The sequence below is a fragment of the Triturus cristatus genome, chromosome 4_2 (assembly GCF_964204655.1).
Source record: "Triturus cristatus chromosome 4_2, aTriCri1.1, whole genome shotgun sequence".
In the NCBI taxonomy this organism is placed as follows: domain Eukaryota; kingdom Metazoa; phylum Chordata; class Amphibia; order Caudata; family Salamandridae; genus Triturus; species Triturus cristatus.
This window is the reverse complement of record NC_140586.1, coordinates 173,579,941-173,724,119: the sequence shown is the minus strand read 5'-3', so window position 1 is coordinate 173,724,119 and position 144,179 is coordinate 173,579,941. Positions and strand designations below refer to the sequence as shown.

General features: G+C 47.7%; 1 protein-coding gene across 2 annotated transcripts; it reads left to right on the top strand.

Annotated features, from left to right (window-relative positions):
- The first annotated feature begins 33,863 nt into the window (after positions 1-33,863).
- On the top strand, positions 33,864-90,779 carry CD63 (CD63 molecule). Of its 2 annotated transcripts, XM_085600999.1 has the most exons (8): positions 33,864-33,929; positions 34,950-35,035; positions 71,818-72,006; positions 73,776-73,850; positions 74,529-74,624; positions 75,918-76,058; positions 87,090-87,173; positions 90,154-90,779. In XM_085600999.1, exons 2-8 carry the CDS (start codon positions 34,970-34,972, stop codon positions 90,217-90,219), a joined length of 717 nt encoding a protein of 238 aa, XP_085457125.1. In that variant the 5' UTR covers positions 33,864-33,929; positions 34,950-34,969; the 3' UTR covers positions 90,220-90,779. The 2 variants fall into 2 exon arrangements, 1 of the variants encoding a protein (XP_085457125.1); XR_014960560.1 differs by lacking the exons at positions 87,090-87,173; positions 90,154-90,779 and adding an exon at positions 76,360-79,798 and having other exon boundaries at positions 75,918-76,221.
- Positions 90,780-144,179: the final 53,400 nt, after the last annotated feature.

Below are 144,179 nucleotides of genomic sequence, written 5' to 3'. Positions count from 1 at the left end.
GGGCTGGTAGTCTGAATTTGAAGGCTATTTTATTGAGGTGTATAAAATGGACCACTCTGACATCACTGCCAAAGAGAGCTCTTGAGTCGACCCCATCAGAGAATTGTGAAGCGAAGTGGAGAAAGCCCCTGTCGCACAGGCCCTGTTTATGTTCACTCCCTGCTCGTGTGGATGGAAACACAGCTATCCCAGGCGAGTCCTGGTTGTCTGAAACAACAGAGCCGAATTGTCAGTGAAAAATAAACTTGTACATTTGAAAAAAAAAATGTACAGGTGGACTCGGAATGGCCCAAAGTGAGTAGTTTCCATTTTCATTGTATAGTCTGTTCATTTTTATAGTGCTTAGAACATTTCTAGAAATTGGCTTGCTCGTTTGTAAGTAGTTAGTTTTTTAAGCTAACCTTTCTAGAAGATAGATAGGCTAAGGTGGAAGTGAACAGAGACTAATGGGAGCGGAGCCCCATTACTTTAATTTTTATCTTAAATATTGCCACTACTTTTTACAGCCCCTCACACAGCTCCTTTGTGGATTTGCCCCCAGTGGATTTGCCCCCAGCAAAGTGCACACTGCGCAGGCTCCTCTCTAATCAGACGGAGAGAGAAACAGCCTTTCTGTCCTGCACTTCGTGTTCAGATCTAACAATAGATTAATTTAAAACTATTTAAAACTTGAAGTTTTAGGGCTTTTTGAAAGCCTGTATGTTTTCAGCAAACCCTGCCTGGTTTTGTTGAATTTCTGAAACGTGGTGGAAAACAGAAGAAGACTTTTAGGAGAGGAAAGTAAAAATCAGGGAAGAAAGAGTCAAAAAATGGGGGGGGGGGACAAAGAAGGAAAAAGCAGTAAAAAAAAACAAGGCAAAAGCAGGAAAAAACTGTCAGAACAATGGGGGAGACTAAGGAAAAAGCAGTAAAAAAACATGGCAAATGCAGGAGAAAGCAGTCAGAAAAATGGGGGAGTAGAAAGGAAGGAAAAAGCAGTAAAAATAAGGCAAAAGCATGAGAAAATACTCAGAAGAATGAAAGGAGGAAGCAGTAAAAAAAACGGGACAAAAGCAGGAGAATTTAGAAAGCAGTCGGAAAAACAGGGGGAGACGTTAACATTTTGGCCCTCCCTGAAAAAATTTCTGCGGACGCCCATGTTCCAAGGGTGTCTACATCTTCCTCATAGAATTAGTTTCTTCTCGGGTAGGGTGGAGTGTGGTTTGGGTGTTTACAGATGATACATGGTTATCTCAGCATACATCATGCTTGTAAAGGGAGCCACTTGAGTTGGATTAGTACAATGGAAATGTGATCCCATTTTGAGGGTTTGCGATCAGGCTTGCCACAGCACAGATGGTTGGTTTTAGGGATGGAGTTTGGATAGAAGACATTCCTGGTAATTCAGCGTTCCCATAGTCCTCCTCTAGGGTGAATAATGCTTGTACTGCTTGGTCTAGATCATCTGTAGATATGATATTTTTGATAGGTTTCAGGAATTGTAGCTAGTAGTGGACCCTTCTACCACTACTTTTATGTGTGATTCTTGGTTTATTTCCATGTCTACAAAAAAGTTGATGGATAAGGCTTTGTGTATGGTTTTCGAACAGAGACCTGCACGCTGTACGTTATACAGCAATTTTGTTGTAATGATAATGTTGGGGAAACAGCCTACCTCACACCAGGTAAAATTGGAAAATATTTCGGAGTGGAGGATGCGGCGTGCCCTAGATGCGGCGCAATAGGAGCAGAGCTAGGTCATATGCTATGGGACTGCCCTCACCTGCGCGAATACTGGAGGGAAGTGGGCGGGACACTGACTGAGGTAACGGACAGGGAATTGCAATATAGCAAGGCGGTCTGTGTCCTGCACTGGTTTCCTCACACGCCCAAGAACAAGACTACAAGTACATTTATAGATATGGGCATCCTCTTGGCAAAGAGAGAAGTGACGAGACTCTGGAAGTCGAAGGTGGGCCCCACACATGGGAGGTGGATTAAGGAACTGCAGAAATGGGCGGCGAGTGAAAGTACACTTAGATACCAACTGGCGAGTCGTAGATCTGATGATAGGGCACTAGAGGCGGCCACAGAGTGGGAGGTGTTGGTGCAGGCCCTGCGCAACAGCGCGGTTGAGGAGGAAGAGGAGCCCTCTGATCCTGATGATGATCCCCGGAACGTCCCAACCACACATACACAGTAGATAGTCATTTACTTCTGATACGTACCCAAGACTACATATTAAGGCCGAGACCAGTCGTAGGCGAGGACACTGGAGGGTGGAGAGGGAGGGGGATACGGGGATAGGGAATGGGGAGGGGGAGTGACTGGGTGGGGGGGAAGGGGGGAGAAAACTTCAAAGCAGAACGCAGACATCCTATAATGATATAAACAAATGTACAGGTTGACATATGGTTAAGTATAATGACCTACATGTTATCGCTGCCCGGCCTCTGGGATGTGGGCTCACAAGCTGTGTACGGAAGCCTCATGGCCAAGAAAGGGAACGGCACTGGCATTTGCGGTGCAGGGTCATTATGTATGTAAGCTGCTTATCCTATTGTTCTGCAATAAAAACGGTTTTTCAAAAAAAAAAAAAAAATTATAATGTTGGGGAAACAGTCGATAGGTAGGAACTCCTTTTACATTAGTTAAGCTTCACATCCGTCATCCGTTTTTTTGTGTGCAGATTTATATTGCGCGAACTTGACCAGAAGGTATTGTAGCGCTTTACATGAGCACCGGTTACGTGACACAAGGACACATTCAGGCACGGGGAGACTAGGTGATTTGCCAGAATCACATGATGTGAAAGCGACCCCGAGGCTCGAACCTTGGTTTTCAGCACCAAAGTTGGCAATCTAGCCGGCGTACCACATCCTCTCCCCAATGTACATCCTCCTCTTTTGAATGTATAGCCGTTGATGTAGTGAATGAATAGATCATTTTGAATTTTTGCATATATATATATATATATATATATATATATATATATATATATATATATATATATATATATATATATATATATATATATATATATTCATATATTAATCCACATTTTAATGTTAGGAAAAGCCAACAGGTTCTAGACAGTGGCGGCTCCTCGAGGGAGTGCTGCTGGGCAGTGAGGCGGGGCAATGTAATTCATTTGTATTTATTTATTTCTTTACTCAACTTCGTTCGGCCCAATTCTGGAGTTTACTACCCCTACCCTGCCCCTTCCCTGCCCCGCCTCATCGCCCCGCAGCACTCCCTCGAGGAGCCACCACTGGTTCTAGATAAAGGTTGAGGACAGCGGAGCTACTGAGGATCCATGTTAGCATCGAATGGAGTTTGAATGGGGTTTGAGAAGGTGTTTTCTTGACAACTGGACAGTGTTTATCTGTCATGCGTCTCAACCATTTTAACACTGTCCTGCTGTAGCAGGTAGAAAAAGAGCTAAACAATAAGGGCCTAATTCACAAAGGTAAACTTCTACTTTTGTGTAAGTTTATTTATTCCGGCCTTGTCAAAAAGAAAAAAGTAGTTCACAAAAAGTAAGCAGTTGAAGAACACAAATCAGCCAGTGAAGTGGATGGTAAAGAGGCTATCCTCTAGGGGAGGAACAAACATAAGATGGACAAGGAAAGCCATCAAATAAGAAGCAAGCAAAAGAGAGTTTCAGAAAAGCCCACCAATGGTAAGCAGTGAGCGGGGCTACAAACCACTGTAAATGCTTAGTTAGCCCACAATAGGTCCATCTGATTGTGACAGATGTATTGTGGAATGCTAACCATTAGTTGGCTTTATTGTTGTGCTCATGTCCTCACTTCTTATTTGACAGCTTGCCTTCTTCTTCTTGCATTTGTCCCACCCCTGAAGGGTAACCGTTTTACGATCCTTTGATTGGATAAATTGTACCCTTCCACTGCTCACATTTAGGAAACTACTTTTTTCTTTTTCATTTAGCATTCACTGAGACCGCATGTGGTGCTAGCCCTCTCTCTCTGATCCTGCTGCCCGCCTACTTTCCCACCAACTCCCACCCTATGCTGCTCCCCAAACCTACAGCTTGTCTGTAACAGCACAGTAACCGGGATTGTTTTGCTGGGGTATTGCTGAATAGCAGGCTTTTATGTTTTTTTTGTATCTACTGCTTTCCACATATAGCATGGAAGCACAAGATTTGGCACACAAAGACTGTTTTGGTGCTGTGTAAAGGACAATTTGCTGCACTCTCTGGCATCTGAGATAGAAGGTGTACTTAGCATGCCACTTTTCTTGGAGGCCCATAAATTAGCTCCCTGGATTACTACAGAAGACCAAATGACTGAATCCTGTGCACAGTAAATTATGCCTTGGCAAGCATTTCCTTTTCCATTCTGATGCATCCTTATTGTTTCTTAATTCGGTTCAGCATTTCTTGAATGCAGTAAGCTATGGCATTTACAAAAATTGACAACATTAAATTTAATGTACAGTTTTGAGATACAATAAGATATGTATTTGCGTTACCTCCAGTTTTTTTTTAATTATTTTTTCTTTTACTTTTTTTAAATAAATTCTCTTTATTAGTTTATACGAAACATACAACAATGCTGCCAGCAGCATATAATATGCTGCCCACTATGCAGGTGAACGGTAATGGGTGTCATTAAATATACATCCTTGAATCATTAGACAAGTGGTACAGTAATGTGAATCTGGGAGCCCCTTCAAAGATATCATGGAAGTCCGTATGGTATGTACTACATGTCTATGGCGCCGATTACGATGCGGTAAGGTTTGTCGAAGCCATCCTTACCGCATCGTAATGACTGATACAGATTCCATTCTGACCGAGCCATTTCTATGAGCTCGGTTGGAAGGGAATCCAAATCAGTCTTCTGGATGGCTTACGACGGGCTCAGAGACCCCGTCTACTATCCGGAAGGCCCACAGTAAATCCCCGGCCGGCTCTTTCCGGATGAGGGATTATGATGGCAATTTCCCACTGCCTTTTTGTGCCGGCCTTTACGGCACAAAAAGGCAATGGGAAGCTGCTTTGGGGGCCGCCAGCAGGACCCCCATGGGTGCCAGGCTGACAAATGGCAGCCTGGGAGGCAGGAAGCTGCCCCCCTGTTGATCCCTGCACCACGGGGTGCAGGAATGAACTGCACCTCTGCATTTAACAATGCGAGCATGCTTTTCGTTCGGAATGCATGCACCTTTTGTTAAATGTAGGATTCCTACTGAACAAGGTTTGGTCTCATCCTAATTGCAGGTCTGGAACCGACGACAAGAGATCATTCGGTTTCAGTTCCTGAACGATGTCGGAGGGACTCTGGTCCCTCCGACTTCATAATCAGGGCCTATGTCTCTGGTAAGGCAAGGTATTCTCTCCTTGTGTCCCATACCTTTCGGAATGTGTGCGGGCACCCTCTGCCTTCCTATATAGAACGCTCAATCACCATACACCAGTACAGGTCTGCACCCCAGTGTTCTATCGGGGGTATGTCCGACGATCCCCAAAGTTGTGCTATTTTGCATCAAGCCACCGCTAACTCCATACTGCAAAACAGGCATTGCTATATAGACACTTCTGTGTATCCTCATATACCTAATACACAGAGCTTCCCTTTCAGGGCCATTGTCAATCCCATGATCCTCTTTAGGGATCGTATCACCCGTGTCCATAATGGTTGTATAGCAGGGCAATCCCATAATGTGTGCATGAAAGTCCCTTTGTGTCCGCATCCGAGAAGACAGTCGTCACTCTCAGCCCTCCCAATTCTAGCTAATAACACCCTGGTGTAGAAGGTCCTGTGAAGAACATTCAACTGCACAAATTGGAACCCCATATTATTTTCCACCTCCCGTGGTTCCCCATGTGCCTCAGTCCATTCGTCATCAGAGAGTTCTCTGAGATCTTGTTCCCATAGCCCCCTCAGCATCTCAAGGGCATTTGATATGTTATTCATGATCTTTCCATGAATGAAAGATATCCCCTTGCACCTTAGTTGCTCATACAGTATCCTATCCTCTAGTGGATTCTCTTCTGGCATCTGGGTGCCATCCGCAATGTCTTTAGTTAGCACATGTCGGAGGCACAGGTAGCGGGAGACCTCACTCTTGGGCATCTGATACTCTTTCCTAAGGGCACGAAATTCTTTCATAGCTACGGCTAACCAAACATCATGAAGCACGCTGATTCCTATCAGGTTCCAGCGCTGAAAACCAGACAGTCCCCATGTCTCAGGCAGCCTCCCAGAGTGCCATAGCGGGGCACTTCGCGTAAAGATCCCAAGCCATCCCATCTGACAGAGAGTTTTATCCCATGCTTGGAGTACCACACTGATGTATGGCGACCAGCGCAATCTATTCTTTCTCCCATAGAGGGCCACTAGGTAGTCCCTGGGTCCCATTAGTACCATGTCTCCTCTCATAGATGGCTCATGTAGGTCTGCAAACACCCAGTCATTTACCACAACCAGCTGCATAGTCTGATAACATCTTCGGAGGGTCGGGAGGGTTATCCCTATTTCGTATAACCCCCGGTGAACCTAGTCAACATAATCTGTGGGGCACCCGAGTTCCAGAGGATCCTTCTCAATTCGCTGTTCACATGCTGGAAAATACTGTCCAGAATGACATAAGGCGCGTTTTGTAACATGTACAAAAATTTGGCTAAAATATAATTTTATATAACTCTGCTCTACCAGCAATGAGAGCGGTAGTGTTTGCGAGTGTGTGACAGCTCTCTTGAATTTTTCCAATATACTTATAGATTATTACTGTAAGAAAGCTCTCGCAAGAGCGTGTAATATGAATCCCCAAGTAGCGGAATCCATGTCGAGAGATTCACAGGTTACCCCTGATCGGCAGGGCAGGCATCCAGGTCGTGAGTGGGTAGAGAATGGACTTGGACCAATTAAGGCTACAGCCACTGTAGTTCCCAAATATGTGCATAACCTGCATTATCCTATCAACGGATAAGTCCAGATACGTGAAGTACAGTAGAACATCATCTGCATATAATGACATTTTGTCCACCCAGTCATCCTCCCACCACAACCCGCTAATCAGGGGGTCACCTCTAACCCAGCACGCTAGGGGCTCCACTGCCAGGACAAATAACATAGGGGATTTTGAGCAGCCCTATCGAGTGCCCCTCTGGAGACCTGAAACAACACTTTTGCAGTAAGTTTACACTTGCCGTTTATGAATACCAAAAGGAGAAAACTTACTATAAGTGTAAACTTAGCTAAAGTGTAACTTACCTTTGTGAATCAGCCAGTGTTTCTGCCCAAAACAGTCCCCCACCCTGGCGGCCCACTGGGGAAATGCCCGGTGCCTGCTATGGCCAGTCCGGCCCTGGACCCGCCTCACAGTCAAGAAATTGCCAGGCTCCCGATACAGATTGAGACCCACCACGCTAGTAAACCCCAGTCATATAGGAGTCACCACTTCCCACCCACACTTTAAAAAAATCTTAGATGTCCAACAGTTAAAAGGGGGAGCTCCAACCCAAAGGAGCCTGGAAACAAACTACTAACGACAACCCCACAAGTCTGTCAATTTTAAATATGCATATACTTAAATATGTTTTTTACGACAATCTCTGTTGTGCTGCTGCTTCATGTACTGCCAATCAAACTCATTCCTCAAGGACTGCTTTACGTTCACACCTAAACTGTATAACTCTCTATCAATAAATAAATAAACGGTTCCTGGTACCAGGGCAACCACTTGCCAGAGTCCTACTGTTGATTGCCACCTCCATTATTTGTTGCCTGACTGCATTTTTTTCTTTCCCATAAAGTAATTCCTGCACTGTCCTTTCTCATTCCTGTTTTGTGTTCCTACTTCCCCCATCATGATTAGAGAGGTGAGGTGTTGAAGTGCCTTATTAGCCTTCCTATTTTTCTCACCATGCTTCTTGAGGAGCATTTCCCCTGCTATTTCCTGCAGGCCTTGAGACATTGCTCACATTCTTTGGTGGTTTGACCACTGCTGATACTGATCATTCCCACATTTATTTGGCAGAGCTGCACTTTGCTGGAGCTTTGCAGCTCTTTCGGGTTGTTTCCCACCCCCGCTCGTTATTTGATAGAAGTTTTGGTTTTAAATCTATTTGTTGTCCACCTTTGCAGTAACACTGAGTAAACCATCGGAAGGGAGAGGATGTGGCGCAGCAGCCAGAGCTGCAGACTCGAGCTGGAAATCCGGGTTAGAGTCTCGGCGTTGGCGCAACATCCTGTGATTCTGGCCAAATCACTGAATCTGCCCATGGGCAGCACCTGGATACCCTCATAGGCGATAAACAGCGCTATATAAATCTACAAACCAACTTGATTACACTGGGAGCTTGGACACATTAGACTCTAGTAACTTTCTGTTCAGGAAGGGTCCACTGACCTTTGATTATTTACATATTAGGCAGGTTTTTCTAACACAGCCCTTGGAAGACAACCTGCTGATGTCTAAGGGGGTTTTTGTGTCAGGCCCAAGTGTTTCATGCAGAAAGGCCCACACAACCCAGCCACAGACATCATGCTATACAGACAAAACTGTGCACAGGGCGGTCAGCAGAAAGAAGCAGGAATGCCAGTAACCACATACTGAAGTGAAGCTGCAAAAACAGCAAAGAATTAATACAAAGAACTCACACTAAACATGCATTGGCAAAACCAATAGGACTCGCCTTTATGATGCGAGTGCCAAGCTGTTGGCTTTGCTAATGTTTCAATGCATGGTAGTCTTACAAAATTCAAAATAAAAGTAAACACATATCTTATGATATCTCAAAACTGTACATTGAATTCAATGTTTCCAATTTTTATAAATAGTATGGTTTACATTCCAAAACCCTTTCACTTGGGAAACTCTGAACAGAAAATAAAAACAATAAAGAAGTGTCCGAATGTAACCAGAAATGCTTGTCAAGGATTGATTTACTTTGCACAGGATTCAGCCATTGGGTCCTCGGCAGTATTCCATGGAGTCAAATCTCCGAATTCAGGGAGAAATCTCCGCACTGCATTTCTCGGTGCAGAGATTCCGCCCCGAGTACAGAGATTCCGCACTCGTAACTTTGCTACAAGTACCTTCGCGAATCGGGTCCTTAGTCTCTAAGCAGCCCTATCCCAGTGTTCATAATAAGATATATCATGTACTGAGGGTCCTGCTTCCCTGTCTCAGGGTCTGCATGCCCACGTGCATTCCTCTGTCCCTGCCTGTGTCTCCAAGTGCCAGTGTTTGTCTCTCCCTGCATGCATATATCAACATACCTGCCAACTCAAACAGTGCCACCGTGTGACACACAATATCGGTTACACAAGATATCGGCTCCCATCACAAGGTCTCTCGGTGAGGAGCCAAAATCACATGGTGGCAGGGAAAACAAGCTGAAAATCAGTGTAAATAGTGGTTTTCCACCTCGTTTTCCGATCCTTTGAACTGCTGACGTTCATTAAGGGGTGTAAAAGCACCCTAGGACATCGGCACCAGCCTCAGCAAGCTTTTTTGTTGGGGGGGACTTGGGGGCGGGTGGGTCAAAAGTGCCTCGTAGGTACTTCTTGGCACAAGGCCCTGCCCGCTTCAAGGCCCACCCCCTCCTCACACGGTGAAACTATTCTTAAAGTTCGCAGGTTTGTATCCGCATGTTTAGATGCGTTATCAACTGAGTGTCCACAAATTAATGTCCCAGCGTCGGTGTTTCTGTGGAAGTTGTGTGTTTTTATTTCCCATGTATGGCTTCTACGTATCGTGAGTGTGTGATGATATAGGGTGTGTGTAACTCTTGGATGTCGAATTTTTGTACTGTATGGTGGGCCTGCCTCTTCTACGTATTTTGTGTAACATTGTATGTCTTTACCTCCCAGAGATGACTATGTTTTTGTGTGACAGTTTCCACCTCTACCCTCTATATGTGTTGTGAGAGGCTGCAGGTTAGAATCCTTTGGCGAGTGTTCTGTGGAAGCTCTTTGCTTGCACCACCTAAGTTTGTCTCCTGCTTATGCGTTAGTGTTGTGAGAGGTTGTGAGTTTGTATCATCTTTGTGTACCGTGTGTGTTTTAAAGTGTTGAAAGCGGCAAGTCTGCACCTCCTGGGTATTAATTGTGTTTGGGTTGTGGAAGGTAGTGAGTCAGCTTCCCCTGGCGTGGCTCGAATGTATGTGTCAAAAGGTTGTTGAAATGTGTGTTTTAATTCCTGTGTTTGACTCTTGATTGAAGTCTTTGTATGTATTATCTGAGGTAGTGAGCCAGCTTTTCCAGGGTGCTGCACCAAATGCATGTGTTTAAAGGTTGCTGAGTGGTTTTGTGCTTTCAATTTCCGTGTTTGACTCATGTAGGGTTTGTGTGATGTAGTAACCCAACTTTGTCCTTTGTTTGGCTCCCATGGATGTGTTGAAAGGTCGTTGAAAAGCTGTGCGCTTGTAATTTCTTGGTTTGACTCTTAAAAGAGTTGTGTGTGTTGTGAAAGGTTACTAGTAGGCCAGCTTTCCCATGCGTGGCCAGATGTATGTGTTGAAGGTTGTTGAAGGGTTGTGTGCATCTAATTTCTGTGTATGACATTTGGAGGGTTTGTGAATGTAGTGGGAGGTAGTGAGACAACTTTTCCGGGAGTATCTCATATGCATGTGTTAAATGGTTTGTGTGCTTGCAATTCCTTTGTTTGACTCTTGAAGGGTGTGTGTGAGTTGTGGTAGGTAATGAGCCAGCTTTTCTGGCCATGGTTCATATGCATGTGGTGAATGCATGTGGGCTTGGAATTACTGTGTTTTAAGTCTTGAAGGATTTGTGTGAGTTGTGGTAGGTAATGAGCCAGCTTTTCTGGCCATGGCTCATATGTGTGTGCTTGTAATTCCTGTGTTTTAACTCTTGAAGGATTTGTGTGAGTTGTGGTAGGTAATGAGCCAGCTTTTCTGGCCATGGTTCATATGCATGTGGTGAATGTGTGTGTGCTTGGAATTACTGTGTTTTAACTCTTGAAGGATTTGTGTGAGTTGTGGTAGGTAATGAGCCAGCTTTTCTGGCCATGGCTCATATGTGTGTGCTTGTAATTCCTGTGTTTTAACTCTTGAAGGATTTGTGTGAGTTGTGGTAGGTAATGAGCCAGCTTTTCTGGCCATGGTTCATATGCATGTGGTGAATGTGTGTGTGCTTGGAATTACTGTGTTTTAACTCTTGAAGGATTTGTGTGAGTTGTGGTAGGTAATGAGCCAGCTTTTCTGGCCATGGCTCATATGTGTGTGCTTGTAATTCCTGTGTTTTAACTCTTGAAGGATTTGTGTGAGTTGTGGTAGGTAATGAGACAGCTTTTCTGGCCATGGCTCATATGTGTGTGCTTGTAATTCCTGTGTTTTAACTCTTGAAGGATTTGTGTGAGTTGTGGTAGGTAATGAGCCAGCTTTTCTGGCCATGGTTCATATGCATGTGGTGAAAGCATGTGTGATTGTAATTGCTGGGTTTGACCAGTCTTGCCAGGGGTTGCCTGTGTTGTGGGAACTGTGCGTTGCAATCTCCTAGGTTCAGCTCCTGTGGATGTTTTGATAATGTGTGTGCTTGTGATTCCTGATATACCTCATGCGTGTTATGAAAATCAGAATGTACAGTGGCTTTTGTTGCCAGTGTTGAATTGGCCAGTGTGGCACTTTCGAAATTCTCGATGGATTGGCTTGAAAGGGCCAGAGTCTGGGCCGCTTTTTTTGGGAGGGGTTCTGTGACAACCCACGGGCCCAAAGAGAGGGTTAAGGATTCACTCCCTGTATGCAATTAAGTTCTTAAAAGGGTGAGTTGCTGGGGCTTGCGCACAACCAGACAGGACCCAATCCTTTGCATGGCACACGCCTGTCACGTGGCTACACCCAAGGTCCGCCAAATTGGAGAGATTCTTTTTTGTGCAAGACAGGTTGTGCCAAGTGTATATATGCATGTGAGTTCCTGGAGTAAGAAGTCCCAAAATGCATCATGAGTGCAAAGCGTCTTTCAATTATAGATTTCAGTGATTGTCTGAAGCACGTTCGGTGAACTATTGACCTCAGAGACATACTAGCTCATAGTTCACCAAACGTGCTTCAGACACTCACTGAAATCTATAATTGTAGGAAAGTAGGACCTGCTTCTTATGGTTGCCCCCACTTTTTGCTAAATGTGATACTGTTTTTGACTAGTCTGACTGGGATCCTGCTAATTAGGACCCCAGTCTATCTGCTTTCTTCCTAAACTGTTATGCCATGTACTTAGGTACACTCCAGATTCAATAATGTGGTACCGTTGTCAGTCCCTAGTATATGGTATCCATGTACCCAGGGCATAGGTACCCCAGAGGCCTCCCATTGGCTGAAGCATGTATTATGCCACCCATGAGAGGCCAGGCAAAATGGAACTACAGGCATGCCATTGCAGCCTATGTAAATTGGTGCATGCACCACTTACGTTAGATATCGGTTTACTATATCTAAGGGTCACTGCACTTAAAACCCATCAGTCACCCCTATAGCAGGCCTTTACAATCCTGAAGGCAGGGGGCTTGGTTCTAAGTGAGAGGGTGCCACTGCATGATCTGGACACCTCTTCAGCCTATGGAGTTCATTCTCCCGGGTTGTCAGTGAAGCAGCCATATACTAATATAGAGGGGCATTACCCAACAGCGCGATGACCATCTCAAAAACGGCAGATGTCAAGGAGAGCCAACCATTATGGTCTCAGTGCTCCCGGTACCAGCCTTCTAGTCCCAGACAGCACAAAATGGTTGCTGCTGACCAGAGACACATTTCTTCCCTCCTGCTGCTGAGCCAAGCTCGAGCAGGGGAAGGCAGAACAATAAGCATCCTGTCACAGGGAGGTGTGACCACCTCCCAGAGAGGATTCGGTGTATTAGGGCTGGGTGGGTGCGCTTGCCAGCGACTGAAAGTCTGCATGAGGGGCACATTTGGTGTCCCTGTGCATAGTCCAGTTCAAACCAGCCCTGGGAGCCATTGCTCCCGCTCTGGCACAAAACTGGACAAAGGACATGGGAGTAACCTCCCCCCTGTCCAGACCGTCCCCTGGGAGGGTCCCCTGAATCTTGCCAACCCTCTTCCGGGGGTACATAAGGGCTTACCTGGCTGTAGGACCTTAGATTCTACGTGGACACGATTCGGAACCAGAAACTACTGAACGTCGACTGTCTGGACACACTGGACTGTGCTGAACTTTGTTTGGACCAGACTTTGACTCCCACTCAGTTTGCTGCATCGTCTGTGCCCGTGCACCATACAGGATCCATGCAGGACCTGTGGAGCATCAAGGACAATCAAAGATATCTCCCTTGGAGTGAAGGAGTCACTCCCCTGCCTCCCCAGGCACCACAACCCTGCTGTCTGGTCTGCTGATCCTGAGCTCCTATGGACTCTGAAGGAGTCAGCAACACAGGAGGTGAGTTTCTATGTTCCTTGAGGCCCAAGCTGTCCTCTCACCAGGTTTGAGGTCAGTTTACCACGTGGGGTCTGCAATAACCGAAACCCTGTGCACCACATACATTTGCAATTGCATATGCTTGTTGGCATTTCCCTAACAAGTGCATTGGTCTCTGAGTGGCCCCAATCTCTTGCACTATTTCCTACCAAGAACTTTGACCTCCTCACAGCAAGTGCTCCGTGTGCTGTTGTTTGGTGAAATCGCTCGAGGTCCTCTTGCGACTCCTGTGCCTCTGGCCAGTGGGTCCATTTGAGGGTCAACTCTGCTTTTCTTGCGATCCCCTGGTTGCACCAGGCCTGCCCTGATTCCACTACCTGTGGTGAGTCTCCTGGACCTTTCTAGTCCAAACCGTACACATCCTTGACCTTCTGCGTGGGTTGCCGTTGCCAAGGCTTGATGGTGCTCCCCCCAGACACCGACCCCTCAGCCCTCGACATTCTCCGTGGGACAGCTTGCATCTTGCTCCTGGCTGTCTTCGATGTCTCCTGGTCCCCGTAGCTGCAGAGTCAAAGACTCCATCAACACACCTGAAGCACCCGACATCGGTGAGAATTCGTCTACCGAGCCCCTGGTCACTCCCAAGTGACCCAGACTCTGTCCCCTCAGCTTTCAGGTGCTTCTCGACAAAAATCCACCTTAGGATTCCAACTGACACTTTTCCTCCTTCCAGCAGCGGCTCTTCTTCAAAGTCCTCCATTGGGTTTGACTGCGGGTTCCGACAGCAGTTTCCGACGCCACTTCAGACCTATGCACCCAGCTTTACTGGGATAGGTAAATTGGGTACCTTGGTATCCACGGGTCGGGTGGCTCTCCAACCTTCTGTCTTCCACAGGGTTTCTTCGAAGTCCACTGGGAAGGGCCCTTAAACTCTAAAACTTCAACTGCGACTTTCCCATAGAATTGTATGGAGCATGCGGTTGTGTTTCCACACTGCACCGGTCCTCCGTGGCGTCCCTATCTACTCACCTTGGGTGGTTCCTTGGAAGCCCAGCAATTCTACGTCCTCTCGACACTGTCTTGACTCAAGTCGTGGTTCTTACACTGTCTTTTCTGTGCTTTAGTATTGTGTGCTTTGTGATTATGTCCATGTAGGAGATACTGTGTCGTACTAGATAGTGTTATATTAATAAATACATATTTTTATAACTACTGTGTGGTTCTCCTTTCATTTAACTAATACTATAATATTGCCTTCCGGTAAAATAAGCTGCTTAACATTCCTTCAAAACTAAGCCTGAAGGCTGCTCTCCACAGCTACCTCTTGGATAGCTTTCTAAGGTTATTTTTGACTTTTTAAATCGCCATAAGGGTTGTTTAGACTGGTGCAATGGGCCCACTTTAATTAGTGAACAGCATATACCAGGCCAACTTCTCACAATAATTGGAACACATGTAGCGTTGAAAAAGCCCTTGGCTGGCTAGCCATACGGGCGAAACATGTGTCAGCTGCACTTTGTTTTACTTTTTCTTTGAAATTAAATAAATACCGAATTAAATAACTCACAACACATTTTGGGACTTCTTACCCCAGGAACTCACATGCATATATACATTTGGCACAACCTGTCTTGCCAAAAAAAAAAAAACCTCCTTGGGTGTAGCTATTGCCTACTGAGAAGATTTTGCTCTGCTTCTCTTACCTCAGCCGACAGAGTTCCTTAAGGATCCACATTTGCTTGCCCCTTTTAATGTCTACCTCACAATGGGAGCCAGGTTCACAAAACTACTTGTGGGGTTCATGGTCATGTGATCCACTTTTTAAAATAAATAGGGATGGATTACAAGGACTGGACAATGCTCTTATTTTCATTGCCAAATTTTTGCTCCTGCTCCCACTGCACACAAAGTGCCCACTCTGCTCCCTGCCACTTCTGCTTACCAGTGGTGGATGTTGAACTTTGAACCTGGGGGGGTGTAATGCTTGTCCGAAGCAGGTGAGTGACGTGAGCGAGCTGGAGTTCTTCTAGGAGGGTTCTGTGGATTCTTAGCCCAAGAAACTATTGGGAATAAATTGAATCAAAAAGTGCATTTTAAAGCACCGTCTTTGCTACCAAGCCAAGATTTTTAAAGGGCATTTATGAAATATTTAAATACTTTCATGGTGTGCCAAGGAAGCCGGGACCTTCCTCGAGAGGTGATCACATTTATTTTCAAAATTTTTCATTATATCACCCTATGTGTCAGGATGCCAGGTCCACAATTTTGTAATGGGTGCTCCCCATTTGCCATGAGTACTCATCATGCGAAAAAGTACATACATTATGCCAGCATTTTGCCATAGAAACTCTCTATATACAATGGTGGGCTTCAAAAGTCACAAATTACCTCCGGTATGGAAGACATAGCATGTTTCCATAGAAGCATCCATATTATGAAAGACCTCAAGTATGTCATTAATTATCCCCAGTACGTCAGCACCAACAATGAGCCGTGGGTGCCCCTAAATGCCAATAACTCCCCCAAACAATATGTTATTCGTGGCATTTCCAAAAACCTAGAATTACCTCTAGCAGGCTAAGGCCATCCGCATGCTAGCAATTATAAAAACATACACACACATTCTAACACACAGTCATACGCAAGCTCTCAAACGAATTGACATACTGCCACACACTCCACATTCACATTCATTTAGACATACGTACACACTCTGCCGCATACGGTACATTGTTTCCACTCCATTTATGCTGCATTAGAAATACTTGCACGTCTGCTGCGCAGTGGCTTAACAATAGCCCCCGCAGCCCCCGTGGTGCATGGGAGGGGCCCCCGAGCTCCAGGGGGCCTTCTCCGGAATTGTGCATGGTGGGCCTGAGAGCTCTTGACTGGGTCTGGAGAGTGGGGGCTCCACGCACTTTGCGGGGGAACCACCTCAAGTTCCGTTACGCCACTGCTGCTGCCCCTGCAATAACAATGTTTCTGGTTAATGAAGTTTGGTAAAAACATTTTCGCTTTACACTATTCAAATATCAAAACAAGTGGCATTACTAATGCTTATTTTCATGCATGCTGTGAATGAAATAGTGGACTTATATAAAACTGGCTAACATGGTTCATATTTGGGTTTAGACGCAGATTAAGCTGTGACTTTATTGCAAACTGACTGGGCTGTTTGTAAAAACATAAAAACATAGCTTCCAAAACATATCATCCAGGTGATCTTATGCTTTGTATAACTCCTTCGGGTAGTCGTAGGCCCAGATTTATTAACGTTTGAGGCAATGGAATGCACAAAAAGACAACGTGCTGCACTGCGTCAAATGGAGAGAGCAGGGGGGAGGAGCCTAGCACGCAACCAAGATGGCCGCGTAGGTGCGAGGCTCCCGAGGACCTCCGCAACCTCCTACGTTTATCCTGTCTTCATCCTGCCTCGGTTGAGGGGACTGTGTCGGTGAACCTGAGCCGAGGTGGTACCCGTTCCCCGTTCTCGAATCGGACTTCGGGTACCGGAGTGAGCACAGATTGAAGTTTGCGGCCTACTTCTCGCCGGACCCCGGATTTGCGCTGGGGGGTGACCCAGTGGCAAAGTGAACAACAACGGCGGGATGGGCCTGGCGAGTCGCGTACCCCGCACTTTCGCTTTCGCTTTCGCACCCCCTTGCCGTCTCTGCAAGTGAGATCGCGGAGCTCTTTGTGTTGGTGTGGCCTCGCTGGGAGACCCTGCCTGCCTGCCGGCTGTGACCCACCCCGCCGACCTGGGGTGGCCCCCCGGAGCTCGTGGCCTTGCTTGCCTGCCCTCTACGGCGTAGCTGGTGCGGGTGTGAGACCCGTGGCGATGGCCACGAAACAAGACGGAGATCGGTCGAAATACCAAGTCGACCCGGCGTGGCGCCGTACATCAGGCCAACATCATGGACCGCTATACCCTCCAGAAGGGTTCTCCCGGCGGACCGCACAAGTCCTCTGAGGGCCCCCCTGATGCCCCGGATTTGCCCACGGATCTGACTCTGCAAGACGTCATGGGCGCCATTGCTGAGATGAAGGCCTCGGTGGGCCAGCGGTTCGACACCTTGGCGCATAAGATCGACGCGGTCCTCGTGGATGTCGGCCTGGTGAGGGCTGATCTCTCCAAGACCAACGACCGGGTTGATTCTTTGGCCCGAACCGCGTCGGGCCTCACGACTGAGGTGGCGGCCCTCCAAACGGAGGTGCACCGACTTCGTCAGGCGAGTGCGCTTATGGATCGGCGCCTGGAGGATTCCGAGAGTCGGGCCCGGAGGAATAACATCCGCATCATCGGAGTACCCGAGGGACGGGAGGAGGCGGCGGCGGATCTTTTTGTAGAGGACCTGATCGCTACCCATCTCCAGCCTCGGGGACTGAGTAAATTCTTTGCCGTGGAGAGGGCCCACAGAGTTCCCGGGGGAAGGCCGAAGGTCGGAGCCCCTCCGCGGCCTCTCATTGCCCGGATTTTTAACTTTCGGGACAGCGACGCGATCTTGCAAGCCTCCAGCCTGCAAGGGCCGATTAAGCTGGAAAATATGGAGGTGAACTTTTATCCTGATTTTACCCAAGCGGTCCAGAAGCAGAGACTGAGTTTCCTGGGCGTCAAGCGCCGGCTCCGGGACATGAACTTAAAATATGCCATGCTCTTCCCGGCCAAGCTGCGGGTAGAGGTGGATGGTCGCACGCACTTTTTTGATCGTCCCGAAGCGGCCGGGGACTGGCGGGACACTTTGTCTGGGGGTAGTGATCGAGATGGTGGGGGGGGGGCGGCGGGAGGAGACGGCCCACTGGATCGGGACTGAGGGGTTGATATTGGGCCTCACTCTGGACGACTATGATGCCACTTTCGACCAAGCTTCTGTCTTTGTTCTTTCCCCTCCCTTGGAGGTTGTGTGGGGTCTAGAAGGGGTACTCTTTCCTCCTCTAGGGGGGTCTAGCTAGTTTCAGTAAATAGGGGCGACAGGCACACTGCAAGTTGGGGGGGCTGTCTGGCCTCATGCAGGGGTGCAGGGAGGGGGGAGTTTTGTTGGGGCGGGTGGGTTGGGGTGGGGTGTTGTTCGTTTACACCACAAGGCAAAAGTATCGTTGTGTTATTTCTAAAGTGCTCTCTGGGGGACGAGTGATGGCTTCTGTTTATGATGGGGGGTAGGGGACTGAGTCTGTTGTCCTGGAATGTTAATGGATTGGGGGACAGGATAAAACGAGGTGTGGTCCTGCAGTTCTTGAAGCAAATTTCGCCCGATATAGTTTTTCTGCAGGAGACACACCTCATTGGCAACTCCTTTTGTGCTATGAATCGACGGGGCTACCGCCTTGCGGCCCATTCGGGCTTTACGTCTGGTTCAAGGGGTGTGGGCATTATGGTTAAGAACTCGCTCCCGTTGGAGATTGATGAGGTGCTCCATGACAACAGGGGACGTTACACGGTTTTGGTGGGTAGAATGGAGGGCAGAGTGGTCGTTTTCGTGTCTGTTTATGTCCCGCCGGGGCTGCAGACGACCACCTTTGCGGATCTGGGGCGCCTCCTCCTTGGCCTTCCGGAGGGGATTCTAGTGGTGGGGGGGGATTTTAATGCTGTGGTTTCCGGAACTGTGGATCGTCACCCCCCCAGGGATCTCCCCCGTGCCCAGGCGTGGTTGTCTGGCCTCTTGGATACCTTGGGGCTGGTGGATTGTTGGCGTTTGAAACATCCCACGCAGCTACAGTACACCTTCCATTCAGGGGCTCATGGTAGTCTCTCACGGCTAGATTATGTCCTGGTTCCGGCGGCGCATGTGGGGAGGATAGGGGAGGTGCGCCATTTGGCACGGGGTATTTCGGACCACTCCCCGCTCTTGTTGCACTTTGATATTCTTCCGAGGGGAGAGGGTAGGGTGGTCCCGATTAATCCCTGGTACCTGCGTGACCCCACCATTCGCGCAGAGCTGGTTAAATCCCTTAAGCGCTACTTTGACGAGAATGTGGGGTCTGTGTCATCGGCGGTCTCACTGTGGGAGGCGTTCAAGACGGTACTCCGGGGAGAGGCCTTGTCCCTCATTTCCCATTCCCGGAGGCGCGAGCGGGAGGAGGTGACCCGTGTTGAAGCTGAGATAACCGAGTTGGAGGGTGATCTAGAATGTGGGGTGACGGATGACAATTTACATGTTCTCCGACTCAAGCAAGTGGCCTATAAGGCCCTTGTCACGGAGGCGGCCAGGGGCCTCAGTAGAGAGCAACAGGGGAGACTGTATGATGTGGGTGATAAGGCTGGTAAATTGATTGCGTGGCTGGACAAAAAGGAGAGAGCGAGTCGAGTTGTCCCGTTGATTGAGAAACAGAATGGTGTGTGTGTCACTGAACCAGAAGAAATTGTGTCCTGCTTTGCAGACTATTTCCGTGGGGTGTATTCCCCGGTGTCCTCCCGCTCTGAAGAGGATTCCCATGCCCTGCTCAGGGATATCGCGCTGCCTTCCCTTTCGGAGGAGGACAGAGTGTCGTTGGACGCCGCTCCAACTTCCGAAGAAATTGCCCTCGCCATACGTTCGGTCGCTTCCGGCAAGGCCATGGGTCCTAATGGTCTTCCCATCGAGTTGTATAAACTGCGACCGGATACGCTGGTGCCGCATCTCCGTGCTATGTTCCTCGCGGCCCACTCGGCGGGTTCCCTCCCGCTAGACCAGCGTCTAGCTACTATCGTGGTTATCCATAAGGAGGGGAGGCCACGGGACCGGGTCACATCCTATCGGCCTATTTCGCTATTGAATGCGGAGCCCAAAATTCTCGCCAAGGTGTTGGCCAATCGGCTGGTCGGCGTAGTGTGTGACTTGATTCACCAGGATCAGTCCGGCTTTATCCCTCATCGCAACACAGCGCTTAACCTGCGGCGTTTGCATGGGGTGCTCACACGTGTCCCGTTCATACGGGAGCCGGCCATTTTGGCGTCCTTGGACGCCACTATGGCGTTTGACACACTTGAATGGCCATATATTTGGGCGACGCTCGCGAAGTTTGGGTTTGGCCCAGGATTCATCGGTTGGGTAAAATTGTTGTACTCTGGCCCGCTGGCGCAGGTGGTGGTGAACGGTAGAGTGACGGCTCCGTTCGAGCTGGGCAGGGGCACGCGGCAGGGCTGCCCCTTATCGCCGCTCCTTTTCGCACTCGCCTTGGAGCCCCTGGCGGAGTGGCTGCGTTGGGAACCTTTTATTCGTGGTCTCCGCTGGACCCCCGAGTATGAGGACCGCGTATCTCTATACGCTGACGATATTCTCCTGTACCTGGCTTCCCCACGTAAATCACTGATAGTACTGGTTGATGTATTGCATTCATTTGGTCTTAACTCCGGCCTTGTCATCAACTGGGCTAAATCGTGCGTCTATGTTCTCTCTGGGGAGGATCCTATCCTTCCGCGGGGCTGTCCTATCCAGATCGCCCCGCGGGGATTTCGGTACCTGGGTGTCTTCATTACCCTGGACGCGGAGGCCCGATATAGTCAGAACTTGCTTCCCCCCCTCCAGCGACTGAAGGAGGATGTCGCGCGTTGGAGGCGCTTGCCGCTCTCGCCGCTCGGCCGGGCGGCATTGTTTAAGATGATGTCGCTGCCGCGTTTCCTGTATGCTCTGCAGAACACAATGGACGTCGTCCCGGCGCGCTACTTTCGCGAGGTGGAGAGTTTGCAGCGCCGACTGTTCTGGGAAGGTAGACCGCGTATCGCCCTGGCGAGGCTGACGCTCCCGTGGTATGACGGGGGGATCGCCCTCCCGGATATCAAACGGTATTATTGGGCCTCCCAGCTGGCTGCGGTTAATCACGGCCTGTACGGGCCCGCTCTAAACCCGGCCTTTGAAATGGATAAGATGTTACTGCCGGGTGGTGATTATAACCGAGCGCTTTACTCCAGCTCGCTTGACGCACATCTGATGGGCCCCACGCGTGTCATGGTACGAGTGTGGCACGCGGCTAATGTGGCGATGGGGTGGAAAGATCGTCTGACCCGGGCGTCGCCACTATACGCATCTGAGCAGTTGGGCTCCCTGTGGACCTCGAAGGGCTTTGAGAAGTGGGACATGATAGGCATCAGCAGGGTGGGTGATCTCTGGATGAGGGGGGGATTCAAAACGTTCGAGATGCTGCAGACAGAATTCCAGCTGCAGGACAGGGAGTACTTTCGGTATATGCAGATCCGTCATGCGCTATGCTCCGTATTCCCGGACGTTGCCTCCATCCCAGAGTATTCCCCTCTGGAGGATAGAGTGCTAGATGGACATGTACCGGACAGCACGATTTCATTAATCTATAAAAAACTTATCAATGACCGCTCGGGACTGCTGACTAACCTTCGTGAGGCATGGGTGGCCGATGGATTGGAGCTGGATGACGAGGACTGGGTATCTGCGGTGGCCTCCCCGAAAGAGGTGGCCATACCGGCCCGCCTTCACTTCGTCCAGCTCAAGATACTCCATAGGGTCTATGTTACGGGGCCAAGGCTACTGCGTATGGGCTATGCTGTGGACGGGTTGTGTAAGCGTGGGTGTGGTTCTCTGGGGACCTTTCTCCATATTTTGTGGGAATGCCCGGAGGTGGAGCGATTCTGGCGTGGTGTGCATGAGGTCCTGCGGGTGGTTACGCGTGTGTCGCTGCTGCCCGAAGCGAGGAGATGCCTTCTGAATGTGTGGGAGCCAACCGACTACTCGGTGCCGCAGACGCGGTGGGTGACTCTGGGATATATGGTGGCCAAACGCGACATTGCTCAACTGTGGGGTTCCCAGAGGTTGCCGACTGTCTCGGCATGGAAGGATAACATGGATTGGTGCATGTTTCGGGAAAAGGTGGTGTATGTTGCGAGAGGTAAGCCTGGGACATGGGTGAAAGTATGGGGCCCCTGGAACGCCTACCGCGGGGGAATCTGTACCCCGCCGTTATTGCCCGATCCGTCACCGGCCCCGTCCCCTTAGCCAGTTTATCTCCCCGGTTCCGGGCACTGAGTCCACCTAATCCCCGTCTTGACCTTTTCCCCCCCTTGATACTCCTATGGATTGGTAGGGTCCCCCCTCTAGGGGAGCGCATGCTGCTGTTTCCGATTGTGGGTTGCCTTGTGGATTTGTTTTTTGTAGTTATTTATATTAAAATGAAACCGTTATGTGGGGTCCGGATGGTGTGGCTACCACCGCTTTTAACTCCTGTGCATTTCCCTTTGCCGCGGCATGCGCGCTATTGTTTGTATCACATGCTCCTCTTACTTGCTAGCGGCCGGCCTGAAGGTTGTAGGCCCATCTTTGTATATTTTTGGAATTTTGTAATAAACGGTTTCAAAAAAAAATGGAGAGAGCAGGAATGTGCCAGACATTTACTAACATATGATGCACTCCTGCTCTGACTCTGCGCTGGCGCACTTGTTGCTGCCAAGCGCCAACACATGCACCCTTGCGCCATAGTGTAAGGGTGCCTGCTTTACAGGCAGGACAGTTTTTTGTGCAGGAAGGTGCCCCTTCCTGCACAAAAAAATGTCCTCAGAGCAGGGGCCATAGCGGAGGAGCGTCGTTCCACTGCTCTATGAGCAGAAGTTAAAAGAAAACTAAAATGATAATAACCAACGTTATTTTCATTTTAGTTTTGCGTTTTCTGGTGTGGGCGGGGCTAGACTGGCAGAACAGGGGCCAGGAGGAGGAGTGGTGCTCCACTCTAAAGTGCGCATACCTGTTGGGCCAGCCCTCTAGGGCCGACCATAACAGTCATGCACACTTTGCCTGTTCTGCACCCAGGCTTCCTTATTACCTGGGTGCAAAACATGCCCAGGCCACCATTCCTCATCTGAGCGCCGATCCACAGTGCTCAGACCAATCACAACACTGCACTGCAGCGTTGTGATTGGCTAGGGAAATCAGGAGCCTGGGTACTTCCTGCTTTGGATTAGTGAGAGGCGGCGAGAGCAGACTGAAAGGCTATTTTACAACCCTCTCCTCCCACCACAGCCCCCCTGCCGCACCACCTCCGGTAAATAGCAGCCGCCACTACCTCAGAGGCATTTGCCTCTTTCTATATGTTTTGCAGAAAGAGGAAATAATTAGGAGAAATGAACATATTTCTCTGGGTTGTGCCTCACTTGGGGATGCGTAACATTTTGACAAACTCCCCAGGTTTACTAGTCTTAGTAGATCTGGAAATGTACCAAACACCATGGGAGGATGAGTGAGAACACCCACGCTCCACCCATGGAACTCCCAATGCAGAGTAATGTAAGGCAGTGGCGTGTGCAGCTTTGCATTACTCCCGATTTACTAAGCCATGCAGAGCCATGCAAGGTGGCTCTGCGTGGCTTACTAGATCTGACTTAAGGGCTTGCGCTGCCTTGTGTCGCCTTGAGTGGTGCAAGGACAATGCAAGCCCTTTATAAATCTTGGCCCTGGTTTTTAGGGAGCAACCGTTTTCATGTTGGGATTTTCAACCTCTACTTCAAATGTTAAATAAAAAACTACACGTCCCAGAATTCAACATTGTGGTGCCTGAAAAGTCAGTGCTGGCTGAAGGTGTCACACAAGAAAACAGGCAAGTTTGCAACTGAGGTTTTAGTTTGTATGTGTTCTTCGAAGGAATTGTTGATATGTTGTTACACAGGTTTACAAAATTATGTCAATCATCACAATTAATTCACACAAATATGACCTCTCAGGCATGGGACATAGTTCATCCTACAATCTCCACCTCTCATGGGTCATTCCTTATAGGCCACAGCTGAACATGGCGGAAGGGCACAGGATAATATCCATGGTGGCACCTCTGTTCGAGAACGGACACTTGTGCGCTCAAGTGCCACACCTGTATCACTTATGTGATATGAGTGTGCAGCAGGTATGGCTCCATGAGATTCACAAGTATTGCCCTGTAAAGGTGGAGCCATTAGCTGAAATATTGCTCTGCCCAAGCCTCAGTGCTCCACAGAAGTTGGTGCCCGAGTACCTCCCCTACTACCAGAGCTACTCCTGCACCCTCAGTTGCTGCAGTTATGCTGATGGCATGGCAATTATTACAACTTGAGCACACTTCTGATCTTGAATCCCCATTTGTCCAATGCCTCTTAGCTGCTGACAACTGGATGATAAATGAATCACCTTCAGGTAAACACACAAAAACTGAAATATTAGTATTTGGTAAATGGACCACCTTCCACCGTCCAGCATCTGGCCTCAACAGCTGAACTCACCTCTTAACCTAACACCACCAAGTACAGAACCTAGTAGTGATCATGGATTCAAACCTCTCCCTGATCCCTCAAGTGAATCAAGTTACAAGGAGATCTTATGTTATGATTTGATGCCTACCTCAAATTTCCCCTTTTTGAGGCTTTCTTGAAAGGGTTTTAACAAAATCAACCTAGTACTCCTCATCTAGACTGCGCCAACTGTGTATCCAGTGCATTGCTCCACTTGATTCAAAAACTAAAGGGAAATCAGGAACACTGCTCATAGGCAGCTATGCAACTGCTGCAGGGGGGTGAGATTTGCACCATGCAGATCATTGGTGCAAACTCCGGTGCAAGCTGCACTCAAGAGGATGGGCCTTTGGTCCCGGGCTGAGGATTAACATCAACAGATCAACAAAACATAGGCAGCTATGCAACTGCTGCAGGGGGGTGAGATTTGCACCATGCAGATCATTGGTGCAAACTCAGGTGCAAGCTGCACTCAAGAGGATGGGCCTTTAGTCCCGGGCTGAGGATTAACATCAACAGATCAACAAAACATAGGCAGCTATGCAACTGCTGCAGGGGGGCGAGATTTGCACCATGCAGATCATTGGTGCAAACTCAGGTGCAAGCTGTACTCAAGAGGGTGGGCCTTTAGTCCCGGGCTGAGGATTAACATCAACAGAGCAACAAAACATAAATAATAGTGAAGCACATTAGGCCCCACAGGAATGACAGAGAATAGTAGGTTTGCAAAGCATGAAGGTTTATTATCAGATCAAGAAAGGTACAGACTCAAATCACACTGATTAGTTATGATTCAATGATCATCGTATAAATGCATTGGTCAGTATAATCCGACGTGATTCAAAATAGCAAATATAAAGACAAACTGTGTAAAGATGTCATAATCAAATATAGCAAATACAGTTTCCCATAAAGGGAAAAATTGCCAAAGATGCTAAGCCAAGGAGTCAGGTAAGTTGGGGAGATGTCAAGCAGAAAGTGTCAGCAAGTAAAGCCGCTAAAGGCAGAATCGAATGAAGATTCAGTCAGGTAAGTGAGAATGTATTTGATCAGGAGTTTAACTCCTTGAGCAGGAGCAGAGACCCTTAATCTCAAGAGAGTAGAAAGGGTTATTTGAATCTACCTAGCTCAGCAATGTACAATTAAATCACAGGGGGCAGATGTACTATGCCTTCCAATTTGCGAGTCGCAAATTGCGTCATTTTGCGACTCGCAAAGTGGAATTTACAACAGTGTCTCAGACACTGTGTGTGATTCCTAATGGGGTTGTAAATTGTCTGCCTCATCAATATTCATGAGGCAGGTGCAATTCGCAACCCCATTGGGAATGGCTAGCACTCCCAGGGATGGTGGCCTGCTGGGGTCAGCAGGCCACCATGTCTGTGACTGCTTTTCAAATAAGCAGTTTTTTTTTTTTTATGCAGCCCGTTTTCCTTAAAGGAAAACGGGAAGCATTTAAAAAAGAAAAATGAAATGTGTCTGTTTCCTTTTTTAAGAGTAGGCAGTGATCCTTGGGACCACTGCCTACTCTTAAAAAATATTTTCACTGCCAGTCACGAAGGGGTCCCCTGGGGACCCCTATCCGTTTGCGAGTGGCTTACCACCCATTTGAAATGGCTGGTAAACTGCGAACTGCAAAACAATCTTACATTGAAGAATGACTCGGTATTAGGACGGGGCACCCTTAGCACGCCCCTTCCTAATAGGGGTCACAAACTCTATTTTGAAAGTCGGTGGTAGGTTACCGACTCGCAAAATAGGGTTTGAACATAGGGCAGACCTATTTTGCAGTCACAAACAGGCCGATTTCCCATTTGCGACCGCAAAAAACGGTTGTACATCTGGCCCACAATTCTGGAAAAGATGCAACACTCCCCATGATTCTCCTGGAGAGGAGGCAAATATCAGGATTAAACGTTACTCCATTTGGCAGTTTCACCCGTCTTCCCAGCCCTCGCACAACCCAAGTTTTCTGCTGCACGATCTTCGGGAAATATCTCGTAGCCGGATGATACATCACATTGGCCTGTACTTAGCACATGTACAGAGATTCATTATTAAACGTTCTGTGAAACGCATACAGATAAACAAATATTTGTAACATTTTAATTAGCACAAACTACTGCAGCTTGACTTCTGAAACAAGAGAAGGGGAGAAAGAACATAGCAGCCTAAAGTAAATGTTCATGTTGGCGTGAATCATTTCAACTGAGGCCTACAAGAACTATGGTTAACTTAACAGTAAAATCTGATTTGAGATATATAGGTGTATGTATAATGCAGATTAGTGCATGTAATGCAAAGCATGAAATAGTGGCAGAGCTTTGCCACAACTTTATCCGAACTAACAGCACAACTGCCTTCAGTCTTTACACTGCCAGTCGGTGGCTAGACATATTACTTTCAAAAGCAATGTGTGATGCTAACTAAGCCATTCACCACTATGCATCCCCTTTCCTTCAGATAAAACATAATTCCTCCCACCAAACTAGATCTCCCACATCATGGTTGACTCCACTACCGACCATTGCATTCTTCAAAACAATCTTTCACTGGAGGAAACTTTCTCAGTTGGAACACCTACGCTATGGCACTTGCTGCCACTGGGAGCAAGAATAAATACTCACAACCACTTTGAATTGAAGAGAGTACTCAATCAATCAATCAATCAATCAGGGAATTGTGAAGCGTGCTACTCACCCATGAGGGTCTCAAGGCATTGAGAGGGGGGGGGGGGGGTGCAGCTCCGGGTCAGCCGAAGAGCCACTGAAAGTCTGGCTCTTCTCATGCTTGTAGGAAGTATTTGCATGCACCACTGAGCCTAGTCTCATATTTTATTACCAAAAACCAGTGGCGGACGGTAATTTTACTAGAGAGGGGGCCATGCGGGACACACATGCACACATACACATCACTCACACCCATGCACTCACACATGTACACACACCCATTCACTAACAAGTACACATGCATTCATACATGCACACACCAAACATTTTTAAAAACATAAAACGTACCTAAATTGCAGATCTCCGAGAGGAAAGCCTTGGAGGTCCCAAGAGGGTTGGGACTGCCGCCTTCACTTATTGACTGACGTTAGATCAGCCAATGAGAGAAGGCAGCAGCCCCCACACTAATCAGAGAGCGGGATGGGTTCAGTGAGACTGTTGAGCTCGCCTCACTCTGTGACCAGGTGTCACTGATTGACACTCAGCCCTGGGCACTTCAGGAGTGAAAACTGAAGCGCTGAGGTCCGAGGCATTCAGTGACACTCCCCCTCATTATGAGGGGGAGCACTTTGAGGCACTTTTGCCAGGCTGAGGAGGTCACGCCCAGAGGGCTGTGAAATGCTCAGCCTGGTAAAGTTCAGCTCAGGCCGCCAGGAACCTGTGCATCTAGCGCATGTCTAGCTCCTGACTGCCTGACAGGACAAGAATAGTGTCTGTCAGACTGACCCTTGTTCAGCCTGACAGACAGTCTTCTTGCCTGGAAAAGGGAGGGGGCATGTCCCCTCATCCCGTACACACAGGCCGCTGCTGCCAAAACCTCAATCTTATGTGCAGTGGCACTACCGCAACATCGCTACAGCACATTTCACATCACTCTACATCATGCAATTCACCCACAACACCCATTAACGCTATGTCACAACCAACATCCTGTTCAATCATGCAGACAAAAATGGTGCCCAGAAACTCGATGCACCAGTGGTATGAAAAGGTATATTATTTATATAATGTAATATGTTCTAAGGCGCTGTGGGTTCACACCAACTGGTTGAGTTTCTTGGGTTATGAGTTGTGCAATGAGTCTACACCTGATTTTGGTGGTGTTTGTGCATTGTGAGAAATAGTAAGTCTGCGCCTCCAGGTGTATGTGCTTTGAGGGGCTACTTATATGTGCCTCCTGGGGTGGCTTTTGTGACTCTGTGTGGGTGCTGTAAGTTAATGTATGCCTAACTTTCCTTGGTGTGACCTCCTCCCACAATATGCATTTACACATGTGAAAGGTGTATCTAATCATTATGTGTGTTAAATGTGTTGCTTGTGGTTGTGCAGGGGTTTCTCGTGGGTGTGACCCTAGGTTTGTTAGGAGATTGTGCGCCTGTTGTTGCAAGACATAGTTCACGTACGTGCGCTGTGAGAGGCTGGGTAATTTTGCATGTGTGTGTTGCGAGAGGCTGGATCATTGATTCAGCTTCTGTGAGTGTTGCTTGTCTGTAGTTCATGGGTGTGAGCCATATGTCTCTGTTGGTATTGTAAAACAAAGTTGCTGGGGTCTTCTAGTCCTTGGGGAGGCTCCTGTGTGAGTGGTGACTGCTGCACAGTATGGCCCTGTTTGTTTCTTTTGTGTTGTGAGAGGGTGTGTCTGGGTACCTGTGTAGGGATCCATACCTGTATGATGTGACTTGAGAGTGTAATTACATGGCACAAGGTTCATATGTATGTTGTGAGTAGGTAATGCTTGTCTGTTTGCAGGAAGTCGACCCTCTGTCTTGGAAGAGTTTTGTGGCTGCAGTTCCTGGATATGTATTACGTGTGTTGGGGAATGGTGTATGTCTGTCTGTCTGTAGTCTACAGGTGTCACCTTTGTGTAAATGTTGTAAACTTCTCCGTATCTTTAGTTGCTGATTGTCATCAGTGTATGTTTTTTCAAATTATGTGCGTTTGGTTTTCTTGGCCACGTTGTAGTGAGCCCGGTTGTGAGGTGGCATGTGTCTGTATAGTGTAATCCTCTTTATATGTGTCGATTTCCAAGACGGTGGTCTATTTTGTGTGTGATGGTGCCTGCCTACAAAGTGCTTCTCTCATGCACTTTGTAACTTTAGGGCGGTTGTATGTATTCTTTCATGGAGGTTGTGTGTTTGTAGGGCGTGTACCCTGCTAGATGTGAGTAGTGTATGTCTGCAGGGACTGCCCCTTGCACGGTGAGAGGCTGCATTTTTGCAGGAAGGGGGCATTGTGTGTTGTGAGAGGTTGTGTGCTTGCAAGGAGAAGCTATTCCATAGTTTCATATAATGTGTGCTTATAGGGAATAGTCTGGATGTGTTGTGAGACTGTGTGTTTACAGGGAGTGGTGCCCATTTGTTGTGAGTGGCTGATTTTTGTAGGGAGCAGCCCCCCTTGTGTTGTGGGAGGATGCTCCCCGTGCGTTGGGAGAGGTTGTGTGCTTGCAAGGAGTGGCCCACCCATGTGTTGTGAGTAGTTGTGTGCTTGCAAGGAGCGGCCAACCCGTGCGTTGGGAGAGGTTGTGTGCTTGCAAGGAGTGGCCCACCCATGTGTTGTGAGTAGTTGTGTGCTTGCAAGGAGCGGCCCACCCATGTGTTGTGAGAGGTTGTGTGCTTGCAGGGAGTGGCCCACCCATGTGTTGTGAGTAGTTGTGTGCTTGCAAGGAGCCGCCCGCCCATGTATTGTGAGTGGTTGTGTGCTTGCAAGGAGCCACCCATGTGTTGTGAGTAGTTGTGTGCTTGCAAGGAGCGGCCCACCCATGTGTTGTGAGAGGTTGTGTGCTTGCAAGGAGTGGCCCACCCATGTGTTGTGAGTAGTTGTGTGCTTGCACGGAGCCGCCCGCCCATGTATTGTGAGTGGCTGTGTGCTTGCAAGGAGCCACCCATGTGTTGTGAGTAGTTGTGTGCTTGCAAGGAGCGGCCCACCCATGTGTTGTGAGAGGTTGTGTGCTGGCAGGGAGTGGCCCACCCATGTGTTGTGAGTAGTTGTGTGCTTGCAAGGAGCCACCCATGTGTTGTGAGTAGTTGTGTGCTTGCAAGGAGCCGCCCACCCATGTATTGTGAATGGTTGTGTGCTTGCAAGGAGAGGCTAACCTATATTTTGCTATAATGTGTGTTTATAAGGAAATCTCTTGGTATGCTGTGAGACATAACGTCTCTGGGTGTTGTGAGAGGTTGTGTGGTTGCAAGGAGTGGCTTCTGTGTGCTGGAGTTGTGCGTTTGCAAGGAGTGGTTCCAGGTGTGAGTGGCTGTGTGCCTACAGGAAGAACATGGCCCCCGTGAGGTCCGAGAGTTTGTGCGTTTAAATGAGTTGTCCCTGTACGTTGTGATTCTGAAGAGAAGTTAGAAAAATAAAAATACCCCCACTTTGCACCATACCAAACATGGCCATCAGAGGAGGAGGCGAGCAAACCTTACAATCATCTGGTGCCTTGATTTCTTCTGAATCTCTAAAAATTCCTTCCGTCCCCCCATCCTTCTGCCAGTCTCTGGTCATTCCTTCCATCTTTCTCCCTCACGTTTTTCAATCTTTCTTTCCTTCCTTCCTTTGTTTTTACCTATACTTCTTTCTCTCCATTCTTGTACTTCCTTCCTTTTTTCGCCATCCACCTTTCCTTTTACCTTGCATGCATACACCCTTCCTTCTTCTATCTATCCGTGCATCCTTACCTCCTTCATCTATCTTCCTTCCTTCTTTCCATCATCCATCATCCCATTATTTCGGCTCTAGTCATCCACTCTTCTTTCCATCCATCCTTTTCCCAATACCTGCTTCTCTCGATGCATCCCTCCACCCATCCATTCTCCTCTCTAGACATTCAGCTCGGCATCCACCCATCAACCTCTCCATCCTCCTCTATAGCGCTCCTCCGCCCAATCCCTCTCTCTATTCGTCCCTCTATCCCCACCGTCTCTCCCTTCCTTCCATTGCAAGAGCTGGTGTTTATTAGCTTCTGATCAAAGTCAACGCGGCCTTAAACACCAATTTAAAAGTTATATAGTTATATGTTACACAGAACTACCTTCTGGCACCCCCTCCCCACCTCGGCACCGTCCCCCCTCCCCCCAGCTGCTAAAGTGGGTGGCTAAGGACGCCTCGGCTGTGAGTAGGTATGTATTTGCAAAGAGTATCCCAGCGTGCTGTGCGTGTTAGAGTGCACACAGGGAGTGGTGTGCCTTGCATGCTGTCAGCTGTATGTGCTTGCAGGGAGTGGAGTAAGTGTTAGTGGTGTATGCTTGCAGGGAGTAGCGTGAATGTTGGTGGTGTGTGCTTGCAGGGAGTGCGGTGATTGTTGGTGGTGTATGCTTGCAGGGGGGTTGTGAATGTGGTCAGTGGTGTGCGCTTGCTGGGAGTGGAGTGAATGTTGGTGGCGTGTACTTGCAGGGAGTAGCGTGAATGTTGGTGGCGTGCGCATGCAGGGAGTAGCGTGAATGTTAGTGGTGTGTGCTTGCAGGGAGTGGAGTGAATGTTGGTGGTGTGTGCTTGCAGGGAGTAGAGTGAATGTAGCAAAGGCCGCCCCCGAAGGGGGCTCGAAGGCCGGCGCCATAATGGCCGCCAGAGCCCAACAAGGAGGGGCGTGGTAAACAACAAAGAACAATCTACGAGCTGTCAGGGTGATTTACGACCCTATGAGTGGCAAATGAGCAAAAGACAAACCAGTGATTTATGGCCAGCCGATGATTTATGGCTGATGATTTATGATGCTCATGCAGAATGATTTATGACAGCGGAATGATGACATTGTGACAGAATGATTTATGACATACCGATGATTTATGACCCATGATTTATGGCTGATGATTTATGATGCTCATGCAGAAGGATTTATGACACTGAAATTATGATAGCTTGTGAAAGAATGATTTATGACATACCGATGATTTATGACCCATGATTTATGGCTGCTGATTTATGGTGATCAGACAGAGTGATTTATGGCAACAAAGTAAGGACCAATTGTGGCAGAATGATTTATGACATACAATGATTTATGACCTATGATTTATGATGTCCAGCTGTCAATGCGTGACATCCAATTTGTAATAATGTGTGACAATGATTTATGACCCCGGCCCCCAAGGGGGGTCCAGGGGAGTTGTACAAATGTGACTATGTAATAAGTAATAAAAACTGCGGCCAACAATGACCACCAAATACGACGACTGTTGGCTGTGTTTAGTAATGCAGATGCACAAGTATGGTACGGTTCCTGGAATGGGCGCAGTGCGGCCGTTATTAGTGGTGTGTGCTTGCAGGGAGTATCGTGAATGTTGGTGGCGTGCGCTTGCAGGGAGTAACGTGAATGTTGGTGGTGTGAGCTTGCAGGGAGTAGCGTGAATGTTGGTGGCTTGCGCTTGCAGGGAGTAGCGTGAATGTTGGTGGATTTGCGCTAGCAGGGAATTGAGTGAATTATGGTTGTGTATGCTTGCAGGGAGTAGCATGAATGTTGGTGGAGTGTGCTTGCCGGTAGTGCGGTGACTGCTGGTGGTGTATGCTTGCAGGGGGGGTGAATGTGGTCAGTAGTGTGCGCTTGCAGGGAGTGGAGTGAATGTTGGTGGTGTGTGCTCGCAGGGAGTAGAGTGAATGTTAGTGGTGTGTGCTTGCAGGGAGTGGAGTGAATGCTGGTGGTGTGTGCTTGCAGGGAGTAGCGTGAATGTTGGTGGCGTGCGCTTGCAGGGAGTAGCGTGAATGTTGGTGGATTTGCGCTAGCAGGGAGTGGAGTGAATGTTGGTGGTGTATGCTTGCAGGGAGTAGTGTGAATGTTGGTGGTGTGAGCTTGCAGGGAGTAGCGTGAATGTTGGTGGCTTGCGCTTGCAGAGAGTAGCGTGAATGTTGGTGGATTTGCGCCAGCAGGGAGTGGAGTGAATGTTGGTGGTGTATGCTTGCAGGGAGTAGAGTGAATGTTGGTGGCTTGCGCTTGCAGGGAGTAGCGTGAATGTTGGTGGTGTGAGCTTGCAGGGAGTAGCGTGAATGTTGGTGGCTTACGCTTGCAGGGAGTAGCGTGAATGTTGGTGGATTTGCGCCAGCAGGGAGTAGAGTGAATGTTGGTGGTGTGAGCTTGCAGGGAGTAGCGTGAATGTTGGTGGCTTGCGCTTGCAGGGAGTAGCGTGAATGTTGGTGGTGTGAGCTTGCAGGGAGTAGCGTGAATGTTGGTGGCTTACGCTTGCAGGGAGTAGCGTGAATGTTGGTGGATTTGCGCTAGCAGGGAGTGGAGTGAATGTTGGTGGTGTATGCTTGCAGGGAGTAGCGTGAATGTTGGTGGTGTGAGCTTGCAGGGAGTAGCGTGAATGTTGGTGGCTTGCGCTTGCAGGGAGTAGCGTGAATATTGGTGGATTTGCGCTAGCAGGGAGTGGAGTGAATGTTGGTGGCGTGCGCTTGTAGAGACCGGAGTGTATGTTGTCAGTGGTGTGTGTGCGCTTGCAGGGAGCGGCTTGCGGCTGATCCCACACCCCGCCTTGCTGTGTCTGTGGTTGGTTGCGTCAGGGTGGGAGGGTCACATGCTACCGCCGCCGCCGCCGCCTCTTAAGGGGAAGTTTACTGCAAAGGAGGAGGCGGCGAGCACAAGAGGGAGGGGGAGAGAGGAGCAGCGGAGTTTAGCGCACACTGAGGCAGAAGGAGAGCCGAGTTCGTAGTCGCAACCAGAGGAGAGGCCTGACTAAAAGAGAGGTACGAGGGGAGGTGCGGTGCCGAGGCCAACTTTTCTCTAGAGTCCTGGGTCGAGATTAAAGTGGGATGCACTAGCAGTGGTAGTGGTGGGGAGTGGTAGGGACAGCGGGTGCTGGTTAAAGTAGAGTCCTCTGTCACAGGAGAGGTTGGTCTGAGTGAGTGGGGGGGGTTTTGAATTTTAGGGCGAGCCCCCTCCACTCTCTCGGAAATCTAGTGGAAAGTGGTGTAAGGGGGATAAGTGGCGGAGTGTAACCATGCGAGCCTAAAGGGGAGACGTGGGGGGGCTGATGTGGGGGTGGGCAGGTTGACGCCTGGCCAGGAAGAGACTCGCCTGTAAAAACAGGCGAGTGTGACGCGCAGGAGGGAGGCAGCTTTGAAGGCGACGACTGTTAAGAGCAGCCGAGGAGAGAGGGGTGTGTGGAGCACAGAGTCGGAAAGTTTCGGGGGGGGGGGGGAACCTTTAAAAGGGGGAGCTAGAGAACGGGGCCTGGGGAGGGCAGGGTGTGATCCAGGGAGAGCACGGGCAGGACCGCGCTTGGTGTAATTGGGAAGGGAAGGCAGGTATGGAGCGCACGCTGCGTGGAGGCTAGGCGGGAGCTCAAGGACGGGCGAGCTGGGGAGGGGAGTGTGTGTGTGGGGAGGGGGTAGAGAAGGGCGGCGTATTTGGGAACCAGGAGGTGTGGGTGGGGGAGGGCAATACCTTCTGTAAGGGGGAGAGCTTCTTGTCTCTGGGCCCCCGCTCTCAAATGTGCCCGAGCCTGACGTGCTTTACAGGTTTTCGGGAGTGTCACACCCCCACCACCCTTTTACAGAAATGTATATTGTATACATTATTTTTTTTTTGGGGGGGGGCAAGCAAGGGGAGGCTCCGTGTGTCCCTCCTTCACGCCTGAAATATTTCCTTGCCTGTTCTTTATCAGCCCTCAAGGTGTGCTGTTGCTTGGCTGTGTGGTGGTGTCACGGGGCGGCTTTAAATCTACTTATTTTTTCCTCTTCTTTCTATGAATGTTTTTCTTACAGGGGCGAAAGAAGGACCGAAAATGGCCGTTTCCGGGGGCATGAAGTGCGTCAAATACTTAGTCTTCATCTTTAACTTCTTGTTTTGGGTGAGTTTAATTGTGTTTAGCAAAATTGGGTGTCCGAAAGGTGGTGTGTGAAACTGTAGGGTGTCGGTCTGTGCAGGTGCGAAGGGGTCGTCCGTCTGTGTGACCATGGCAAAGATCGGTTTGAACCTGGGATGTTCCATTCCCCCCCCCCCCCCCCCCCCCCCCCCCCGGAAGGTCCCAAATACCATTTTTGGGTGCCAAACTCGTGATTAATACGAAGATTCGTTTGTCGCGACCTTGTGCCTAGCAAATTGTGCATGCTATTTACATTGACGCTACTGGTATATAACGTAAAAGTGACCGAAATACTAGAGAATGTGAAGTGAAATTAACGTGACTATTCTGGTTAACGTCATGTGAAAGCAATTGCCGATTGGCCAGGAAATGTTGTAGGAAGTCTGGGGGTTTTTTTTTTTTTTCGTTTCGAGTAGGTCTGGGTTCATTGACGACCAAGCAGTGAAATCCATATCGGTTTCAAGATGTCCAAAATGAATCTGTATGATTTGCATATAATAAATTAGAGACCGGTTTGTTGGTCATACCGACTGCACCCTAATCCCAAACCCACTGCCAAGTCATCCTGGGATTTTCTGTGCCCAGGGAAAGTACCCTGGAAAGAGGCCCTCTTTTCCCGACTAAGGATTTTGGAGTGGTTTGGAATAGCGTAGCCTCGCCCCTGGAGTGAGTCAGCCTGACTCCAAAATGAAGTAGGGGATTCCTCCTTTTCCGGAAGTCGTCTCTGAAAGCTCACTTCCCGGCATACGGGACATTGCACAATTTTTGGGCTTGAGGAAAATGTTTCCATTTTCTTCCAACCTTTCTGGCCCTTCGAAACCACTGACAATGCGTGTATCCAGGAAAGTTTTGTGAGTTTCAAGTTTTCACATCCTGCCTTCCCAGGAACCTTGTGTAGTATTGTATTGGGGTTGCCAACCCCACTTCTCGACCCTCTTTCGCCCTGGGAGTTAAAGTTGTCTTGACTATTTCGATTAACTTCTCCTCCTTTCCACTGGTCATGACTAATATATTACTATTTTTTTTGTAAAATACTACTTTCTTAAGTACGCTGTCTTCTGATAAAGTTGCACATATCAAGGGTGCAGTTCCTCCCCCCTTCTCCCTTTCACAGTTTCATCAACCGGGGGGAAAAAACAAAGGATCTGTGAGGTGGGCTGGTACTGTCGTAGTAAATGTACCCAGAATATGTTGGAACACTTATTGGCAAAACCAATGGGGCTGGTTATAACCGACATTTTGTCATCTTTGTTTTGTCATGATTTTTATCAAACCTAATTTTTGAGGTACTGCCGGACACTGGTTAAAGGCAATTTTTTTTAGTATTTTTCTCTTTGGACCCCCAAGCCCGCTCTGCTATGTAGCAGTCCCTGAAGTGAAGGGACCTACTCTGTCAAAGTGTAGAATGCCATTCTACTCGGGAAAGGGAATTGTTTTCCCAACATTAGTGTTTAATGTACGTAAAAGTAACCTCTTCCCATTGACGGTGTCTGGTGTGTCCCATGCATGGATGGGAGTGCCAATGAGATTTAGTTTTTGAGGTGGATACCTGATGTGGAAAAAGTGACGGAGCCCTTAGCCAAATTGCCCCGAATAACCACAAAGGGCTCTGAACTAAGGGGTGGAAAGCCCCAGCAGTTAAGGGGTTAAAATGAAGCACCATTACTCGTATCACCGTAAGTGTTGCTCTCTAAAGGATACCCTTAGGCACTTATTGATTCTGCAGATGTGGTGTGGAGGTAAAGGCCCCGACTGACAGTCCAGGATTGCAGCTAACTGCTTCTGCATTCCATAGGCGTAGACCGGCCCTGCTTTCTATCCTTAAATGTGTTTAGAGTTGGATGTAGGGACAGCTGTAAGTACTTAACAAACTCAACGTCCTTTTTATAACTTTTTTTTTTTCTCCTGAAATTGCCCTCCTTGCGAGCGTAGCAAGATCTGGTATGAGTCGGAAGCCATCCTTGGTTTGATGGACCCAGTACACGGCGAAGGGGCCTTACCCATGGTCCGCTGCATAACCTAAATTGGCTACTTCTATGAAGCACCAGCTGTCATGGTGCATTGAGGTGTGATGCCACCGCACCAGAGCCTTAGGAAGAACTCTTTTTAGGAGTTTAAGTGCATTCCTCAACCCGATACTAGGGTGCGGTACTGACGCATTTTAAAGTATTCTACTTAAATCGCTAAAAGAATGACTTCCCCCAACAAATCTAAGCATTTTAGATATATGCAACTCATTTAAAAGGGAGAAAAATGAAGTCCTAGAACTGTTGAACTCGACAATCCAAGTAAATGCCACTCTGCACTCCATGTACACCCAGGTGCTCTGTAAGTGTGCAGGTTTTTTTATGCTCATTGTATACCTTGCTAGTTTTATGGTTTTGCCTGTAAGCCGCGCAGATGTGATGTGCCAGCCAGGGAAGCTGTGAAAGAACAGCAGTGATGCATGCCTGTTGTGCAAACAACCTGTCTGGCAACAGACTGTAAATCCCTCTGGGAGGAGGAAGTGTAGAACAGAATTTCCCAGTATCTGATCTGGTGAGCACCAGGGTTTCACTGAGCCGGTTTTCTCAACCTAAGCCAGCAGGGTTGATTCTTACAGGATTATTGGCGATGTGTATTGAAGTGCTTTCTAGTCCTATGTGGTGGTGACGCGTGCTCTCCCTGCATGCGAAGCAAGCTCCACCATGCGGTGTGGTTGCAAGTGCTATGGGTTGTTCTGAGCCTGTGGGGTGCTGTTTAGGTAGAGTGCAGCGCACATGTGCTGCTCTAGGAGATGACCTTTAGAAATTGGTCTGCTCTTCTCCACACACTCGTGCATGTGGCGCCTTGCGGGGGCCATCTGTTTGGAATTAGCGTGGCTGCGCACGCTTTCCCTTCCACTACCTGTCTCACCCTCTCTTCCTTGTCAACTTGTTTTGAGTATTTTGACCGGGCTCCCTTCTATACTAGACTATCTGGTAGACTGTCTTTGTGAGTGTCTGAACTTTTCTGGTAACTTTTGGTCAGCTCTTTTCCCGTTCGCAAATAGACGGTCGGCTGGTCTGACTCCTTCGGGTCATGTTTGATCTATTTTGACCGGATTGCCATCTTCACATCTACCCCATTCATGTCGACTGCCCGGGGGCGGGTCTGCTCTTTGAGCCATTGGTCGCCACTGCATGAGTCACCTGCACCTGTCTGATGTCTAGTTTGGTCGTCCTGATCTCGGCATCAACCCTCTTTACCTCGCGTTCCCTAAAACTTCTCAATTACGCAGGCGGGCCCATACCATTATCATGGGCAGGCAGCAGTGTTAAAAAAAACAAAACCATCCCGGCTCTTTTTCACGTTTGGGTGGCCAGGGGTCTGCTGTCCGCACCGTTGTCCGTCACAGTGGATGGGAAGTATGGGTATGTTTCATGGTGTCAGAGGAAGATACCCGCGGACGAGTCGAAAGTAGCCGTGAAGGTGGGAGGTCACGGCAGGACCAGCTCGAGCTATGCATCTTAAGTGGATGAGCCTGATTCCTGTAAGTGCAACCGCGAGTTAGAGTGCGGCGCCCTCCAGCACTCACCATCATGTTGGAAACCGTCGCCACGCGGCTGCAAGACAAATCTTCGGGGGGGGGGGGGGATGCTGACGTCCACACTTGAAGCCCACGTGTCCGGTGCTGCGATGATTGATCTTTACATGCTGGCCCTTCAGCGATCCCTTGCCAGGCCCCCAGAACATCTTCTACCACCCAGCTTTTGCAGCCTCGTGCCCAGACTTCATCCTTAGGTCTGGTTGTAACCTGCGCACATCTTTCTTTGCAAACAAAAGTTACACGTTTATGCTGTTCACATAGTGTTCTTAACCTCCAAGTACATGACAGGTCCTTGGGACGTTTATAGTCTTCGTGCTTGTATGTTCTGCAACGAAACTAGCATTGGCATAACCAATAGGTCTCGCTTTTGGGACCTTATAAGTATTTAGTTACGCAGCACAATAACCTTGGTGCAACAACATCAACCGTTGCATGGCTAAACACTTATAAGGTCCCAAAGGCGAGATATTGGCTATGCCAATGCTTATTGGTTTTGCGTGAGTGACTAGAGGCACATTTGTCTTGGGGTGCAGCGTTTAATAGTGTTCGTGCGTACAAATGTGAGGTGGAGACGCAGTTTAAATTGAGTTGGCTCGCTTGTACTTTTAAAGCATCAAGGCTATATATAGTATGCTGGGCCCACCCGAAAGTAAACCAACCACTGGGGGCTTTTAAGCTACTGGGGTTATAGGTTATCTAGGTTAGGGCAGGTGGGGTATACTGGGATGTGCGTACCAAGACGGACGGCTGCATCGCGTCAACCAGGCTAGAGGGGTGCTGTGATCTCACCTCCAAGGGATGGTGATCACAAAAGGTGGAATAATGCGCTTGTGAAACTCCAAAAGGCAGGAACGCTTGTAAAAGGGTGGCTGAAATAAGATTTGTCAGCGGGAAGGGAGGCTTGTGCTAGTAAGGCCTGTACTGTGCCCATTGCTGTGCCAGCACATCCAAGTGAGTAAAGTGTTGGAGTAATCCAGGTTGGCAGCCTGCGCACATACACCATTGGTAAAAGCCCAGACATTGCCTACTCCTGCAGAGTCTAAGAAGCCTCAGTTTTTGTGCAGGGCTTTGCACCCTAAGCCCTTCTGAAGCTCTCAAAGGTGGAAACACGTCAGTGTGGTAAATCATAGCATGGTTGTGGCCTGACTGGCACATGCTGGTGAGACGTGAAACATTTGGTGGGTTGCTGCCTGCCTGAACAATACTGAGAAGGCATTCCCTTTCTATTTTCACTTTGTCTAGTTGCATCAATAGGCAGTCTCCTGCCCTTATAGCATTTCCTTTCAGCTTCTACTTTCCCTAATGGGGAAATAACATTTGTTTAAAAAAAAAAAAAAAGGAACTTGCCTAGCTAGTACAGCAGCATGAGGTCTGGCGTGGCATCTTTTCACGTGATAAAATGCTTCTGGCTGATCTAACGGGATCACCCTGACCGCCGCTAATATAAACACAGTAGCTATGTTGTGTAAAAAAAGACCACTAAACTCCTTGTAAGCCCACAAGCTTCGTCCTGTGGTATCTCTGGACATTTGTGCCTATTCTCCTATTGCGACAAGTGTTGTCTCCATGGTTGTACCTTTTTATGACCTGTACTATTCCTGGTCATTGGAGGACATTGCACTGCGGACTAGGCTCTCGCCTCAGACTTGGTAAGTAATGATTGCCGAAACTAAATTGCTGAAATTTGTGTCTGCAGGGTGAAAAAGCCTCCGTATCCGCTGAAAACACAACAGGCGATCAGTTGAAAATTAAAAGCGACAATAGATATGCACGCAATGACCCGGTCTGTGCTGGCCACTTTACAAACTAAAAAATACCGTTTGGCTCCTGGATTCATAAGTCGCACCTCTGAGCAGAGCCTGTTGTATTATATTTTTAAGTTCAGTAGAATGCCTTCCTGTCGTGTTTAGTGTACAGAGATGAAGTTGGGTATTTTAAGGTGATACTAGGAAGGTGGAACGGATATAGTAGTTTGAATTTTATATGAAGGTTCAGTGTTTTGAAAACGCTGAGACACTGAGGTCAATGGACGCATTTTTTGTTTGGGGGGTGGAGAGATAGCAGAGCTGTGTAAATAAAACTAATACAAGTACTAATACTAGAACGCAAGCATTGAAAATGCAATAGGTCTCGCCTTTAGGTTAAAGCCATCTGTATTGCTGATGGTATTGTATAGCAAAGCAAATGGCTTTAACCTAATTTCCTGTGCGCCGTGCCACGGGCTGGCCCCCTCTGGTGAGGGTTTAAGCTGCCTGCCGGGGACAGCCCTTCGTAAAACTTAGAGCACGAGCGCGCTGATTGGCCGGGCTCAGAACGCTTCGTGAGGCTGAGAGGAGGGCGAGCGGCGTCAGTAAACGGATTGAATGGGAGGGGCACACGGGTGCAGATGTACAAAAATGGCTGCTCTCAGCCATTCACAAAGGTAAACATGCACGCATACAGACAAAAAATTAAAGTAACCCAAGATGGTGTCAGGCTGTGCACATGTGTTTTTTGTCCATATGCATGCATGTTTTGTGAATAGCAAGAGCAGCCATCTTTGTATATCTCCACATGCGTGCATTCAGCTTTGGCTGAGTCGATTGCAAAAGGTTCTCTCCATGGCGAGAGCAGGGCATGCGCTGCTTTCGCCAGGCGAGACCTAAAAGACCGCCTGTGTCAGTCATGCCGGCTCTGTATAAATTCTTTCCCCGGCTGACTGGCCACATGCCAGTGTGACTTACCCGGTGTTTGTTTCCAACACACTTGAAATTCATATTTCTTAAGGCTGTGAGAAGTAGCTGGGTCTGAAACGGATTGTCAGTGGTATTTTGTTATGGGGACTGACTGGTCTACAAAACGGCTCTGCTGTGAAGCCTGCATTAAATCTTAATGAGTGCAGGGAATCTCTTTTCCTTTATGTAAAAGAGAAATACTCCCGCCCCCACACACCACCGTCAACTTTGGATTTTGCCTACTTGTCTGTGCCTAAGTATTATTGGTAGTGTCTCGTTTTTTTTAAATTTATTTTTATCCAGCCCGAAATTTGTGGTCAAGAGACTGCTTTAAACTGTAGCACAACTTGCGTCTCCTTCACCCCTCCTCCAAAGCCCGCATTCTTGAGTGCTCCTCTCACCAGCCCTAAATGTAAATGTATGCGTCTTGTAAAGCGCACTGCTGCCCTGAGGCGTCGTGGCGCTGTAGACCGCTGGGGAACCCGTCCTGGCTATCCCTGTGAGAAGGTCCATCCTGGGTATCTCCAAGGTGAAACCAGGCATCCCCAGCGAATGTGGGGGGCCGTTGTGGAGATGAGGCAAGCTAATGCCCAGAGTTGCCGAGTGTGATCCCTGGTTAGAGTAGGCACCGAGGCGAGAATTATCAAGTCCGCTGGCCCTGGTCCACAACCCTGCCGCGTCGGGAATTGAACCCTGGTCCCTGGCCGTCCTCTGCTTCCGGGTCTGCCGCTCTAACCATTGAGCCACACTTCTCCACCCTAGGCCTGAGCATGTGATGTGTTCAGGCTAAACTGGAAATTAAGATACCAGGGGTAAACCCTTGACTGTTTCCACATGTGCTGTGCTACCAGCATTGGTCACATGAGACCCTCTGCGCCCCCTCCCTCTTTGACCACATAATGGGCTGAAGTGCCGGGTTTGCTGCTCACCCCCTGAAACGAAATCATGTGGCTTGTCCTTCAAGTCTTCTGTGGAGGCTAAACATTGGCTGGGTGGCAATTTAAACCAATGGAATGGGTTTAACCTTAAGCTCTATGGTCACCTGACACTGACGTTTGATCAGGTGGAGATTCCCGCCCCACCTCCCCTGAATGCGCCTTGACTCGAGGATGAAGGTGCTGCTTCTGCAGTCTTGTGGAAGCTGTCAATGTCTCCTTTTTCCTTGTGAAGACTGCTTCCCATATATCCTGTCAACCACCTGCAGGCTGAGCTTTCTGAATGGCTCAAGGGCGCTGGTCTTGCTGTCCTCTCCGAAGCCAGTGGCGAGGATGTGACCTGGGTTTGTGGGCTTCTTGGTGGAGTAATCAGCAGTCCTGGGGTAATGTGCAAAGGAAGCAGTGGCCTCTGTGGGATCCCTAAATTCAGTTTATGCAGCTGTGGTCCTACCAGTGTCGTGGTCTCCCAAGCTTTGATCGCATCAGACTGGTGCAAGGGGGATAACCTGTCAGCAGCCCACCCCACAGTTTCCTCAATAGCTTTTGCCTGACTTAAGTCATTTTTCAGAGGACTTTAAAATCCAGACGAGTGTTTTCGTTATGACCATTTCTCCGCATTCTCCCAGCAGCAACTATTTCGCTCTTTGCTTTAAAAATGGTTTCTGATGTGTACTAGCTCCATTATACATTCTTAACAAATAATGCTGCTGGTCGTGCATTGAAGACTGAGACCCATTGCACGTCTTGGAGCAAATTTCTTACAAATTTTGTGTCACTGGAGCCAGCTTGCTGTGCTCTCTTGTCTCCTATATTGGTGAGGGTGGCTAGTGAGTCCTGGTCTAGGAGGGGTTACTAGTGAGTCCTGGTCTAGAGGGCTGGCCAATGAGCAGCCTTGCCCATGAATAGTATTGCATGATATGATCAGTTACTGTTAGAACTTCATGGGCCACAAGATGACTGGATTGTTATCGAAAGAACCCTGTGTACTGCTTTGAATGATTGGAGACCTGTATCTCGGCCAGTTCAGTTGCTGTCGCCTTTACTATGCTGCTTCGGTGGTGCTTGCTTTGCCCGTCGCGTTCTCTATTTCCTGGGATGATATTTTGTTTAAACGGGAGGATCAGGATGTTGGTCCCTCCAAGAGTAACAGTGTGTCCTGGTGGAGACTGAATCTAATATTTCCTTCTAGTGCTCAAAGGGCAACGTAGATCCGTAAGTGGTAGTCCAGGAGTCTGGAACCCTGATTCGCCATGGCTTTCTGGGTGGATTTGGCTTTCGAACCCCCTGTGTCTGACTCCAGCCACAGGAGTAGGTGTTCGGTTAGTCGAATTCTTTAAACTTGTGGTTCTCCGACAGGCAGCGGTGGCTGTGAGCTGATGTTCATTGTATGTCCTTGATGCGTACCTGGATGATGAGCCTGGCCGAACATGAATGCTGACCTACTGGGAGGGGGTGTAAGTGGCTAATTTTAAACAATTTGGTTGTCTAGGACGACAACATACGGTACTACTAGGTCTTTGTCCCGTTTCATAATAGTAGCTGTGTCTTTTCTTCTCTCCCATCTGAGGGTAGTGTGGTTCGTAGCTACCTCAGCTTGACCGACCCTTGCGTGATCTTTCTTGACTTGCCTATCTTGTGCAGTCATCCCTCTGTAGCCCGATGTTTGATTTCCGGTTTTCACCACCAGAGGTGATGACTATTCAGACTGGGAGTAAAGTACCCAACGCTCAGAATGTGTTTTTTCCAAGTAATGCGCTGGAGATGTGAACCTCGGTCTGGAATGCAATTCCCCACACCTAGGACCGCAGTCTGTGGTCTTCCCTCGATCACTGTTAGTTTATTTCATACTTTTTGTCCTGTTCACTACCCTTTTAATTCAGTGATTGGAGCTTGATCTAGGTGTTGGATTTTTCTCATCTGAGACTAATTGATCGGACTACTTTTATTAGCAGGGGCCCTGAATTGTTGTAGTTCCCTTATTTATATAGCGCTGACATTGAGAACGTCGCATACCATCACACCCTCTGCTTCAGGCCACATGCTTCCATTTTCCAGAAGCAAAGGGAGCTCTGATTGGTTGTGCCAGCTGTCAATGATGTGGTTCTTTTGAGCCCGGCTTGTGCCAAGTCCTGCAGTTTGAAAAACCTAATCCAGTGTGGGCCAGAGATGGCTGGAATTCGTTGCCTGAAGTGCGTGGCTATGTGCAGCCGAGAAACCTAACTTGTGAAATGCGGTTTACCAGCACACTGTAACAGAGGTCTGTAGATTTGAGTCTCTGTACCTCCACCCTGTGGTTTCCTTGCCCGGGGGTTAGTTTGTAGTACGTGTTGGCTGTCGCGTCTTCTTTCCTAGAAACTGACTGTTGTAGCGACGGATCCTTCCACCACAGCCCTGTAAGTCGTCCTACTTGACTTCCTGTTGCAGAACTGAGTATTGCTCACTTTCCAGCCTAGCTCATGTTGGCTTTTGCTGTTACTAAACCTACTGTAGGGGTCGTCCCATCAACAAGAGCGTCTGATTACATTTGCCTGGTTCCCTTTGAACGTCCTAGTAATGTGTGGGTTTTTTGGGCAGGATGTATGTATTATAGCAAGAACTAGACCCGAAGGTATCGGAGCGCTTTACAGAGTAAGCACAACAACGATAACCTAACATTCGGTGCATGGAGATATAGAGGCAAACGATTTACAATGTAGGCAGCCTTCTCCTTGTTTGGCCTAAGTTGGCAGATGGGGATCCCTTGCTCACTGTGCCACTGGATTCAAGCTAGCCTGGCTGATGGGTGTTACCCAGAAACCAGTCCCAGGAAGCTTGTTTCCGGTCCAGGGAAGACATGGTTTGGGATGGATTGTTCCCATGAGGCACAGGGTCAAGACTGATTTGCATATGGCTGGGTATGAACTGGGGTGGCAAAGTGAGCTAAATGATGGACTCAACCCAGATCTGTGACTGGGGGTTGGTGTCTCGTTTCAGTGCTCCGTCCTTTGTGTTTGCAAAGTAGCAACAAGCGCCAGAGTTCATAAAGCATAAATAAAAAATGTATTTCAACAATTTCTAAAAGAATCCTATAGACGGAGGGATGTGAGGATGTAAAGTTCTGATGTAAGGGTAGAGAGAGTAGGTGCACCATATTTCACTGAGGTAGTGAACGAGCATGGCTACGTAGCACGGCTAGCACTCTACAGAGGAAGCACAACAGGAGAAACTTGAGTTACATAGCACATAAAAATGACTTCTGTAAGAAAGGAGTACACTAAATACAGTGGGCTATGTAAGCAAGAAGCAGTTAAACCAGAGTTCCCTAAAGCGAGTGAATGTACATGGCGACAAAGTCAAAGAATATGAATGATGGAGTGCATAAGTTCTGAGGTAGTTGAGAAACGGCGATCTAAGGATGGTGAGTTTCAAACCAGTCTTTCCCACGGTAGTTGCGTATAGATTTACGTGAGGGGTGCAGTGTAGTTTAAGTCTGGAAATCTGGTAAATTTCAGTGACGGGAGGCAGCAGATGATGGGGTGTAAGCAGAGCAGGGGCGTGGCCAAGTCCTAGATGAGAGAAATTTGTTGGAAAGTATTGCTGCTTTCTTGAGGAGGGATGCTTCCTGTATTTTGTTGATCTTTGGTTGTCCTGAAGGTCCAATTTTACCACTTGGAGATGGCTCCTAGGATCCCCTTGCTTTCACTGCAGTACCCATTTTCTGCAGCCATCTACAGGCCAATGCGGGGCCTGTGGTGGTTCTTCTAGATTAATGTTCTAGATCTCGTGTGGTAGGGGGTGTTTTTTTTTTCTCTAGAGCAGCGTTTGTTTGTTTGCCTGGGCTTCATGGTCTTCAGACGTTCTGCATGGAAAGGGTTTTCCAGTGCATGGTGCAGCACAGGAGCCCTGGTGACTTTCTGCCTTGTATGTTTGTCCGTCGCTCTGTCTTTAGCGGTCAGTCCACTGGAGGGGCTTCCTAATTGTTTTGAGGAGGTGTTTGGGGCTTAAACTTTTTTTTTTCCAAACACCATATCTGTGTGATTGTGATGTCAGTGGGTGTTCTCCAAACGCTGGCCCTCTCTCCTGATCAATTCTATGAATGGTTTGTGGTTCGCCACTCTGGGCTGATAGTAACTTCCTGACTGGGTGGAAGTGGCCATCGTAGTCATCAGATGGCGGGGCACCACATGGAGGGGGCACCCAGTGTGGATTTGTGAGTGATCTTACCACCTTGTGTCCAAAATGTGTGGACTCTTTGCCGCTGTGGTGCAACCTGGTGAGTCATGTCATTGAGCTGGCCTGTGAGTTTGGTGGTTTGGTATTTTACTATGGTGTGATTGATCCTTTTGTGTGCCCCCTCCTCCCCATACAGATGTCTCACTATGGAATCTGGCCTCTCCGCCTGCATTCTTCGCTTTGTATTTCGTGGCCTGCTATTCGGAAGAACTTGTAACAATCACTCTTTAACCAACTGCAGGTTTTCTTACATATTTTTGCTGGGGGGGGGGGGGGGGTAGCGCGTGCTGCTCTGTCACAGCTGACATCAGAGGGTGTCCCGTGACTCACTCGCCCTGTGGCGTCATGTGACGGAAATGTCATCCACTTGGAGTATCACACGGTTCACTGACGTGCAAGAGGACAGTTGTGTAACTTCCGGCTCTGCTCCAACACATGCAAACCGGGCACTTGAAACAAAAGCACCCACGTCGGCTCTTAAATGAAGCCGCATACCTCAGTGCGTCACAGGCCTCTCTGGCCTACAGCACTCCCTGCGGTTCAGCACTGTACGTCTCTCAGCTCTGGCAGTGCTCCGAGTCCCACCTGCAGCACCTCGTTACTCCTGGGGCGTAAGTCGGGCTCGAAGCAAGCTCCCCTTATCCACTAGTGGGTGCTGAGCTCTCAAAGGGCGCACAGCTTCAGAGGGCTGCTGCTGATCAAGCCACTGACGCGTTGTGTGTATCTGGGCAGTTTGAGACGCTGAGATTATTGCAGGTGCGCATGACCGGGCAGTTTTCGAGACGCTGGTTTAGCTAAGGGTGTTTTTTTGTGTATACGGTCGGCAGTTTTTCGGTGCCCTCGGTTGGTGACATCGTCATGAACATGTTGTCCCAGGACGTCTCCCTGTATTGCGGCAAAAAAAGCCACCAGTTCTTGTAACCGGAGGAGAAGAAGCTGTAATCTGTCTGATCAACAGATTTCCAAATCTGGTGGATTTCGAAACCTTCATAAGGCGCTTGCGAAAGGTGCCTGGAGTGGTACTGGAAACAAAAGTAGAGGTGTCTGAGCCTGCCCTTGGCAGGAAGTAGATTGCTCCTGCCAGCTGTCAGAAGAGGTGATTTTTGGAGGGGGGCGGGGGGTTAAGCAGTTGGAGGGAGTCGGCCATCAGTGAACACACCAGGCTTCCCTCCTATAGGAAAAGGTCTGAGGGACCAAGCCCCACGGCAGGTGCACCTCCCTCCCCCCCCCCCCCCCCCCCCCCCCCCTTGCTGAAGACATGGCGGAGGATAGGGATGGGGCCTGTGCACCGCCCGTGTACCTTTGAAATCAAAGGTGCCAGTGGAGGAGTGGGCACCCTCTGAATAAAATCCTTGGTGCTGCCTCTCTCATCGGACGAGCGGTGGCAAGGTATTGGCAATCTAGAAGATCTCCCCCCCCCCCCCCCACACACACACGGTGGTAGGGTCCTCCGAGGGTGGCTTGTCACTATCAGGAGCTGTTGGGTGGCGTTTCTGTCAGTTGTGTGCCAGTGGCCTGTCTCCTTAAGTGCGAAAGGCGAAACGTCTCCAGTCTCTGGCCAGAATACAGGGGATAAGCGCAGAACTTCCCCGAGCTGCTAATTAGTGGGAGAGGGGAGGGGGGCGCGCTTATGTAATTTTGAGCACTGTCCTCTTTCGTCACTGTATAGTTCCTTGAAGACGCTGGCCCCAGATGCCTCTATCTTCAGAGGTGGAAGATAGGATACGTGGATTTCGGGGCTGCTGCAGTGTGTAAACCGTTGAGGGACGTGTGGTGTCCGGGGGTTCCGTTGTTGGAAGATCCGCTCTAATTTTGGGAGGTGATCTGATGTAGCCCTGGCTGAAGTTTGTTTTTACGCCAGCGTGATTTTTATTTATTTTTTATTTCCCCAATCAACTTTCGTTACATGAAATTGTGCTATTACACACATGTATTCGTGCGCCGTTTGCGGTGAAAGATAAAATCTACAGCAAATGCACAGTAACAGCGCAAACGATCGCTCACGGAGCAGCTGTTACACTTTTTTTTTTTTTTTTTTTTTTTTTTTTAGCTCCATACTTATTTTGTGTGAACATCTCATGCTAAAATATAGCGGCAAATGGCAGTTTTGTATTTGCATAACTATGCAAAATTATTTGAGTTGCAGCAAATGACAATTTCGCGCACTCCCACGCTTGTGATGTCAAGGGCACTAGCAAATAGGCTGGGTTGATTGCGTTGCTGCAGTGCTTGGCTTTCAGTCACGACGGACATCCTTTGACAAACTTCCCACTGCACCTGTTGAGTCACATGGGCGCAACCATGTTAACTCGTCCGGTGTTTTATTAGCCCTAGGTCCAAGGAATTTTCAAAGCTGCTAGACAGCTATTTGGGCGAAGCCTTGCTTTGTTTTGTAAGGGCGCGAGCGTTTTCCCACTCAAGTTTATTTGCCAAATCTTTGGATTTTTTCTTTAGCTAGACTGTATTCTGTACAAAACGCAATCCTTCCTTTCCTATAAAATGGCCTCTGTTAATGTGCGTTTTCATTCCTTCTTGGTTGCGTTCCAGCTCTCTTGCTGAGAATGAACACCTTCTGTCCATGCCAGCTTGGCTCCTGTCGGAGGAGGTGATAAAAGATTACAGGCCTGTACTTAAGGTAATAAATGGGCTGGGAGGCTTTATCTAAGAAAGATTATACCTACCGGACATGGGTGGATCTGTGGATTGTGGGAAGGAGATATTTGCTTTGAACTTTTTTTTTTGTGGCTTTTCCTTTTCTTGACTAATACACGTTGCAACCCTGTGGTCTTGTGATTTGTGTGGGAGTTGAGCTATGATGCGACTTGCCCAAGTAATGTCACATGTGTTTTAGCGTGCGCTTGCGAGGCACCATCTATATACAATGCCAAATGTTTAGAAGTAAGTGATAATTACACGTAGTAAAGTAACACTTTGAATGCATGTCAAATATACACGTATGTAGTTATCTGACATTAAAAATCCCATCTATAATCTACAAACTGTGGCAACTTTTGGTAAATTCATCAGCAGGAGAGGTATGTGGCCAGCTTGTATTGTATTTCATAATAGCCCTTAAAGGGCGCATTTTCAGCCACCCTGACATAGGCCGTGATATGCTTTCACCGAAACCAGGCTCATCCCAGTCCCGACCACAGGCCACCGCCCAGCCTCCCCACCAAAGCAAAGATTCTTGGGCATATGACGAGCGCTACACCTGCTTTTCCTCTAATCTGCTTTGATCGTTTTCTTTCCTGTTGACTGTAAGAGGCATCAGACAAGCCTAAGTTCCATCACATGGGATGATGACTGTCCATGAATGGTCTCTTCTGATTGATTATATGCCATCTCATCCCTCACTTAGGTGCTACCAGCCCCCTCCACTACCCCATAGTTGATGACTCGACTCTGCCGAAGCAACACAGTTGAAGTCTTAAAGATGAGGAGGTTCACAACCAGATTAATTCAAGATGGAAATGCTGTTCAGCGATGTCAACCTGCATTGGCAAACTAGCTTGCCTCGCCTATGAGAGCGATTAGTTTTGACAATATAGCCATGCTGTACAGTAGCACAAATGCTTTGCAAAGTGAGCAAGTGACTCACGTCTGAGCATACCCTGCCAACTTATGGCGAACAAAGCGGTACAAAAGGGGGTGGTGATGGACGGAGCATCAGAACAAATCAAACACTCCCACCCAGTCACTGGATTCAAGCAAGCCTGGCTGAAGACGGCTGAAATGCCAGAAACCGGTCCTAAGAAGCTTGTTTCCGATCCAGGGAAGGCATGGCTTGGCAGTTCAGGCTGGACTGTTCCCATGAGGCACAGGGTCAGACTGATTTGCATATGGCCAGGTCTGAACTGGGGTGGCAGAGTAGGCTAAAGAACAGTGATGGATCAAACCCAGATCTGTTGACTGGGTGCGAGTGTTTGATTGGTTCTGATGCTCTGTCCATCACCACCCCCTGTTGTACCGCTTTGTATATATTGAGACCTAAAAATGACCAATTTCCTTTTTTCACTATCTTTTTTTTTCCTTCAAAATACTTTATTGGTTTTCAGAAGGTATACAGAAAGCATATAGAGTATCCAAGGCAGACTTTTACATGTGCATACATATCGTGAGGGTAATGCGCCTTGATGGATAACGTGAGCCTAACCCGGCAACCACTGGTAGCAGAAAAAATGACCGGAAAGGGGAAAGGAAAGAAAAAGATAAGTGAATAGAGGAAGGAGCATTTCTAGCCTAGCATTCAACTCTGTCCTTCCTGCTCCCCAAAAATCACAGTAAAATACCTCCGTGCTGCCCTCAACTGGGCATGTTTTTTTTTTTTTTTTTTGCACTTCTCTGCACATATGGTGGTCTCCTTCTCCACCCACTTTGAGCATGTTTTGATATTGGTGGGAATTACCAGAGACTACTGAATTGCAGGGGGCACCTCCTAGCAGCCGGTGACTACACATCAAACCTCTGATCTCCAGGTGGGGCATGCCACCATAGTTTGACAATTTTAAGAGCATTCCAATGTCCTTTTGTATGGGCGCATCAGCTTTTCTACCATGCTAGAGGGACTGTTAAACTAGGCTAGCGCTAAGGAAGCTCTGGTCTCAATCTATTCAGTTCTTGAATATCCACACGCTACCTGGTGCCCACCAATGACTACCTCCCTGCCTCCCAACAAAATGGCTCTCCAGCGAAGTAGGGTAGTGTCCCTGGGCACCCCTCTGACTTGCACCTTTCTACATCCCTGAACATGCTGCACCAAGCTAGCAAGATGCCAAATACTCCCAAAACGCTACTTGTGCAAGACCCCCCCCCCCCCCCCCCACCATTCCTAAGTAAAATCCATTCTAAATTTTAACTTTGCATTGCTTAAAGGTGGTTTTGTCAGCAGTTTGGTGAATTTATTAATGGAAGCACGTACTTCATTAGTTTGTGGTAAAATGGTACACCAGAATGTGACAATGGGCATGGATGTTTTGCTCTGTATCGACCCTCTTAGGTCTTGGTTTTGTGATCTATATGCATACTATGCTTTGGATCTGCACCTTTGAACCATTGGCTTGGCTGTCAATCACCACTTAATCTGCCCCACTGCAGACGTAGTCAGGGCCACTGGATTTGTGGCAGGGGAGGACAAATTATGCGGCTCATTTACTGTAGGGGCATGGGTTTTGCCCCATTAATGATAGCTTAACACCCAAATACAGTAATTCATTGAAAATTAAGTCAACCTTTTGCATAGGGCCTTCCGCCGCATGGCAGCACAGGTTGCAGCGTCAGTTTGTCCTCTAAACCTTTTTTTGTTACTCTGCAGAATATGCGGCTAATGTGGAAAATTACTTGTGCAGAAGTCAATGGCCTCAATCTCTTAATTAAAGCTAGTGTAATCTTCAATTCCTCTCGAGTGCTCATTGAACTGCTTAAGAGACTACTTTTCAACTATAACCCTTTCTGGTAATTCCTGGTGGCTCCCACTGTCTCATTGTAATGTACAAATATATGCGTTGGCGTGTTAAACCTACACCTATTGAATTTGCGAGTGCTTGTAAACTTTTGCCAACAATCGGTTGTCCCATTTTGGTCTGCAGTTCCCAGTGCTGTCCTTGGAGCTATAGTCTAGAGATGTCCTTCTTAGTCTTCCGGTGTCCTTGATTTGACAAGCTTTAAAACGAGCATTGGCAAAGACCATAGGTCTGGCGTAGGTGTTAAATGGTAAAATGGTTAAGTTTATTTTTCTTTCCCAGTGAGGTAGCTGTTCAAGATTGGGGTGCGTTTGTGGTGATACAAGATAACAGAACGAGGAAGGGGTGGGTGAGCGAGAGGTACACAAGGGAAACATGATGCACAGGGAGGAAAATACACTCCTATGGAATGTTTAAGCAAATAGAAAAATATACCTTAAGTGAGCAGTGCAAGGATAGCTAGGCAATCAGATGGTAGAGCTTGTATTCCAGGGGAGCAACAAACACTAGCTGTCTTGGCAAACTCAAAATGCCATCGAAATTTAAGGCAAGCAAATCAGTGGCATTAAAGTCAACCATTGTTAAGGATTGGATGGGCTGCAAGCCGCTGTACGTCTTGGTAAGCCCACAGTGTCCTTTGAACCTAGACAGCTTGTATGCTTGTTCTTGAAAGGAGACTGGAAATAAACAACCTTTTAACTAGGCACCAATTGTGCACCAAAATAAAGGGCTTTTTTATGTTAAATTTGGAAACCTATTTTTAAAGGACACTTTGAAAGTGCTCTGTCTTTGAATAGAAAGGAACTATTTTTAAGGAAATGTGCAAAAGATCTGTGCCGTCACTAAAAGTCTAGGGATGCAGTGGGCTCATCCTTTACCCCATAAAATATGTTGTGGTGGGTGGAAGCAACATGTGATTAACAATTCAGCAGACCAATCGATGAAGCCTACTGACCCAAAGATACTTTTGGTGTATTGTATATGAGACTACTTGAGCTTTTTTGTTGCAAAAGCATTGGCCAGACCTAAAAATACACATCTGCTGCACGTTCAATTTGTTGATGCAGTTGCATTTCCCGCCACCTTGTAGACAGTTTTCCTGCTTTAGATCTTTCATAGAATTGAGTATTTAGATTATTTTTAAGTATTCCTCTGAGTGAAGCTGAAACATAAGGTGACATTTTCTAAACTGCTCTTCTGAGGGCATGTTTATGTACTTTAGGTTTGCTTACTTGTACTTCCTGGTCTGATTAATACTGTGCCCAGGCACAAGGTGATCAGGAGTGAAGGTTAATGATATGTGGACTAGAGGCCCTCCTCTTCTTGCTTTTTTGGCTCTTCTTGGTCTTTCACAGTAGAAAATTGGAGTTCTGGTTTCAGAGGGCCCACCTAAATGTATGGGCCTAAAGGGGGGGAGTGCAAGGTGGTGGTCGAGAGACTAAATACCCCTGGGATGTTCACATCCTCCATAGGACCTCTTCTGTGGAGAGTGGGCATAAACATGACCCAGGGTTCCTAGTTTACCATAAACAAGATGGCGGAACCCTTCTTGCATTGTTCACTTCCAATAGCACACCTTAGGGATTTGTCTAGCTGGAGGGTTGATATACCTTCTGTCTAGCTCTTTTCCTGCCTTTCCTAGTGCCAAAGGGGCCTCTGGGCAGGAGGTGTCTTCCAGGTCTGGGTAAAGCCTGGTCTCATATCAAAGGCAGTATATATTTTGAAGCCCCTGGCCTTGATACACTAAAACACTAGCCATCCTACTGGAGGAAGTGCGAGCACCTCCCACCGGAGCAGGCAGGCATTTCTGAACTTGGAGCATGGGCTCTCACCTGCAGGGGGTCATACCTGTCTGGTGGCAGGCTAGGCTATACCAGTTAGTCAGTACACTAAGACTATTAGGATTCTGGGGGACACCTCTAAGGTGTCCTCCAGTTGCATTTTGGGACAAATCCGATACTGGCATCGGTGTGAATTTGTCAGACTATGTGCTTGATACCGAACCGTTATTTTCAGTGAAGCCATTATGTAGGTGGGTAACTTGTGATGACCAGTGCCTACTACATATACTTAAGATGGCTTCCTGACCACCTTTTTAATGTCGTGGCAATGGAACCGAACATCACAGGGGCAGATCTGATCATGCAGAGAAGTCCTCCCATATAATACACCCTGCCTTAGGGCTCCAGGGCCTGCTTTAGGGGTGACTTGCATATAGCCTATGCAGTGGGCATGGAACACAGGGAGAGGCCAGGTGTTCAAAATGGTTTGCACCATTTCTTGCAGATTGCAGTGGCAGGCAAAATGTCATTTGTGTGTGGGTACCTCTGGGTGGCATAATACATGCTGCAGCCATTTGGAACCCTCTTCAGTACCCATGCCCTAGGTACCAGGGGTACAATTTACTAGGGACTTAAAGAGGTGCTTATGTCCTTGCCAATTGGTTTACCGATTAAATATGTATCTTGGGTTGGGAAAATGGCACTGGCGACTTGTTAATCGGGACCCAGTGCACTTGCAATCAAAAAGCATCTGTACTAGGCCAAAAAGTGGGGTTGACCATGTCAAAAGGAGGCACTTAAGTGGCATGGCTTGCTACTTCTGTCCCCCTTCTCTGAAAGATTGACCTCCCGCTGCCAGTGGTCGCCTCAGTTTCCTCATATCTAATAAAGGCAGTGTGTACGCTCACTCAGAACTTACTGCATCCTGCAGTAACACCCTCAGGAAGTTAGATTTGTTACATCCCATGTGTCCTTGTGCGTTCTCCATCTCTCTCTCCAATGTCCAAAACCTGGACTTGCCTGGCACGGTTCAATTTGCTGGGGAAGGGTTACGGCAGTTTATAAATATATCTTCGGGACCTATCTGGATTCGCCCCCCCAATATTCTTTGCTGCTCATTACACTACACACCCAGTGCGAACCATCAATGTACCACTTCTGTTCATAAGCACACGTTGCACCGCCATCTTCAGACTTCTGAGATGCACTGATACTACTTAGTTGCCTTCCACCAACTCTGAACCGTACCTGTTATTTGTTTTTTAAATTTGGGGGGGGGGGGGGAGGGAAAGACCTTTGAGCAGAACCCCGCCCCCCACAAAAATGAGAACAAGGCTTATTCGCAGCATCCTAGATTCCCAGTAGTGGCGCGGAGTCATTGTTAAAATATTAGTAGCTTTGCTTTCCTATACCTCGTTTTAAGCGTTTACTACCCTTCTTGTAGAAGTGCCAGACAGAAATAAGCACTTAATTTGGTTTGACTCCGATGGTCTGTGTCCACTACGCTGGATCCTTGTTCCAGTGCCTGCCTGATAGACTGTTGGCCAATGGTCAGCACTTTTATCTTGGATATTCACTTCCGCCTTCTATTGAAAGCGGTACTCTAGATTTCCTCAGACATGGATTCTGTTGTATATTCGCATTATCAGAACAGTAAATGGAACTGAGGCCAGTATCTCTTCGAACATCTTGTACCACTGTCCTTAAACGTTTCTATTTCGCGGCTACAAAGTGGATTGTTTCATAGTAACTCTTCTCGCAATACAATTTCGTTTTGACCTTTGGCGTTGCGTTAAAATTACTTGATTTGGCCCTTCTGCAGCAGAGATGGATTACTCCTTGTTGTAGAGTTACTAATTTCACTGCCTGCCTGCCACCCCCCCCCAAAAATGAACTACTCTGCCATACATTTTTAGGGCCAGTTTCCCCTCCAATTGTGTATTTCTTCTCGTAACACACAATCCATGCAGTTTAAAAGTGGGGGTGCTCTAGACGCCCCGGCTTCTGTGACTGTTTGGTCCCTAACATGTTGGTGTAGCTAATTTCCCCTCTACCTTCCATGATCACCCCCTACCCATCCACCACCCGACAAGTTATTTGGCCAGTTGTCACCTGTATACCCAAAGGGGCTTTCTGCTTGTCCCACTATTCCTTGTGCTGGTCATGTGCAGTGGAAAACTTGGGGGCAAGGGGGTTACGGTTTGTTATAAATGTTTTGACTTGCCCATTGGTCTTAATGTCCTGGTCCATGCTCTGCAGTCTACCTAGGGCTGGTTTGCTTTCTGTTCTTCCACCATCCCTGCTGATTGTTGGGTTGCCAAGCTACTGTTACCAGCCATTGGCTTTCCTACTTGTTACGTGACATAATGATGGCCCAGAGAAGATGTGACTCTATTTTCCCCTACCTTTCAATAAGGTAGTCCAGGTGTCGATTCCTAAGGCCCACTCATCTGGGCTAGCGTCGTAGTGGAGCATAAGTAGATTATAATTTACACCGCCTCCTCTCACCCCCAGACTGGAGAATCTGACTTGTCCCCAGACTGGAGACTGACTGTACATGGAGCATTCGCCATGGATTCATTTGATTGCTGCCTAGAATAATTTGTGCTGCTCGCTTTCTTGGGTCATCGTGCTCCTATAAATCTTAATCTTGAATGTCTTCTTTTAATTTGGACTGGCCGTCTGTCAGTTGTTTAACCTAGACTCCCTCCATCGTCACCCCCCCCCCCCCCCTCACCCGATATCACATTTATTGGAAACTAAATTCTCAGTAATTGTTGGCATCCTAGGGAGAGTGCCAAATGACAGTATGTATATCTAAGGCTTTAGTGTTTATTAATTTGGGTTGAAGAGCTGTAAATGCTGCAATACATTTTCTTCACTGAGTACCTCGCATGATCCATATTTTATTGAAATTCGAAGTTCGGTTACCAAAACCTTGGCGGACCTGCAAATCTGCGCCCAGCCTCCTGCTTAAGTTAAACTCCTAGAGCGGGCTGTGAGCTCAGCTCAAAAAATGTATTCAGTTAAAATGCCAGGAGGCACAAGAGGTTGGATAGCTTTCAAGGTGTATGAAATTTGTCCTGCCTGAATGCATAAGGGCAGCAGCACTGCGTCTTGATCTACAGATTATTATTTTTGTTTTCCCCCCTTTTTGTTCCATGGCTTGGCTTATCAGTGTCTTGACAGTCTACCTCTGCTTTGTTTCTCTGAAAATCAATCTTTTATAGCTGAAGTATGTTCTCTTTTGGCTAGGCACTTCCAGTGGGCTCCCTTATTGTTTGTGCTGCCCTGATTTGCAGTTGTCATCTTGGGTTAATCTATTTTCTAGGCCTAGCCTGCCGACTGGTTTTCAGTCAAAGAGCTGTAAAATACCCATTTTTACAGTGGGTGTTTGAACAATTTGTGTTTCTTGAGTTTTTTTCATCTGAAGCAAAGATTCTTTATCACCCCTTTGAATGGATGACTTGTATCCCTCCAGTTTTCCATTGGAGTGCATGTGTATTCATTCTCTCCCATGTGTACTGCTCCCACTTTCTAACCGCAGCTGGTCCATTGCTATCTTGGACCGTTTCTGCAAGAGGCGTTGACCAAGCCAGTAGGTCTGCATAGACTGAGCAAAAAGGCAAGACCTATAGTATTTTTCCAGTGCTGAACATAGACTAGTTAAGCTTTTCTTAATCTCGGCTGGTCCAACTGATTTTTCGAACAATGTTACTGAGGGCTTGTGGCTTAAAGTCCGTGTTCAGCTTTGTATGACTACACCTGTAAGTAGATCTGCCCCAGTTGGTTGAAGGTCAACCGTGACTAGGTGGACCTGATGTCTCAATCCCTCTGGGTACCAGACACTTGTCTAGGTGCGCACATCCGATGTTGGGTGAAGGTGACTGGGTTGGCTGCAAACTCCAAGCTCCTTCTGAGTAGTGAATCCCAAGTGCTATCTAGTGTTAGCCTTGTGTTGGGGCAAGTCCTTGGTCCCACCCTCAATATTGCCTTTGAGAAAATACTTGTGCAGGTTAATGTTTCTTGGTTATTACAAATTTGACCAGTCATGGACTGCCAGTCCAACAGTGGTGCGGTGTTAGACTTCCATAGCCCATCGGGGTAGCTTGCATACTTTTTTGCAGAACTTCTGCTCTGCTGGCCTTGTCGGGCTCTATCAGTTCAGCTCAATCTCTTGCCCGGCATTTAGATCCAATGTGAGAGGTAGACCTTCAGAGCCTGGATACCCTCCATGGTGATTAGTCTTACTATTCAAATCCAGATTGATCTCTTCAGGGTAGTTTTAGTTGGGTAAAGTTAATAGCTGCTTTTTGCTTGCTCTTAGGCCACAACTTTCTGGAACCTCCCTATTGGTACACTTGGACTATGCCTCCTTTCATGCCAGAAACTCACTGGTTGTAAGCTTGCTTTATGCCGGTCTGCTTGAGTAGGTATTCACTAAACAGAGCTCTTTAGTGGCTGAAGACCACATGTTTAATCCACTGTGGGTGAAGCGGTATCTCACCCTTTGAACTGTTCTAGATGTGGATAGTGCAGGTGGGTGTGGAGGTGTGTATTTATAGAACACTATCTGTGGTTGTTTGTCATGCATTGGTGTGATTCCTAAGCAGTGTTTGATGTGACTCACTTTGCGGAGGGATTGAGTCATTGGTAAGATAATGGCCCACACCAGCAGCTCTGCTGTTGAATGACTCTATCTTCTGGCTATATCTGATAAATTCTAGTTTTGATCTTGAGGGGGGAGCCTGTAGTTCCATGGGTGGCAGTGGGGCACTGTCTGAATTATGTGGGTTATGGACTGCAGGATAAAGTCATTTAATTTCGATAGGCTAATCAATCTATGTTTCCTAGAGCATCGGACTACTTTGTAGATGCTAGACCATGGGTGTCTGAATTGGCACCATGACCCAGGGTTAAGGCTTCTCAGTTGGGTTTTTATTGCATACCTATAAATTCCTGGCCCTCACCGGAGTGCTTGTTTGACAATTCTTGTTTATATTAATTTGATGTGCAGTGACTTTATTGCAGATTCACATGCTGGGCATTCTGCCAAGTAGTGGATGAATCCAGGAACGACCATGTTGCAGAAAAAGATACTATTTTGAGCTTTCTGCAGGTGGTGCTGTATCTCTTATAGTAAGACCACAATGCCCGCCCCATTACTATCTCTTCCTTAGATTGTATTTTCTAACACTTGATTCTGAAGCATGTTTCTGAAAGGTCTTAGAGGTTTGATTGGTTTCCTAGTGATTTCGAATGCTTGTAGTCAAGGTGCAAGTATTCATGTGTGAAGTCGAACCAACCCCAACCCAGTAATTGGAGATTCGGAGAACTGCCTGTGCCTCTTTGATTAAGTGTCAAAGGGTCTTCTCGACCACCTTTCTAGGTCTGGCTTAATATTGTAACTGTCTGCAGGATCTATTGTTACTGTTGGGTTGGGAATGTCCTTTACATGGTCAATGGGCATGTATCCTTGCCAGAAGTACCTGGCTGTGTGAACTGGTATCCTGACTTCTTGTTTGGCTCTGGCACCATGCTATTCTATGTGCAGAGGCTTAGGCCGGTCTGAGACATGAAATGGTACACAGTGTGCCCTTATGGGACTTCTGTCCATGCCCTGGCTGAGTTGCATAAAGAGGAGGTGGCAGCATACCAGGTTTTGTAAATCACTAGCATGCTCAGGCCTTTTGAGTAAGTGTGATCTGACCCCCCCCAACCCCCATGTGAAGCCCACTTTTATGTGAACCCCAAACATTTGTGCTGACATTGCATGTGCATCCGGAGTCTGGGTACTAGGACCAGTGGGCTACAGTTTAGATGGGCTCTGGTTAGCCTGGTACAATACATGGGGTGGATTCAGTGCCCTGAAGGCACAGGCACTGCATGGACCACTTCTGTTGCTGAACAGCTGAGATCCAGACCCCGAAGTGGAGGACCAAAACACGGCCATTGTTAGAAACTGTTGGCAAAATGCTGCTGGAGTAGTTCTTCCTGAGCATTGCAATTCGGTGAAGGGCGAGTCTCGAGTTTGTTGCTCGAGGTGAGGAAGGTTCTAGGCAAGCGCTGCTTTGTATTTTTTTTTTTTTCTCTTTTGGGTCTGTCCTCGATTACTGCTTTGGAAAAAGTGACAGAGGTGCTGGTCTTGTAATTCATTGTGATCTTGATTTAGATACTATCGCATGGCGCCATCCTCTTGCACAAATCTGTCAGAGCAGCCTGGCAGTGACACTTGAACGCAAACCAACCTAAACTGGTTCTTAATACTTTCAGCGTGAACCCACATCCCGTCTGGAAAATGTGTATAAAAGTGGAATCCAAATCGCCCCACTGGGGAGTTTGAAGAGCTCAACCCTCTTTGGTCATGAGGATCTTCAGAGTATGGGACTGCTGTGACCTGGGCTGGTTCTTGCTGGACGGCCATTCTCCCTGAGGGGATGGCACATGGACTGAAGTCTGCCGTAACTGAGGGATTGACTAGAAGCTTGCTTGCCTGCTGAGAGGGAAGGAGGGTGCCTGGCCCTGCATACAGAGAAGCCCAGGTGTACCAGGTGAGAAGAGCAACCAGAGAATGTGAAAGACTACTAGTGTTGACCGGAATGAACCTTGTCTAGTAACGTGCCAGTCTTGAGAGGTAATTACTGTGAACTGTACCAAGACTTTGGGATCGCCAAACCACCTATGTGATGGGCACCCTCCTCTGGTGCCAGAGACTGATGCTGGAGTCTGAGATGCTGCTTCACTACCAAGGTGAGGGCCTCAACAGCTGAGAGGCCGCAACGCAGAAGTGAAACCAGCAATGACTGCCCCTGGAATCACTCCTGCCCCTGGACTCCACTCCTGCCCCTGGACTCCACTCCTGCCCCTGGTCAATGGAGCCGGCTGCGGATGAAGATCACTGACGCTGTACGAGCCACCCTGCACCTGAGCCTTGGTCTTCAGTACCCACCAGGGATTGAAGACCCCAGGAACTCATTAGGAGGATCCATGAAGGGTGTAGTGCCTCCCTGAAGATCACAATCTGGATTACAAACCTGTCTGAACCCCCGAATTGCGCTGTGTGAAACGACTGACTCTTGAAGCCTGAGGTCTTGGAACCCCCACCACACACCCTGAGAACACTGACCTCACTCTTGCCACACTGTCTAATGCGGAAGGGCATAATACTTCTGGCACATAGAACCATCATCGGACAGTCCCGGACACACTACAAATATTTCAACTACTACAGTTTGGCCCTCGTAGCCCCTGACTGTCGTTACCCCAGTCGGGAGGCCACAAGGTCGTCACCAATACTTCCAGATATTCGTAGGCATCTTTTATTCGACGCTAAGCATTGATTCTTCATTTGATGCTATTGGCTGCTGTCTGTCGTTCTGCCTTCTATGGACTGCGTGCACTGTATTGTGTGAGGTGCCATTTACATGTTAAAGTATACTGAGGCCTCATATTAAATTCTCACGTACGTTGTATGCATTAAGTGTCTTTCTTTCTACAGCAGACTCCTGTCTCGGTCCACTCCAAATGCCACATTACAAATCTGATTCACTGTCGCGATTTATACTGCGGCGCACCTTCAGATTGATGCGCCAGGCACAAACGGTCAATGGCCATATTTATAATGCAATGCTGCAAATGTAGATGGAACCTTGCAGCTGCCCTGAGGACAGCGTATTGGTGGGAGGATGATTGAGGCAGCTGCTCATCTCACTGCAGGTGGTACCCACCTGCCCTTGGAGGAGATTGGGGGGGGGGGGGGGGTAGAGATTATCCTCCGTAGTGAGCGACTGCACCCACCTTTTGAGAAGGTCTGGGTGAGGGGGTACTTGGGTACCACCCATTCTCCTTCCAGAGGGCTGCCTTCAGCCATTCTCCTTCCAGAGGGCTGCCTTCAGAAGTCATGAGGACTGTGGCCACTCTTTGTGTGGTGCACCGCCTGACCGCCTCTTTGCTTCTGCAACCGTGTGCCTAATGCTTTGCAGGCAGTCATTATTTACCTCTGTTGCATGGGGGTCACGTCTCTTAATATAGTGCTGGCGCTTTATGCTTTACAGAAGGGGCGCAAGCGGCTGTCCCTTCGGGAAGTCATAACTATGTGGCGAGTTATTCTTCCAGCAAATTTCCAAGTATCACTGAAGGTAATCTCCTTTCAGTGATATTATCATTTTGGGGATGCAAAAGGTGTTGCAAACAGTCCCCTGCAGAGACGCTCACCGTTGTCCTACTAGACCACGCAAGTGCTGTCTGAGGTATATTGTGTCTGATGGAGAACATGAGGGGCTTGAAGCGTGCCAATTGCGCGGCATCCCTGTCACTCATTTGCCTGCTTAGAATAGAAGCGTCCCAGCCTGTCAGCCTGGTTTGTGCCTCCCATGAAGCATTACCTCTACTGTGATGTTTTGACATCTCTGCTTCTATTGCTTGCTTTTTAAGTACTACTTATCTTTTGTTATACACTCCACGCACCTTCTGCAGTGATGCCTCCTACCCACGCAATCCCTGTTATTTCCACCCGCACCCCTGTATTGCTCCCCCAACCCTTTAGTTGCTTGCACCTTCCCAGTGTTTCCACCCCAGATACCCCCATTCAATACTCCTTTAAAAAAAACAGAGGGACTAATCCGACTCGGATCTGGAACTAAAAAGAAAGCGCCTGTCTCTTTGTGAACCTGCACGTGCATGGTGCCATGCAGCATGGTGTAACAGTTGGCAGGGCTAATGTGTCTCAAACGCAACACCTACTGATTTTGTCAATGCTTATTTTGAAGAAGGGTGCTTATTGCGCACAGTTTCCACTCTCCCTATCTCGTGCTCGAGGCTTTAATAGTCTGTTCTGGCTTCATGGCTTTTTATTTTTAAGCCTTGGGGCCTTTGTTAGTAAAGGTAGAATCGGTCATGTGAGTCCCATCAGCTGTTCTCGGGCCGTGTGCCAGGAAGTCGACCTCGCTCTGATGCGCCCCTTCAGTAGGAAGACGTGCTGGTGCGACTGGTTTCACAAGCTTTGAAGCATGTCATGCGCGTGAACTCTGAGCAGCTTCTGTTTGCACACCACATCCTGTGTCTGCCCTGATAACTGCGACCTCACGGGCGGCTGCTATTTCCGAGCTTCTCGGCTCGCATCTCCTCCGTGTCCCTGCTGTCATGATGCATGTGGAGCCGGGGGTGATCCGGCATCTGTTGGACACCCTACCCTCACACTAGAGCGCACACAGTGCACCAGTCGTGTGTATCTAGTGTATGGTGGCATCCATTTTAGAGAACCTGTTCCCATTCAAAGCCATGGACTTTGGAGTAGAATTTACCCATTCGGGTCCAAGTCTTCCCGTAACTCCTGAATTTCTCCTTTTCACTTTCCTGCACTGTGCCGGTCTAATTTGGATAACATTTTTAGCAAGCCCAAATTAACCAAGCCAGCTTTTGCGAGCTGGTTGGGCATCCATTGAGCTCGCTAAAGTAGGAAGCCAATTAAAGGAACTGTATCCCCTACACATTCTGTGAAAGGGGCTGTTATTGGAACCTGCAAGGAGGCTACTCCCTTGGGTGTAAGGAATTGCACAATCTGTGTCCTTCCCTGCGGGACTACAACACAAGCACTTTTCTCCTTCTGAATACCTCTTCGGAGCAGATTTTTGGCCTCAATCTAGTTTGGCTGTCAAGTTATACCACCCATTCCCAATGCCGAGGGACACCTCTGGGTAAACGTTCGTGAGCCATTTTAGGTGGTGGTGGGGGTGGGTGGGTTGACCACAATAACTACATGGACAAGTGGCTCTGGGGGACCAGTGCGTGTACCTGGGTGAGACCTCTGCGTTTGCTTCTCTTTGGAAGATTATGGAAGTAAACGAAAAGGGCAGTGAGTGAGTTGACTCGGCTGCATTTTAACCAGGGTGCTGATGTTCGGGGCGCGGCTTCCGTTTTGGGCCAAATGTTCTCCTGCACGCTTCTGGAATTTTATTCACCTTGCCCCTCAGGCTCTTGTGGCTGTCCAAGTCCTCTTGAATAACCAGCATTTGCGAAGCCAATTGGTCGCACCAATGCAATGGCTAATGTGTTTAAGCCATGTTGTACACCAGTGGCTGTTCCTCATGGCTCAGTTAGTGGAGTGGCATAGTGTTCTGTATTGGAGTGTCGTACAGTGGACTGGGGTAGAGTGCATTGGCATAGAGCTCATTGGTGTGTTGCAGTGGCATAGAAGTCGTCGGCATACAGTGCTGTGTTGTAGAATGCAGTGGAATAGGTAGTGTGCATGGTGTGTAGCACACTGCCATTACAGAGAAATTTCAATTCATGACTTGTGTTTGCACAGAAGTTTTACAGATACAACCATACAGCGCGCAAACTCTGTGCAACTGGCATCACCTAGTGTATTTTGGGGGTTTTCATATTCAGGGCCACTGGAATTATGCTGCAGGGTTAAGTAAATTATGCAGCAAGATGAGGCACATTATGCAGCACATTTTTAAATAGTTTTACTTTGGTTTACTTTTTACGAATGACCACTTTCTAGTCATTGGGTGCTGCCGCCCCCCCCCTCCTCCCCCCCTCCTCCTGTACCAGTTTAATACCCGAATATAGCAATAAGCAACAGAACGGTGACTGGGCAAAAGTCCTTCCACTGCACAGCAAAACGTGCTGTATTGTTTGTAACTCTTGCACCATTTGAACTATACATTTTTTTTGTTAAAGTCTGCAGATTAGGCATCTGATGTGTGGCCATGGCAATTTTTATAGAATCGCTTTGCAGCATATGCCACAATCTCATAATTCCGGTGGACTGATCATCGTAAAGTAGGTTTCCACCACTTCCGAATTAACCAAAAATGTGCGTTATTTGTGCTGATTTATTCTGAAATACTTGCAGAGTTGATTTAGAAGTGGAGTGCTAGGGAGGACTTTCTCTACCGTCGGTATCCAGCAAGACTTTCCCATTAATCTTATCACGTTGAAGTCTATGTGGAAAGAAAAGTAAACGCCAAGCGCCCTAGAAGACTGAGCCCGACATTTGACCTCTTCACTTTAAAGCAACAGCAAATGTGACCAGAACCAGATTTACAGGCCGGTTTATAGAAAGGAGCACTCTTGGAAGATCTCGAGAGTTAGTGTGAAAGGGCATTGTTCCTTGGGAGGGACGAGCTGAACCTGGACAGACCAAAACAAATGGTCAGCAACTGGACATCCAGAAAATGAGTTACAAAGCCAGTGGTAAGCAACGGGCATTCCCAGGGAAGCTTTCTGAAAGGCCCCAAGATGTCACGAACAAACCAGAGAACTGCTCTGTCTGGTAGACCGCGACCGTAAAAAGCTTCCTGCCTAGTGGGACTGCTGCGGTCTCAGTGGTCACGTGATGTCTAGGTGGGTGCATGCCAGATTTTTAGGGTAACTATTAGGATGATGTATATTCTCCCGAAAACCTGACATCCTGGACTTTCGTTGGGCGCATCTATCGGAGGGCGCACTTTCTCTTCCACATCTGCGGTCTCTTGCTTCTGAAGGGGAGGGGGTGTACCTGCTGCGTGTTTAATCTATGTAACTGCACAACTGGAGTGGCGTAGAATGTGCTTCCTGGTTGGAAGAGTGTATGCGGCTTGTGCGAGGGTAGTAGTGTAGACACGCCTGTAGGCTTTGCTCTGCGTGTCTCTAACCTGCCATGTTTCGCTCTCCATTACAGGCTGTCTCGCTATTCTTTACGCTCTGTATTTCCCACAGCCTGCCCTTGCCGAGTACATCACACCAGTGGGGTCTCCACGTGAGGTGTAAGGCGGCGACTGTCACTTCTCCCCCTCTTTAGCGCGCTGCCAGCCCCAGGAGTACAGTCTAGCTCCCGCGTATTCACTGCAAGATTTGTCCCGTTGTACTGTACTGATCGAGGAGGTGCCGTGCCCCTATATACCCCCCCCCCCCTTCAGCATGCCTACACAGCGCTTCCTACTACCGTTTTGTTGAGAAGTGCCCTTAAAAGAACGACCTTCAATCAGTCAATTAAATAACACTTTATAATCGACCTCCCAAGGATGAAACGCAGATTTGCCCTGTCGGTGATGCAGTAAGCGCTTGACTCGCTACCTGGAAGCGTTGCTACCAATCTCGCCTTATCCGGGTGTGCGGGGCCACGGTGGAAGATACATCTGCGTTCCTTTTGCTTGGGGCAGCTGTCAACTAGTCCAAGTTAGATTCCCAACTTGACCCGCGTCATCTTCAGCGCGCCAGGGTTGAGCGAGGCTGACTGCAGGGCTCGGGGCTTCAGTTTCGGGTTAATTTCTCAAAAGCGCAGCCGCCTCCCGTCATCCAGAAATCACATGCGGTATTAGCCGGCACCGTAGGTTCTCGCGGATCACATTCCAAGCTAATTCTGGCCCCACGAGTCGGAATCGCGTGACGATGTCCCACCCTCAAGCCCACTTTCCTTCCTTCAGTTCACATACTTTGCTTGGTCATCGGCCTTGTGACCGTCACTTCCGGGATGCCTGGAGTGAGTTGGGCGTGAATACTCTGAGTTTTACATTGATCTGGAAATCTGCTCCCTAATGTTGCTCAGCTGACGCGCGTGTGGTGTCAGCAGGGAGGTGTATCTAAAGGCTTCTGTTATCCGCTGCTCTACAACGAAGACATATGCCATTTGTAATGCAACGAATTATTTTGTACTATACCTACGTCATGTTTGACGCAAGGGTGCATCTTTGTTCTGTAATTTGGTCATTTAAATGCTAATATCATTGTTGAACACTAGGAATATGCCGTATGAGACTCGGTGGGTTTTGGCAATTTCATACCCTTTTACTTCATAACGTGCCTTGGTGACCTGTGGCTGCTTTAGCGCCGGGATACTTGTAGTCGCGCGCGCTTTTAAAATACCTTCGTTCGAACATTCGTTCATTCTGCTGAGATTGGGCTAGGAAGGGGACCGTCTGGGTGTTTGCATTTGCAATTTACTGCAGATTGTTTTTCTTGAGCTGAACTCTTGCCTGCTCGCTCTAGCTGAGGGCGCTGAAGGGAATAGCGGAAGGGGGTGGGGAGTTGAAGAGCTCATGTGACGTCCTTTACGGCACTTACCACCCCACAGTCTGTGCAAGCGGAAAGGGTGAAAAGCATGTGGTAAGGGCCCTGGCTACGTGCCAGGTGACGGGCCGGCCGTGGGAGGCTTTACCGCAGCTGTTTGAACTGTACTCGCAGCCTTCCCGGTGATGCACCCTAGCTCCGTGACACCGGAGTGCCCTGGCACAGCCCGGGGCAGGTGACGTGGGGCATGCCATCTGTGAGCCGGGCCCGGTCTGTGTTCCCTTGGCGTGTCCCTGGTACTGGAAGGTTTCACACCCTCTCGCCCAAACACCTGTTCGTAGCGCGATAAGCAGGTAAGCCACGTTCTGTTTGCCAAGTAGGGGTGGCAGTGACTGGAGCCAGGCTGGCGGTGCCTCATGTACACATGGTGGCCTTTCTGGGCACTTCAAGGTGGTGAGAACCTCAGCCTGTCACCGCTGAGTAAATTTCGCTCGAGCACTGCTGGCTCACCCTTCTGGGGGCCCCAGGACTAAGCTTTTATTGTAAAGCAGGTTTTCTTGTCCTTAACATTCAAGCTCAATTCCGATGCTGAACTGTTATCAACCTGTCAAATCTGGAAATTAACATTTGTCCCCCTTTTATAGGTATTAACCTATCACAGGCCGTACTCCAGTCGCAAGAGCCAAACCTATAATCTGAATTTGAAGTTACTTTGAACTTCTAGGCGCCCAATCCCAGGCGTACCCCCCCCCTGCTTCCCAGAGCTCTTTAGTGGAGCAGTGAAACTATGCAACCAGAGGCAGGAGTCGTCTCTTCACTGGCTTGTAGCCTTTGGGTGTGCCGCTTTTGCAATTACAGCAGTCTTGCAACGACACCAGGATGTTAATTCCAGTGCCAAGTGAGAGCCCCTGTGTTTCTTCTTAGTAATCACATCACAGGCAGTTGCCATGTCATTTATGTACTAGTTCATTCTTGACTCCTCAGAAATCAAATGTGTGGCATACATGAACGCAGCTAATTTTCAGCTTGCTACGGTTAAAGCTGCTCCAACAACCTAGGATTATATATACTTAATGGGTGTTTGTGCATAATTAAAGAAGCCACTATCAAAAGATGTTTCCCGTTCTCTGAAGTAGTAATATTGAAGTCGCCTAGTTTACTTTAATAATTTTTATAATTAAAGATTAGGAGTTCCAAATGCTCCATATCTCACGAGGCATGACCTGGGACAGCTAACCTGTTGTAGGGAACAGCCAGATCTTTATTTAATCTTAATTGTTGGCGATTGCTTATTTTTTGTTTTCTGTCGGTTGATCTAAAGATTCCAATTTCTCTGTAGCATACCTGGATGTTTGGTGACACCACTTCACAGCCACATAATTACACTCCACATAATACTATTCCATGCAACCAGTTTCAACTCTACATAATTACACTGTACTCAGCCTATAAATGTACCGTACAAACAACTGTCACACAGCAACAATCCACTTGGATACACTCCAGACCATTTGACTGGGGGTGAGTGCTTGCAATGTTCAACACTCCGTCCATTTCCTTTTCACTACACTCCAGACCATGCCACATAATTCAAATCTGCATAATACCATTTAACACCAGTTTCACATCATACAATTCAGCTCCACACATTTCCATTCCACATCATATAATTCAGCACCAAACCACCATTCAACACAATTGGACCATACCATAAGCATCCATTCCACATCATGGCACAATTAATCTGCACAACTTAACTCCATTTCAAACCACAAAAAACCATTGCACATAATTAATCCACTCTACATGATTCCAGTACTAAATCCACTCTACATGATTCCAGTACTAAATGCCACATTTACTATCCACATCATTCCACTGCACTCCTGCCACGATCCCACTACACAAAGCCACAACTAACCATTCCAAATCCAACCCACATTTTCACTCCACGTATCCACTCGCAACACATGGGTGAAATGCATAGTCTAATTACAATGCCAATAGCCCGTACTCTAAACTAGGAGGCCTGTTGGCTTTCCCTCGGGTAGCGGGAGCATGGGTGCAGTGATTGCAACTGCGCAGACTCTCTACAGCATGGAACCTCTGTTCCAATAACCGAAGTAGCTCTTTGCAGTCTCACATCTGGTTTGGGAGGAGCGAAAAGTGGTGCAAACACGTTTGGGAGTGAGGAAGTGATTGGAAAAGGGGGTCCTGGAGACCACCGCGCCAGTCTGGAGAGGGAGAGGCAGGGACTCTGGAGTGGTGGACCAAGGACTGGAGGGGAAGGGGTGCAAGTAGGCGAGTAACTGAGAACAAGCATTGGCATAGCCAATAGATTTCGCCTTTGTAACCTTGTATTTAGCCATGCAACAGTTGTTGTTGTTGCACCAAGGACACTGTGCCACATAACTAAAACTTATGGTCCCAAAAGAGGCCTATTGGCTATGCCAATGCTTGTTCTTTCATAGTCATGCAGAGGTCGTTCCAGATGTTCAAAGCAACCCCCACACTGCGGGAGGCCATTACTAGAATTGAGCCACGAGTTTTTGCTTAAGTGATGGGCCCTGCTTACACAGCCCTTCTCCCCAACTTTCAACCATGATGTCCTCCCGAACCTCTTCATACATTCTGGTCAGTCTCTGCCCGTGGTGCAGACGTCTCACTTTTGAAACCACATTCAAGGTCAAACGGGGTTGCGTGGACTTTACATTTTAAGTGCAACCATCCTGGGGAATAAACACAAATTCAAATGTGATCACTAGGAGTAATGGAGTTAATTAGAATATTCTTAAAGAGCCCAGTCGCTTTCATGGCAGCCACTCTGAGGCCAAGACGGTGACACAAACACTAGGTCGTTTTACCGGTCTCCCACTTCTCTGGTCCTTCCTGTGTTTCCATGGAAATGGTTCTTTATCAGTACTGGCAAGTCCACGAACATAACAAGAGCGAGTAAAGCTAACGTACTACTGTCTGCTTTTCCTGGCAAGTCCATGTTCACCCAAGAATCACATTAGCATTTGAAAACTGCTTACGTATGTATAACCTCTTCCTGCCAAGTCAACGAAGGAAGTATTTTGAAAGTTACTGTAGTCACCCTGTAAAGACGACGTGCAGGCCCAGAGCTGACTATTGGGAGGGGGGGGGGGGGGAAGAGACCACGTGTGGTGCACGCGCACTGCAAGGAATGTAAGGTATGCAGCTGGCACCCGGCCCTACTGCTGCTTGCTCCCGAGACCCCTAGGCCATGGGAGTTACGCTTAGTGAAGGCGGGACATGCACCCACCTTTGGCCAATTGCAGGCTTTCAATGTTTGAAAGCCACACTCCAAGGCCAATGGAATGTGTGGGAGGTGGCCGACGCACAACTCTTGGAAGCTGGAGTGATTCCAAGAGGCCCTCCTAGTGCAACGCATGCGTCCTGCGCTAGGTGAGACCTTAAAAGGAGTCTGGGCAGCACCATGGCTCGCTTAAGGGTAGTGTGCGCTGTAGAAGCGCAGCTAGAGACCTTGACTAATTGCATTTATATCGAGCACCACTCTGGGTGTTGCAAGCAGGCCTGGTTTGCCTTTGCTTTCTGCTATTTTTATTTTGCTTTTTCAGTTATGAATGCATAAGGAAAGGTATGCAAGTTGAATTCCAAATGAGTGGAGGAGTCCTAGTGGGCCAGAGGACTGAGGTGTCTGGGGAAACTACTGAGGAGAAATTGGGGAGGGGAACTAAGCGAGAGAAGAGCTGTCTCCTAGGACCAGAGGCAGGACAGGCAGGCCATATTAAAGTGTGGGACCCCTTCCGGTTTTCTATTAACAGCCACAGTTGGGTGTGGTCCGGTGCAACATACTTGCCCTCCCGCTCTTCCCTTGTCCGTTCCAACATACTTACCCTCCCGCTCTTCCCTTGTCCGTTCCTTATGATTCACTTTAGATGCTCTGAAACCAGATCAATCATGTCTGTCAATGAGGCGGATACAAAGCGACCAATTAGAAATGCGGCCACATTACAAGGAGCCATCTCTGCATGATGGCATGGCCCTGGCCCTGCCCCCCCCCCCCTCACAAGGGGCTTGATAGGGAGGGAGTGTAGGGGCAAGTGGCAATACGGACGAGAAAGGGAGGGGGGAGCAACAGATGGAGAGGAACTCTGAGGAAGGAGAAATACACAAGGAGGCTAGCTGAAAAATACAGCCTATGGTGCTTTAACAGGAAGGAAAAAGCGAAACCAGCATTTGCAGTGCACTAGGTCTAACATTTACACATGTTTAAGCTATTGGCATTGTAAATGACCATGCATTTTATTTGGGTTAAACAAAAGCTAGATTTTTTTTTTTATGGGTTAAAGGCTGATAGGTCTAATCGTCTGGGTTGGATGGATTCTTCAGATATTGTGTTTGAAGCCTGACTTTCCATTACAGGGTAAACTCATGAGGTTTTTGAAGCAATTCTTTAATGTCGAACAATCCTGATTTTTAGGAGGGGTGACTTGCACAGGCTGGCAATCTCAAGCGTGTTGGCACTGCCACTCCATTTGCCCTTTTACTGCTCCCCTGAATGCAGCACCTCTTTCCATTACTTTGGAAAGACTGACTACTGCCATCACTGTTAGGGGGTTACCTGGTCTCCATTATACCAGCAGCCAACTTTTTATAGATGGTGTGCTGTGGGAAGTCCCTGGCACTGGCCGTTGGTTGCCTTTCTCCACCTCACTACACTAGCTCTCCTCCTGCAGTGGTGCATACTGAATGCTAGAACTGCAGATGACCATCCTTGCGCACCTTTTCATTTCTTGAAGGTTGTTGCCATTAGATGGCTAGGTGAGGGATCGCACTGGCTCAGTCCAAGCTTCCACATCGCCTCCCTACCAGACTCCGTGCATCAGTTAAGTACTAAATGCCTTGATTGCCCATTTTACCCCATTCGAATTCCACTTCACCTTGGTCACTACTTGAGTGCTGTTGGCAATGTTTTGTTGCTGAGAAGGTCCTGTCACTGCCTGTTTTGCGTCTTCCCTTATTCCCCCACCACTTCACCCCGTTGATGCTGCGCAGCTCCTGCTTGCGTTGCGTCCTGTAAACCCTTCATTTGTATGATCTCTCCCTTGCAGATCGCTGGCATTGCCCTCATCGGCCTGGGGATATATGTACAGATAACACTCAACAAGACCATCGTCATCCAGAATGCGTCCTCGTCTGGAGCACCCATCGTCCTCATCATTGTTGGTGCAGTTATCTTCGTGGTGTCATTCTTCGGCTGCTGCGGTGCCTGGAAGGAGAACTACTGCATGGTGACAACGGTGAGCATGTGCAATCTTGTGCAGTTTGTGGTACCGACCTCTTAATCAGCAGCGGCTGCTGACAAAATAAAATGGTACAGCAAACTAGAATTGTATTTTATTTAAATTTTCTTTCCTGCTGCTACTCCAGAAAGGGGAGCACAGAGGCATTCTGTAGATGAAGTCCTGAGCCAGCACAGGCTCCCAGACTCCCACCCAATCCAAACTCTGCTCTCCTGCCGAGAGCGGCATCTGGATTGGTCTGAGCAGCCTCGTTAGGTGCTCACAATGGGACTGGGAGCTTGTGACACATCTCCACCCAGCTGTACAATACAGCTGGGTGGACAACGGCCAGCCAAACCAACATGCGTGCTTTAAGTGCCTTCCACTCCTCCCCAAACCCTTGCTGGTGTTGATTGCCTGGCCCTACCCTACACTTGGCAGCATCGGCTGTCAGTGGAAAATAGCCAACAAAATTGTTTTATTGACTTCTTCCTCATTCTCAGGGGAGCGACACTCCTCCACCATTGCAGAGGAGCTGCTGCCTCAGTCCTAATACAGGCTTAGCCTTTTTATGTTGTGCAGCAATTGCTTTAAAGTCGTGGTCTGGTTTTGCGTTCTTGCTCCAGCATCTCAAAACCTGAAAGTTCAGAACTGCATTTGTGATAATGTCTGTCTTGTGTCCAACCAGTAAATTATTGTGGGCACCCAAGCGCTGATGGCTGGCACCAGATTAGTTATTTTTGCCTAAAAGATGGGCTTGGCCGGTTTGGGACCTGGGGCGCTACGACTACTGTCATAGGTTCCTTGACCCACAGATTAATGTATCTATGCCTTAAAGGCCAAGCGTTTATCTCCATGAACAGTGGAGTGAAGAAGGGAGCTTTGTGTGGGATGACAAAGCTGGCAAGGGTTAGCCAATGCTACGAATAAGAGTGGGGAATGCAGCAGTCGGGCTTGTCATGTGTTCGTCACTACAGACGAATAAACAAATGAAGTGATTTAATGCTGGAGTTACTCTGGATTACTACTTGACCGAATAAGCAGCACCGCCTTAATGTAATGTCGCAGCCCATTGGTGGTTCTCCAGCTGCATTAAGGTATCTGGCTTGCAGTGGGTGGACTAGTTTTTCTTGAGGCAGGGCCGGACTGGCTGTAGCGGGCACCAGGCATTTCCCCAGTGGGCCAGGCTGGTGTTGGGCCCCTGGGGGCTGTTTTTGTTATCAGGGGCCAGCAATATTGGCCGACACCGGCCACAGCAGACAGCTCTGCTGCATAAGAAGGGTAAAGAGGGAGCGGCTCTGATGGTAAACATTAAGGTGCTCCAAAGTTGGAGGCTTACGAGGCAAAACTGCCGCCCCATTTCTGTATCTTTGAATCTTGGGCGGGTAACCTTCAGAGAATCTTTTGACCGCTAGTCTCTTCTGGGTTCGTACAAGGCTAGGGATTGTTTGTGGTGATCGGGGGCCAGAGTTGTGAGCTTTGTAAGTAAGGCAGAGTGCTTTGAATTGTTATGAACTAGCTGGTCGCAATCTTTAAAATCCAAGACAGGTCCATGGAGAGCCTTTGTGGGGCCCCTCTCTGGTTTAGCAATGGCTAGGGTGTGCGCTCAATCTGCTAACCCAGAACTTCTACCTCAAGGCTGAGAAATTAATATTCAAGCTCTGCCGTTCTTTCACCAGCACTTGGAGGGGAAAAAACTGGCTGATTGCGTCTTTTGTCATGCCTAAATTCTATGTATGGGGATTTGAATCTGATGCAGTATTCTATTAAAATGTCTCCCTTTGCAGTTTGCCGTTATACTAACTCTAATCTTCCTGGTGGAGATCGCTGCTGCCATCGCTGGATACATCTTCAAGGATAAGGTGAGAAAGGGTGGTGGGTTTGCACTCTGGTATGGGGCAAGAAGTAGCCCTGCTGTAGCTGAACTGCTTTACAGTACAGTGAGCCTGAACTGTGAAGGCGTTGAGCCAGGATTGTAAGATGGTGTCCAATGTTCTAGCAGCATTGTTTGGTGCTGGGTAAATTGCATTTGTAAAGACTAATGCTGTTGTATTTTAATGGGCCCTTGATTTCTGTCTTGTGCTGTAGTTTATATTGCAATGATTGCTTCATCTGTGGTCGAGCTGAATCTTCTAGGACCTGCTAGATGTCTCGTGGTGCAGTGCTGCACTGCGCCTCCCTACAATTTCTTTAAGGAGAACTGGCAACAGCCTATCAGACTGCAGGACAGTACTCGCAGTCCTCTGGCGTTTACTAGTCTGTGCTCCTTGACCTTGTGCGACATTGGCCACACAGGGTCAAGAGTAACACCCTAACCCAGCACACTTCTTCTTAAATTGTCCTTCAGTGTGTTTAGTCTTCTGCGATGCTTTAAAATGGGCCTCTTTGAGGTTTAACCATAGACCCCCAAAGTGCATCTGATTTTATTTCTGTCGGCAGATACGACATGTCGCGATCATGGAAGATGTATGTTCAGATGCTAGATGAGTAATTTGTCTTGTTCTCTTTTCCACCCCCCCACCCAACCTATCGTGCTGCAGTTTATAGCTGTTGTTGATGATGGCTTCCGTGACGGCATGGAACACTACAGCAGCAACAATGACACGCGGCTCGCAATGGACATACTCCAGCAAGATGTGAGTGGTAATGCATCCTATGTAACCGCACGCCTCTAGCCCTTCCGTTTGGGATTGGGCAGTGTGTGCCAGACTTGAGGTATATGTGGTTTACATGAATTTGGTAATGCTTAGATGGTGTATTAGAATTTGTTTAAAAAATAAAGGCCTAGGCCACTTTTGGCTCAGGCTGGCTGCGCCTGTCATCCATTTGCCAACTGTGCCCAGTTTTGAGTTGCGCTCTGCCCTAGTAGTTGTGTAAGCCTGGTGGGATGTGGCAGAAAAGCCAAATAATTCTTCGCTTTTGTATAAAGACCAACACGTCTGTGCTGCAGGGCAGAGTGGCAGTCAGTTGCTGACAACAGCAGATGGTCTGGTGGCCCACAAGCCAATTCTGGGTGCACCCTCGGTGGCCCAGACCTGCCCATTCTGCAGGGGGGGGGGGGGGGGGGGGAAATCAACCTGTCTGCCTTCAGGTCTCCACCCTTTTGATTTTGTATTTGCTTTTGGGTTGTCTTAGCCTTGGGAGTTGCAGTAGCTCTGAACTGGCGCTGTTAAGAACTTTGCACCTCTAGCAACATGTAGTGGATCCGTGTAGGTCTGAATTTGTTCCTTGTAAATATGTGAACACAGCGGTTCCATTAAAAAAAAGGGAGTAAGAAGTTAAAACCTTAGCCGGGAGGCAACCCCTCGCCATTGCTAAAGGGTATTCCGCACTTTAAGTAGAAAATTAAAGTGGCCTATGCCAAGAAAGTGACTTGTAGTTAAACACTAAGGATTATTTAATAGTGAGACCAGTACTATTTAGTTTCAGTCAATTATTAGAAGATTGCCTGCATGTGAATCGTTTATTCGGTTAATCCACAGATTAAAGTTTCTTGGGAACTACAGCAGTACAAGGTGTGCATTGGGACTGTCTACTAGAGTGGTGCAAAGCTTCTGACTAAGTTGGGAGAGGGGAGAAGTTTGTACAGTACACTATGCTTCGGAGTGGAGTTTGTATTTGTTTGGAGAGAGGGGGGAAGTATGTCCAAGACTCTGCTCTTGGAAGTGGAAGGCTGCAAGGATTAAGCCTGTCACAAACACAGGGTTGTGCAGGGTGTATGTTAGTGGGTGAGAGGTGACATCCGTTTAGTAAGTGAGGTCTCTGAATCCTGGAGAGGAGGCATGCTGGTGAAATATTGCTTTTTAAGTGGGTTGGTTCTGGTGGCAGGATGCCTCATTTGTGGGGTAGGATATTGGATATGTGCTTGTTACTTTGAAGTGACGCTTACTGTGCAATTAAGTTATCTCCCTCTGTTTCCTGTGTGTCAGTTCAAATGCTGTGGAGCCAATATGACCAGCGACTGGCAAAAATATGAACCGTTCAAAAACGGGAGCGTGCCGGATTCCTGCTGTATTAAAGAAACTAAAACTTGTGGGGCGAATCCAAAGACATCGGATTTATTTTCAAAAGTGAGTATCTGCCTTGGAGAAACTTATGCTATATGCAGTGAGTTCATGAGGTTCTATGCCCCCAGAACTTCACGCCATCTGAATGTGTTGTAATGCTGTGGGGTGGGAGGGTGTCCCCTGCAACATGGCCTCCTTTGAGAATAACCATTGAAATTAACGGTTTGTGGCTGCTCTGAGCCAGGATTGAGACGTGTCCATGATTCTGTATCTGAGTGCAGACATGCCTGGTCTCGGACAGAGTCCCGATCAGAGCATGCAAGGCCACAGGGAAGACATTTGGGGACCTCTTGGGGCACTGCAGGGACCTGGAAACTACCCTTGTGAGACGCAGAGGACCATTCCATCGCCACCCTCTGCATGTAGGAAGATGGTATGATCTGCAGATGCCCTGCAGGCCAGGGAGGAGGTTGTAGAAATGTATATCCTTTGCGGTTATTTGTTCATTGTCAACTGTAGTTATGCAGCCTTTACTATCCCTGAGGAGGCGTTGAAGCATAATGCTGCAAATGGCACTCAATGCTGGAACCACAGGTTTAGAATGGAATGGGCAGTAGAATTCGTCAAATATGCTTCCTTTTTCCTTGTGGTCTACCTGTGGTAGTTTTAAGCTTGTGCTCTTAATCTCGTTTATTTACTGTAGTGGTATTCAAAGATTAATCGAAGTGGATTGGTAACGGGGAGATGCGAGTGGTGATGTGGGCACCTGTTGTGTGAAGTGAGTACAAGGGCCAACTGGCATAGACTAGCAGGTTGCCAAGAGGCCCAGAGACCTTGAAGCCACTTGCAAGAACCAAGTGAGCGAGCCATCGAACAGCACATCTGTGTTAGAGGCTTGAATGTTGCCTGAGAAGCCCATGGATTTCATCAAAGTGTGCCTTCAAAAGCGCCATGCTAATGCCAACTGCTCTGCCCAAGCAGTCTGTAGTGTCCACTCTAGATAAACTAGTTCACAGCATCCTGAACATATTGTATAGTTTGAGGAATGTTGGGCCAATTTGGCTCCAACTTCCAGCAAGATTGCATCAGCTTGCCCCATATAGAGCATGGGTATATCTCCCCAGCTGACGCTGACTGACCAGAGGCCTAGGCTGGTCAAGGAAAATGTGCTTTCTAAAAGTGTCTCGTTTTATGTAATTAATCCTACACCCCTCCTCCTGATAGGGGGTGGAGGAAGGCAATTGGGGTGGGGGGGTGAAATCTCCACCCACTTAATGGATATCCAGAAACTGCCCTAACAATTCTACTTCACTGGCCCTTTCCAGTCACCTGGCTGTGCTAGCATTACTACTTGGAATGCTGAGCATTTTTGTCCGACAGCCTGACTCACTTCTCGAGGCCAGCACACAGCAGATGTAGAAGCACTTGAAGGCCCTTGGTGATCGATTACAAAGTGTCAGTATTTGTGTGACGCTGCAGAAAAACAATCACTGCTGGCTTTCTGTGGCACCCTTCATGGGCATTGACCCTCCTGCGGTATATGAATCTCCAGCCCTTCTGTGACCAGAGGCAAGAAATCTTGGCCTTTGGGACGAGGACATGGAATCAAGAGTCCTTGACATTTTGTCTTGGTTGGCTATAGGCGCAACATGTTCCAGTAACTTAAGCCAGACTCAAAGCGGTCTTCATGGCAGCCATGTGAACTATCAAAGAGCTCTAAGCAGATGTTCAAAAGTAGAGGGAACTGCTATATCGACATGCTGGAGTAATGAGCTGCACATCGAGCCTTTGCTTCCATCTCGCTCATCAAGCGCCATCATGAGTTGAACCCTTCTAGGTGGGCGCACTGTACATCTCCAATGGCGGATTGTAAGACCTCTGCAGATCACAGCAGTCCGTCACCTGGCTAGTGTCACGGTTTATGTGCACCTAGCATTCTGCTAAGAAAGCCAATTGATATCCGTGTTGAGATTAGACCAATATTCAGCCAGTGAGGTACTCCCATGCTCTACCTTATCACTAGGGAATAAGCTCAAATGCTCACTGAATCCTGGTTTGCCCAACTCAATTAAAGAGGAAATTACCTGTTCGAGGCATATGAGCTGCAGATCACACACTGAGGATAAGATCGCCATCTGGTGTTGGGCTCGGATGATTGCAGGTTGTTGTTGTCTTCGGAAGAAGCCTTTGGTCACGAGGTTGGTGACTCCTCCCCTGGACAACAGTGCGCATGGGCATCCACTCCATCGTCAGATTGTTTTTTTCCGCCATTGGGTTCGGATGAACTTTTTTCCGCTCCAGCAGAAAACTTCTAGCAATCATTTTAAATACTTAATCTTCATTCCATCGACGTCGAACTCAACTCGGACCGGTTCCGCAAGCGGCTGATGGACAGGACACCCTTCAAAAAATGCCCCCAGTGTGGAGCGAAGTTCCCCCACAGTGACCACCAGGAGGTTTGTAACCTCTGCCTGTCGCCGGAACACAACGAGTCCACCTGTCCAGCTTGTTCCGCTTTCCGTTCGAAGAAGACCCTCCGGGACCGAAGAGCTCGACGCCATATTATGGCCAAACCAGCACCAGAACCGGAGGACATCTTTGCTCAAGATGTTCCCGAAGACGACACCGAAGATCTCGATCGTGTCCGAGGCCGACGATTCAGATGACCTCATCACTCCAGGGCAGCGTGTGTGTACCACCCCCCCTACCCCTGCCCCATCCAAAAAAGCATTGGTCAAGACTCCGCCAGCTGGGCCCAGTCGCGACCGGAAATCCTCTTCAGAAGCCCCGCCCTCGGGCCCGGCTCCGAAGACATCTAAGCCTGTGGGTGGCTCGGGCTCGAGCAAACCTCACCTGATTGTGCCTTTAACACCCTCGGCACCCAAACACCCACTGTCGGCACCGAAACAGGCTCCAAGACCGAAATCTCCTTCGGCACAGAAACGTTCCTCGGCACCGAAGTCTCCACCGGCACCGAAACGTTCTTCAACATCGATGCCTGAAAGTCCATCGGCACCGAAAACTCAGTCGGCACCGAAAACTCAGTCGGCACCGAAAACTGCGTCCCCACCGAAAAAAGCTCATAAAGACCCGAAGCGGACACCGCAGCCATCACCTTCGGAGCCAGATGAACTTTTTCAACCAGATCCTACTCAAAAGCGGATCTACATCAATCCTAACACGGGACATGTGACTGCCATCCCATATAAAAAGCGGAAGCTGGACACTACACCTCCCCCAGCTCCCATACGGAAAAAGGACTGTGCTACTTCACCACTTCGTCCTTCCTCTCCTGCTTTACCTCCTAACCCGTCCCCCCCCTCCTCCTGATTCTCCTTTACCTTTACCTTTACCATCTCCCTATCATTCACCTCCTCCACAGGATGATAATGATGACTTAGGGGGAGGGGCGGACCCTGATTTATTTAATGATCCTGTTGATCCAAACGACCCTTTTACGTTCCCAGACCCAGCACCCATGGATGACTGGTCTTATCCTATACCTGACATGCCTGACCCCACTACCTACCCCCTCCAAGCCCTCCCCTCCTGATGACCACCTAGGGTTCGGCCAACTTATAAATAGGGCAGCAACATTCCACGGCGTCACAATGCACACAGACGCCCTTGAAGAGGACTTTCTCCTTGATACCTTTGAGCAGTCACAAAAGACTGTTCACATACTGCCCATGATCAAAGGGGTTATAAAGCATGCTACTGAAGTCTTTAAGGACCCTGTTCGAGCTAGGGTTCTCAACCCACGCATCGAAAAAAAAGTACCGACCAGCCCCGCAAGACCCTGCATACATTAAGGCCCAGCTCCCTTTAGACTCCTTAGTCGTATCAAATGCCAGGAAGCGCGCTAACTCACAGACAACTGGAGAAACGCCTCCCCCAGACAAAGAGTCTAAGCTTTTAGAAGCCTCAGGCAAACGGGTCGCCGCGCAGGCGGCTATCCATTGGCGTATTGCGAATACCCAGGCCCTGTTAGCCAGGTATGATAGAGCGCATTATGACCAACTTGAGGACCTTATGCAACATCTGCCTGAACCCTTTAAGTCCCAGGCCTCTGACCTCATCCAAGAAGGCAAATTAATATCTAATGCCTCCATTAAATGCGCCTTAGATGCAGCAGACACTGCTTCTAGAGCGGTCAATACTAGCGTCTTACTCAGACGACATGCCTGGCTCCATATTTCCGGTTTTAAACCGGAGGTTCAAACCGCAATTCTAGCTCAACCTTTCAACCAAGAGCAGCTATTTGGCCCTGCAGTGGATACTGCATTAGAAAAAATGAAAAAGGATAATGAAACTGCCAAGTCTATGGGAGCACTGCAGTCTCCTCAAAACCGGGGTTCCTTTCGTCGCTCCTTTTATAGAGGAGGCTCCAAAAACACATCAACTGAGACCACGTCCACCTTTAAAAATTCTGGACAAACATCCCCTAACAGAGGTTATTTCCGGGGAGGTTATAGGGGAAACAATAACAAAGGTCGAGGGCGGGGCAACAACACCCGCACCTCACCAGCCACCAGCCACCAAACAGTGACTTGCCACCACTCCCCCAGACCATTCCACTCCGGTCGGGGGGCGACTCCAACAATTCCTACCTGTCTGGACTTCCATCACCACAGACAGGTGGGTAAGACAAATTATCCAGTCTGGCTACTGCCTCGACTCGTACAATCCCCCCCAAACATACCGCCCAAACAACGTCCAATGTCCTCGCATCATCTCTCTCTCCTCAAACAAGAAGTTCAATCCCTGTTACAAAAACATGCGATAGAACCAGTCCCCCTTCAACATCAGGGAAAAGGGGTATATTCTCTATACTTCCTCATTCCCAAAAAGGACAAAACACTAAGGCCCATACTGGATCTCAGACTACTAAACCAGTATATACATTCGGATCATTTTCATATGACCACTCTCCAACAAGTCCTCCCACTTTTACAACAGGGAGACTTCCTCGCCACATTGGACCTCAAGGACGCATACTTTCACATCCCTATGCATCCCGCTCACAGAAAATATCTACGATTTGTGGTAGATGGGCAACACTATCAATTTACAGTTCTCCCATTCGGAGTAACAACGGCACCCAGAGTGTTCACCAAGTGCCTAGCAGTCGTGGCAGCGCATCTCAGAAGACAACAGATCCATGTCTTCCCCTATCTGGACGATTGGCTCATAAAAGCCAATACATACCAAAAATGCGTTCTCCACACTCATCGCACGATTCAAACTCTCCACGATTTGGGATTCACTATCAACTACCCCAAATCCCACCTACAACCTTCCCACTTACATCAGTATCTAGGAGCAACCATAGATACATCCAAAGCCATTGCCTATCCCAGCACTGCCAGGATAGCCAGTATACAAAATCTCATCTCTCAATTTCAAACTCATCCATCTCTTCCAGCAAGAGTGTTCATGCAGCTCCTAGGCATGATGGCGTCGTGCATCTCCATAGTCCCACACGCACGACTTCAAATGCGTCCCTTACAGGAATGCTTAGCACAACAGTGGAACCAAGCTCACGGACAACTTACCGATCTGGTGTTGGTGGACAGTCGCTCACTTCGCTCACTGAAATGGTGGAACACCATCAACCTGTCCAAAGGGAGACCGTTCTTAGAGCCTCTTCCACAAGTTGTGCTAACTACAGACGCATCTCTCACGGGGTGGGGAGCCCACCTTCACCATACCACTCAGGGCAGATGGACCAGTCAACAAAAACTGCTCCACATCAACCACCTGGAACTCTTAGCAGTGTTCCTAGCACTAAAATCCTTTCAAATTCACCTAAAGAACAAAACTGTCCTCATACGCACAGACAACATGACGACAATGTATTATATACAGAAACCAGGAGGGACACACTCTCTCCAACTGTCCCAACTGGCACAGCAAATCTGGAGATGGGCAATTCCCCAAAACATCTACCTGTTAGCAGAACATCTCCCAGGGATCCACAATCAAGTGGCCGACCTCCTAAGTCGCCACACACAACAGATCCACGAATGGGAACTACACCCCAAGGTTCTACTCCCCTTCTTCCAAAAGTGGGGACAACCAGACATAGACCTGTTCGCCACTCCCGAAAACACAAAATGCCCAACCTTCGCCGCCAGGTTTCCACACCCAGTCGAAGGGCAATGCCCTATGGATGAACTGGTCAGGCAGATTTGCGTACGCCTTTCCGCCTCTCCCACTAGTTCCATTTGTGGTACGCAAACTGAAACAACAGTCACTAACACTAATAGCTCCCACTTGGGCACGTCAACCGTGGTTCACCACACTTCTGGAACTATCTTTAGTTCCACATCAAAAGCTACGCCTCTCCCCGGATCTGTTAACCCAGAACCATGGAGAAATCAGACACCCAGATCCTCAAACACTGAACCTAGCGATCTGGCTCCTGAGGTCCTAGAGTTCGGTTACCTCAATCTCCCTCCAGACTGTATGAATATCATAAAAGAAGCCAGACGCCCTACTACTAGAGCGTGTTATGCCGCTAAATGGAAACGATTTGCCATCTACTGCGCTAATAATAACATACATCCATTGGATGCTTCCATCCAGAACATCATTTGCTATCTACTACACTTGCAAAGATGCAATCTAGCGTATTCCTCTATACGTTTACACCTAGCAGCCTTGGCAGCCTACTTGCAAAATAGGCAACACCTGTCCCTTTTTAAGGTACCAGCCATCAAAGTGTTTATGGAAGGTCTCAAAAGAATCCTTCCCCCAAGATTGCCACCTGCACCAGTGTGGAATCTCAATGTGGTTCTAACAAGACTCATGGGTCCCCCATTTGAACCTATGCACAAATGTGAATTGCAATTCCTAACATGGAAGGTAGCTTTCCTTATCGCAATCACTTCCCTGCGCAGAGTAAGTGAAATACAAGCCCTTACACTTGAGGAACCTTTCTTACAACTACACCGTAACAAAGTGGTTCTTAGGACAAACCCTAAATTTCTTCCAAAAGTGATTTCCCCTTTCCACCTTAACCAATCAGTAGAACTACCGGTCTTTTTCCCAAATCCAGACTCGGTAGCTGAAAGGGCCCTACATACCTTAGATGTCAAAAGAGCCTTGCTTTATTACATCGACAGGACAAAACCTTTTCGAAAGACAAAACAACTCTTTGTTGCTTTCGCGCCACCACACAAAGGCAACCCGATCTCCAAATCGGGAATAGCCCGGTTGATAGTTAAATGCATCCAAATATGCTACCTCAAGGCTAAACGTACACTTACAGTTCTCCCTAGGGCGCACTCCACGCGTAAAATAGGGGCTTCTATGGCCTTCTTAGGCAATATTCCCATAGAAGACATTTGCAAGGCAGCCACATGGTCTACCACGCATACCTTCACTAAACACTATTGTGTTGACGTGCAGGCCAAACAACAGGCCTCCGTGGGCCAGGCTGTCCTAAACTTTATTTCAAGCTGCTGCAACGGATACAGGCGACCACCGCTAAGGGGAGCACTGCTGTATAATCTATCCTCAGTGTGTGATCTGCAGCTCATATGCCTCGAACGGAATATGCTACTTACCAGTATGCATCTGTTCTTGGCATGTAGAGCTGCAGAGTCACACACGCCCGCCCGCCTCCCCGGGACCTGTATCTGTTCCAGCATCCGTCTTACTTAGACATTACACATGGACATCCTTTCTTTCTTTTCTATATACTCCATCTTTTCCCATCATGGCGAAAAACAATCTGACGATGGAGTGGATGCCCATGCGCACTGTTGTCCAGGGGAGGAGTCACCAACCTCGTGACCAAAGGCTTCTTCCGAAGACAACAACAACCTGCAATCATCCGAGCCCAACACCAGATGGCGATCTTATCCTCAGTGTGTGACTCTGCAGCTCTACATGCCAAGAACAGATGCATACTGGTAAGTAGCATATTCCTTTCATAATCTGGTCCATGATTTTTTTTTAATGCACCTTTTTCTCACTGCTCCTGAAGCAGATGTAGTTCCTAAGACTAAGGTCGTAGTATAGAGACCATCTTCTCGAGTTTGCCTGTATAGTTATCTTGTATGTAATGTCTAGCAAGCCCCTCCACTGCAGCCTGCAAATGTGAAACTCTTGATCGCCCACACTTTTTTGTGTATATAAATATATATTTCTCATAGAAGTGCGCAGAAATCAAACAATGTTCAAATTCTCTTACATATACATAGTGATATTGAATTCTTATTAGCAAAGTGTTCTCCATTCTTGCTCTTGGCTGTTTGTGAATGAGGGACTATTACATCTGAAAACCCTGCCCCCCCCCCCCCCCCCCCCCTCCTCCCCATGGAATTCCTCGACTCGTAAGGGATTTGTATACGGAGATTTTTCTGCTGTATGATTACTTTAAAAAAAATACTTTAGCCGAGACTCCCCGTTCAAGCCAAACATTTTGACTTGGCCAGTGATTCGTCTTTGTAGTGGCAGAGATGTAATGTGTGTTTAGGGGTCTCTGCCTCTACATTTTTTTGGGGGGGTTACTTTTTTGTATCCCTTTCTTGCGAAGTTCCAAACCCCACTTTCAATTTATTTTTTGTTAAATTATTTTGAAGGTCTATTTGGCAGAAATTATTTTAAAAGCAAAAAAATAATTAAATGTATAGTATATTCAGAGGGCATTTCTTTTAAAGTCTTTTATCCCCTATGAGGCCATCTTGAACTGTGGGCATAGTATACAAATTAACAGGCTCGCTGCACACATCTATCCTCCAGCATCTGTGTAGAAAGCAAGTATTCCTACTTGCCACAAAGTATGCCAGGAGTGCAAGCACTCCGAGATGTTCCCTGTATTCTACAGTGACTAGCTTTGACAATAGCCTTTATTTCAAAAATACTTTTGAATTTTCATGTAAATCTAGTTTGGTCTTCCAGCATTTTTGTCAATCTTTTCTCCTTGAAATCTCTTGCTTTACTTTTCGAGAGCTCTCTACTAGTTTGGCAAAACCAGATTTATTAGAAAGACTAAAGACCTGATTAAGAGTGAAGTCTGGGTACTGTCGCAATTGAGTACCCTGCCCACCAAACCCCCTCACCCACAACAACAAATGAGCGAGATGGAAGCAAAGGCTGGATGTGCAGCCTATTATTCCAGCATGTCGATATAGCAGTTCCCTCTACTTTTGAACATCTGCTTAAAGCTCTTTGATAGTTCACATGGCTGCCATGAAGACCGCTTTGGGTCTGGTTTCTGGAACATGTTGCTCCTATAGCCAACCGAGACCATGTCAAATGTCCCCCCTGTTCGCTCGCTCAGCAACTCCTTGGGCGGCCCAGCTGAGTAGGAGCCATAAGTAGCGGTACTGCACCATCCTTCCTATTTAAGGTGAATGGTGTAATGTCTTTACCTGTCCACCCCCCACCAGGAAGAACTTGGTGATGAGGGACAGGAAAAAACCAACAAGACATGCATACTGTAAGTAAGTTCCCAAAATGTAGGGAGGCTATGTTTAAAAACTCCCACTTAAGGAATTTGTTTCTGAAACCGTTTGATGGCCAGTATTCATGGGTGATGGTACCGCCCATCAGACCATACCTACATTGACCGGGACTGCATGACTGTGGCTGGCAGTCGTCCCATATTGACAAGAACCACAGACCCTTTAAATTTGGTTGATGGAGGTTATAATCCTCTACCATCCTGATGGACTAAACTCTGTTCACCAAACTCTAAATTTGATCTAAATCTCCTACAATGATGCTGCATGTACTAACTTGGTGGCCTACAAGCAGCCTATTGACAGATTAGCCATATCACACACACGCCTTGCTATTGAGGGGCCTGCCAAGCATTCTGAATAGGTCTCGTGGCCACTGTACAAGATCAAGGCAGTTGCAGCTGTTTTCAGGGGCATTTTTCCTGCGCACAATGCAAAGCAGGTACTTGTAGATCAGGATGAAACTTTGCAAACCCTACTGCTTGGATTCTAACCAGACACAAGTTGGTTAAAGTCTCTGTTTAACTTAAAGCTTATGAAGTTCCCTTAGTTACTAAGTGGTCTTTTTGGTTCTCCATGGCTGTAGTATCATATTCACAATCGTCCACTGCCGTAACCAAGGAGCAAGGCGTAGGTTTCCTGTAATATACACAGCACTGTCCTTGTGTTTTTAGTTTTTTATAGCTCCGTTCACGCATTGACAATTCAAGACTTTCAGCCATGCTTTCCGGTTTTTTTTCATGTCTTATTGAGCAACTTTGTGAAGATTTCTGTTTAAGACGTTGGTCCCCTGTCGATGGATTGCAATTTAGTGTCCAAGCTGAATGAAGAGGCCATTATGGAGAACTAGGATTACTAGTAACTACTATTTCCTTACCGGGCCTGAATGGTCTGCAGCACCACCAGGAAGTGCAACACCGTCCCCGCTGCATCCTAGGATTCTGGAGCATCCTTTTTGCGATCTTGCTTGCAGAGCAGCAGTCTGAGGGACCTATTCCCCTTTTCTTTTAAATATACATAGTTATGTTTAAGTCTTCCTAAAAGTTTCTCCCTTCATGCTAGTGGCAGTTTTGTGTAGGAGTGCTAGCATTGTATAAGACTATTGTCACTCTTAAAAGTACACAGACTTCCATATGACCTTGCTTCTCATAGGCATTGTATACTGAGTTGTGTTTTTTGGTGGGTGGGGATGTTCACTGCTGCAGGATGTCTTTTAAGTGCTTTAGGTGGGACTTGCAGTGCAAGCCCACCATTTGGCTGTGCCAGTGACTGTTCTTTAAAGTGGCAGAGCTGTAATGCTGGTTTAGGGGTTTCAGCCTAGTACGCTGGATTTTACACTCCACCCCTATTTGCAGGAGAAAAAGCACAATTAAACTTTTAATGTTTGGAGACTACTTGCATGTTGCCTTAAAGTGAGCCGAGATAGGGGGTGTTTTTTTTGGTGGGGGGAAAGGAAAGTAGAAGTGTGCCCAAATCCCGCACATAGGCTGAAGATTCCTTAAGAGCTTTTGAATTTGATGGCCATGCCTATGAACAGGGAAATGGGATAGATCTGTGTCACTTTCTCTATAGTGGCTTTGTCATGTTTGAAAAGGCTTATTTTTATTTTTTTTGTCCTCAGGGCTGTGTGGTGGCAATAAAGGACTGGCTTGAGAAAAACCTGAAGGTGATTGCTGGCGTGGCCATCGGCATAGCAGCCTTTGAGGTAAAGTGGGACTTGGCAGAGCAATGGGCAGTACTTACAAAGTGGGGAGTTGAGGGTGGGATGTCGGGTGGATGAGTGGTTCATTGTAAGTTTTGCCGGTTGGGTGTGGCCAGTTGCCCATCCCTATGCACTAAAAGTTGGCGTCTCCTTAAGAGACCACTTTTGCAAAACAGGTTTATGAGCCCAGATTTGATCAGCAAAAACTCCTTTCTCCATTGTAAGGCAAAGGTTTGGATCCGTGCCGCAAACATTACCCCTGACAAACCAGTCAGTCTGCCCAGTTTTATGCATTTCATGTGTCTCCGTCACCCCTCACCAGTCCTTGTCTTAGGAACACACTTCCAATGCAGATACTGGCCTCTGCCATCTGAGAAACTAGCCTTTCGGCAGTAACGAGTTTCTGGAGGGAAAAGTTGGGATTTATCAATCGGGTGTTTATTAAGCGCGACTACTCACCCATGTGGTCTCAAGGTGCTGGGGGGTGGGGGGCGGGGGGGGTGGGGGGGGGTCCGTCAAAGAGCCAGGTTTTGAGGTGTCTTACAATGGTGGTGAGCACTGCTGTTGGAGGTGCAGCGGAAGGGTGTTCCAGGCCTTGGATGCAAGGAAGGAGCAGCCTCCCGATCTGGTTTTCCTGGTGCGTGGGACCACGGCGTAGTGGAGCTGGGTTGATTGCAGGGCTCTTTGGGGTGTGGAATTGGAGTCTGCTGTTCAGGTATGCTCCTCCGCTGTCATGGAGGGCCCTGTGTGCGTGGGTGAGCATCTTGAAGGTGACTACTGCTTCGATGGGGAGCCAGTGCAGTGCACGAAGGTGCTGGGAGATGTGGCTGTTTTGGCAGGTTGAGGACCAGTCTTGCAGCGGCATTCCGGATGTTCTGTAGCTTGCAGGTGATTTTTGTTCCAGCGTAGTGCGTTGCTGTAGTCTAGTCTGCTGGTGACCAAGGCGTGCATGACTGTTTTCCTGTGTTCAGGGGGATCCGTTTGAAAGTCTTGCGTAGGAGGCAGAGGGTGTGGAAGTAGGACGACGTGACTGAATTGATCTGGCGGGCCATTTTGAGCCTCAAGTCCAGGATGATTCCCAGGTTGCGTGCATGGTCCATGGGGGTGGGAGGGTTTCCGAGGGCGTGAGGCCACCAGGTGTCGTTCCAGGCGTTGGGGGTTTGGTCCCATGATGAGTACTTCTGTCTTGTTGGTGAGCAGTTTTTCATCCATTTGGCAACTGTTTCCATGCCTTCTTGGAAGTTGTCTGGTGTTTGGTTCGTTGGTTAGGGAGAGGATGAGTTGGGTGTAGTCAGCGTATGACACTGAGTCCGTAGGATCGGATGATGGTGGCGAGTGGTGTCATGTAGATGTTGAAGAGGGAGGGCCCCTGAGGCACTCTGCAGGTGATAGGAGTAGCGTGCAATGTGAAAGGGGGGGGGGGGGGGGGGAGGAGGAGGAAGGAGTCTGACTAGCTGAGTTCTGCCAGAGAAAGGAGTTGATTTAGTTTAGTGCTTTGCCCTGGATCCCTGCGTTATGAAGTCTGTGTATTTGGGTGCAGTGGTAGACTGTGTCGAAGACTGCTGAGAGGTCTAAGAGGATGAGGGCTGCTGTTTCACCTTTGTCCAGTAGGGTGCAGATGGGGTCTGTTGCGGCGGAGGGCGGTTTCCATGCTGTAGTTTTTTCCTGAAGCCGGATTGGGATTTAGCCCTTGTAATCTTGAAGCCTATGATTCTCTAGTCTTTCCTGGCTAGCAGCAGGAGTAAGGAGCAAGGTCGCTAGCTGGCGTAGCTACAATTGGCATTGCAGTATACAAATGATCATCTGCGGGTATGTAGGAGTGCTGCTAGTGACGGTCAGTAGACTTGCAATTTCTAAACTGGCCCTTCTAGACATGCTTGGGTGAACCGCAGTTGCTCAATACCATGTAACGGAAGTAATGGGTTTTATTCTCCTGCAACTTGACTTTCTGTCTGTGGTGCTTTGATCCGGATTGGTTTGTGGGCACCAACACCACTGGTAAGTGCAACGCAGTGCCCTGCTCCCTGCCAATGTTTACCACTTCCTAAAATCAGCTAATGACCAATCCCAGCACTAGTTGATGGTGGGTGCCTTCCTGTAGTGATCAGGGCTTTAAGTGGGCCGGGTCTCACCGGTGCTGAGCACTGGCAGTTTTTTTTAAAGGGGGCCTCGAAATGGATCTCTACTGGGCTCTTGTGCCCTGGCGGTCTGTTTTTGTCCAGACTGCAGTGACCGCAGGTACATCGCTGTGCGCGTGCTCACTTCTCACTATTAAAGTTACGGCATGCCAGGTGGGCGTTCTTGGGGAAGTGAACTCCTTTAAGGAGACTCATTTTCTCTCTGGATTTCCCCTTTTTTGAAACTCGGGAGCAGCAACATTGTCGTGGTGTCACCAGGGCTCTAAGTGGAAGCTTTTTCAATATCCTATACAAGCCATAGTTGCTGCTTAGTTATCTTGTGCAACTAACAAACATTGTCAAAGCCAATAGTCCTGACTTGTAGGTATGATACTTGTCGTATCCTATATGGATGCATTGACAAACGGCATAGTGTGCGGCCCGACTTGTATTTTGCTAAGTACAGATTGCATAGATTTTTAGCGCATGTGTTTTCAAGCCACGCACAGTGGCCACGCCCCTTTGAGAGGCCCCTAGTTTTTTCATCCCACTTAAAAGCCCCGCTAGTGATGCTCCGGTGTCGTTGCCTTGCGGCATTTAAGGATCCTGGTCCCATTGTGGCGATCCTTATCCCGACAGAGGGAGGAGTTTTGTCTCGTGTCTCTTCCGGATCTTGTCCGGTGCTTGATCAAAGATGGTCCGAATGAGCGGTGATTGAGCTGATTGACTGAGATCCAGTGACTGGTACGCGGGCGCTGACGTGAGGGTCGGGTGGGATTGTAATGGGTGCAGGGAGTGATTGAGAGGCCGCAGCTCGCCTGCATGGCTGCAGTCTCCCCTCTGACTCGATGTGTTTTCTCCTGCAGCTCCTCGGCATCATCTTCGCCTGTTGCCTGATGAAGGGCATCCGCAGTGGATATGAAGTCATGTAGTGCCTGCTGACACGGTGGACCGCGAGGAGATGGACCCCAAACTGCCTTACTTGCACTCCTGCCACACTGTGCTGCTGGGTATCTCGGACGTCCTGTTTCACACCGTCCTGTTGGAAGCGCTCCTTTGTCCCCCTTCACCCCCCGCCCCAACTCTCCGAGACCAATCACTGTGTAATCTTGCTTTCTGTCGTCTGTTACCAGGCGTGGGGCAGAGGGATTTTTCTGAGCTTTCCTTAGTGACTCTGCTTTTGGGGGCCCTCTTCCTGCACCTCTCCTTACTGCCCCTTGTAAAAAGACCTATTCTAACTTTAAATGTTTACAACGTTATAAATATATATATTTTTGGCTGGGTTGTGCCGTGAGCCCTGGAACTTGCCTTAGGCTACTTTGGAGCCCTGCTTTCTGAGCTGCCCTTTGTCACACACATTGTGGTTGGGCAGGAATGATTACTGTACGCATTACACTCGTTTGTATAAATATGCCCCTTTTTGTATTTGCTTCTACCGAAATGGCATTGCGTGTAAATTTGAACTGAAATAAAAACCAACGCCCCAACAGGCTTTTTCGTGGTCGTGTGTATTTTTTAGTGGTTGGCTGAGGGTCCTAATTAAAGGGTTTTGATTTGTGGATCAAAAATGACGTATGGAACCAGTTTCCAGCCTTTATTCCTCCTGGAGTACACTGGCATCTCAAGGCTAGCACTGGAAGCCTGCCGGCTCGGAGGCCAGTCATTGATATTGGGGAGGGGGGAGGGGGGGGGGGGGGGGGGGGGAGCGGGCACAGGTGCTGAATGAAGGTTCAAGAGCTTCGCAAAAGAGCCTTTCCTGGCTGGGCGTGTAGTCTGTCTGAAAGCCTGGACTTCGGATATGTTCCAGACCCTGTGATGTGGCAATGGACCACTATCGTGTCATCGCGATATTTACTTGTCCCTCTTTAATCACTGGTTCCCAAACAGCGCTTCGAAGCCACGTCTTAGAAAAGTGGAGGGCGAAGATCGAGCATGGGTGTCTCCTAACCAGTCAGACTCTGTAGTCTAGGAACAGAGGCCGGGGTATAGAAACTTAAACAGTGCGCATGATAGATGTGGCCCTCCTTACCTCCTTGCTGTCTTTCTTACCTCCTTTCTTCTGTCCTAAGCAAATGTAAAGCGGCCTGTAATACTGAGCACGCGCTGCAGGAAGGCGGAGCCGGGATTGGTGTCGACTCCCCAATACACCCAAGTAGTGCTTGTACTGTTGGGCTACAGTTGTCAAAACGGTGCCCTCGCGCAGCGGAGCCGGCTCAGATCGGGGTTCACTGGTTGGCTTTAAGAATTATATTCTACGCTGTCACACGAGAAGGCAAACTATTTTCAGACGTTGATGTGAACTGCTTCTTTGTTTAACTGCAACCACATGGCCTCCCGTCCGACCATCCAACCGCGCCAGCTCCACAACCGTCGACGACTAAAATTGGCTTACTTTTTCCTGTTTCTTTGCACGTCGGCTTTCTAGTTAAGCGACAATATTTTTACTTCTGTGAAAAAACTATCGTTAATGAGGAAGTGATGATGGATAACACATTATGGAAGACCTCCCCATTACCCTGCCCCCTCCCGTTGAAGAGCGGTTTGACACTGGTTTTAATACTAGTCATGTTGAGGCTTGGACAGCTGTTGTCTTTTTAAAAATGTCTTGTATAATGGCGGGAATGTTTACCTCCCTCCTAATCCTTCTACCTTTGACAATTACCCCCCCTCTTGTTCACAGGAAAGCAGTGTGCCTCACCATAGCCCCGAGTGTTGGAAGATGTTTATTCCCGCACCCTCTCTTTGCCCAAGGGCGACGGTGTATTTTGTTAGCCACCCCTCCTTACCCTTTTGCTGTGTGTGTGGGGGGGGGGGGTGGTATTCTGCTCATGCCCCTCCCCAGGCAGTGGGATATTCAATCCCTGCCTTACACAAGGGCATCGTGGTGCATTTGTGCCCCTTTTTAAAGGGAAGGTAGTGGTAAGTTCACCCCTCACCCCAAAAAGGTGGGTTGTTTCTTTTACCAGCCCCTGGCCTTGCCGGAGGGTTTGCTTTAATGTCTCGAAACTGTGGAGTTGATCAAATATAGAAGAATACATTTTCGGCTTGTATTAGCTTATTTTTCTGTTGTAAAAGCTGATTTTGTTTAATGATATTGCAATTTTGGAGTTTTGCAAGAATTCTTCCTGCCTTGCCAAAGGTAGAAAGCAGAGTGGGGTAGTATGCCCCATACCTTGTACAAGTTTGAGGGTCCCCACCCTTACTCTGCTCCCAAGCACTAGGAGAGATTTACAACAGCTTTTTTGTAGGTCCTTACATTTGTTTTCCTTGAGCACCGATGGACCGGAGAAGGAGCTGTGACACCTGCTTTTTTAAATTTTTATTTAGGTGCATTTCCACTTGTGCTCCGGGATATATTCTGGGAGTGGCAACTTAAGAGCCAAGAGGGAGGAGTTGTGCCTCACAATAAATGAGGAGTTGGTGTAGTGGAGCTGTACACTTTTCAGTGAACCACAATTTAATTTTTTGGGCGTTGGAGGATTCTAACTACGATTGGATGAAGATGCCTACTACTCAGTCCCGCAGCATCTCGTTCATCAGACTGGGCACAAATCCTAAAATGTGGTGGGACTAACCTAGTTAATCGGAATGAATGTGACATCCCAGTGGTTGGCATCACAAGAAGTGATATCCGATCTTAAGCCCTCACATTTGTTTAACATGTCTATCGTGAGTACAGTGGATCATGTTTTTCGAGTATACAGGTAAACCCTCCTGATTAGGCAGATTCGCACTTTTGTAAGCTACACATGTGTTGCCTTTTGTCAGCGTAAACTTTCTCTACCCATAGTGGTTTACCAGAAAATACAGTGGTACTTTAATTATTTCAACGCCTCCTCAGGTGTAGTAAGCTCTAAATGTACGGAGTGTGCTTGGGAAATTGAAGAGTGGCTCCCCTAAAGACCCTGTCCCGATGCGATTTTTAAAGCAGGCTGCGCCGACCATTGTGGCCCCAGTGACCGAGCTAATCTCTCTGTCACAGGGAGTGGTGCCACCTGGATGGAAAGGAGCGGTTGTCAAGGCCCTCCTGAAGAAGCTGAGCCTTGACCCCCTCTGATCTGGCTAATTTCAGGCCGATTTCCCTGCTCCCGGGTGTAAGCAAGATTGCGGAAAGATTGGTTAACTACCAACTATCTAATTTCTTGGAGACCAATGGCCGGCTACGGTTTTCCCAGACGGGATTCCGCCCTGGACAGGGGACCGACACCGCCCTTCTGGCCGTGGTGGAGGAAGCCAGGTGCATTCTGGATTCAGGAGGGTCAGTGGCAGTGATCCTCCTGGACCTGAGTGCGGCTTTTGATACCGTAAACCATCAGGTATTACTCCAACGGTTGGAAGGGCAGGGTGTCACAGGGATGGCTCTGAGATGGCTTGCCTCCTTCTTAGGAGGACGGTCATTTGAAGTGTGGGAAGGAAATGAGAAGTCTCCCCCCCCTTTGCCCTCCAGTGCGGGGTCCCTCAGGGCTCGTCGCTGAGCCCTACCTTATTTAATGTATATATGGCCCCCCTGGAGGATGTGGTCTCCGTTTGGCTTTAACATCATTAGCTATGCGGATGACACGCAGTTGGTTGTTGGGCTCTCAATTAGAGAAGCAACCTGCGGTACTTCATTCTTGCTTGGAGGAAGTGTTTAGGTGGATGTCGATTTCATCCCTTAAACTGAATGGCTCAAACTGAGCTCATGATCTTAGGCCAAACGTCCTTTGCTCTGTCTCCCAGTAGCTGGCCTGACTGCATGGGAGTCCCTCCCAGCCCGAAGAAGGAGATCAAGAGCTTGGGAGTGTGGCTGGAGCAGGATCTGACATTTAGAACACACGCCAAAAAGACCGCTGGTGTATGTTTTGGTATGCTCCGGTCAGCCCGCAAGATTCTGTCACTCCTCCCTGACACCTCCCGTAAACTGCTTATACAGGGGCTCGTCATTTCGAGGCTGGATTACAGCAATGCACTCTTTTTTTGGCGCGCCGGAATCTACATTTAAGAAGTTGCAGCAGGTGCAAAATGCCGCGGCCAGATTGCTGACAAACGTTCCCAGAAGGCAGTCCGCCAAACCGGCACTAAAGGCGCTTCACTGGCTCCCGGTGCGGGAAAGAGTAACCTTCAAAGCACTCTGCATGGCACAGAAGAGTCTGCAGGGGAAGGGTCCTGCGATCCTAAGGAATATGATCCAACCCTATAAAGCAGCAAGGGCCCTCCGTTCAGGTCATAAATTCCTCCTTCAGTCTCCTAGAGTAAGACGAGCCCGTACTGGAGGGAGAAGGTTCTCAGTGAACACGGCCTACGCTTGGAACTCGCTTCCTCTTGTTCTGCGGGCAGAGACTAGTACTCGGCGTTTCCGCAAACTACTAAAAACTCACCTTTTCCCAGACTAGTGGGTCACGTGTTAGCTTTGGTCGGTCTCTGGATAGCGCTGGGATGCTCTAGGGTAACCGTGCGCGATATAAAACTCCAAATAATAATAAAAAATAAATAAATGCTATTTTGTGTAAATGCAGGAAAAGTCCAACCCATCTGACATTCTTGCACTGCATGCAAATCTTGTAAACGGGAACTGAACAAAGTGAAAAGATGCCTCTTGTATGGGTGAAGTGTAAGTTGTGAGCCTTTGTGTCCCCTCCGCTTCATTTGCATCAGGTGTGAGGCTCCTGACTGCTCCCAGCCAGGCGACTCGAACAAAAGGAGGCCTGATGACCCCGCAATATCGGCCTTTATGGGCCCTGCTGGAGTCCGAAATAAGAGCCCTGTCCCCGCCTGCACATTGTGGATCTAAAGCATACCATGTGCAGGTACTGCTGAAACTGTCCCGGTGTTGGGAAATTACACCGGGACAAGTTCAGCACACGTTTCAGTGGGGCCCAACTTCTTGGCAGGGTGGACGGCGTCCACCTTGTGAAAATAGTGGGTGGACGCTATCCACCTGCATGTACCCCCCGACTCATGCCCTGACCAGAGGACTGGGCCAGCTAACGGTTGCTGTTCACGTCGCAAACAGGTTACTTGTGAGCTACCTAGTTGCTAGAAATACCCTGTCCCAAACTGAAATGTCATTGAGTGGTTTGGAGAACCAGTTTAGTAGTGCCAGGCATTTGATTTACAGATCTTTGGCAGACTTTCAAAGACACTATTTGTACCATGACCAGTTCGCTGGTTGTCTGGATACCAGTTTTTGCTGTAGCTGTGAGCAAACTTTCAGAAAAACAGCTTTTGTTTTGCATCGGTGAGTCCGGAAGAACCGGACATGCTAACTTTGCTGAATGGATCAAGCAAGTGCCAAATTTCTTGCAGATGTGTCCAGCTGCACTAGATTCAGAAGCAAATCTAAGTGCTTTTCAATGGACTGCACCATAACTCAAAGCTATGAACAGTTGTGTTACATATATAAAATAAAAAAAACAAAGGTTATAGGGACTTTTTGTAGTTAGGCTGACATTTCACCTCTACAAAACTAGAGATTCAGCAGTTAGCTAAGCTTACTATAACTCGCGCCCCCTCACCCCCAAAGCAATACACTGCTTAGGACTTCACATATTACATTTGGATTGTTTTCTTTGCCACACTGCTGCCGCACTCTATTCCAGTCCCCTCCTTGTTGAAGGAGAGAAAGGAGGAGTTTGACCCCTGCTGACCCGTGCACCATAAAGGTGCTGCATATCTCCCACAGGATGTGCCCAGGCCATAGGTGGGCCCATCCACACCCGGAGGAGACTTTGCTTGGCCCTTCCCTAGGCTTTGCGTTCCTGGTGCTACTGTCACTCTTGTATCCCGGTGTCTCCGCCAAGCAACCAACAAATGAAGGACAATGGTGCACCCATGGACTGTTTCTGACTGGCATAAACCCTACAGACTGTACCGCAATAAGGTAAGCCTGTGGGGGTGCCACCAATAATTATCCACTTCCATCACTGTGGACCTTGCACAGCTAGAGGGGCTGAGGAGTGTCAAAGGTTATCAGTTTTCCCTTGTATCTGGCACGCCAGCACATTTTACCTCACCATCCTCATCTCTCGCCCTCTTCCCACCCATAAGCCGGTGCTCACATTGGGAGCTCCTACAGTGGTGTTACATCATGTCTCTACAAGGTTGTGTGCTCATCTAGTTTGCCATAATTGGCAAACGGAAGATGGCTGCCATAATCAATGCTGCATCTGCCAGCATGACTGACTGCTTCCTACAGCAAGCAGTGCAGGCCCTTGAAGTAAAAATAGAGCTGGTAACACGCTGGCTTTCGCCTTCACCTGCAAATCAACTGCACCATGTGCCTCTAGCCCTGCAAGTTGCTGTGCCCCTCAGCATGCACCTGGACGAGCTGGCAGACCCTTCCCTTTTCCCCTCCAGTCAAGGCACAAGTGAAATCCAGACCCCCAGGATATTGCGGCATGGATTAGTAAATTTAGCGGCACAGATATGGAAACTTAGCGAGACAAATATGGAAATTTAGCGGCATTTTATTTTACTTGTAATCCTTCATTTTCAACCTTAAATCAATGGAAACGGTTAGAGTATTCCGCTTTGACTAGGCAGCCTGGGATTTGGATCAGAGGAAGCAGCCCACAGATGAAGGCTATCCCTTGGAAATGCAATCCTCCATTTTCTTTAGTATAGGTTCTGAGAAGCCCATCAAAGATGGCCTGGTAGCATCCCATAGGAAATGGCATTCTAGAACCTACCTTAGTGTATGCTCTGGGGGTCCAGATTGGAGGGACAGAGCAACCCAAAGAAATAGAATTTATGCAACCAGTCACAGTATGACCTGTGGAATCCACTTAGGAGCAGCTGAGGAGAAACTCCTAATAAAGGCACTATACGACAATGTAAGACTTCAAGGCAATTCGCGAAATCCCGAAGGGTCTGGCTAGGGCTCCGACCATTTGTTTTCATGGGTGAAGGGGGCAGAAGGGCACAATGTTGTAACATTTGCAATGTAATAGGACTTGCATTTACGCGCGTTCAAGCTATTGTCATTTTAAATGACAATGCCATTTATGTTTTATAAACCAACATAAATAAAAGGCATTGTCATTTACAATGCCAGTAGCTGGCACTCGCGTAAATGCGAGACCTATTGCATTGCAAATGCTTGTTTTTTACTAGTCTGCTAGGGTGACAAGACATTTACACAGGACATGTATGGATGGATTTTGCTGCTGCTCTGTCCTCTCCACCACTTCCTTGCCGCCTGACAGTTTTCTGAGTGTGACTTCTTTTCACCTGATCTGCCCTATTGGGTTCACTGCCTGTGCATGAAGTGCCCTGTTCTGGTCCCTTGTCTCCATGGTATCCATCACCTTGCTTCCCATAAATTACCTGCCTGTATCCCATTCTGCCCCAAGATGGTCCTTTCCTGTTTACCTTTCCTCTACTCCCTGCTTTTATCCAGTTGCCACTTAACTCATATCCTGGTCTTACCTCGTCACTTCACGCATGAAAAATGTCCTTTATTTCTACCTACGCCAGGTTCTGCCCGAAGGTGCTCGCTGCCATCCCACTCCTTTCTACCTTTGTCCTCATCTCATCTTGTGCTGCCTTTTGGGCCATGATGCCCAACACCTTTTGTCCGCCTGGCCCTTACTTGTGCCAACTGTTACCAGGAAGCTTGCCATCTGCCCTTCTCTCGCCTGCCACCTACATTTGTCAAGTTGCCATTACCATACCAATTTCTTCACTCTGTTTAGATCCCAAGATGTCCTCTTTCTGTCCGAGTTTGCTATGATAAAGGCACCCTCTTAAATTGGGAAGAAGCGTCTCCCCGTGAAACTTAGTCACCAGCAGTTGCTGTCTGATTGGGCGCATTACCGATTTTTGCGGGCACTTTTGTAAAAATCGCGGCATTTTTACAAAAGTGCCGATTTCGCAGCAAACTGTGAAATCCTGTAGGAGTCTAGAAATCAGGAGAGATGAAACTCAGAATGCCGGGGGATTCCAGCAGGGTACAGACAGTCCTAGTGTCCGCATCGGGTCGAGGGGCATCCGTCTTCAATCCAGTAGCAACTCTACTAGATGACCAGGAGGGGGCGCCCAATGGGGGGGAGGGGGGAGGAGGAAGGCTGGACCTTGGGCCAAGTATAAGTGTTCCACGCTAGGAGCCAGGGCAAAACTTCAGTGGACATCAAATTCTAATATCCCAGGAGCAGTACCCCATCAAAAGACGAGCTGGCAGTCCTTCTGGAAGCTTGTGTGGGCTCCCTACTACACAGACTGGATTCTAACCTTGAACCAATTAGGCAAAAAATGTGGACACCGCAATGACTCGTTCCTCGGGGTATTCTCACTTTCATTGCTCATGAGGAGCTTGGTATGACCTACATTACCGACTTGATAGCATTTCCTCTTGTCGTTCTGGTTAAAAATTTGTCTGAGAAAGGAACCACATTAAATAAAGCAATCCTAAGACTGGCTCTTGACCACACCTTGCGGGTGCCATAGCTCAGTTATGTTAAAGAGTTTAACGAGCATGGAGTTTTTTTTATTAATCCCGAAGGGACGCATAAGAAGGATCCGAACCTTGTTCATGCAGCCTTCCTTGACCAGCAGACTATGGCAAGGGAGGAGGAGTTACTGAAGCCCAGCCCATGTCGCTTCATTGTGTTCAGGACCACCCTGAGGGTGGAGCCGTTCCTACTGGGGTTCTTAAACTCATGACCACTTTTTATTGACAACGTCTGGGTCAATCTTTTCCAACTCCTTGCCCACTCCAGGGGTGAGAACAAGGGACAAATTCTGCAGACCTGTGGCTGTGATGGAATATCTCCACAGAATTTTGTTATTTTACGATGTTTTGCCCATTTTATGATACCCCAGAAAGTCTTTTTTTTTAATTCCGATTTTGAAAATAAAGCCAATTTCAGGCAAGTAAGACATACTTTTATATTTTTACAAATATTGTCGGGTAGTACGGTTTGTGATTAACTTTTCTTAATCGGCTATCTGGCTCAGGACTAGCTGTCATTGACTAGCTTGACCCTGATACTTTCCCTGGCACCTTGCACTTTGCCTTACTTTGCTTGCCTGTTTAACCATCAACTAGATCATGTGTGGGGACCTGTTGTATTCTTTTGAGCGATGTGTTTATCTAGTACCATCTGTTATTGGAGCCTTGGTAACTCTGTATTTTTACCTGTAAATATTATAGTTAAATTGGTATGTCCCTGTGTGGATCGTATTTATATTTTAAATTGTGCTTTTAATACGTGAAACTGAATAAAGATTTATTTGATTTGGCATCTAGTGACTCGGTTTTTTTAAACCGGCCCTGTGTTGATACCGCAATTACTGAGCAGAGAGGTCGGGTGCCATGTGCAACCTATGCATGGCCTAGATACCTAGTACACATGAAGCACCATTATAATTCTTGTACAGTGCTCATACTGAAATACATTATTTGAAGGTTCTCTCGTGTGATGAAGAAAAGGCTTGGTGAAATAAAATGTGCCTAAACACAATTTGGTGAAGCGAGGCTCCTATATTGAGGCCACGTTCTTTATCACTTTTGTGCAATTCAACCACTAAATGTGGATCGCTTCTGCTCTAGTTTTTACATAAAATGTCAATGCTCGCCCCCACCACCCTGCTCTAAGCGCTTGCCAGGACCAGTTGCCTGGCAGGCATTGCACTCTTCTGCTTCCCCCCCCTGGTTAGGAGCTGGATTTAGTGTTCAACCCCACCTTAAAATACTGACCCCAGCAGTCAGTCACACCCCAGCTCCACAGCAGTGTACCTGACTGGACAGATGCAAAAACAGTTGATGGACAGAATGCAGAACAATGTCGTACATTCACCCCAGTATAGAGATCTGGGCCTAAATCTATTGTTTTTTGCTTGCCATTCCAGTTTGAACCCAGCCATATGCAAATCCGTCTTGACCATCTGCCTCGTGGAACAGTCCAGCCCGAACTGCCAAGCCAGGTCCTCACTGGACTGGAAACTAGCATCCTAGGACCAGTTTTGGGGTTCCCCCCCCCCGCCAGGATAGCTTGATTCCAGTGGTATGGAGAGCAAGGGACCCACGTCTGGGCATACCCTTCCCACTCGGTGTGACAAATGCAAAAACAGTTGATGGACCGAATGCAGAACCATGTCATACATTCACCCCCGTACAGAGATCTAGGCCTAAATCTATTTTTATGCTTACCATGCCGTTCCAGTTTGAACCCAGCCACATGCAAATCAGTCTTGACCCTGTGGAACAGATTGCACAGCAGGCGTTGCAACCACCCCTCACCCAGTATTGGGTGTGCTGGACACAGTGCTCCCCCCACACCCAGTGCTTGAAGTGGAGAAATAGAAGTGCTGGTACTCTGTATCAAAGTGCCTGTTTCTTTCTGAAAAGTGCTAGTACTCTTCAATTAAAAGAATGACATCTTGTAGTGCAGGTACACTCTCAAAATAAAAAAAGGTGCCGGTTCCCCGTACCGGCCCATTTAAAGCACAGCCCACTCACTAAAATACTGGCTTGCTAGGACCTCAATCCCAGCAGGCAGTCGCTCCCTCTCCCCAGCCTGCCACAATTTGCCTTTGTGGACAGCCGCCTGGCAGGCATTGAGACACATCACAGGGATGGGGAGCAGGCACAACCCCCGGCAGGCATACTCTCACCAGCCCTGCAGTTTGTGGATTTACAGGCAAAGTGCCAGGCAGGCATCCTGAACCCCCCCCCCCCCCCTGCTCCCCCAGGGGAAAACCCAGTATAGGTATGAGGCATCAGTGGGCAGCTTAACCTGTTGTCCTGGCTCCAGTCTTCCAATGCAGGGACCTCAGTGGATGACCACAGCAACCGAAGGCGGCAGCAGCAGGAACGCTGCTTTTGGAGGATACAATCGACCCACCTCCTTGCTTCCCACCACCAGTGCCACTTACTGTGTTAAAGTCACCTCACTTCCTCCACCAATACTACCTTAAGTCTTTCCTATTCAGGTGGTGCGGCTTAGCCCTCTAATGGCACATGCTTATGCTTTTCGGTTTCAACTTTCATCTGGTGGGTGATTAGAGTTGATAACTGGTTGTAACCAAAAAACAAACAGTCTAGTCATACGTTATATTTTTTCCTTTCCCATCCACAGTCTAGGCCAATGCTACGACAAGCTTTAAAGTAGTGTCTGTAGTAAGAATTGTCTACCACTTCAAATCAAACTAGGAACAAATCTGGTTTTTGATCATATCAGAAGCTTTCACATATATGAACTGCTCTACCTTCTTGTACAGCAATGCTCCTAATGGTCCTGTGCATTAGTGAATTCTCTCTCAAACTTTAAAATAGTACTGACATTCCAAAAATATCATAAGCTCTATTGTAGTCCATCTGGTTGAATCTGATGAACACAAATTGCAATATTCTAGCTCTAATACTACATAGCAGGAGATTGTGAATCTGCAACAGAACAAGCTACATACTAAAGGTTACAGGTAAGTAACATTTCCTTTAGCTGTTATCAGTCAAGTCATGGAAACATAGGGTGACTTGCTGCAGCTTTATATTCTTCAGGGTCTGCATACCACCAGACCAGTGTCTTAAATGTGCAGATTCTGTCCCATATTGAGTACCTGCACTATGTCAATGGGAGAGAACCTGCACTGCTACAATACATTTAATGGGAGAGTACCAGCACTTCTCGGTAACGAACAGGTACTCTGGACCGTAAGTACCAGCACTTCTGTAGTTCCAAATTCTTAACAAGCTCTGGCACACACATAAACAATGTAACAAGTAAAGCACTTGTATTGAGGAACCAGGCATATCGTAAATGATGTCAATCCTCAATCGCTATTCAGTAACAGTGATTTAAACGTATACGTTTAAATCGCCGTTACCGAATAGCGATTGATGCAAGGACACTGATCTGTTTGCACATTTCTTGACTTAATAAGCAAATTAGTCACCATCACGTAGTATTGTGTGGTGCGAAAACACTGATCTGTTTTTATACGTATTGACATGCACAGTTGGATCACCCTACAGTCACACAGTAAAGTACCGTTGTTGCCCAGATGTATGGGCTTATCCTTTGTGATCATGTTTTCCAGGCCTGAAGTCATGGGTCTCTTGTCCCGATCGATGAAACGCGTGTTGGCTGGAGTTTCCTCAACCAAAAATTAATAAAACGAAACATTTATGATATGCCCAGTTCCTCAATATAAGTGATTTACTTGTTACACTGTATCTGTGTGCCAGAGCTTAAGAATTTGTGTACAGATCCATGGATCTGAATTGTGGGGTGGTGGATGATCTGAAAGAAACACGTTAGTTAGATTCCTCACCTTAGAATATCCCCAGGCATCAGACTGGATCCGGAAGATTTTTCGTCAGCAATACCCCTTGCGCGTCGCTAGGCGTCGTCTGCAGCTCCGCGTCCGTCGTCTGCGTCGTGCGCCGGAATGACGTCGTCTGAGTACTTGGACGCCGCCCTCGCGCGCTGACGTCAGTTCTTCTTTTTTCTGCGCCAGTAAGCGCAGATCCGGGAGAGCTACCCCTTTAGTCATTTTTTGACTAACTTTTTCGATCCTTTTTGATCTTGTCTCGACTTCGGTGCCGGTAGGATGCCTGGTTTTAAAGCCTGTGCTGACTGTAGCCGCTTGATGTCGGTTACGGACAATCACCGCCGGTGCCTTTACTGCTTGGGCCTCGACCACGACGCGGAGTCGTGTTCGGACTGCAAGGCCCTGACTTCGAAGGCTAGACGGAGCGGTCCCGTAAGCTTCTCGAGATTCGCCACTCGGCTCCGCACGCCTTTCGATCCCGGTCCAGGAGGAGGTCCAAGGATGGGTCGCGGAGCCGCAGCAGACGTCACCATCGGTCGTCTGGATCCAAGTCTTCGGGTAAGTATAAGCATTCCAAGAGGCGACACCGCTGTTCGGACTCCCCTCGCGCGACTTGGCCGAGGGTCAGGGTGGTTCCACCCCCGCGGCTCCGGCGGAGCCGCAGGCGCCGCGCAAGTCCCCATACCCACCGGTCCCTGGGACTGACGCGACACCGGAGGAAGTCTGTGCCTTCCTCTCGGCCATGAGGAGCCTGGCTCCGCCGTTGACGCCCGCTGGCGCGCCTTCGGGCCCCGCGGACCCGACTGGGCTGCCTTGCCTGCCGGCGGCTCCGGCGCCGTTGACGGCTCCGGCCTCGACGCCGCAAGCGCCAGAGGGACCCGTTCCCGAGTCCCTGCCGACGCCGGTCGACCTCGTAACGCCTCCTCTGCCGGCGTCGACACCGGTACCACCCCCGACGCCGCTCGACGTCGAGCCCCAGTTCAGCCCCGCTCCAGGCCCGGCGTCGATGGACGCAACGTTCGGCGCCACGGAAGACACATTTTGTCTATCGCCCGGCTCTGATCATTCCTCCTGTATACCAGGAATCGGATGATGGGGACAACTGGGAGGGATCCGAGGATCCTATGGCCCTTCAGGCTCAAATGTCACAGGACTGGGCAGATCAACTGGGGGAGGCCAGTGGCCTGGATACCTCTCCAGACACTGGATTTGTCTCCTCCGACTGTGGCTTCGGAGGAGGGCGCTGCTTTCTCTGTGGTGCTGCGCAAGGCAGCCGCAGCCCTTGGGCTCGAGCTGCCTGCCGTGGCTGTGAGGACTAACGTCCTTACTGAGGTGCTTCAGTCTGCAGCAAGCTCCACTGAGCCTCTGCTGCAATTCAATGAGGCCCTCATTGACGTTCTGCAGGGCACCTGGTCCAAGCCCTCCACAGTTCCTCCTGTGGACAGGAACGTCGCCAGGCGCCACCGCCCTGCTCCGGGCGACCCCAGTTTTCTGTCCCAACACCCTACCCCTGAGAGCCTGGTTATCCAGGCCTCTACCTCCCAATCCTCCTTCCCGACCGCCCCGCCGGACAGGGACTTCAAGAGACTGGAACAGTTTGGCAAGAAGCTGTTCTCCTCCCTTAGTTTGGGCCTGCGGTCTTTGAACACCGCCTGTCTCTTGGACCGTTATTCCCACTCTCTGTGGGATGCGGTGGAGGACGTGCTGCCCCTGTGTCCGGAGGAGGTCCGGACACTATTTACCCAGGCTCTGGCCGATGGGAGGGATGCAGCGCGACATGCTATCCGATGTGGGCTTGACACTACGGACTCGCTGGGTAGGGCCATTTCTACCACAGTGGCGCTTAGACGTCACGCCTGGCTGCGGTCCACGTCATTTTCGGGCGATGTCCAGAGCACTCTCATGGACATGCCCTTTGATGGCACTCGCCTTTTTGGCGAGAAAGCGGACAGTGCGCTGAATCGCTTTAAGGACTACCGGGCTACGACCAAGTCCTTGGGCCTCTCTGCCCCGCGGTCGCAAACTTCCGCCTTTCGCCCCTTTCGTGGCCAAGGAAGGGGTGCCTCCTCACGTGCGCCTAGCCACCAGCCGCAGAACCAACCTGCGCGCGGTTGCGGACGTGGTTTCCGCCGAGGCGGTTCTGGAGGACGACTAGGTCAGCCCGCATCCGCCTGAAAGCCTTCCTAGTCCGAGCTTTCAGGCCCATTCCACGCCAGTGGGCGGCAGAGTTCGCCATCACCTGCTCCACTGGCGGTCCATCACATCGGACAGGTGGGTGCTGCAAATCGTCCGAAGGGGCTACTCCCTCCCCTTCGAGACGACCCCTCCAGCCATGCCACCGCAGCACCACCGTATCTCGGGGGATCATTTGAATCTTCTCCACGAGGAAGTTTCGGCCCTCTTGGCCAAGGGGGCCGTCGAGCGCGTTCCGAGCCCAGAAGTAGGTCGTGGTTGTTATTCCCACTACTTTCTGGTTCCCAAGAAGGGCAAAGGGGGCCTACGCCCTATCTTGGACCTCCGGAACGTCAATGCCTTCGGAAGGAAAGGTTCAAGATGTTAACTTTGGCTCAGGTTCTAGCTGCCCTAGACCCCGGAGACTGGATGGTAGCGTTGGACTTGCAGGACGCATATTTCCACATCCCCGTCCTGCCGGCCCACCGGCGTTACCTGCGGTTCACGGTGGGCCAAGAGCACTTCCAGTTTACCGTGCTCCCCTTCGGCCTCACCAGTGCCCCTCGGGTGTTCACGAAAGTGATGGCGGTGGTCGCAGCTAATCTGCGCAGATCAGGGGTTCCAGTCTTCCCCTATCTCGACGACTGGTTGTTGAAGGCGGGCTCGCCCCAGGCAGTCGTCTCCCACCTCCAGACTACGGCGGATCTCCTGCATTTGCTGGGATTTTCCATCAACGTGCCGAAGTCACACCTGAGTCCCTCTCAGAAGCTCCTTCATCGGAGCGGTTCTCGATTCGGCACAGTTCCGGGTCCATCCACCGGAACAGCGGGTCCGGGATATACAGGCCCTGATTCCCATCTTTCGGCCTCTATCCTGGGTTTCGGTCAGGCTAGTGTTGCGGCTTCTGGGGCTGATGGCCTCCTGCATCCTACTAGTGCATCACGCCAGGCGGCACATGCGGGCTCTGCAGTGGGACCTGAAGTTTCAGTGGGCCCAGCATCACGGCAACCTGTCCGACCATGTCTTGATCTCGGGCACTGCACAGCAGTTGCAGTGGTGGCTCACGGACCGCGATTGGGTCAAGGGCAAGAGCCTCTCCCTTCCCCAACCGGAGCATGTCGTAGTGACAGATGCGTCCCTCCTGGGATGGGGTGGCCATATGGGAGAGGCGGAGATCAGAGGCCTCTGGTCTCCGGCGGAGTCTCGTCTCCACATCAACCTGCTGGAGTTGAGAGCGATCCGACTTGCACTGAAAGCCTTCCTTCCCTCTGTCAGGGGAAGTGTCGTGCAGGTGTTCACGGACAACACCACCGCCATGTGGTATTGCAACAAACAGGGCGGGGTGGGGTCGTGGACCCTTTGTCAGGAGGCTCTGCGCCTCTGGACATGGCTGGAACACCAGGGCGTCACCCTAGTGGTTCAACATCTGGCGGGCTCTCTGAACGCCAGAGCAGACTAACTCAGCCGCCGGTGCATGATGGATCACGAATGGTGCCTGAACTCCGAAGTGGCGCAAGGTCTCTTTCAGCAGTGGGGAGAGCCTTGGTTAGATCTATTTGCCACCGAAGATAACTCGCAATGTCAGCAGTTCTGCGCGTTGGAATTTCCAAGGCGGCACTCGCTCGGCGACTCTTTTCGTCACGAGTGGAGTTGCGGTCTGTTGTACGCCTTTCCGCCTATACCACTTCTGCCCAGAGTGCTGAAGATCAGGCACGACCGGGCCCAAGTCATCTTGGTGGCTCCGGATTGGGCACGAAGGTACTGGTATCCCGAGCTAATCAGTATGTTGACCGATCCTCCGATACGTCTGCCCCTTCGGGAGGATCTTCTGTCGCAGCAGCAGGGGACGGTCCTCCACCCGAACCTGTCCAGCCTCCACCTCCATGCGTGGAGATTGAGCGGCGGCCATTTGACTTGCCTCCTGAAGTCTGTGATATCATTCTGGCAGCCAGGCGTCCCTCCACAAAGACGGTATACGCCTGCCGGTGGAACAAATTTGTGGCATGGTGCACAGCAAAGGCTGTGGATCCCCTTTCCGCCCCTCTTTCTGAGGTTCTACTGTTTCTTCTTTCTTTGGCCCGGCAGGGCGCTGCCCTGGGCACCCTGAAAGGTTATCTTGCTGCCATCTCTGCCTTCTTGCGGCTTCCTGATCAGCCTTCTCTTTTCAAGTCCCCTGTAGTTACACGCTTTCTAAAAGGCATTACTCACACGTTCCCTCCTGTCCCTTTTGTAATGCCTCAGTGGGACTTGAATCTTGTTCTCACATTTCTAGTGTGTGCTCCCTTTGAGCCTCTTCATACTTGTCCTCTTCGTCTGCTGACGCTTAAGACTGCTTTTCTGGTAGCCATCACCTCGGCTAGACGGGTGAGTGAGCTCCAGGCTTTATCTTCAAAGCCTCCTTTTCTCTCTGTTCATCCGGACAAGGTTGTCCTTCGGCCTCGTCCCTCCTTTCTTCCGAAAGTGGTGACTCCATTTCATCTTGGGCAGTCTGTCACCTTGCCCACCTTCTTTCTGCCTCCGCATCCTTCCAAAGAGGAAGAGAGGCTCCACCGTCTGGACCCAAAACGTGCGCTCTCCTTTTATTTGGACCGCACAAAGCAGTTCCGGGTGGACGACCAACTTTTCGTTGGATACGTGGGTGCTAAGAAGGGGAAAGCTGTGCACAAACGGACCATCTCTCGGTGGGTCGTTTTGTGCATCAAAATTTGTTACTCCTTGGCAAAAAAAGGACCCTCCTGTTGGGCTGCGTGCCCATTCTACTCTGGCCACAGCGGCTACTACTGCTTTGGGACGGGGTGTCCCTTTGCAGGACATCTGTCAGGCGGCAACGTGGGCTTCGCTACACACGTTTGCCAGGCATTATTGCCTTGACAGCCAAGTCCGGAGGGATGGCTTCTTTGGCCGTTCTGTCCTCCAGGACTTTCTGGTGTGATCTTGGTTCGCAGACCCACCACCGGGGATGGTATTGCTTGGGTATCTATTCTAAGGTGAGGAATCTAACGTGTTTATTTCAGATGAACAAGTTACTTACCTTCGGTAACGATGTGTCTGTAAGAAACATTAGTTAGTTAGATTCCTCACCGACCCACCCATCCTCCCCGTTATGCGAACTGATATCTAGGGTTAAGGTTATCCTTTTCAGGCCCCTAGATTTTATTTTTTGGCACCAGTGTCTGTCTTTGCATGGCTCTGCGTTCCTGGCGCGGAAAGCTATGTACAAGAACTGACGTCAGCGCGCGAGGGCGGCGTCCAAGTACTCCGTCATTCCGGCGCACGACGCAGACGACGGACGCGGAGCCGCAGACGACGCCTAGCGACGCGCAAGGGGTATTGCTGACGAAAAATCTTCCGGATCCAGTCTGACGCCTGGGGATATTCTAAGGTGAGGAATCTAACTAACTAATGTTTCTTACAGATACATCGTTACCGAAGGTAAGTAACTTGTTCATTACCCCCTCTCTGGGCACCTTTAACTAAAACTTAGCACTAATATGTACACCGAAAAGAGCGCCATCCCCTCCCAGGGCACAACCATCCCAACGAGTTCTCCTGTAGTTGCAGTTAAAGCACTGCATCAGGGTACCGTGTGACCTCATAGCCTCACCCCAGAGGCGCAACTAGACATGCATTTCGGGGGGGGGGGGGGGCTACTGAATTTTGGGGGCTGACAATTGGAAATATGCAGAGTGTAAATGCAGGGGCTCTAAGAAGGGGTGAAAACACAACAAAGCCTCGTTAACATGCAACGGGTCTTTTAAAGACCTGTGAAGTACTTGGGTGCGGATGTAATAAGACTGTCTCCAGCCCGGGCTGACACACACGACAGGAGAGGGGGGGAAGCCCTGTGAGCCCAATAGGTGTTGCAAGGCTGCCTCACCCTGAATAACCTCAGGCGTGCTCTAGATACGGCTAGAAGTCGGGGACCATCAGCAGGCCCGGCACCTCTTCCATCCCAGTTAGCCAATCCCGAAGAGAATGGTAATTGGATGCTGCAGAGCACCTGGATCACGTTGCCATTTTATTTCGCATATTTTGGCCGTTTTAGAGGGCGGCAGGGTGGGTTTTCCTCAGGGAACGAGTGTGCGTCGAGGTCAGCACCCCCTCATTTTCACTGGTGTAGAGGGGGGTTTCCATGGCCCAGCCCAAGCTAAACTTCAATCCTGACCCTCTCCTCCTAGTTGGAGCGACTAATGGTGCCCTTCTGCTGTTTCCGGTGGACTTGCCTCTTTTGTTTTCAGTGGCTAATTCTTAATGCTTCTGAAACCGATGTTCCTGCTGGACTCTGAGTCACTGAAGCACCTTACAGGTGCCACACGTGAGGGCTGGTGATGTATAGTATATGTACATTTCAGGGGAGTGCTTTATCAGCTGGTCACTCGAGTCCGGCAGACTTGGGTATGTCTGTCAGGAGAATGATGCGGGGGCAATAATGGAGTTTAGAGAGAAGCGGACCCCCAAGTTTGCAGAAATTGTAATTGATTGCACCCTCACCTCGGTTGGTCCTGCTTGTGACCGAGGCATCCCAGGCAGTGTTTAATTTGCAAAATAAGTGCTGGCGAACACGGCTTTTTATTGAAGCCCACAGGAGACACTGATGAATGTCGAGATCGCTTAAACCTCAATGGAGCATAATGTGCATTACACCCCATACCTCTTCCTTTCACCACCATACACTCTTTGCCCATTTATCCCACCCTTGCAGGTGCTTTTTCATCCCTGCTTACGCCCTTTATCACTGTCTTCCCCTCTGTCACTGCTTCCTCCGTTGCGGGTGTTATCCCTCTTCTGGTGAAAGGGCCAGTCCCCAAAAGTAAGTGCCGGTGGGTTCCACCTGCAACCAGATTAAGCACTTAACTCACGCACCTACCTGAAAAGCTAAAGGCGCCCCCCTCCCCCCGCTAAACTCTTCTGTTTCTATTTGCATAATTTCTGCATTGGCAGGACGTTATATTTCTGTGCCGCGCATCTCGTTCTAACCGTTGACCCTTCTGGACCTTATCTGTCTTCCTGAAAGTGGTGGCGGCCCTGCCATCAGCTTCGCAACGACCTCTGCGCGGCCGCTATCTCTTCCGGCCTGCTTGCAATCAGCTGTGCTTCGCTTCCGGGTACCAGCCTCGACCTGAAATCAACAAAGCTTTCCGAGAATCTGGCTGCCTGTCCTCTCCCCTTCTATGGCGTGTTCTTGCTCTGTTGTGGTCGGCATAGAGCTCGGCGTGGGCGGGAACTGCTGCAGTGCATTCACCTCATCTGCTGCCAACGTCATCAACACATCCAGGTGGAATCTTCCCAGAAACCTTCTACCAGAAGACACTGCTGAAGAGGCCTACACGTGTTTGCAGACCACAGACCAACTGCCAAAGGACACTTGCTGATTGAAACCGCAACGTTCACATAACATCATGACTAGAATGAGGCATAAGAGCTGTTGGATGATGCACAAGTCTGCAACCTTTCCGGCGGTGGGACCAACTCTTCCATCGCAACCAGTGCTTTAAATGGGACGGTACTCTCCGGTACCGAGTACCGGCACTTTTCAAGAGAAATGCCAGTACCTGCACTTCTATTTTTCCATTTCAAGCACTGATCATAACATGGCATGATCTGAAGACATCAGTAGATTGGAAAAGAGCTGTGCACCTCACACAGTTTGAACTCCCTGCTGCCGTTACCCTCGTCGTTTCTTGAGCCTTGAATTCAGGACAAGGCCTTGGATCGGCTCTCCTTTACCTCCAGCTGCCTACAGATCGTGTCGCCTCTACCACTCGCCTCATTTCCTCATCCACTCAACTCTGGTGTACCTAAGCTCCATCATCTTGGTCCCGTTGAACACCGACCTCATGCCACACCCACATCTCATTCAATCCTTTAGCATGGCCTGCACAACTCTTCTGTAGTCACTCACATCCTGCTGAAAGTGAAACCATGTTCGGATGTTGCATTGCCTTGGCAGCATCCATCACTGGATGAGAAGAACCCACCTCAAACCAATCGCTGGCAAAAGGGCGCTCGTGACCTGTAGATCTCTGGCACAAAGGACGAGCCCAGGCTGGTGCTCCTCCCGCTTTGAGAACTTGCATACAATGGGACCAAAAGTGAAAAGCATCAGTCGCTTTGGACTCCGACGTCTATCTCAAGCCACAAATTGTCATATTTGTCAGGACCTCCAGCCATCACCTAGAAATCAGAAGAGACTTACCATTTCTATGATTCTCTCACGGCGTCCAGGTAACTGCTGCGCTGCTGCTATCATATCTGGACTATGCCATCGTCCTTTACCTTGGTGCTCCTGAATTGCCTCGTCGTAGACTCCAGTGGACTGCAGCAAGACTTCTCCTGCATCTTCACCCATAGGAGCACATCAGCCTGTCTCTCCTACCTCTGCACTTACCGTCCATCAATAGGAGTCTCGGTGTCCGCTGCATCACTCACCATGCACAATATAAAATAGGATTTTCCTTTCTCCAGATCAAATTGTGGACCTAACATCTCAGATGCACTCTCCGCTCAAAGACTTACTTATCTTTGAGTCACAATCTGTACATAAAACAGATCCTGGCTGGAGGCTCAACATTCTCCTTTCTTTTGACCATCTGGCCTTCTGTAAAGCTTTGAAGACATGGCCGATCCTAGACACCCGAGTTATCCACTGACAAGCCCCTGGAAGAGAAGGGCTGTCCAAGCACCACGTCCCCGTATCCATTATGAGGTCACTGAAAACAAATATTCATCAGACCGAAGACATGGCTGTTCTTATACACTGGAATCACCTACTGTAAGAAGCCCTTTTTAGAACAAATGTGGCCGCTGTTTAACCACTGTGTCCGTATCTGCCTACTCCTAGGCTCCTGTTGGCGGCACTCATTGTTTGATGTGTCACAGCTGAAGCACATCTGTAGTCTTCATCCGCAGCACTTCGCTTTAGTCCTCCATTTGCAATGCTACTCCCATGTGCAAACAACCACCCTGCAGCCTGTCAAATCTCGAACAGCTAGCCTTCAACTTAGATGCACGCACAGTGTGCCACATCACAAGAGCACTTCTGTGGCCCTAATGCCCATCACATAAACCACCTTCCAAAGCAACCGCTATACCTTTCTCTTACTGCAATAAGACTACCTACCAAGTGCTTCTCTACACCATTCCTTCTCATGTATCTGCTGGAAACAAAGTGGAGCGCTTCTGCCAAACGACATGCTACGGACATGCACCCAAAACCAACACCCTTCTCACCCACACGTGTGCACCTGCACACCTCAGAACAAAGCAACTGCTTCTGAACCACACTCGTGGCAGCAATGTGCTATATATATATATATATATATATATATATATATATATATATATGTTTTAAGTTCATTTGCAGATAATTATAGAAAATAAGTACGCGAGCATTGTTTCAAAACAATTTATTCATTTGGTATTTAACCCATGACTGTACACAAAAAAGATTAGACACAATCTACAATTATTGGATTCAACCAATGATTACACACGAAAGTACATCCAACCAAGGTACACAGTATCTGACTGTTATGTTTATAATCGGGTGGTTGAACATCACAACAATCTCCGTACAAACATGAGGTGCGCCCCACAGAGGTGAATTCTCGGGTTGATCTGGTACCTTATATCATTAGAGGCAATTCCAGTTACAATGACAGGGATTTGCGGGACCCCTAACCCTGACGCATTGGAGGGGGCCCACAGTCGAAAATTAATATTATGTTCTAATCGACTGTTCTACAGATTTGCACTACTTGCGGATTTGCACAATTGTTTTTAATTGTAAATCAATTGTATTTTATCTAATGAATGAAGTTATTTTAATAAGTGTGATACCTACAATGTAATTGATAATGTATTTGATAATGCAATGTTCACACATGATCATGCAGTAGTATTTTCTCTACCTCCATTTATTATTCAATCACATGCTTGAACTTTGAACCCTGTAAAATTTGCACTGTCACTTTAAATTCTGTGGTCTAACGCATTCACATTGTCATGTGAACAAGGCTCGGACGAGCCGAAATGTTATGGCGACATACCGCACGAAATAAATCTTTTGCACGAATTACCTGGTCCGTGTCCGTGAATGCTTCGAGGCTGATCTACGGAAGTTGGTGATATATATATATATATATATTCACTTAAAAAAACCATAGGTTTCACACACGTTATAGTTAGGAATTAGCATTTAAAAAACCTTGCAAATTCACTTAAAAAACCATAGGTTTCACACGTTATAGTTAGCTGGACATTTCCCTCGTAAAAAACCAATGAAATTCCCCCGTTATAGTTAGTGCAGGCAACTATAACTCACGCGACCGCAATCCTCTGCTGATGACGTCAGATATTACATCACTGTATTTAGACACCTATTTACCCATGTCTTCTTCCATTAATCTTTAGCTATACATATATTACAAATATTTATTTTTCAGAAAGACACATGTAATCAGTGATGTAATATCTGACGTCATCAGCAGAGGATTGCGGTCGCGTGAGTTATAGTTGCCTGCACTAACTATAACGGGGGAATTTCATTCGTTTTTTACGAGGGAAATGTCCAGCTAACTAGAACGTGTGAAACCTATGGTTTTTTAAGTGAATTTGCAAGGTTTTTTAAATGCTAATTCCTAACTATAACGTGTGTGAAACCTATGGTTTTTTTAAGTTAATTTGTATGGTTTTTTAAATGCTAACTTATGTATTTATTATTTTTTTTTTCCAGGTTTTTCACTGTGCGCGCACTGTGCGCTTTGCGCACCGAGCGCACACTGAGCGTTGCACCGTGCGCGCTCCGTGCACGCACCCCGCGCATTTTTGACAAAAAAATAAATGTTTTTTTCTCCCTTGGGGGTCCTTCAGTGACCCCCTGACAAAGGCTAGGGGGTCAGGAACTGTCCACCCTGCCCCCTTTTCACGTTCTCCACCTTTGTTTTTCACTGCCTCAGACTGCGAGAGACAAAATGGCGGCCGCCACTTCCTGATTTCGACCGATTCGAATGTTTACTGACATCTAACAACCAATCAGAATCGCGCTCGCACACGGCAGGGTGCGCGCACCGTGCGCGCATGGTGTGCGCGTATAGATATTGATATGGTTTTAAATGCTATTTTCTCAGGAAATACTGAACAGATTTACACGAGACCTTCAAAAGGCACTTCCTTGACCTTATGGCTACCTCTCTGCCAAATTTCACGTAATTCTGTTCAGCCGTTCGGGCTGTACCTTCGACTAAAGGTCCTATGGAAAAATGCATGGGGAAAACGTGTTTTGGGACCCCCCTTTTTTCTCGGCCCCCGCTTGACTAATCACCCCGAGACTTTCAGGGTAGGAGCGGAGCGCCCCACCTATTTTGAAAAATTCGCGAGGATTCGTCAACCGGCGCCAAAGTTATTCAAAATAGAATTTTCAGATTTCTTATGGAAACACGGTCCTAACTATAACTATCTACTGGCGACCGCCAGTAGATAATGTATTTTTATATATATAGACAATGCCTCCCCAGTCCACAAACGACACTGTGTTTTTTCCCAAGCTCCCTAAAGGCTTTCAGCCGTCTATGTCCCTTTCTATATGTATTCCCTTAGCGCAGTTGTAACGTCCTACCTGTGAGTCCAATTACTTGATTGTATGCCATTTTTAGATCTTGCATAGGCAGCACATGCCCTGCCTCTCCGAGGCATCAAGTAATCAGTATTACTAGTGAAACTCCACCCATTGCTTTTCTCTTTGTTTTGTCGCTTGCCATTGGTGAAATCTGGCATTGGTCTTCTTAGCTCGCTCATTGTTGGCTAGTGGTCCGAAACGTCACTTCCGTTTTCTTCTGTCTCTGGAGTAAGCAGCATCGACCAACTACAGCTAACTTACGCTGCAGGGCGGTATCTTATAATGTAGGGACTACTTCGTTGTTTACTTAGCAATCACACGCGATGTTGAGCATCCCGCAGAGACTTGAACCCGGTTAGTACACAATAAATGCCGGTGTTTCGTACTTATTTTCTCAGTTTTGTTATAAAGCGCAGTACACTGTGCTTTATTTTTTCTTCCTAGCATTCACACAAAATGTTGAGCATCCTGCAGAGACTCGAACCCAGTGCTCCAGTTTAAAAGTCGGCCGTGTAGCCGTTACGCCACCTCCACATTGATGGGTCTAAACTAGCAGCTATTTTAATGTTCTGTCACTCCGTGCTGTGACGTCGGTGCTTCATGGATACATCGGTGTACATTCACATGCAGCGCGAGACCCAGGAAGCAAAGGCGTAGACTCTGAAGATTTCCAACACTGCTGCTTCAAGTATTCGGCCTCTGCATGGCAAAGTCCTGGAGTCCATTCTGGTAACTGCTGAACTACAGCGTGTAATCACACAAGTGGCATGTTTAGTTTGGAAGAGGCACATGCTTGGCTGATTAAAACACTCACGCTGCAGGCGTGGCTAGTGTGTGTGTCTTAGTTCTTAGACGTTTCCGTAGTCTAGGAGAGGGCAGTTGCTCTATAGGAAGCAGGCTGTTGGCATGCTCTGGCTCCGCCAGAGTCCATTCATTCTCCAGGGCGCAGCTGGCTTGCTTGTCCTATGCTACAGTGAGCAACAGATGAGCCTTCACCACTGTGAACTGTGAAGCTGTCCTTTTCAGGCTTCCTTTGGGTGTACCACGTCGGGGTGTTGAGCTGTCTGCATTTCATCTCTGGGGTGCTTGCATCTACGGGGCATCAGCCTGGGCGCTGAACGCAGCTGCTCGACCATGCTCTTCAGGGTGCTCACACCCTGCAGCAGCTCTCAAAATTCTGCCATGGCCTAACGAGAGAAACGGAATAAATTGTTTCTGCTCCTCTTGTCATTATGCTTTTAAGGATAAACTGTGACACAAGAAATACTATAGCGATTACACAGACCAAGAGTGACTCTGTGAGCCATGCCTGCCTCTGAAGCCTCTCTGAAAAGGGAAGTCTGGTAAATACAGAAATGAGGCGTGAAGTGATTAACAGAACCAGCTGCAAGGGAAGTCAAGCTGCACTCCTGAAGCACACCACCTTGTGAGCCGGCTTTGGTCTCTGTGCCTCCGAGTCTGTGGACTAGGTAATTCTCTCCTGACTGCAGGAAGCATTTGCCGTCCACAGAGCACAGTGGGAAGCCATGCACAGCTGGTAATGTATATAAACACTGTTCTAGGCAACTTTAGGTGCGAGGGCCCTATAAGCATCAATACCATCTCCCCTCCCATGCAGGCGGCTCCTCAGCGTCACAGTAGGTATGCCGCCTGCATTCATAGTCAACAGTAAACAGAAATCTGCAGAGCTTACTGTCTCTGTGGAGGAATGGATGCCTCATTTCGTAATGACCGTAACAAATAAATGCACAAATTCATCCTCCTTCTAATCCATTCATCTCTCCTCAAAGCTGCACTTGTCGTGCCCGTCTATGTCCTGCTTTCTATCCATGCAGAGCCCTGTCTCTCCAACCCTAAGCCCCGAGTACACATAGTTTCTGGCGCCCTCTCCCCTCATTCTAGCGTGCAGTGCTTGCTTGGGTAAGAATAAGCAGAGCTCCTTTACCTTTTACAGTGCGATTCCTATGTTGATGCCATGCGAGCCTTGCTTTACCTGTGTGTATGACTTTTATGCTTTACTAGTATCCGTTACAGTGCGGTCAGTGTAAAAAAAAAAAATTCTTTCTGTGGCTTACGTTACTGGTTGGTAGGCTCGCTGGACTTTCACCAGTATGATGCCTGCATTACCGCTGGTAATCTGGCATTAACACTTTGTGTTTTGTTTGTACTAATTGGTAGCCCTTCCTAACACTGGTATGGTACCCAGGTATTCGGTCAGGTAATAGGCTAGCCAGCTTTCTGCACATTGTTTGGGTATGTTTAGGGTGTGAACTTGGATACCCCAACAGAGTGTCATGCATAAGAGCCAGAGTTCTGCTACAATCATGTCACGGCAGGCTTCACGCTGCCCTTAGGTGGCTAAGACCTACCTAATGTTGGATACTAACTACCTTGGTATGATTGCTACTCAATGGTGGTGGCTAGTTAAGTGAAGGTGCTCACTTCTCTATTATAGTCAACCGCTGTCCTTATTAATTGAAAAGTTCATGCTCCAGAGGGAAAGGGTGGCCGCCAGTTCTCTTACCCAGTGGGAGAAACCACAACTTCCCTTGAGCGCTTCCTCAACGCATATAAATACAAGGTCTAAATTATGTTGTTGCACAAGTCCTCTTTACTTATCAGTATCTAGTTTTTTTCTAGCCAATATCTGTTTTCTCACTGACGTCCTCTGGGCTAGAAAGTATGCACTACCTTACAAACTCTTAATCCAATTCTTTACAAACAAAATTTCACTACATCACCATAATGTGATCATCAATCTAACATGAGGAGTTTAAGCCACATGGGGCACAAAATAGATTTACAGATTCATGACCCCTCCTCAAGTTCAGGGTACGCTTTCATATTCATTCTATCATGCAATTGTGCATCATCCATCTATAAATCTATATTAGTCCACATGCATTTACTAAGTACTTCCCCAAGATCAGTTAGCCGCAACAGTCATTCGGCCACACCAAATGTGCAAAAAATGCTAACAAAAGTGAACCAATTGCAGGCCATAATCGGCCCCTGGAATTTGCTAGATTATCTACTTAAATTCCATTCGAAAGAATAAAATCAATTTGTATCTCACCTAAAAAGAGTACAGTGTTTCTGAATCGCCAATATAGTCTAAAATGCTAGGTCATTAGTGTCCGTTTCTGTTTGGTCTTTAGAAGGAGGGAAGAAAATTTGGAAGCAAGTATGGTTCAATTGTGTGCTTTCCTGATGTGCTTAACACATCTTAAATTGACGAACAACTCAATCATATACCTGTGATTCCGTTTAGAGTTGGTTTATCCATGCAAAAAATGGGTATCTTTTATGCTCTGAAATCATGCCAGGTCAAACCTATTTCGATTAGCAACTGTGTAATCTTCACTTCCACAGTTGCAAACCCTCTTGTCTTTTAACACAACGTAAACCAATTTTCAATAAAAATCTATTCCACTCATGAGTCCATAATTCTTAACATTATTTTCACTTTTCTAGTAAACCTATTTCACATTCTCCAAAATAAAGTTGGAATTTCCCTCAAAGCCACAGAGTTCCACGCCACACAATTCAACTTCACATATTTCTATTCCACACCTCATAATTCGACAGCAAACCACATAATTCAACTCAACTGCACAATTACACAACACACCACATACATTCAATACACACCACAAAATTCAGCAGCACACCACATAATTATACTCCATGACATAACAACCCACAACATAATTACACTCCATACCACACAATATCTATCCACATCATTACACTGCACACCATGCCACATAATTTCACTACACAAATCCACACACTATTCCATGCCACAAAATTCTGCAATTAACAATTCCAATCCAAACCACATAATTCCACTCCACACACATCCACTCCACTCCATGACACATAGGTAAAAGACATTGTCATTTACAAGCCAATATCTCTACCTCTCGCACGTGCTCTACCCACCTCTCTCATGGGGTTGACTTCAGGTCTTCGAGCACAGTTTCTTTCCAGTGCCATTTCAAGGTTTCCATTTCTCAATCCCACACTCTCCTCCTCTTCTTAGGGTCTCTTCTGCGTAGACAGGCGCTCCCTTTTTATGTGTCTGTGGCCTGCTCTTCTCTTCCCTTTCTCTCTTACTAACACACTCTCTCTGCTCCTTTTTATATAGTTCATTCACCACTTCCTGCACTAACTACCTATCCCTCTTGGTCTTCCTTTCTGTCTATTCTGTGCAACTCTCACACCTATCTATTCACCATATCACATAATTCCACTACACAAATACACTGCTCACCACACAATTCCACAACTAACAATTCCAATTCAACCCAAATATTTTCACTCCAAACCACATACATCCACTCCAAACCAAAACACATAGATAAAAGACATTGTTATGTACAACGCCAATAGCTCTAATTCTCGCAAATGCGATACCTATTGCATTGCAAATGCTTGTTTATTTTGGTACTTAAAGAAATTGTGTACCCAAATATTTCTTTTTGTTGTGGTAACAGAATTGTAACTGTATCAAACTCCATTATAGTATTATTCTTTATTTCCCATTATTGTTTTTACAGTGTTCCTAAATTTAATTATGGAACTCTGCACTGAACTGCTGCTGCTAGATTAAATGAAGTTTTTCATTTTTTCGATCTTGACTGATTAGATTTTTTGTCGCTTTTCTTTTTTGTACTGCTTGTATTGTGTACATAATTAATTCCATTATTCGATGCGGTAAAGGAATTATAACTGTATTTTACAGTCTAATTTCATTGTGATTCTTGTTCTCTTAATCTTTTTATTAGTATCTGCAGAATTTTGCACTTCACTATTGCTGCTAGGTGGAAGGATGATTCGTTATAACTATGTAAGCTTTATCTTCTCTCTCTTTCAAGCTATATCTTCAGTTGGTTTCATGGTTGTTATTTTATCTTACAAAATTGTACTTTCATGAAATGCATACATATTTTTTTATTCCTTTAAAGGTAAGTGACTCATTTCTTATCTCTTATACAAATAATTTTTAATGGTGAAGGACTTTATTTGCACAATGTAAAATGTTCATCTAAATGTGCGATCCTCTTGTAACTTCCTAAGTGGACCTCTTTTTGAGTTCCATATCTTAATGTTGAATTGAATTAACACCCACCCCTTTTTACAATCACTTGTGATCAGCTCACTTTGTATATTTCTGCCCATTTCGGTCAGCGAGTATTTTTCATTTGTCCTGGGCACAGTTCACTTTACTCCCCTCGAGAGCTGTGGGCTTTCCCCCCTCCCAGTCCCGTCCTTTGAGCTCTGTGTTCTTGGTCGGGCCTCTCTACATTTGCAAATGAGATTTAGGAGGTTGCAGCATTTCGTCGTATAACACCGGCCAGGGGCTGTCGCCCAAGGAAAAAGAAAGTAGTACCCCCCAAACACCAAGGATCACCAGGAGACGAAAAAGTTCTGCCCACCTGAATGGGTGGGCCATATCGTTTATCTAAGCACTCTGTGCATCACGCTGCCCCTATGTTTGAAGCCCATACCCTATAGTTTGGCTATTGGTGGATTCCGAATCCTTTGTTGCCTCCTCGCTTGTGCTAAGGGCCATATAAAACCTCACCTACATTTGATGCAGTCCATCTCACTCTATTTACCACATTGTACAAGCTCCAGCCATTTTGTTTCTGCCACCATGTCACCCTTGGTTCTGAGTCATCTTCAGTCCCAGGCCTTGTGCCAAATCATACCCCCGTCGCGGCTTAAGCACTCTTTTCCCTCATCTAGAGTGGCTGTATTAGTGCTTTGCCCAAAATGTCAACCTTAGGGGGTCATTGTGAGGTTGGCAGCAAGCAGACACCCACCAACAAGCATTGGCAAAGCCAATTGGTCTCATCTTTGGCCTCCAGCAAGATGTAATGCAGCATGGTGAAAAACTTTAAAAAAAAAAAGTGCAACACAGCCAAGTCATTTTATAGGTGCATGCATAACGCATGGGCACCTAAAAAAATGACGTGGGTGCCATTTGTTTAAATGTACTGATCAGTAAATAAAACAAAAAAAATTGAATTAGCACAATAGCGATTTTAAGGCCTATGGTCCAGTAGCAATTTGCAGCCTGTAGTATGGAAAAAAAAAAGGCTGAGGGTGGAGAGAGAGAGTGGAAGGCGCAGGGGAATTAACTAGAAGTAGGAGTCTGGGAGGGGTCAACAACAGGGAGTGCATGGGTGGGAGAAAGAGGGCAGCAACGTGAAGCTGGCGAGTATGGTGGAAAAGCAATACTCAAGAATGAAGCACACAAGCAAGAAAGCAATATGGAGGGGAGAAACACACATGGGAGTATGCAACACAGGCCGAGGCGTAGCTAGAGCTTTTGGCGCCCGGGGCTATCCCTCAGATTGCTGGCCCTGGGGAGGGGGGGGGGGTTGCTGGGGGAAAAGGATGGCAAGCACTTGAAAGAGGGCCGAGAGACACGTAGTATTGCCGCTACTAGTTACCTCGATCATGCAAGTTACATGCACATACATGACACGGTCCAAGGCTACACAGTTGAATACACCGGTGACTGGCAGTGACTGGCAGTACAAAAGAGAACACACAAACTGCATGATCTATCTGGGGACTCAGAAAAACCGCATGTGACATCCATCAGAGAGCTGCGTTGAATAGTTACCTGGTAATCCCCTCAGCACAAGGCAAACATGCACATACATGACACTGTTCTGGGATCCATCATCTGCAGCTGACATTAAATTACCATTCATCATGGTCCCCCCATTAAAGCAGTACACTTTGTGATCTGCATGGTACATGTTCTTTGCAGCAGGCACATTAACCCTCTGTGCTACCTTTCCAGGAGTCAACCCTTCCACTAGACAAAACTCGGATCTCTCTCTAGGAAGAACATTAATCACCGAAGTTATCATGACAATTTTAATTGTTTCTAAAAAATGCTGGAGGCCAGGAAGCAAGTTTTTTTTTTTAAACCATAATATACTTGCAAACACTACGCACCCACCCGAAATAGGAACCCAGTGCAGTCACACCGTTCGCACCGCCCTAACCTGCTCAAGGTTCATGTGACCTCAGTGACAGAGTCACAGTGACTGGATCAATGTTGCTCTAGGGTGTACTGCTTCGTAGGCCTGCCCGCAAGACTGGAGATGAACTTCAGTATGGATTGTGGTGGACGGGCCTTCAAGGTTAACTCACAATTGACACCACTAGGATACACCTGCTTGTGCTAAGACATCAAGCCTTCTAAGGTCTAGTGGGGCCTTCTAAGGTCTATCATGGGAATATGCTTCCTCAGTAGAGTGGTCTGGAGGACTGGTCATGAAGGCTGAACCCAGTTCCCCAGTTCTAAATTCGACAGCTCTGGCCATAGTGCCACATCCTCTCCCCCACTGAACACCATACTGCCCCACTGAGAGAAACTTGCACTGCCTTCAGCTGCAACCTAATTGTGCCCGCTATAAACACTTGGATGTGGCTCAATTCAAATTATGCACTTGATAAGAGTAATATGCTGCCTAAAAAAAAAAAAGTAAATGCAAACACTCATATGGAATGCAAGATTAAGTAAAGCATGTGAAATGGTTACCTTAACGATCTCTCACTCACTATTCAAAAATCAGCAAGTGGTTTTACCTGAAAAGTTAAGGACAGGACTACAGGGCCCTGAAGGGAACCGTTTCAATGTCCATTGCTTATCCTTACAAAACGTAAGCAGTATGGTTTAAAAAGACCACATCCGTAAACACAGAGCCATGGTACACATTTTGTTTTCCAATCCACCCATCAACCAGGTATTGCAGTCCCTCCAGGAATGGTACACTTTCCCACCTGGGGACAACAATGCTGTTCAAAGAAAGACTAGAAAACAAAAGTAGCGCATCACTGGCAAACTCTGTAAAGTGAGGCTGATGTATTTGGGTGTGAATAAAACCAATCTGGCCACTTTGCAACCACTCTGTCTTGCTTTATTTAGTTATGTATTTATTTTTCATATTTAAAACCTTCTATTTCTCTCCATCCCGCTGCACTTTGGAATAGAATAATGTCAGAAAAAGGGCATTTTCTTTTTTGGATCCATTTCACAGGGAAGCAACTAAATGAAAGAAGGAAAGAGAGGTTGTGTCCGTTTCTTCAAGTTACGGTTTTCAGTAAGTGAGGAGCAAGATGGAAAGAGGGGGAATAATAGGAAGAGAGGGGGGACAGCTGCCAGCACAAAAAAGAAGAGGACATTGCCCGAGTCCTATTCCTTCTCTGCCCGTCCCCGAACGTCCACGAAAGCAAGCCGAGCCTTATCTGAATGCGTTTGTCCGCCCCCAAAATAGTGCCGCTAGGGGCGGACCGCGCCCCCTCCCCCCCCTTAGCTACGCCACTGAACACAGGGTGGGTAGAATTACATAGGTGAGAGAGGAACACAGTGCACGGCAGAGGGAGAAAGATACACAAGGGAGACAGCTGAAAAACATGCACTCTGATGAAGTGTTTAACAAAAAAGAAAAAAATGAGTGCCTGAAAAGTAAGCAGTGGTAGGACACACGTAATGGGCCTATGCTGCAGGGGAGAAAAAAAACACAAGAGGAAAGAAAGTCCACACAAGCTACCAAACAAAAAGCAAGCAAATGAGAGTGGCAATAAAGGCAGGCTCAAAACTCACTGTAAATCCACAATAGGTCTTTTCATAACTAACAGCTTGGCTGTCTGGTAGAAGAGACCTAAAAATGATCGGCTATCCTTACCCCCAATCTCTCACATCACTCGCCAAATTTAGAGGTTGGGAATGTGGTCTTCGACACAGCAAGGTAAAACCCTCACTGATGCTTACACACCAGGGGAAATTATGTCAGATGGCTGATTTTTTTTGCGGTAGGCCTTTTAATGTCATTCAAACTGGCTTTTTATTTTTCCCTGTTCCTCTCCACCATGCAGGAATCCAGTAAACATTCTCGCAGTGTGGTGGGAAGTAAACCGGGATTTTGTGCCCCCTGCCTCACTTTGAGGGTTTATCTTAGGCAAATAAAGTGTCTCCAATTCTGCTATGCCACAACTGTATGGTGGGCCTGCTGTCACTTTGATTTATCGCTGAAGTAGTTATTGTCTGGGTTGGTAGGAGCAGTTGCGGCAAAAAACCCACCAGCAAGGCAGGATTTTTCAGAGATGGCCCAAGCGTTGTGGTTGCCAAGGAATTTTCCAAAATCTAAATCTGGCCCATGGTGTTTATCCCAGTCCTGATTTAGGTCCCTGACTCCCTGTCCCTCATAATCCGACTCAGTCTCTCTCCCTCCTGTCCTTCACCGTCGCTCCTCTGTTTTTGTGAGCACCTCACCGCTGTTGGTGTATTTTTACTTTTCTGTTTACAAATATACTGAAATCAATTAACTTGAATTTCGCGATTTACATCTGGTCTTGTAGCATGAGTGTCTCGTGTTTTCCGAGCCTTTTTTTACTAGAGGAGTGTGATATTTCTTAGTCCTTGTGCAGAAAGTGTGGCATGTCGCACAATTTAGAGAGAAAATTGAGATTTGGGATGTGGCGCTCACTGGGGGAGCCTATCTGGCACCCCTTAAGGGCAATCAGTGAGTAGTTTAAATTACAGAACAAATATTTTGAAGAACATTTAGCGAAAAAACTAACAGAGGGGGCACACGTTTTAAAGTGGTGAGGTGCCAGGGTAAAATTTAAAATGAGAGTTCGGATGAGCAATTCGTTTAGGTAGTGGTCGAAGTACACAAAGAAAAGTATGGACACTGATCTTGGGTACAGTGGGGCCGAGAACAGCAAGAGTGGGGGCGGGCTCAGAGACCAAATATTCTGTACATTTTTGTTGTTGTCTTTTCACGTACAGCCTAAATGCAACCTAATCTATCTGTAGAAAAATGCATTTTTCTTGTAGGACATCTCAGTTGATTAATAGGATCATTTAAGATCTCCATGGGTCCCTAATCTGAACCCTGGTTGGTGCATCGGGGCTCCATTGATGTGTATTTGTAGCGCTAAGAAGTCTAAATTTACAACAAAGCACTGTGAATAAGTAGCTCTTTATTTTAAACAATGTAAAACGCTCAAAATAGAATAGATTGTAAACCGTGTAAATTGTCTGTCGCAAAAAATTTGGTTAAATGTTTACAGTGCTTTCATACGTTACGTTGTTACAGATTGTACCCAGTGCAAACCTTTTTTATAGGCTCCCACTAAAAGGACAAATTACAGATTCTATCTATTAAAGCCTGCACTGGCGCCGCCATTAGATTTGCCGATTAACCAATTGTCCACATTCTAATTGTCGTCAGGTAGCTGGCAGCTTGGAGAGAAGTCTAGTTTCTTCTTTATTTGTCTCTCCCTTTCCCTCCCTTTATGTAGAGGAACCTCTTCTCTCCTTTCAACCTGTGGCAACTCAACCACTCAGGAAGGTATAAAAAAATATGGGAACTGTTTTGAACAAACTATTAAAACATCGGAATGTCGGTACCCCAATTCCTACCCACTTCGATCTCTGCATTTAGGAATGCCGTGTGGGCTGGGCTTAGTTACCATTAGTGTGATGGTGAGTGTTAAATTTCAGTTGAGGGACAGGATTAGGCATAAAGTGAGTGTTAAAGAATGGTTTAGAGTTGGAGAAAGTATAAATATGTGGATGGAATAGCGATAAGGTTAGAAAAATGTTAGTGTTAAGATTAAGGGTGGGGAAAGTGAAAGCAAAAATGAAATCAAATATTCAGGCCTGTATTTACTTTATTCAGGCAACAGAGTGCTGTGCACTGCATTGCTTGAACAAGGTAAAGGTGCGCAGCAGCGAATCGACTAAGCTGTGCTATGGTGATGTCATCAGCAGCACTTGTGCAAAGAAGGCAGTTTAGCACGCGGTACGGGAAATTACTCAGTACATGTGAGAATATCATATGATATTCCGTTATTTCATTGCTTGCTCCATGCCTGATTTTCTGTGGGATTGCAAACAAAGCCAGATCTGCTACATTAGTCGAATAACTGTGTCAAATCTTATGTCTCTATGCTCTGGCGCCCAATAAGCACACATTATTAGCACGGGACTGGCACTATGAAATGTATTATGTTTTGGTCAATATGGCTGTGTTAATTTCGGCTGTATATATCTGTACCCGTGAAAGTTAATATCTAATACTGTTTGCACGGCTTTGTATCATACGAGTATCCTTGATAAACCAAACTATAGTAAATTTGAGCACAAACTAAATTTAGACAAGATGAGTCAAAACATCATCCACTTCATTCGAAATGGGACATTTCGACCCATCTACAAAAGAACCTTTTGTTTCTTTCCATTTCCTTGGAAAAGGTTCGTACGGGATCGTCAGAGAGGCGTCGGCTCCGGCGCCGTTGCCTGGTAACCGCCGCAGAGGCGGCTCCCTTGGAACAGGAAGTGGTTACGGGCTTTTCCCAGCAGATGGGATGGGACACTCTTTTTCCATCGCCGCCCCCGTGTTAGCCGTCGCAGCTCTTCGCATCGGTTGTACGAGGGCTGATAAAATATTCACGAGTCCTCGCCGCTTAATGACGAGGGGTTGGGAACGTTTTATGAATATTTAAAAAAAGGTGACGTTGTCTTTCTTATTCGATGGTCACAGAGGTATCTCTGACACCTGGGTGCACGCGGGGAGAACTTGGGCGACGGGCGCTTCAGTACAGCTGGCATTCTTCTGACCTTTCTCTCAGATGTAGGGCCATCTCAATGTATTGTGGCACCCTCAACAAATGTGTACCCCCTTTTCAGGCACCTTTGTAGCTGAACAATGGGTTCATAAATAGCGTCCCATGTTGGTCTAACCCATCAAAAATCACAGAGTGAAAGATCAATTGATCACTAATCAAAGGTCACAGAAGATGACGCATTTACCTATCGGCGCTGGGTAAGGTGGGTAAGGTGTTGCCGCACCTCCAACATGACCATGCTGGAGTTTAGAAGATGAATGAGCAACAAAGAGGCCATTACATGTTTTTGTCTTGTCACATTTGCTGTGCCTTTAACCCCTTCGCCGCGGCACGAATTTTGCCGCGGCGCTGGGGGTTTTGGGGGCAGCGCGGCGCCGCCATGCTCGTGACGGAACCACTCCGTCTGAGCCACGGGCGCGCTGTGCTCATGACGGAGTGGTTCCGTCACGACTCCGCCCACTCGCGCTAATCGCCCGCACAGGCGGGGAATCAGCGCCGCGTGGGCGGAGCGGCCGCCAACGGCCGCAGCATGACGGAACCACTCCGTCATGAGCACACGGCGCCCGTGGCTCATGACGGAGTGGTTCCGTCATGAGCAGGGAAGGGGTTAAAGAATGTGGTCCGTCGGCTAGACTGCCGACTTTGGTGCTGGAAACCAGGGTTCGAGCCTGGGGGTCGCGTCCACTTCCTGTGATTCTGGGCAAATCACTTAATCTCCCCGTGCCTGAATGTGTAATGTAAATACGGTGCTCATGTAAAGCGCTCCAATACCTTCGGGTCGAGTTCGCGCTATATAAATATGCAAAAAAAAAAAAAAAGTCAAATGCCCATTTGTCTTCTGACAGAATGCTGCTTTTTCATTTAACACAGACATTGGTGTTTACTTTTCTTTCTCTGTCTTCAAGGTGAGATAATTTTGTAAAGCGAGCTATAAGAATCTTTGTGGGTTAGAGGCTGTGTGAAAGGATAGTTAATTTTATTTTAACACACAACATTTAAGTACCTGTAAATTAACTGCACAATTATTTAAAAATGTGTCAGCTCTTAAAAAATATGAGGCACTTTTTTTGTAATTCTGAAGTGCGATGGAAACAAAGATTTTAATAGGATCAAAACAAATCAAGAGACTACTCATTAATGTGCAAATGATAAATATTCACAGAAACCCAATTTCCACACATTGTTTGTGCACTATGTAGTTGCACCAGTAAAACTGCATGTCTATGCAAATTTAGTGACCAAAACATACTGTCTGTAAATGATAGTGTGCTACCCAGTAGCAGCATCTAGAGGGAGTGCAGCGGGGCAGGGAAGGAGCAGGGTGGGGGGTAGTAAACTGCGGAATCCGGCCGAACGGAGGTAAGTAAACAAACAATAAAACAAATTTCGTTGCACGCACTGCATCGCATTTGGTAATGCAGCAGTGCAATGAAATTGGTTTTATTTGTTTACTTACCTCTGTTCGGCCGTATGCCGTAGTTTACTACCCTACACCCTGCTCCTCCCGCGCCCCGCAGCACTCCCTCCAGGAGCCGCTACTGGTGCTACCACACTTTGCTTTAGTAATATATATTATTTGCGCCAAAATGCACTGCCAGCTATATGCTACAACCGTACCACTTTCTTGCTGAATGGGCGTGGCTCATTTGCTACGCTTGTTTTTTGTGCGATGCTTGCATTTTTCACAATCCCTATGATTTCAGTGATGTAAGATTGATGGCAGCACCCCACTCTGAAAACTTTCTCAACACCACTGCATTCACCTGCGGTAGGAACGCATCCATGTGTGCTATTAATAGAATTTGTGTATTTGTAAAGCGCACATTCACCCTGGACAGTTATTTAGGTGCTAATGACAGATTTTTGGTTTTACACAACTCTTGATATGCATTTGGTCTAGGGGAAGCGGACTGTAGGCCTGAGCTGCAGACTTTAGAACTGATGAACCAGGTTCCAATCCCAGTGTTGGATCAACATCCTATGATTTTGGGCAAATCACATAGGGCCTGATTTAGATATCAGCAGATGGGTTACTCTGTCACAACAGTGATGGATATCCCGTCCGCCAAAATATAAATCTCATTGGATATAAAGAAATGTATATGTCTGTGGACGAGAGATCCGACACTGCTGTGACAGAGTAACCCATCCGGCGAGATCTAAATCAGGCTCTAAATCTTCTCATTTCTAAGAATATAAAAAAAAGTAAAATCTGACTTTGTCATGTAATCTGGGGCTCTTGCTTACTTTTACACTATAGTAAAACGGCAACAAAAAAAAACTTCGAAAGGATTGACAGCTCAGTGGAGCATCCGTGGTTTGAACCTGTGTCTATCAGAATCATATGCAGATCCCTGCCATGGATGCAGTAGTCATTGCAGCCATCAGACCTGTCAGTTCTGGCAGCAAAACTACATAATTTGAATCAAAACTGTGGCCTGTGATGGAAATCCCGGAACCGTTTGAGAAATCACCACAGACTATCGAAGGTGCTGCCAGGGGTTGGGTGTGCACTATACAAACCAACAAAATCTGGACGATAGCCTGCGGGGCTTATGCAAAGGTTTATGCACAGGAGAAGCTTTCACCAGAAAAGATGAAGTGCATCTTGTGCCAGGATTCCTTGCAGCTCAGCAGGCTGGGGGCGGACTGGTGGGGGGAGGTCGCCCCTGCCAGCAAGCATGATCAATAAATGCCATAGGATAGCCAGTGGAGTAGCGGACCCCAGTGTAAGGAAGGGTGGACCCCCTGGCCAATGTTGGAATTATAAAATACAGCAATAATCCGGGTTCAGTGGGCAGCTCAGGCTTCTGGGCCTCAGTGCAGCTGCTCCAATGGAAGCTACACCCCTAAATAGTTGCTGAGAGGCCCCTGTACTGTAGGATTTAAGTCCATCTTTCTCAACAGCAGTAGTGTCCAATGTAGCTCCAGGCGGCCTCTATTTCAGATTTCCAGGATCAGCAGAAGTATTGTAAATGCTTTCTAATGATATTGTTTGTATGCATATTTACCTTGATGTATACTATGAAAATTCTGCATGGATCCAGACTGCCTGATTCTAAATTGGTCACACCTGCTCTGGAGCTAAGTTGGGGCTCTTCAGCACATTCAGGAAATAATAAAATATTTCTAAGGCATGAAACTCCCCCCTAAAGTTGTCATGAGTCCACGCTGCCGATATGTTCAGCGCTTAATAAATGTGCTTCTTAATAAATTCATTCAGACTTTCCTACTGTGCAAATCAGGCCAGTGCTCGGCAGCTCCAGAGCAGTTTCGCTGCATGGCACATTTGAAGGATACACATTATACGGTGAGCCATAGAAGAACCTATCTTAGAGAGGGAATGGCTTGCCTCCCCTAAATACAGTTTGGAATTATGAGTTATAGGTGCCCATCTGTTTCAATGGGTTCATAGGCTTCGGTCAAGAGTCGCGTTTGGAGTTTTCTGTAGGAGAAGAGTGCTAGTATGGGAGTAGTGTATAGGTTTTTAAGTATTACACCAGGGGGATTTAACATTGGTCCAGGAGGGCCGGATCCGTGGCAGCCGATTAAGATATCCACCTGCAATAAATATGCTTTGAAAAAATCTAAGCAAGGAGCATGGTTCAGCGAGCTGAACAAACACTGCGGTCAGACTCAGCCCCACTGCCTTCCATATTCAGTAAATTGAGCACCACAAACTGGGTAATAATAGCATATGTTATTTACGGCTGGTTAGAAATTGTATGAATTAAGTATTTATCTTCTATGTAAAAGCGTACCATTATTGACATTTACCCACTATATGGATTGTTAGGTGCTGGTCAGCCAATCCGAATGCTCCCTTCGTCGCAAAAATCATTACATATATAGCATCACTTAGGGACTATTGTGTGATTGCCAGCCACCTGTCCCTCTGCCATGCCCCAGAGTGTGTTCTTTCATTTTCACCTGACTCCACCTACTTCATTTTTGCTGATTGGTGAGTGGTGCACCCGCACGCCCTCTGTGAGGAGATCACTCCCTCCCCTGTACCGCTGCAGCAGGTCACCTCCAGGGCTCTGCTCTCTGCCACGTTGTGTAGGCTCCCTCCTCTCTAGTCACAACCGTAGCCATTTAGGGTGACTCACTTAAATAGCACCAAGATGATGGATGAAAATGCACCAGTCAATCTAATCCTCCGGTATTTATTCTCAATGTTCAAGTGTATTGTTTTCTAGCTTGAATAGGTATAAACCAACCACATTCAAATTCGTTCTTGCCCCTGTACCAATTGAACACTCCAGCCTAAACTGCTGTGCCACATCTTTTCTGACCATTACCTTCAGAAACCCCGACAGGTTTCGTCCTTGTTCAGACTCATCAGTGAGGTGCCGCTTGACCTCTCTTGTGATTTTTTTTGGTCTTTGTATGGCACACATTCTGTTATTGGTCTGTTCTTGTGGCGCTTTCAGTAATCTGGAGATGTTCCTCTTGGTTCCAGAGTTACAACTGCAGCATGGCGTCTTATCGAGCTTGTTACAGATATTATTATTTTGATTTTTCTCTTGGTTTGTTAAATTTTTCTTTTTCATGGAGGTGTGGCTGTATGACTTAAGAGTCTTAGAGTTAAGGCTGGTGGATTCAGCCTATTTCTTGGGCAACTCCTAGTTCCATAGGCAATGGCACAGCAGGGGTGGGGGGGGGGGGGTATTTCTTGCCTAGCCGTGCTCTGAGAGTGACTCTAAGTATAACAGTGAAGGTAAATGTTCTGAGTGACTTTAATTGCATTCTTTTTAGCTCGTCATAGCTGGGCCTTTAGAGAAGACCAACAATGTGCAAAACAGTCTTAACCCCTCTCTAAAATAAGGGAAACCCATCCCAACATGTCCTCTCTGAATGGGAAGTAAAAACCATAGCAGACACAATTTAGCGTCGTAGGGCCTCCTCAGTGAGGTGTAGCTCGTGTTCCAATGTCAGAGTTCAGAGCCCTACTCTGGAATCACGCAATTGACAGGACGAAGTGATGGATGGAAATGCTTAAGACTACATGAACCAATTGTGATTGTTCTAGATGTATTCGATGTCATCGTTTTTAGCTTATCGGTGCTACTGCAGACATGCATCAACCATATGCGAATCAGCCTTGCCCCAAAAGCGACAATGGAGTCCCCTGTGAGTAGGAACTTACATAACATAAGACCTGTTTAGCCATGCTGGGTGTTTTAATGATGAGCACCTTGGGGTCCATGTCTGAACACACGCAGACCAATTAAAGTGTCTCATTTAAACCGCACAAAAGTAATGGATGGAAATGCTCAGCACAAGCTTCAGGGATTTGTCTGGGCACCTTCCATTCAATCATTTTTAGCTTCTCTGTTCAATTGCAGTAAAGAACAAATCACATTCAAATCAGCCTTAGCCCCAGTCCAAAACAGAGGGAAGCCCCTGCAGCCTGACCCAACCTCCTCCGAGGAGGCACTTAGATTATTCCAGACTCACTTCAGCCTAGTTAGGGCTCATGAGTTAGGTATGGCATCTATGGCCAGTGAGCTCGGGGCCTTCCTATGCATGTGCCTGAAACACTCAGGATGGCTCACTTAGCACAAAAGTGAATTAAGTGAATTTATAAATTAATCTGAATAAGAGGAAAGCTTTCTGGGCATGTTTCATAGCTCCTCTACAGATAGAGAACATATTGAAAGCACTCTCGCCATACCCCAAGGAGGATATCTGTTTGAGTTGCTAAGCAATGTTCAACACCTATTTCAGATTTGTTTGATCTCACTCCTGTGGCACAGGAAGATCTGGACACACCCAGACCACAGAGGGCTGGCCAGACAACTCAAAGCTGATTGATGGAGCAAATATGAACCACTGGAAATCACTTTAGGTACATTCCATGAAAGCGGATTTTGTGTTGATCTGTTTCTCGTCGCTTTAGCTCATCTGCAACTTGGGGAAGGGAAGGGATGTGCAAGACACATGGTTAGTCCCTATCTGCAGTGGTATAGTGAGCAAAAAACAATGGAATGATTGGTTCAGACCAATTGTTGGTGATTACGATAAAGCGCTTTGCTACCCTTGGTTCGCGCCATATAAATACTTTAGCGAAGTAAATAAAAAAGGCTCTTCCATCCATCACTCTTTGTGTTTTTCACCAAGGTAGAGTCCCCCATGCTTTCAGGAGACCCCCCCGAGACCCCTCTGCCATATGGATCTTCTCTAGTTAACTACGTTTATTTATCTCTTCCACTGGCGCCCCCAGGCTGCACTCTGTCCAGGGAGTGCCTAGAAGCAGCTTACTGGAGAATTTAATGTCAAGCACACCAGCTGCTGGAGAGAGTATGTGTGGGGTCTTGATGTATGTGTGCATCTTTATATAACTCCAAACATAAGCATTTCTTGGCACCGGCAGCTGGGAGGTGCGGAAGGTACCTATGAGAGGTTCTGCAATTTGGAAAGTTATCTTTATCCAATTGAAAACTGTGACTCATGGCAGGTGCCCAACACTACCCTATGTACCTTAAGGTAATCATGTGTGCCCCCAAAATGTGAACCATCACAGGGATATTAATGTGGGGGACTTCCACAGAGTTGATGGCGGTGCCAAAGCTGTCCACTGGGCTCTCTCCGCTCTAAGACCTGGATGCCTTTGTGATTTGAGGTGTCGGTCCGTACATAGTTCATCCATGATGCCTGAATTCTCAGGGCTTCTTTGTGGCTATTTATGGTTTCACTAGACTGTTAGATACACGTGCGGGTCAAAGCACCAGCTGCAGAGATCTGCATGCAATCTGAAGGCTATCGGTACCACTTCTCATATTATAGCCTTGGTAGTACAAGCTCATGCTGCAGTGATCTGTATGGTATGTAACCAGCAAGTAACTGACTCTACTGCTTCCATGATCTGCCTCGACCACAGATAACAAATAAACTGGTGTAATGAAACTTGCGGGGGCCTCCATGCAAGACACGTGGGCCCCCCCCCCTCCGGGCTCAATCAGGAGCTCTGCAGCCAGAGTGCTGTGCTGAGGGGGCCCCCTGGAGCTAAGGCGCCGCCCGCTGGGGCTGCGGGGGCCTGTGTTACGCCCCTGAACACATACTGCATGTAACAGCACAATGGACCCCCCACAGCAAAATGGAGAACTCTAGATACAGAGCGCAAGTCAGGTTATCCCATGGAACAAGACATTTAGAAGTACAATTAGCCTAGGTCCAGCAGCACAAGTAGACTAAAACACGTGAGACAAACACACAATAAACCCAGAACATCAGGCACAGCAGCACCGATATAGAAGCTCAATAAACGTAGAGCAACAGGTAGAGCCCGTGGCACTAAAGGCTTGCCAGTGGGAGGTGCCTCTGGTAATGCCAGGCTGCACACGAGGAAGCTCTGGCATGAAGGACCAGGCAATAATGGCCACTTACACACACAAGCTTAGGCACCTACTGATGCCAGGACTCATTTCTACAGGTTCTACTGGCCCTGGTGATAGAATGACTCTCTCACTGTTGCAGGTTTTTAAAGCATAGTAAATGATGACCTTACAGTGCACCAGGATACAGCAATCTTTATTGGGGCAATTATTCACTCACTATCACCCTCCAACAGTGCCTCTCGTCTCTCCTTAGTCCATCTCTCACATTTATTTCATTGGTTTTATAACAGCTCTCATACCAGTGTAGGGTGTAGTTGCATTGTACAGCTCTCTCTCTCTCTCTCTCTCTCATATAAGTCAGTGTATAGGAAAAGTTACATAAGACAAAGAAGACCACAAGGTGTAGGATTCACAAGATATCCATACTGGTAGGCCTTCTTTAAGAGTACTTTGTCTAGGGAAGCACAAACTTCGGATTCAGAACATAGCACAGTGGTTGGGGTTGACTTTACTAATAAGACTTTATTTCTATCCAAACAATTTTTTTTAGCAAAACTAGGATAATGAAAGACTGGAAAAACAACATAACTTTCCGACCTAGATTATGATTGTAACTTATGAACTGCACAGTATCAAAAGGATCTCTGAAAAAAAGCAGTAACCCACTGAGCTATGCCCATAAGATACTGTTCTGTGACCTACATAGTACACACTCTTTGCGGCAGGCATATTAGCCCTCTACACTGCCTAGATGAGTCAAAGCGTCCACTAGACAAAACTCGGATCTCTCTCTAGCAGATGCATTAATCACCAGAGTGGTTATGGCACTTTTATTGTTGCCTGAAACTGATGGATGTATAAGTAACTCTGCAGTGCTTTTAAACTGCTGCACTGCTTCAAAACTGACCCCCAGTGCCTAAACAACCACACCACCACCTTTCCGCCTTCCTGGGAAACTCCCAATGCCCGGTATGACCAGTCCGGTCTTGGGCAGGGTCATGAAAAGCAATCGGACAGTCAACTTATACACTTGTGCTTTTAAAAACTCAGGCACAAAGAAATTGGCAGCAAGGAAAAATGGGACATGGGGTTAAGGCACCTGTTACAGACAGCTTTGTGTGCCCAGTAAATCTCAGGGAATAATAATAATGGTAAGATAACTCTGGTGGTTAATCCACTTACTGGAGCGATGTGTGTTTTGTCTAGTCCCGATTTGACTCGCAAAGTAGCATACATGGTTAATTAATTTGTATGCTGCAAAGCACATTGTGTAACATGCAGATGACAGATTTTTTTTTAACGTAGATAGGTAAGTGGGTTTCTGCTTTTAATTCAGTAATCCTTTTGTTACTTGCAATTCATAAATTGCTCTCCTTGTAATATATCACAGTGAGCTATGAACCGGCATCAATGACCTGCATGCAAACCGAAATGTATGGGTTCAGGACCTTATTGTGTTTTCTCAATCTGTTGTTATTATAAGTCTCCTAACAAGGGTTTCTTTTGGTAGTAATAAAGTCTCATTAGTACAGGCAACCACAGGCACTGTGTTACATTTTAAATCCTGACGTGTTTCTCCCAGCCATGCACCCTTAACATATAATCCCTACCATTAAAGCTGATGTATGACTCCTCCTCTTCAAAACCCTCATTGCCCTATGTAGCATCCTGTTCTGTAATTTACACACTTGTATGATTTATTTTCAATGTAAAATGCGTATGTGCTAAGTAATGCGCTCTGATGCCCAACACTGGGGTGCGTAGCGCTATGAAAGAATTAAATAAAAAAATCAGTAGTTGTTTTAAGTTGTTATTCATTTAAATACTTGTATAGAAAGATACATCTGACACTTTTACTGGGCATGAACAGGGAATGACCAGTTCATACACAGGGATTGAGAAAAGTCCAACAAAGTCAAAAGCTTGCCTCCAAATCAAAGTACTTGTGAAGTGATGAGCTGTGTGCCTTTGTTTCCACTCCACCGTGGGCATCTAGGTGTTAGGCTCCAGTTAGCTCCCAGCAAGAGTCATTCTCGAAGAAAAGGAGAGCTGATGGTTCTTTAAATTTGGCCTTTGTTTTGGGTCCAGTTGGAATGTAAAATAAGAAAGCCCCCCACCCCACCCCTGCCGGCACATTGCTGCTCTGACCAGAAAGCAGACAACATGCGGGTGCTGCTAAATTCTGTCTGGCAAATTATACCGGGATATATTCTGCACATTTCACAGGGGCAAGACGGGTCCGGCTCAGTAATAGCTACTGGAGCCGGGATCTGGCTTCATTCACTACAGCACTGACCCCTGATGATAACAGGACGTACTGCACAAGCTACTGTACCATTCCCTATGCATGGATTGCGCTGCTGTACAACACGCCAAGAGAGGCTTTGACAGAGTTGGTAGCACTCATGGGTGAGGCTTATTTGCTTCGCCAATGATTTTTTTTTATTGTTCTGTTTCTCCCACTATCATTGGCTTACTCATAAGAGGAATGGATGTGGTTCAGCGAGGGAAGGCCCGGATATCCTTTAAGGAAACATAGCCACATAGTTCTCATAAATGAAAGTTTTTGAGAGTCTGTGTGTTTTTCGTAGTAAAAATGTTCCTGTTATCTACTGCAGATATCTGTAACCAGTTCAGCTGAAAGCCTAAGACTGTGATGGGAATGCTGACAAGTAGAACTTATCTAGATGTAGACATAGACCCAGCACTTATATTGTTGTTAGTCATTTGATATTTATGTAACACACAGCCTGCTATTAGCATGGTATCCTAGCACCTTCGGTAGAGCAGGAAGGACGTTCCAAACTGTTCAGATTAGAACAAAAACTATTTGCTGTCTAATGGCAGGATCCACCTAGTGTGCAGAATGTCACCCTATGTCCTTTGTGCTCCTTAGCACCTCAAGATTAAAAGATCACCTGCTTACCAGGCAGTCAGGCACCATTCCAAATGTAGCAGTCCACCTCCATTGGGGCATTGGCTCTCAGAACTGTCTATTGTGGGCTCTGTTAGTGTTTTGTGAGTTGAGTCCAGTGCTTAATTTTAGCCGGTGGTTTCTGGTGCTCGGTACCTGCAGTTAATTGTCAGCACCAGTACTTATAACAATCCTCCACATGGTGGCACTGTCTGTCTAATTTTGAAATGAGCACAACAGTTGTTTAACACATAAAAAATGACTAATACCAGCGCCCAAGCCATTCTTATAGCTTTGGGCAGACTGGAATAGTGCAAATTGTCACCCTTGTAGAAGTGTCATGGTTAGTAGCTGTTTTTGCCAGCTCAGGCAGGGGCAATGAATGGTGAAAATCTGCAGAGGCCTCCTGACAATGGTCCTGGCACTTTTTATTTTTTTTACACAAAATAAGCACTGGTTGAGTCCCTAGGCACAATTAGGGCAAAAGCCCATGTCTAGATACTCTGTAATTAAATGTCAAAAGTGAAAGACAGCCACTTTTTAGCCTCTGTTTAGTTTTGTATTGAAGGGAATGTGCTTATTTGTGTCTTCAAGAAAGCCTTAGTCATAGTAGCAGTACATGTGTGTCATCATGAGGTGCGATCGTCGCCATTCAGGAGACTGGCCCATCATAGTCTTTTCCTCTTTTTAGACATGGCATATATTACACTTGATCCCAGAACATCACTGCTTCTGGCTGTTTGTCAGTCCACCCCAAAGCAAAATTGTCCCATGGAGGCCACTAGGTTGGGGAGAGCTAGTGATTACTTGTTCTTCCTGACCACGGCTGTTTGGGAGATGGGAAGTATGATGGGTCAGGCCTCAGTTTCTATTGCTCACGTGAGGACGTTTCTAGGCAGGGCCTTTCCTTATGTGTGACTGATTACTGCTGCAGAAGGACTGAATGACAACCAGATGCAGGAACTCACACTTCATTTTGCCTATGTTGTGGGTGCTCTATACTGAAAACGGCCCAGTGCGTTCTACCCTGAGAAGCATTACCTTTATAAAAATTCACCAAAACAGACTCTGTTTTCCTTCATCCAACTCTGATCAGCAGAGGGAAAGCAGAGGAGCGTCAGGAGCAAAAAAATGTAAAACGCAACTGTAAGAATGGATTCACATCAAAAGTTGTAGAAAATGTTTATTCTTGAGGAAAAGATCCCATCCACAAGGAGAACTTACAACAAGCTGTTGCAGGACTCTCACAGATGCTTGGGATGCCACAGCAACATCCCTGTTCCAATTGTTAACAACATTTTTCTTTCAAATGGCTCTCCGTCCTTTCCATCCTCTACATGACTGCACTCTCCGAGTACATCCTATTTCAAGACACATGTATGTTTGCCTTAATCCTTATTATTCTACATCTGCAACTTTCCCATGCCTTATTTCAAAGATCACAACTTCTCCTTTAAATGTCATACTCCTGGAACCTAACAGTACCTGATCTCCTGTAGCTCATCTATAAATGCCGCCAACCAATGCATGACATTCTCATACCCACTCTCCCCAACTAAAGAACACACCTAATTTCCTGATAATGTAATCCACCACATAGAGACTGGAGTAAAGGCATGGAACGGGTCCTGTAGAGCACCAGACGGATCCCAATAACCAACAGAAATGTACAAAACACTAACCCGTGGACTAGGAGCAGCGTGCTGCCCAGATTAAACAGTAGTAAGTGATATATAAATACAATTACAATACGATACACTATATAACCCACCCTAAAACGAATGCAATGCCATTCAGCAGTCAGATAGTCAATGGTAGTTCATGCAGGCAGCCTAATGATTCCCTTACTGCTTGACACTTTTACACTCACATAATATAAAACTGCTAAGGGTTGTGTCCCTCACCAGGTAGTGTATCGGTCCACAGCAATAAACCAACCATCAACATCTGATCAGGCATGGAAATACTGAAGAGATCTGCCACATGCTGCTGGCCAACGGAGGACTCCAATTTAGTTCTTCCCTGCAGGTTCCAGCTCTCTACATATTACAGCCACTTCTTGGCATCTCACAATGACAATCGGATTTTAAATGATATTTAAAAAGCCCATGCCAGCAGATCTTTCTACTATTTCTATCTTTTAAACTATGCCTGCTCAGGACCATACATTTTAAACAGAATATCTCAGAAGGGACAACCCAGTGCAGTAACAAGCTAAGTGGGCTATGGACATATGAACATAAGAAATACAAAAAAAGAGAGTCTGAAGGGCTGGTCAAAGCTGCCAGTTTACTGGAAACCATAAACTGTGTACCTGTCTCTCACAATTCTTACTCCATCAAAGTGAAAAGTGCTGTCCCATAACACAATAACTGCACCCCAGTGGTCCTCACACAGAACATGGAAACACTTTCCACACAGGATCAAAACAAAGGCAATCCACTTCCAACCAAACACCAGGCATGGTGTAGCATACTACCCATGTAGGCAAGCGCTTTAGCACCCCACATAGGTGTAGTAAGCCCTATATAAATGTTGCAATACAATGGATGATGTGGGACTGGGCGGTGGACGAGGGGGAGTTCATCAGCAGCTCCCTTCCTATTATTATTGAGTGGTCTGGCCTGCCACCTTTTCCATGAACATTTAGAGGCCTCTGACTGGTGGCTCCTCCTTGTTCGACCCAAGGACCTAGACTTACTGTGGTTGATAGTGTGGCACTTCACAATTTTATGCTGCGCCTGTTGATCATTTTTATGGCAAGTAAATCAGCGTGCTGCTTTGTGTCATGTCATTGCCTTTCAAAACATCAGTAAAAAAAACTTCACTTCTTCTGCTAAACTTTCCAGGAACGATGCTAGAATCTTCAATGCTAGGGACAATTTTCCTCTGAAAGCACTTCTGATACACAGAAGACAAGCAAATTAGCAGAACTTTTTGCTGTTATCTGATTCCATCACTAGATGTCACCCTGATGCACACATTATGGATGAGTGCCAGGCCTGCGTCTCCAATTCACATCTCTTTGCAGGTGTGCCTTGGATCTTCGATGCACCCTCTCTCCCTACCTTATAGCAGCGTGAAGAGTTTTCTTCTACCCATGCTCAGGCTGCTTGGCCCGAATGGATGGAAGGTGAGGGTCAAACAATTTCAAGGGGTTCTTAAGCTTTAATGATGGGGGCATAGCTGGGCTTGCACATAGGACTAAGTTATGCAAGCATAATTTTGATTTCACGCTGATGGTCATATCATCATGGTGGGTCAGTGCTTTGAGGGGCATGAAATAGGTTTGGAAGTCTCTAAAAGTGGCATGGCCAAAGAAGTGTAATCAGGACTTATTTCCAAGAATCATGGACTATGTAATTAAGGGCGTGGCCTAAACATCCGAGTTAGAGTCTCTAAGGAGAATCCTGTGCTTGGCACGGCATGCCAACTGACTAGTATCTTAGTGCCTCACTCAGGACCTGATTACGAGTTTCTCAGTCCGACCGCCTGAAGGCCACGGCCATGGCCTCCAGGACACCGCAATACCAGCAGTCTTCCGACCGCAGTTTTACAAGTTGACCATGGGGTCTGCAGTGTTGCTATGGCAGTCTTGCGGCAGTGGTGAGTACTTTTCCATATGTATCGATACTTGTGAGAGTATTTCAACTGCATATGTGTTGAATGTACACATATGCATGACGTGAAAAAATACCACCTACCCATTGCCGGAGTGTGACCCATTTGTCGACAGTCCTGGCAATGGTTATATAGTACAAAAGGGACTTACCTGTAGATCGCCATTCCTCGGGGTGAAGATGCTGCTGTGAAGGGGGACCTGGAGAAAGGAATCCACGTCGACTACTACTGGAAAGAAAAGGAAGGGGTTAGTATAGGCCCAAATCCTTTGTTACCGCCTTCCTTTAGACGGCCGTCCTACCGCGGCGGTTGGCTCGTGGAGAAGCCAACTCGTAATACGGACAGCGGTGTAGCTCCTCTGTACCACCCTATAAAAGCTCCTTCCCCCCGTCCATGAGCCCGATGGTCGTGGTGTGTTGGCGTTGTCAGCGGTTCAGCCACCGTCTTTGCAACAGCAATAAGGCCATCTCATAATATGGAGGTCAGACCGCTGAGCTCGCGGCGATCAGACCGCAACCATGGGTACAGCGGTCCATGGACCGCCAAACTTGTAATAAGACCCTTAGAGTTTTCTGGTATAACTTCCAGACATGTTGCACAATGAACAATCACCAAAAACAAGCCAAACCTATTGCATTTGCCAATGCTTGTTAACAATATCAAATAAATGAGTAACAATGATAATGTTGTGAATACTTTAGAATTGAGAGTGCTTCAAATCTGAAACCATGAAGCTGTGAATTAAACATTACTAAGATCGGTGGCATGTGTAGCTATCTTCCGAGTGTTTTGATAATTCCCTTTAATACCACTTTCCTCTGCAGTCTTTCACCATCATAGTCACTGGCACCTTTTTCATCCCACAGCTTTCTGAAATCCTCCATCTGCATATCTCAAAAATCATCTCCTTGCTTTCATTGCTGTCTTTTCACTTTTTCTTTCTGCATGTGCTTCCTTGTGTCACCTCCCATTCAGCCCCCCCACACACACTTCACACACTTTCTAACTCATCCTTTTCTTTCCATATGGTGCTGTCAATATTTTAATAGCTGTATTCACACAGACGGTACACAGATAACAAAATGGTAATTACAATTGTCATATATATGCCCATTGCTGTTCGCTCTGCAAAGAGGACACAGAATGAACGAGCATGTAGTCTGAACACCCTTATGACCCACTGACAGGCACTTTGAGGAACTCGCACTTCCGGCTTCAGCCTCACCTTCAGAGCTCTCAATCGTGCCCCATCATGCAGACCCACGCGCCAATCTGAACTCGCCCAGATAGCTGGCGGTGACTCAGCTCACAATGTGCGATAAGCAAGAGTCATATGTTGCAATAAAAAACCCAGCATCTGGAAAAAGCAAATACTCTGAGGGATTGCAAGGTGACATAAAACAGGGGACATGTATAAAGGCTGCATCGCTGGCATGGGATACCTCAGAGTTCCATCTGTTTCTTGCCTGTATAGTTAAGTACACAAATATTTCAGTTTTACTTTGAGCCATGATTCCGGTTTGATTCTGATGTGGCGCGTCATTTTCCCCTACGTCTGCCCATTCCGCTTACTCCCTCTCCCTCTTGTCCTTTCGGCTTTCAGTCTCACCTCTCTCTTCTCCATCTCCCTTTATATCTCCCTCCTACCTTTTTCCCTGTCCCTCCCTCGCCTTCCCTGTCTCTCACCCCCTCACTATCCTATGCGGACCTTCTATCGGCTCTCACCTTTCCCCTCGAGCCCTCACTCCCACTTCCACTTACAACCCCCCTCCTTCCAACCACACCCTTTCTTCCCCTCTCCACCTCCTCTTCCTCCTTCACTCATCTTCAGCCCTTCCAAGTTTCCCAGGTCCATGTGTGATGTATGTGCTACTGCAGTCCAGGTTTGTGTTTTTTGGACTGTGGGATGTGTAGTCTTGTTCATGTATTCCCTGACAATATCGGAGTACAAGGGACATATTTCAAAGGACAAAATCTGGACTTGAGCAGCACATCACGCATGGACCTGGGAAACTTGGCCGCGATACACCTAGTGGTGACGATGGACAGGATCTATTCAAAATGACGTTACACTAACAGTTCCCATATTTCTTGTTGTTTTGCCCCTAAATTTGCTGACCACTCCCCCCGGCACTCATCATAGTTCCCATACGTTTTTTAAAGCACTTTAATGTCTGTATGCGTCTCTCTTCATGATCCCACCCATCCTTGCATTCAGAGACGCAGGACTTGATGGAAGGCCTAAAGACCACCCTTCTGAACTTGCCAAAGTAAACAGCAGTCCAAAGAGTGCTCAAACCCAGAGGACAAAGCTGTCTCGTTTCCACACATGAGTGACTCACCCAGTACCTGTTTTTCTCTTTACTTTAGGGTATTTGTAATCCTTTAAAAAAAAAAAAACATCAGTACCGGCATGCAAAAGAAAAACCTGGACTGGGAACACTACTCGAACATGCGACTGGGGAAGACTGAGGATGTGGCCTAACAGCTAGAGCGACAGACCTTGAAGGTGGGGAACTGGGTTCAAGTCTCGGCAGGGGTGTCCAACCTCAACAGCCTCTGATTCTTGGCTAATCACTTAATCTCCCTGTGCCTAACAAAATGAATGTGTCAGTCTGTAACTTAACAGGTGCTGGTGTAAAGTGCTCTGATACATTCGAGTTGAGTTTGCGCTATATAAAAATCCCACCCCTAAAAAAAGGGAGAGATCCCACAGTTGACCACAGTCACCCCTATTTGCACTGAGCAGACTGCAGGAGAGGGCGTCTCCTGCACTCAAAGGTCCTACAGCTGAGTGCGTCCCACGTTCACGTATAGAATGTAGCAATATTGGGCCTTTCAATGGGCACCAAGAGGAACGCAGGGTATCAGTGAGAGATTCGCCTTTCAGTTTACACCCTTGGACACACAATACTCGTCCTGTCCATTGTGACTCAGGGCCGTCTTAACAGCATCATAGACCCCCAGGCAAAGCGGTGCACTGGGCCCTGCCTACACAATCACTCACAGGAATAAAAATGATGGAAAATTAGTGTAAAATTCTGGTCTGCATGGGGCCCCTGTGCTCGTGGAGCCCCCGAGCAACTGCTCCGCGTGCCCATGCGTTAAGACGCTACTGTTGTGACTGTGCAGACTCTGCTTTGTTTGGCCTTTCTGCATGCAGGCAGTCTCAGAATGTCCCAAGCGGCCAGAAAGGGGCATGTTAGCGCTATATAAACACCCATGCAATCAGGGGCGACTCCTCCATGTGGGGGGGGGGGGGGAGCGCTGCCCCACTGCTTTCTCTCAGTGCAAGAAGCAGAAACATAAAATGGTAATATAAATGATATTTTATGTTTCTGCTTCTCGCACTGCGAGAAAGCAGAAGGGTTTGGTTGGGTGCGGGCGGATAGGCGCTCCTGCTCGCGGACAGTGGTTTGCCCACGGTTGTGGGTGCTGACTGTTTGACCAAACCAGTCATGCGCACTCTGCCATTTTCTCCATGTAGGCTGCATGCAGCCACCATGGGGAAAATGGCCTACCCATAGGCGCCTGGTTGGGCGCCGTCCTGACCAATCACAAGGCTGCCATTGCAGCATTGTGATTGGCTTAGGGGAGGGAGGCTACCTGCGGCTGCTCCGTGTTGCAGTTAAGACGACAGGGGACCGACAACGCAGGACGGGGCTGGCAAAGGTAAGTTCATTTTTATTTTAAATTAAACCACCCTCCCACCCGTGAGTCATGCCGGCCGTGACTACATATGCAATCATCTATGAGTTCGATAATAAACACCCATAAATGAGGTGCCGAGAGGGCACCGTGTGTGGCTTGCGCTACAGTAATGGCCATCATTGTTGCACTTGGCCTCGGGCTAGCCTTGCCACGCCTCAGGTCAGCCTGGCCACGCCTTAGGTCAGCCTGTCGCATGTTAGGCAGCTGGTGTTGTCAGTCTCAGAGCGGGTGTTCAGTTGTTGTGTCCCTCTTTCCCGATTCTCGCTGGCATGTCAGATCTTGGCCTTACTTCCCGGATTTTAATCTGCTTCCTCTGCCGCGCTAGAGCTCTGCTACGGCAGGGAGGCGAGGGGGGCTAGTGATGACAGCACCAGGGTGTGCCCAGTCTGGCAGCCATTGTCAGCCTCTTCCGGGCTTGGGAACCATGGGTGGGGCATCCTCACAATAGCAACCCCCCCACCCCCCCAACTGCCAACCAGTGTTCATCATTACGTCAATGGAAGGGAAATGCCTCATCTCCCTTTACCACACAGTACAGAGCACCAAGCACAGGGACGCATGTTTTTTACATAGCTGCCAAGTTTCCTAGGTCCATGCATG

Excerpts from the sequence above, each read along its gene's own strand:
- CD63 (XM_085600999.1), top strand. The coding sequence starts at position 34,970 with ATGGCCGTTTCCGGGGGCATGAAGTGCGTCAAATACTTAGTCTTCATC. Across the intron at positions 72,007-73,775 it reads ACTACTGCATGGTGACAACG|TTTGCCGTTATACTAACTCT; the intron begins GTGAGCATGTGC and ends CTCCCTTTGCAG. Across the intron at positions 74,625-75,917 it reads TGGACATACTCCAGCAAGAT|TTCAAATGCTGTGGAGCCAA; the intron begins GTGAGTGGTAAT and ends CCTGTGTGTCAG.